Source organism: Macrotis lagotis, chromosome 1, assembly GCF_037893015.1.
Source record: "Macrotis lagotis isolate mMagLag1 chromosome 1, bilby.v1.9.chrom.fasta, whole genome shotgun sequence".
Taxonomy (NCBI): domain Eukaryota; kingdom Metazoa; phylum Chordata; class Mammalia; order Peramelemorphia; family Peramelidae; genus Macrotis; species Macrotis lagotis.
Window position 1 is genome coordinate 313973046 of NC_133658.1, and position 144179 is coordinate 314117224.

Below are 144179 nucleotides of genomic sequence, written 5' to 3' on the forward strand. Positions count from 1 at the left end.
TTTTATTAACTGCGTGATCTGGCCAGGTCATTTAATCCAGAACTCCCTGGACTTATCTAAGTCGTAGACAAGTTTAGATTTACCCTTGGGAGTTTAAAAAATGTAACAAAAGCTCAAATTATTTCCATGTTCTCCTAGAGAATGTGGCTATATGGCATGATGCCAAAGCAAGACCACAATATAATTACAGGTCATAGAGTTATTTATCTAGAACTGTGAGAAATCCTAGAAGACATATGATATAAGATTCATTTTGCATCATGGAAACTGAGGTCTAGAGCCTCAGTTAATTTGTATAAGTAGACAAAACAGTTAATAAATGACTGATCTAGGATTCAAATTCAGATCTTGCTGTTGCAATTAATTTTAGCACTCTTTCCACAGTCCTATGTTACTTCTTACCCAAAAAAAAAGATTAATAGAAGCATATACGATTGGTATAAGCAGAGAAAAACATTATCAAGAATAGTTCACATATGAGAAGTAACTTAAAAGATATCATCAAGGATATATATGATTGAGAAAATGAAATAGGCTGATTATTTATTGAGCATGAGAGCTGAGTACTGCCATAGATAGTCACAATATTAAAAGTACCAGAGTTCCAGTTTCAGCATTTTGGATAGCTCTTCTATGGCAGTTGGTTGAGAAAGACATATAGGAAAAACAAGCTTAAGTATTAAAAGGGGAACTACCTGCACCATTAAGGCAAGTATTTCTACTTCAGTAAAGTCATATATTCATGAAATTGTCAAAATAAGGAGACACTAACAGGAACAATAACTGAAAAGTAAGAAAAATATGTCCAGTCAATAATAACAAAAGCTCACATTTATACAGGGAAATTAAAGTATACAAAGTACTTTACATATTTGAGTCTCAAAACAAACCTCTAATACAAACACTAAAGGAATAATTATCTCTGTTATATAGAAAAAGGAAACTGAGACTAGGAAAAGTTAAATAGGTTGCCCATGATCATATAGCAAGTGCAACAATGAAATTTTCAAAGTCTGACTTCAGGTCTTGTACTGTTATAATAATGATATCTTGCAGTTATCTAGCAGTTTTAGCTTGTCAGAGTGTTTCACAACTATTTTCTCATTTGATCCTCATAAAAATCCTAGGAAATAAGTCCTATTATTATTCCCATTTTACAGATAAGAAAACTGAGACAGAAGTTAAGTGACTTGCCCAAGGTCACATAGCTAATAAATCTCTAAAGTTGGATTTGCAATCAGGCCTCTCAAACTCTGATGGTGAAGTGAATAGAATATTGAGCCTGAAGCTCATATTCCTGAGCTCAAAACCTGTCCTCAGATATTTACTAATTGTGTGAACCTCAGCAAGTAATTTAACCTTGTTTGCCTCAGTTTCCTCATCTGCAAAATGAGCTGGAGAAGGAAATAACAAACCACCCTAGTATTTTTGACAAGAAAATCCTTCATGGGATCATTAAGAGTCAGATACAACTGAAATGACAAAATAAAAACAACTTCCAAACTCCAGATCCAGCACTCTATCTACTGTGACTGTCTCTTCTTCATTCTTTCAATAAATATTTTTAGAGGTCCATTGCACAGAACTGTTAAGGATACAAAGATAAATGAGAAATGGCCTCTGTCTTCTAGGGGCTTATATTCTGATGGAGACAAGATGTACTTAATTCTTAGATTCTGGGACCTTGCTCAATTCAATCTTAGATTATTTATATGGGAGATAAAATTTGATTAGTTTGCATATTTAAGAGGGATCTGTATTTCATGCCAGTTTAAAAAACAAAATGATTAAGCAATGGAACAGATTCGATAGAACAAAATCTATAACCAATCAAATTTATTAATATAATATTTAACAAATAAAAAAACATCAATTACTAGGTTTAAGGACTTGCTAATTGACCAGAACTTCTGCAAAAATTGGAGAGCAGTCTGGGGAGGGAATTAGATAAACCAGCATCATCCACCATATGCCACAATGAGCTCCAAATTGATACATGACCCATATATTAAAAAGTCTTGTTATAAACAAATAAGAGGAAAAGAAAGGTTGCTTTTAACAACTATAGTGAGGAAGGATTCTTGATCAAAAAAAATAGAGATAATAGTAAAAGATAAAATGGACAATTTTGATTACATAAAATTGAAATTGATTTTCAAAAATGAAACCAATGTTGTTAAAAATAGGAAAATAATGAGCTAGAAATAAATTTACAGTAAATTTTTCAGGTAAAAATCAAATATCTAATATATATGTATATATATATATATGTATATATATATATATATATATATATATATATATATATATATATATATATGGAATTAGTAGAAATATATGAGAGAGGCAGCTAGGTAGCACAGTGGATAAAGCACTGGCCCTGGAGTCAGGGGAACTTAAGTTCATATCTGACCTCAAACAGTTAATAATTGCTAAGCTTTGTAACCTTGAGCAAGTCACTTAACCCCATTGCCTTGCAAAAACCAAAAGAAGAAGGAAAAAAGAAAAGAAAAGAAATATATGAGCACAAATGTCATTTGGCCAGATTATAGGCCAGTCAGTTTGCAAGCTAACTATAAACATGTGAAAAAATGTTCCAAACCACTAATGAAAAGTGTTCCATTTCATATCCATCAGATTGACCAAAATGATGAAAACAAAAAATGTTCTTAATTGTAGAGTTAGGGGGAGACAGGTGAATTTTTCAAGAATTCTGGAAAGCAATTTGAAATTTTATTCTGAAAGTCACTAAACTGTCCATGTCTTTTTGACCCTGTGATACCACTACTTAACATTTGCATCAAGGAATTAAAGACAGAGAGAAATGGTTCATATGTACAAAAATAATTATGGCAATACTTTTTGTTCCTGCAAAGAACTGGAAACAAAGTAAAAGTCCATAAGTGGAAAATGATTGAACAAATCATGATATATGAATGTAATGAAAAATTATTGTTTGACAAGAAATGAGGCAAGAGATGATCTCAGACAAAATTGGGAAGATTTGAATGAAGTAATTAGAACAAAAAAACAATTTATAAAAGAACTCTAATAATATAAAATAAAACCACTTTGAAAGACTTAAGAACTCTAATTGAGTCTAATTGAATGACCAAATAAAATGAAGCACCTCAGCATAGGATCTTATGAACATTTTTCAATCACAGTCAAATGGGAAGTTGTTTGGTCCTACTCATTTGTTAACAAGAGAAGAATTTTATTTGTGGAGAAAGGGTTATGAGGGTAAAATTATAGCAATGCAAAAAAAAGAAAGAAAAGAAAAATATTTTAATGAAACATTAAAAATATGCACAGAAGAAAATAGGGGGGGAAAGTTCAAAAGGGGACACAATAAGAGCAATATTGATTCTGTCATGTAGAATTGGATTTAGGTATATTTTTATTAAACTGTAAATGTTAGAGATTCGTAGTTTGGTGTACAATTTTCTTTTGTTTTTTGCTTTGATTATAGAAGTGATCACATTAAGTTACTAATAAACCTAGAAAATTTTAAAAGAAGGATCTATTAGTTTAATTTTGAAATTTCAACTTGGCTTTGTTATTTTCCACCATAATGGGTAAGCAGGTTGCGCCCCTTTAAAGCATTTATTTTCCAATGGATGCAGCCAGCCAAGACTGCAGTTAGCTCCAATTCTGGTGGCTTAATTTGAATCCTAACAAATCATCTATGATATGACAATTTAACCTCCAAATCCCCTTAGTCCAGTTCTCTTCCACATACTTGCATTTTTAAACTTCAACTTATTTTTAAATATAAATTTTCCTGTGCAAGTCAATTTAATTAATTTATTTATTTTTTCTAACTAGCAGAACTGAAACTGGAAAGTATGATTTAAGCTCCCCTTTAAAAACTTACACTCTTATTTTTCTTTTGCTCCCAGACAGTATGTCTCCCTTTTTCTTCTGTCAAGCAATGTCCCTTAATTCTCTTTCAGGGGTAAGCCCAGCATCTCAATCTAATGCCTTTATTTTTGAGAGGTTTAGGTGGAGTAAAAAAAAAATCAGATTTAAAAGTTTCATTCCAAGATAAAAATGTGCCTTGGGTCTCTTTCAATCCATTCTCCACTCCCAACACTTCCCCTTGCAGATTCCATTCACTATTATCAATAAACATATCCTTCACAAAAGAACAGAGGCTATCTGTGCACCAATTCAGGTGCATTCAACAAAATGTGTTGCACTGCACATGTATGTCAATAATTTTTTATTATGTCATAATGCTTTTTAGTATGTAGGTAGTTATAATCTTTTAGAGTCCCCATTTGGATTTATGGAACAAAAGAGTAAAGTTTTTTTTAAATGAAATCTAATTAATCTAAGTGCATTTGTATGCCTATTAAAATTCACCTGTTCTGGAGTTTCCATTCATCATGATTATGGGGGAACAACCATCCTGAGAAAGTACTGCCTCTCTGTTTTATACAAAATGATGATTTATCACCCAGAATGATCTTCATAATGGTTCATATCTAATAGAGAGTTCTGCATGACAAATCACTCATACTCAGTGTAAAATTAGACATGTTGTACTTTCATGTAGAACGTTCTACATTAATTCATGGGCTAAACAAGTGCCATATCATTAATAGAACACCCCCATGACATTGCCTAAATATGATAACTGAAACACAGGAGCAAAACAACAACTTCCTATGGTAGAATGTGATTAGGGGACAAACACTCTATTTATAGCCACTATTGCAAATTCACTTCTGGGAATTTTATTTTGGTTCTTGGCCCAGAAAATATCCTAACTTAGGATCACAGGGTCATAAGATTTTAAATTTGGAAGAGATGTATGAAATTCTCCAATTCAACCTCCTCCTTTTATGGAAAACATTAAAAGTATCTCTATTAACTGATGGGACTTAGAACTGTTAGGGAATCCATAGGATCACAGACTGAGATTTGAAAGGTAACTGTGTCCCTGATGTAAACTCCATCTTAGGGAACCATAATACTCAAGGTCACAGAGATAATAAGAAATAGAGCTGGGATTTGAATCTAGGTTTTTGGACCACAAATTCATTGCTCCTTCCACTAAAGATTTGGAATCCATGCTAGGTTTAGAAAACAACATATAAGATATCAGATCGATCATAACATCTTTTCCTCACCACTGGGGTAGTCACACTTAAGGATATTCTAGGACAAATCTGGCATGTTAGGACAGAGCTGGAGAGGCTTTGGGATTCCATAGCTCCCTATTGCACCAAAACCGATTATTTTTCTACCAAAGTTCAAAAAATTATAGTCTAATAAACATGAATGAAATCTTTGAAGTAAGGCATTTAGTAAGAAAATGAGAGTCTTACCTAAAAATATCTATTTGTAAATGAGAGAAAAATAATAGGAAAAGCACTACACTTGGAACCAAGTAACTAGGGTTGAGTAGTCACTATCATGCTTTCTAATGATCATTTTCCTACAGCTACACAATAAACTCCAATTACGTTCTATTATCTCCAAGAACGAATATATAAACCCCTATGAAATGCATTTATATCCCTTCATATTCTGGTATTTTTCATTTTTCTAATCTTCTCACACTTTACTTCCCCCACCATCTACCCTACAATTCACTGGCCTCCTTGGTTCCATGAATGAGGAATTCCATCTTCTTTCTAATTTGGGGTACATTCACTGGCTCTTCCCCATGTCTGAAGTGTTTTCCCTCCTCATCTCTCTCCCTTGGATTCTCTGACTATCTTCAAGTCTCAGTTAAATCTCATCTTCCACTAGGAGCCTTTTCCAGTCCTGAATCTTAGTAGCTTCCCTCTGAAACTTGTTACCATACCACCTATGGTGTCTTTGGAGTTTTTAATTCTAATGCCTCCTCTCTAAGATTATCTCCAATTCATCCTGTCTATAGTTTGCTTGTACATAGTTTTACATGTTCTCTTCCCTATTAGGCTATGAAACCCTTGAGAATAGAACTTTCTTTTTGTCTTTCTTTATATTCCTATTTCTTAGTACAATGTCTGATGCATATTGATTGAATTAACATAATATAAATTACAAAGCTTACAATTGTACTAAAAGTTATGGAATACTTTATTTCAACATGTTCATGACTTCAGCATTGTAGGTATACCCTCGCTTTAACAGTTCTTATCACAGGACATCTATGTCCTTTCCTCCAACCTGATTCTTGTTCACATTTTCCCCTAAATTGTCCTCAGAGGAGTCCACACATCTTGCTGAAGTGCCTCCTAGGTTTCATAACAAAGCATGGATTCAAGGATATGCACATAGATTTGAGATTTATATTTCTATTGTTTTTGTTATTGTATGGCCTGCCTCCTTATTGGGATATATATCCTTATTGGGATATATATATATATATATATATATATATATATATATATATGTGTATGTATGTATGTATATATAGCCAATTTACTCAGAGGACATTTCTCCATTGCCCTTTCATTAACTTGCAATTTGCAGTGAGGAAAATATTTTGTAAATATCAAAGTGCTATCTAAATATGAACTATTATTATTAGGCTGGGACCCAGGTATTCTGATTCAACATCCAGTTTTTCTTGACCATCCCTACCCCCCCAAAAAAAACATGGCATAGAAGCAAAGAATTCCAGAACCAACAGTGGAGCTGATGGGACATGACATCTCTGCCTAAAAATGGCCTGAGAGCATTTCCAAAGTATTTATGTTGTAGGATTGAGGGAATAGACAGGAAAGAAATGATCAGAGGTGGGTTGGTTCATTTCAAATACTTCTAAATCATTTAGCAACCCCACTAGGAGATACATGAAACATGAGACTGTTTCTATGATGCCTAAACCCTAGGTTAAAAAGTGAAAAATGTGGTCAAATTGATTATTTGACTTCATGGAGATGAAAAAACTTGAATACAAAAACGCTTTAAAAAATTTTAAACTTGAGTTAACCAATCTATCAATATGATGATTAAAGAGTAAATATGTTACTTGGAGAAGGAAATGAGAGGCAACATTTGGCAAATTCATGAACTATACTTCTATAGTGAAGGACAGTGATTTTCAAACCCTGATACCCATCTAAATATGTGATTAAATTTACTGATCTTTGTTTCTACCTCTGAAGTACAAACATAGTTGTGAAAATTCAGAAATGCATATTCATTCAACATTTATTTATTCAGCACTCCTTGTAGATCACTGCTACTGGGGGAGATACAAATATAATCTAAGTGTAGGTAGCTCCTGTACTCATATGGAGTAGTAGACAGGAAGACCCAGGTTGAGATTGCACTCTTCCCACCCAGTCCAAGTCATTCCATTTTTCTGCACCTTAATCTCTTCTCCTATAAAATGAGAAAGATGGACTTGATGACTATTAAGTACCTTTCTAGTCTTAAATGTGTACTTGAAAAACTCTACTCTTATGCACTTATTTTATTCTATGACAGAAGTGTCATGGTCCATGGATCAAGTGCAGCATGACACACTCCTTAGTGCATCCCAAACCAGATGGAAATGTAATTCAGAAATATTTAACAAAATTAGGAAAAAATATAATAAAGCATGCATAAGATTATATTTTAAAACTAATATGTAGCTTATAGTAATCTTTATATATGATTTAGTAGTTCCCATTTCTATTTGAATTAGAATTGTTCTATGAGACTGCAGAGAACTGACTTTTGGCATTTTCATTCTTAATGGTTGATAATAGTGTAAATTAAAGTAGTCTTTCTTGCTTAAAAAGAAATGGTTAGGGGGGCAGCTAGGTGGCACAGTGGATAGAGCACCAGGCCTGGAGTCAGGAGTACCTGAGTTCAAATCTGGCCTCAGACACTTAATAATTACCTAGCTGTGTAGCCTTGGGCAAGCCACTTAACCCCATTGCCTTGCAAAAAAAAAAAAAAACCTAAAAAAATGGTTACCTTTAACATTTGAAGTGCAAACAGGACCCCACTTTATTAATTTGCTAATTGTTCTACCTAGTCTTTGGATCCTGCCTAATTGTCTGAAAGTTGCCTAAAAACCTGTAGTAGATTTTGACAACAGTCATTAATGGATGATAATGAAGTCTGCAGAAGGAGCTACTTACTGGCAAGTAGAAGACCTGGGATTCCCTTTGGGTCATGCCCTTGACATCTGATATGACCTAGGGCATGTGTCTAAATCTTAGTCTTTCCTACTCTGAAATAAAGACAAGGGCTGTTTGGCCCTCGACCTCCGAGAGATATTGGCAGGATGGATGTGAACCCTGCCAAGGGAAGGTCTCAAGAAAGTCAAGGTGTCATCATTATTAATTCCTCACTGTTCAGCTGGGATGGAGCGGCTCCTGCCACCGACAGAAAAGGGCTGCCTTCCAAATAAATAAACAGGCTTCTTTTGGACAGATGTCATGCCGGCTCTGGCTGCTAATTGATCACACCACACTGCAGTGAGGAGGAGCGTTGACTTCAGCAGCTGGGAGCCTTCCACCTAATCTTCATGAGCAGCCTGGAACCTTGGCCCCATTTTAAAATTCATCTCTCTGAACCAATGCAGACAGCTTAATGAAGCAATATTTATGGAACTGATACCATTGGGGAGATGGCTGTTTCTTTTCTCCATCTTCTATTTTTAATATTTGATCTGGCAAACGTATTATTAAAGGAATATTTCAAATCTGATTACTCTTCTGTTTGACTGCCCATGTTACTCATACACACTGGGTGCCGGGGGAAATTATACCCACTAGTTTGGAAGCTTTATTATGTCATTCTTTCAAAACATCCGTTTGCTGGGAGTATAATTACCATTCATATGTAATACTACTGGCACCCCAGCTAATCTTTGCTCTCTTCTTAATTACGGTGAGCTGGTAGTTCCTTTCTCTCTCTCCTTTTCCTTCTTGCCTTTCTGTGTTAACATTTCTCCCTATTTTGCTTTGGTTCAGGATAAATTTGTTTCCCTTCCCTGAGAAACTTCTCTAGGATCCCTGCCTGCAAAGGCTCATTTCAATCTGGGAAACACTCTAGGCCTGCAGGGAAAGAGAATAAATCAGGAGGGTTGGTCCCGAAATGCCACTTGATGAGACAGTGTTATTTCTCGCTACTGAGTTATTTGCCAGGTTGCAGGTACATTCATGATAAAGGAAAGGCACTGACAGATCAATAGGGGATTCACACCTACCTCTAGGACAAGAGCCATGAGGAAACCTACTTTTAAGACAATTGCAGATATGAGAATTGACATAACTATATCAATTCAATTTCTGAATCATGGTAAAAGTCAGCCCTTAGGTGAAGTGATGTAGTGGAAAGAACCCTGGACTTAGGAATCAGGAAATCAGGAGATCAGGGTTCAAGTCTTATCTGTGCTACTAACTAGCTGTGTGACCTTGGGAAAATCACTTCTTCCCTTACAGTCTTGGTGTATCCATTTATAAAATGAAAGTATTAAATTAGGTAAACAGATATCACTTCTAATTTTTTTAATTTCTTAAATAAGAATGGGATCAGAATCACTCCACCACATTTTGGTATTGATATCTTAGCTAGATCACTATTAATTTATCTTTTATTTACTTTAAGTGATTAAAAAAAGGTCAAACCAACTGAAATGGCATTGCAGAGGAATTATATTTAGACAGGCCACAGCAATATGACCATGCCCAAGGGATCATCTCTAAATTACCTAGCAAGGTGAGAGGCTATTGATTTCCAGAAATTGGGCAAGTATATCTTTGGGGAGGATCTTCCAAGTGAGGGAGGAGCTGAGCGTGAAAAGGAGATGCCCTGGCTTCAGGCTTGGAGGAGGATCTCGCAAACTTCAAAGTCCAGAGGATATTGTAATTCTCTCTTTCCTATTGGTGTTCCAACCACATCCTACCAACCAATTGATATCAATGTCAGATTGGACAGATTGGATTAAAGTGTTAGTCATGCTTGAAAGGAACTTCTCAAGTATTTCATGAAAGGAAGAAAACCTCTTCTAGCAACCAAAAGTTGTGAGTTACCCCTTAGCCATATGTGTTTTCCTTGAACTTTTATTGGAAAAGTGTGTCCCAGACATTTGGGGAGATCTTTTGTACACCTTTGAAAAATAGTACCTTGTAAAAGCTATTTAAGATGAACTGACTAAATTGATTCTCAACTGAGAATCTTGGGAGAAGGAATAGACCAGTGTGAACTCAAGCTAATTGCATTGCAGAATTATCACCAACCAATTATGGAACCCTCAGGAGAAGTAGCCAAGCTTTAGGAATTCAGTTCACCAATGGGATTAGAAATTGGGATATGGATCTACAGAGCTTATATGGGCTATTTTTATTTCATTTCCTGTGAGCACTTCAGTTTACAAAAAAACTCTAGTGAACCATGGGCCTTAAATGTTCTTTGAGCTCTGTCAAATCCATCATTGCTTCAAGCTGTACCAACAATGGTATTTAATCAATTTGAGAGAGTATGGCAGAGAGTGGCAGCCTTTTATTACACATGAAATAGAAGGACATAAATAAAGGCACAGACAAGGGGAACCTCTTTTACCCTGGGCATCACCAAGCCAAGTGATAGGTGATGGTGGAAGACCCCTCAACTATGTGATTTCCTAGGGGCCACTATGTATTTTACTTCTATAGTTTTTCAGAAGTGTTGGATTTCTGGTAGAGAGGAATAAAAGAAACAAAGCAGAAATTATGAGCATCATAGAATGGAGGACATAGCCTTTACTAAGGGATCAAGACACCCCACACTAAGAAACACTGTTCTAGATTTTAATTTTATTAGGTACATTTATTCGATAAATATGTATTTAATTTTATAGAATGTCAGTCAGATGATTTTTGAAAATAATCACATTCAAATCCTTTCTTTTACAGAAGAGCTAAGTGGGGCTTAGAGGGCAAGTTCAATTAGCTCAGTCAGGAGAAAACCCCAGACTCCCAGGCCAATGCTATAGAGCTATAGCCCACTTGTTCAGTCATTTAGCCATGTCCGACTCTTGATGACCCCATATGAACTCATATCTTGGTAAAAATACTGAAATGGTTTGCCATTGCTCCAGTGGATTATGGCAGATAAAGGTTAAGTGACTTGCCCAGGGTCACTCAACTAGTAAGTATCTAAGGTCAAATTTGAACTCAGGACTTCCTGTCTCCAGGCTCAGTATCTATCTACTCCGTCATAGGCCTTGTTGCCTCTATTTTTTGATAGTTTATTTTTGCACTTAAAAGTTCATTCCCCTATTGCCAAAGGCTTTTCTAAAGTGTCCTTCATAGAGTCCTGCTCTCCTTTATCTTCCTTCTTTCCTCAAAGACCAGAAGTTAAATAGATACTTCTAAGCAATTTATGATATACAAGATTTGTGTCTTCATTCTGCCCATTCTTGTCTCACAAGCCATTCTGTTCTAATGGTATTATGTTTTTTAAATTCTACTATTTTAGAGCTATTCCAACTGACTTTCCTCTCTCAGTTTCCTAAATTGAGGACCCAAGTTCCAGGGTAATTAAATAACTTAACTGTAATCACACAGTCAAACACCAACAAAATCAGAGTTGTAACACAAGTCTTCCCAGTCCCATTCAATGCCATTTCTGGCAAACTAACCATGCAATAAATATTTGTTGAATTGAATTGGACTGGCCTACTGTGGAAATAAGGTCTTCCAAACTAGGATCACACATTTGACCTAGCAAAAAAACCTTAGCAATAAACTCATTTTATTCATATGGATAAAATGGATTTCTTCTGATGCTCTCAGCCTTTCTTGCACTGGCCAACAGTTTAGCAATCAGTCATTTAGGGCAAGAGTATCATTAGCCCAGAAACCTATTACACCAGCATGGCAGGCCAAAACTATTTTTTTAAATCCCTAGCATGATTTCTTTTAAATTTGGCCTCATTCCTCTATGTCTCTGGACTATGTGATAGGACCATTTATGTTTGACTCAGTGCATATCTGATCAGCCCTAATGTAAAACGATGGACCTAAGTGATGGTGTCAATGGGAAGCTGTGGTCTACTGGAGCTCTAGTATCAGCTCCACCCCATGAGACTCTACCTTCTCCTCTGCTCCCCAATACCCACATGAGATGTTGGTTCTTAGTGGATAAATAAATAACATTCACACTGTACAAATAATTGACAGAGATCTCATGCCATTTCACTCTAAACCCATGAATTGGAAAACAGCCTCAGTATAGCTACAAGAGGGAAGAAAAGAAGTCTTGGAACTTAATGCATTTCACACTGAATTCTAGTGCATTTCCGGGCAGCCAACTGTGTCTCCATCTGACCAGCTGTAGATAGAAGGCTAAGGAAACCCTTAACTTGGAGTAAGACAGGCCCTCCCTTTCATGGGAACTTGGAATTCACTTGAAATTGCTGGAAGTTTATGTGTTCCATAGGCATGGATATTGCAGTTTTCAACAGCTGCCATGCAATAAAATTAAACACAAAAGGAACAATTCACAAAAAAGCAGGTGTTCTTGAAAATCTGATGTGTTTTGCAAGATTTGAGAAGATTCTAGGAAAGATTTCTTCACTGCATGACTTTGTGTGGCTTAATTCTGGACTGCTTATAAGTTTCACAGAAAGGTTTTATAAAAATATAACATTCATTGGACCACATGAGTATGAAGATATATTGCAGATCTCAGATTCTGTGATTATGTGATCTTTTGTAATTTTTGCAATTCTATTTCTTCAAAATGATATGCTAAACTAAACTAAACACTAGCTGCCAGCTTTTTAAAATGTCCAAGGAATCAAGTATAGAGCATGAGATCTCTCCCAAATAATAAAGATATAGTATAGCAGTCATCAAATAATCATATTTAACCTAATTCATGTCTGCTGAAGCACGTAATAGAGGGTGGAGGTATTGGGAACTTCAGGCCAAAATGGTACCCTGAATAGGAGTGAGGTTATACAGTTCTCACATAAACACACTATTAAAACTTTAGAGTCCATATGTGATCAAGGATAAAAATAGAGAAACAAAAGAAATATTACTTCTTTCACTCTAGAACTAAACAAAATGTTAGTCAAAATACCAAGAAAACCGAGATAGCTTCCCATCAGACATAGACACTAGTTTAAAAACCTTCTGTTTGAAGGCAGCTGCCCAGAGATGAAGGTAGCTTGGAAGCCTAGGGAAGAAATTTCAGGCAGTGAGTAGCTCAGGGCTAATTAGTAGAGTGTACTTTAAAGATCAGATTGAGACACTTAAGGATTAAAGGTTTGGAGGTCCCTAACATTGGATCCCAGGATACCAGAAAAAGGTTCTGAATTCTAGTGTTCAGATATTCATGGAAGCTGAGGACAAACAAGTGTCTTTCAAAATATTCATATTTTCAAAGGGCATTGAGAGAGTTAAACAAGAAAAACAGAGATCCTAGGGATGGAGTGGTTCTTTTCTGTGGGATTGAAGGGGAAAAAGAAAAAAGAGGGGAAGGACATAGGAGAAAGGACAAAGGACAAAATGAGAAAGAAGGACATAGAACTTGCTGTTACTATATGAAAACAAGTCCTTTGTTATCTAAAAGTCTTTGTAATCCAACCCCCTTTCTACCTTTTCAATCTTAGATTCTGCTCTCCACATAGTCTACAATTCATCTATGTTGACCTGCTTGGCTCTTCTTGCATCTCTTCCTGTATGCAATCTATTTCCCATTCCTAGAAACTTTTTTGGGGGGTATCTCTAGCTACTGAATCCATCTCTTAAAAGAATACCTTCCAAGTGTTCTATATTTATCTTATATATTGTGATGTCTTCCTCAGTAGAAAAGTAAGTTCCTTGAGGATCGGGACTATGTTTATTTTTGCTTTTCCATTAAATATCTCCAACATTTAACTGAGCACAATGCTCAGTCTCAATAAACCCTTGATAGATATTTGAGGTTTGATGTATGAAATGAGAGGGTTGCCTTAAATAACCTCTAAGACCTCTTTCACTTCTGATCTTATCACCTTTCACTCTCACTTCAGAGCCAGAATTCCAGGGTCTTTAGAGAAGGACTCTATGCTCAGCAGTGGAAGTAGGCTAGTGAGTGAAATAAAAGACCCTAAGAAGGCCCAAGTGGCTACCCCTAATCTAGGCATCTGTGATTCACTCAATATCCCATAACAAAATCCTAACACAATATGCCAATCAGTAAAATAAACAGATCTGTAGTAACAATCTCCTCAGCTCAGCTGTCCTTGAGTACTCTACAGAATAATTATAAAACATTTATAATTTAGCAGCAAAATCTTTTTAACTATCTACTTTAAACACCATTAACCATGTCAATAAACATTAATTTCTACAAATAAATAAGCAGGGGACTGACTTCCTCGACAAGAGAATCCTAAGTATGAAAGCATTCCCATATTTTTCTTTCCCATTTAGCAATGGTAAGTTTGATTGGGTCTAGATCAGTCACCTAAACTTTCGTTAATTTATTTTCTTTGTTATATTGAATAGAATGACTTCTATCATTTTCAAAACAAATTAAATTCAACTTAATTATTTATTGAGCACCTACTATGTGCAAAGTTTGGGGCCAGGAAAGGTTTATGATGACAGTTTTTTTCTGTTGGGAAAAGGTAAAATGTGTTTTTCATAAAGTGAAAAAAATGTTACCAAAACAGATTTCACTGCCCTCATTCTCTAAGTTTCACCTCACCTGTTTGCTAGTGTTCATTCAACAATCACATGATTATACAAAGCACTAAAGAAGACAGAAAGTTTAGATAAAACATAGTCTCTGTGGTCACAAATCTTATAGTTCATAGGAAAATAAGACAAAAATATTGATAATTCTAATACATAATATTATTATTATTATAGAAACATTTTTAGAGAGTTCTAAAACTCCCAAAACACATTAATATGTGATATTTGTAACAACTTTGTATTTCTTGTCTTCTCAATGAATAGAGGAGAGACTGAGAGGAGAGATTCTGGAACTGAAAATAAAATAAAATTGAATTAAAACATGGATTAAAATACATACATGTATATATATATATATATATATATATATATATATATATACAAATATATTATATATTTAATTCAATTTTATTTTTTCAGTTCCAGAATACACTGGAACATAGATATATGTTCATTTACATATGTATTTGTATATCTTATATCTAGGTCTCCATAGAAATGTATTAAAAGACTCTAGTTTCTGTGCAAACACTAAAACCAATCTTTCTTTCACTTAAATGAGCTGATGCAAAGTGGAATATACTATGTACAAAGTAACAACAATATTGTAAGATGATGAGCTATGGGTGATTTAACTATTCTCAGCAATATAATGACCCAAGACAACTCTGAAGAACTTATGATGAAAAACACTATTCCAAGGGAAAGAACTGCTGGTGTCTGAAAACACATGGAAGCGTACTTTTTTTAACTTTATTTTTCTTAAGGGGGAGTCCTATATTTTCTTTCATAGCATGACTATTATGGAAATGTTTTGCATGATGACACATGCATTAAAAACAAAACAAAACACTAATCTTTTTTCCATCCCACAAAAAAGAATATATAAATTCTACTTTCCCCCCAGGGACCTATGCAAATTTCCAAGATCATAATGTCACCCTGTAGTTGGAATTCTGCCCACATCTAAGGTTGATAGAGAGGCAAACATTCAACTTTAAGTAATGCCTCTCTTCCCTATGGAAGATCCTCTAAGATCAGGGGTGGGGAATATCTGGACCACTGAATGGCCCTTATAAGGCCCATGAAATCATTTGGTCTGTTATTGCCAAGGCAACTTGATGGCAGGGCTTGAAATTTAGTAAATATAGGAGATTTTTAAGATTAGGATTTTTAAATTGATAATTTTGTGTGGCCTGTGAATGATATTATAAATATCCAAATGACTCTTGGCAGAAAAAAGATTCCCTACCTCTGCTCAAGATTCATAGTGTTACTCCAGGGTTTGACCTGCAGTCAAAATATCCTATAATAGAAAAGGAGGTCTAAGTTTGTGCTACTTGCTTCTCCTCCTCTCCTTCTGACCCCTACTACATCTCAATCTCTTGAGACCTTTTTAGTTCCATGACCATACACTTCCTCTCTTAATTCTAAGAAGGTGAGTCCACTGATTTTTCACTACCCAGTATCTCTTGCAAAACTGGGGCCCTGTGATTCTTTCTTCTTACTAAAAGGGAAGTTAGATCCAAAGGTTTGCTCCTTTACATGGTGGCTCTTAAGGTTTCTCTAATTCTATGCTTTGTACTTACTGCACTTTTCTCCTAGAGGAATGGTTAAGGCAATATCCAAAACCAATCCCTCTGAAAAAGACTAGCTCCAGATCTCTCAAGTGGTTCTGTCTCACTCCTGTAAACATATAGTTCCCTCTCCAGGGATATTCGACCTCTCTGCTCCACTATTGTCATCCATCACTGATATGTCTCCCTCTCCTCTGAGGGCTCAGGAATTGAAAGATTGGACCAGTAATTCTTTCTCCATGATTCCATTTCCAGTTGCAGAGGGTGAGTGGGGGGGGCATTGCAGATGTGCAGATTTCATGGTCCTCTAGAGACCCAGTCTGTCCCTTGGCTGTTAGTTCCCAATTCTCTCGGGTCATTTCTCTGTCTGAATCTTGAATCAATCTGCCATCTATAACATGAAGGTGTAAGCTTTACCCACAGTCCCTACCTTCAAAGAACTTATATTCTATCTAGATAAATAATATGGACATAAGTGTATAAAATATGCAAATTAAATGCAAGGTGATTTCTGGGAGGAGACTGTTGCCTATGCTAAAGGTACAAGAAAGGAAGATGCAAAGGAAGATAGGAGCAGCAAGAAGGCCAATTTGGATGGATTATAGAGTGTGGAAGAGATCAAGGCATATTAAATCTGCAAAGGTGGGCTGAGGACAGGTTATAAAGGCAAACAGAGCTCAGATTATAAAACACTTGATGAATTTGTAAGTGAAAAGGAGTCAAGGGAGTCACTGGGGTTTCTTGATCAGAGAACCGACATGAAGAGACTCTCACTTTGGTGACTGTGTGAAGAATAGTGAAAAAGCAGGAGGACCAATTAGGAAACAGTTACAGTTGTTGAGGCTAGAGGCAACAAGTGCTTGAATCATCATGAATGAAGTCCAGTGGTTCCCAAGGGTTTAAAATGTGTTGCAAACTTCCAGGCTAATTTAACATAATATTCATAATATTTCTATACAATCATTTACTTCTTAAGATTCCATTAAAGAATTTTCTGTGTGAGTCTCCTAGATCATTGTCACAAACCCTGAAGGAATTCTTAAACCACTAAATGAGAACCACTGATCTTGTCTCATCACCTTGCTTTACAGATAAGACAACTGTCATAGAGAAGCTGTAATGTGCTTGATGACTGGCTATCCAGCAACTACCTGAAAATTTCTCATGTCAGAGAACTCTTAAAGTACCCTAGTTCCTTTAGTAAACCAATAAGGAAAGGTCAGTTGCTCATTTATCCCCAATTTTGAACCCCTTTTTATTTCTAGCTTTTACCACCTCTCAGAATAATGAGTTAAGTTTCCATATATTGTGTGAGGAGGGATTTTCTGCCTCTATTTTCAAGGTGTGTCTTTTCTCTTGGTTTTGACATACTGGGGTTTGGAGAACAAGTCCTTGATCTGTCTATATACACTGTTCACAATTTAGAACTCATTGATTACATATAATATCAGCCTTCAGTGTTTCTAAAGTAAAAAAAAATAGATAGATAGATAGATAGATAGATAGATAGAGATATACAGACAGATAGAATGAAAAAGCCCTCCTCTTCCTGTTCTCCCATGAGCAGCATCTTTTCCTTAGGACCAACTCCCAGCAGGAAAGACTCAGCCTCAGCTCTACCCAGAAAGGTCTCTGCGGGCAATTCTCCTTCTCTGCTCTTGTGATATACAGGATGTCATATGTATAATTGCATATATGTATGTTTGTATATAATCAGCGTTAACAATTATTTCAATTAGCATGGACAACAGGAAGTACATTCAGTATTTATAACCTCTAAGTAAGCTCTAATCATTACTTAAGGATCCTCAAGTTTACAGCTAACACTCATGAGTTCTTCATTTAGCTCCCAGCTGGGGCTGTGAGGATTCTTGCTGGCTGCCTGGAGGAAGTGCAAAGAATTTGGCAGAATTTCTATTGCCTAGGGTGCTGAGAGGGTGTGAACATTTTATAATAAGGACTTAATTTTACATGCAAACTAGATACAACCTGAGTCCAAAGTCCCTATTGGGTTTCCTCACTCTCCACCCTCAGTAAGTAACTACACTTAATGTGTCATTAAATCTATCAGAAAAACCAGAACAAATGGTTTCTTAACTGATGCTAGAAGTATTATGGAGGTAGTGGAATTGACTGACTGTGCCACTCAAAACTGTGACAAGGTGGTACAGTCAAGGCTTTGTGCCAGAACAACAAAATTTAGAAAACCCCCAAACATAATACATGCAGTTTTTCCAGCATCATAGAAGCTATTAGAGGAGCTAATTCCCTTCCCAAGAGAATTATCTTATTTATTTCTTGACTTACATTCACATCATAAATTACAAAATTGACTTATAGAATTTTCTCACTTAAATTGCACTACTTGCCCTAGGAAACAGAACTGATAACTATAGTTCTGCTTCAAAAGAGTAGGTAAATGACCTTAAGCAAGTAATTTTACCTTTTTTTTTTCACCTATTTCTTCATCTTGTCAAATCCTTGCCTTTATTCCTTAAGATGGATTTTACCAGATCATGGGGGGGGGGGGGATGTTTTAGGTAGTTGCAAGTACTCTTCACATATAAAGCATCCAATCAGGACTTTCCTCATCACCTGCCACCTGGCAAGACTTCTTAATTTTCATTTCAGTAGGAACAAAAGTGGTCCTGGAACCTTTTCTGTCTTAGAGAGTTTAGGAAGAGAGGACCATCCTGTAATTAGGCAAGTTTTGAAGGTATCTAAGTGTTGATCATGAGCTTAGATTCACAAGAAGCCTGGGATCAGACTAATTTGAGGAAAAATGCTAAAAATCCTGATTCAAAATGATAGCATCACCTAAATTCCACTAGCAATAGAACAGGAAACTCTTCCTACAGGAAACTCTTCCTTATGTACAGCATTATCACTATAACAACACTACTTTACACAGTAATGCTCTGCACATACCCTTCTTCATTACACACTGCCCTTGTTGTTCAGTCATTTTCTGCCATGCCCAACTCTTCATGACCCCATTTTGGGTTTTTTTGAAGGCAAAGATAATGGATTGATATTTCCTTCTCTAGCTCATCTTATAGATGAGGGGGCAGCTAGGTGATGCAGTGGATAGAGCTCCAGTCCTGGAGTTAGGAGGACCTGAGTTCCAATTTGACCTCAGATACTTAATACTGACTAACTGTGTGACCTTGGGCAAGTCACTTAACCCTGATTGCCTTGCGTCCAGGGCCATCTCCAGTTGTCCTGATCCATATCTGACCACTGGACACAGATGGCTCTGGAGGAAAAAGTGAGGCTGGTGACTTAGCTTAGCACCCCCTCACTCAAATCCAATTCATGTGTTTGTCAGGGCATCATCTCCCTGATGTTATGGTCTGTTTCAAGAATGAAGGACAAATAGGGCAGCTAAGTGGCACAATACATAGAGCACTGGCCCAGGAGTCAAAAGGACCTGAGTTCAAATCCAGTCTCAGACACATAATAATTACCTAGCTGCATGACCCTGGGCAAGCCACTTAATCCCACTGCCTTGTAAAACTAAAAAAAAAGAAGAATTAAAGACAAATATTATAGATGAGGAAACTGAGGCAGACAGAGTTAACTAACTTGCAAAAATCACACAGTAAGAAGCATCAGAGACCACAATTGAACTCATAAAGATAAATCTTCCTGACTCCAGGTCAGTACTCTATCCCATGAGCTACCTAGCTGCTAGCTATATAGCACATATATCTAGAACTCTAAGATTTACAAAATGGTTCCTTCAAAAATATCTTATGAAGCAAGTAGTATAGATATTATTATCTCAGTTCTACAGATGGGGATACTGGGGTGGGGGGGTAACAAAAACTAAGCAACTTACCCAAAATTGCATAGTTAATAAGCATTCCCAAGAGCCTATGATACCAAATCTCATGCTTTTGAAAATGAAGGAAAACGGACAAGCTAGTCAATCTAGGATTTGAACCCATGTCCTCTAACTTGAAAACCAGAGTTCTTTCCATGGGATCAAGCTGCCTAACAATTTGGTATTTGCTTGGGTAGCAACAAAAACCTTTACTGGCATCTGAGGTTAATTTACTTCCATGGAATTCAACAAACATTTGCTTGCATGGAAGGCCTCCTGATAGGAATTGGGCAAGGTACCCAGGTAAATAGAACATTGACCCAGTCCATCTGAATCTTGAAGACTAGCAGGGGAAACAAGGCATCTGTCTACAAAATAATAATGCAAAATGAAACTAAACAACTGCACCACCGAATTACAAGCAAAGGACTCTGATATTTTAGGGAAAAAAGAAGAGAAAGTTTCCAATGGAATTGGTATTTCCATCTACATTATCATGAAGGACTTATGGTCCCATGCTCCACACTGACATTACATTTACCCCACAGAATATCATAATCTGAAAAGTAGTCAAGTAATTGATCCATCAATCAATCAGCATTTATTAAGAACCTATGAGATACCGCGCCAAGTGCCAGAGATATAAAAATAAGATTGAAATATTCTCTACTTTCAAAAAAGCTTATATTCTATTGGAGGAAACAACAAATGCATAAATGGAGGGGGGAGATTCTAGAAATAAGGAGGCTTAGCAAAGTTTTTCTAAAGCTGAGCTTTGAAGATTCTAGGGATTTTAAGTGGAGAAGTAAGAAAGGAGTATATTCTAGACATTGGGGCAGCTAATATAAAGGCATGAAGACAGGAGATATAGTATTGGGTGTTCAGAACAACCAGAACATTAATTTGGCCATAGAGTGTGTGAAGGGGAGTTATGCAGAATATTATTCTGGGACCAAAGTTGAGAACCACACTAAATGATAAAGAGAACAGTTTGTATTTGATCACAGAGGAAATCAGAGAGTAACCAGAATTTATTGAAAAGGGGAGTGACATAATATGACCTGAGTTTTCGGACTATAATGTCTCATAGCTATGAAGTATAGGATGAAGAGGGAAAAATAAGGCAGAAGAAAGATTAGCGAGCTCTTGCAATAGTTCAAATGAGAGATGATGAAAGTGTCAGAAGATGAGTGCAAAAAGGTAGCATGATCCATTGGGGGGGCAGTTGTATATACCTGAACAGATGGGGTTGTCTAGATGGACTCTGAAGTTCCTTTCAACACTGAATTGTAGAGTCTTCAGTCACTCCCTAAGTTGCCTCTATTAGGAAAGGCTGATATTGGTAAAAAAGTTTCCCATCTTTCTGTTTATCTGCTCTTGATTAAAAGACCATAAAATATTGATTTGCTTAAGACTTAATAACCCCAAGCCCTGGACATATATGTAATTTAATAACAGTTCTAGATCCATCTTTCATTTGAACTGCAGTCCCTAGACAGTCAGTAAATGAAGGGAGAGGAGAAGAATGAACCCATTTAATCTGATGCTAATTTGCTCTGGTATACCATGTCTCCTTTACCTGGAGACCAGTAGTCTAGCCCAGGGCAGCCTTGAAGAGAATAAGAATAATTGAACTGCAAAACTCTAAGCAAGAGAGGCACCTATTTCCTTGCTGTCTGAGACCAAGGAGAGTGGTTGGGCACTATTACTGATACATGTTCTCTCCACCCCAGAAAAGAAGGAATTCTTTTTAGGTCAGGCAATCTGCTGGGCTTCAGTCACAATCAAAATCAAGATTCCTTGGCTGACTTTGAACAACCTTAGAAAACTGTTTGCAAAAATTATGGAGCAAAACTGTTAAATTGGTAAGTTTCAGTTATGTATCTTCCCTTGGTCTATGCCCCCCTCTTTCCTGCCCCAGACATCAAAGTCCTTCACATGCTCTCCCATGTTTTCCATAATAGGAGCTCTTAGTCTGGACTGACTTCATGAGTCAGTTAACTTGGTGAGAAATAATTTCATTTAATTTCAATATCATTGGGGTTCTTTGTAATTCTATGTATTTTATTTTATATACTTAAAATCTTTATTCTGAGGAGTCTATTTTTATGCCAAAGGAGTCCAAGACAAAAAAAAAAAAAACAAGATTACTAAGCCTTGAAATAGATCAATTCTAGGTTCTAGAAGTCATAGTATTTAGAGGTTATCTAATCAGATGCTTTCACTTTACAGAATAGGACACTGAAGCCTAGAAAAAAGTAAGTGACTTGCACAAGGTGATAGAGAAAGTGAATGACAGAGCTAGGATTCAAACTCACTTTCTTTAGCCTTAGAGCTTACACTCTTTCTAGTGGCAAGACAACAAACAAGGTTTTCTCCCCAAGAAAGAGTTTCTTTTCTTTGCCCATATCTCTGACAGAGGAAAGCAGCTGACAAAGTCTTTTATACTGAGGTATTGTGACCCATAATAGATTATCCTGATAAGGATTAAGGGTCTACATTTTAAGAGAGGGTTTTAGAAAGGCTAAGAATGCTTTAACCCAAAGGAATGAAATGATTTTTTTAAAATTCAATTTCTTAAGCCTAGAGAGAGGCATTTAGGTGGCACAGTAAATAAAGTTTCAGTCCAGGTGTCAGAAAGATCTGAGTTCAAATTCAGCCTCAAACGCTTATTAGCTGGCATGACCCTGGGTAAGTCACTTAACCTTGCTTACCTCAGTTTCATCATTTGTAAAATGAGCTAGGGAAGGAAATGACAAACTACTCCAGTATCTCTTCCAAGAAAATCCCAAATGAGGTCACAAAGAATTAGACATGCATAAAATGACTCAAAACAAACAACAAGCACAGGGAACCTCCCCCCCCCTTTTCAGTTTTTAAAACCCTCTTCTCCCCATTGAGAAAGCATGGAAAACTAAAGCTATCATAAATATTAGGATCATGAAAAACACCATGTTCTGTTATGAGTCTTTTGGAATTATGATAGATCATTGTGTGGGGAAAAGTTACTAAGTTTTTCATAATTGATTATTATTACAATGTGACTGTTACTATACAGATTTGTCACCTGATTCTGCTCACTTCACTTTGTATTAGTTCATATGGGTCTTCAGAGGTTTTTCTGAAGTCATCCCTTTCATAATTTCTTATACCACAATAGTATTCCATCACATTCATATACAGCTTGTTCAACCATTCCCCAGTTGGTAGGTACTCCCTCATTTTCCAATTCTTTGCTATCACAAAAGACTTGCAAGAAATATTTTGATACACATAGGTCCTTTTCCTCTTTCTTTGATCTCCATGGGATATAGCCCTACTAGCAGCAAGATCCAAAGCAATAAAGTTCTGATGATATGTTGTGAGGGTCCAAGATGGGTAGCTGAGGCAATATTTTAGAATAAGAGATTTCCCAGTGTCACCATTGACAAGTATGACCATTGACACAAGGATCTTAATTGAGATCTGGAATATCTAGAAGGCAATGGATAGAGAATTGTAGGATTTTCAGAAAGAAGAAAGTGGATTATCTAGACCAACTCTTTCATGTTACAGAAAGTAAAACAAAGGTCCCAGGAAAAAGTCAGTCAGCTATGCTGTGTAATTGAGCATTGTGGGGAAATGTGGAAAAAGATATAGATATGACCTGTGACTATGAAGCACTGAAATGCTAGAAAGAAACAACATAGGAATAGAAAGAAACAAAATGTTTTTATCCAAAAATTAAAATAGTTAAATTTAGTACAGAGATAAACACACACACACACACACACACACACACACACACACACACTCAGAAAGAGAGAGAGAGAGAGAGAGAGAGAGAGAGAGAGAGAGAGAAGAGAGAGAGAGAGAAAATCCTTTGATAATCTGTAAAGCCTATGGACTCCTTAGCATTATGTTTTCAAATACTAAAGGTTAAAAAGGAAGCCAATGATATTGAAATAGTTGTTTTTAAAAAAACTTTTTTGAAACAAGTGTATGGATGCCAGTTTAAGAAACCCTAGCTAAAATTTCTAGACCAACCCAGACATTGCCCATCCTTCCAAGAAAATCCCTTCTCATCTCCAAACTAGATTTTATGGCTCCTGAAGGCACCTTTATTATTTCTCATTTGTCCTATGATGTCCAGCATGATGTCAGTGACCCAAAGTAACTCAATAAATATTCACTGCTAGAATATGTCTTCCCTATCCAATCACCTATGAGCTCTTTGAGAGGAAGAATTTTGCCTTCTGTTCTACCTCCTTCTCACCCCATCACCATGACATGATGATGCTAGACATAAAGTGATAATATTTTCCAAACCAAAAAGCACTACATGCACTCTGACAAAGGACATTTCTTTTTCAAGGCCCTTTTCAAATTATGTTTGTTTTTTCCTTTAAATTGAGACTATTCCAGAAAATCCAGGTTACTTTATCTCTGTTGTTAAGATACTTAAGACCTCCTTACTTGACTACATGAAAATTAATTGTGATTCAACCATCTTGAGATCATCAACAATGAGTCAACTCCCAAAAATATCTCACAGGGGCAAGGTGTTTTGGGTTATGGGGTTTTTTTTTTTTTGGAGATAAAAGGAAAGCTCAGAATATAAAGCTGAGCCATCAATCTCTTAAAGCAGGGCTACAGAAATATCTCATATTTGAGTTGGGTCTTGTTATTCTCTTAGGACTGGTTCATATTTTTAATATATTATCAGATTTTTCATGTATTATCTCAGCATCAAAGTATTTAGAGGTGGAATGGAATGTAGATATCATTTAAATATAACCCCCTTATTTTATGGAGGAAGAAATTATTGCTGCTAACTGATGGCTATCTTGTTCCACTCTTAAAAAAAAAAGACTGGAAAGTTGATGTTTTAAAGCCTCAGTTGTAAAATGCAAAATTTCTTCCCACACCTCATAAACTTGGACATCTTTCAGGTTCTGAACCATTCCCTGATTCTCCTTGGGACTATGCAGATCAGAAAGATGGTTTGATGAGGGACCTCCTTTTTTTGTAGTAAATAAGAGTCTGTGACTGACCTCCAGCTGTCATATAGTAACTTACTGATGACATTTAATTCATGAAAAACTTAAAAGACTTAAGAGAGGAAAAGCATTGATCAGTGAAATCATAGAGAAATGCCATATGCTTGGAAGAACACATTCCAGTAAAAAGGACTTGCACGGTCACTGAGAACATAGCTGAACATAGAGAAGACATAATCAAAGATACCTACACCTGAATATCCTTGTAAAGAAATCAGTTTTCAGATTTTCTTCTAGTGGAACATTCATCTTGTAAAACAGCTTGGCGTAATTTCCTTGTTCAAAAATTTTTAGTGTCTACCTATTGCTTACAAGGATAAAACCTAAACTGATCAATTCATAAAGCATTTATTAAATGCCTACTTTGTGTCCATCATTGGGCTAAATGCTCTGCCTGGTTTTCAATGGTCTCCAAGATTGGTAGGGATCCATGACTGACTAAGTATGGCTGAGTCAGCAGGAGGCAGTACATCCAGGACTACAAAGAAATCAGTGCCAGCCAGGAAGGGCCAAAAAAAGTGGGCAAGGTAAAAATAGCTTCTGGGAAGCTAGTTTGCATCATGCACCTGGCAATGTTCAAGGACAAGATGAAGAGGCTAGGTCACCATGCTCTTTCCTCTTGGCACAGGTCATCCATCCATCCATCAGTGTCTAGTTCATTCATTTTAATTTCTGAGTGAAACACAAAGAGACAGAAAAAGAGAGGGGGTGGAGAGAGGGGGAGAGAGAGAGAGAGAGAGAGAGAGAGAGAGAGAGAGAGAGAGAGAAAGCAAGTCATTGTTAATGCTCTGGTCTAGGACAGCAGACGAGGCAGTAGAGAAGTCCACCATATGTCCCACAATGGCTGAGCAGTTGGCACTTTTCTAGAGAGCTATATACAAAGATAGAGCTACATTTTTTCTGTCCATTTGGACTAATTGCCATTCCATGCTTTAGAAATAATACTAAATATATTGAGGATGCATATTTAAAGACTTTTCCTTTTTGTGGAATCTTTCCTTTTGTTTAATGCTAAATCAATTCATGATGAATTTTTCTTTAATTAGTCATAGTTTGACTTATTTCTGCCAAAATGCCCTTCCTTTGTGCTGTATTACAAAACCTATACTGTCATCTCTTTGAAGGGAGGAGATAACAGAATTATAGAATCTTGGAGCTGAGAAATGCCTCAGACATAAATGTCTGGACTACTTAATCAGTAATCTACTTCAAACTATCCCTGACAAATGATTATCCAACCTTTACTTAAAGATTTCTTGTGATGTAGCTCATGCATGCGCTGGACCATAAATGGTTCAATGGATAGAGTGTTGGGCTTAGTTTCAGAAATATGAGCTCAAATCCAACTGTAAACACTTTGATATTTAACCTATGTCTGCCTCAGTTCCTTCCTCTGTAAAATGAAAATAATAATAGCACTTTCTACTAGAGTTGTTATGAGGACAAAATGAGATGATATTTGTGAAGTACTATGCAAACTTTAAAATGATATATAAATGCTAACTACTGATGTTATTACTGAAAAGGAATTCTCTCCTCCAGGTAGCCTATAAAATCTTTCCCTTTGAGCCGAAATCATTCTGTAATATTGTCTCATAGCTCTCAGTTTTACCCTTTGGGACCCAAGCAGACTAATTCTATTCCCTCTTCCATATGACTGCTCACTCCCAACAGAAGTAAGCTAATATATCACACACAAGCAAATATACATCCCACCCTTACTTGCCCCTCCCCCCCCCAAGTCTTCTCTTTGCTGGGTGAAATGTCCTCAGTTCCTTCAATCACTCTCAAACAATTTTTAAAAATGCCTTTCCATTTTGTTGCTACATTAAAAAACAGCAACTTTCTTCCTCAGGATAGTCAATCAGCAACATTTATTAACTGTTGACTAGGAACCAGATACTGTAGTAAACATCAGAGCTTTAAAGACAAATGGGAAACAGCCCCTGCCCTCAAGAAGCTCACATTCTTTTGAGGGAGTTAACAAGAATATAATAGGAGGGGAGGAAGGGAGAAGAGGGAGAGGAAGGGAACAAATATTTTTTAGGCACCTACAATATTAGACACTGTGCTGAAGCTTTACAACTATTACGGAAAGAAGGAAAAATGGTTTGGAAAGGGAATTATTAGCAGCTGCAGGATCTTTGAGGTCACTGTTGAGTTAACTCTGAATTCCAAGAATGGGGATAAAGAAGCCTGGTGTCTTCATCCATGTCCTTTCTTGGAATACCAAGGTTACCAAAAATCTGTAGTAACTGGTTTCTTTTCACAAAAAATGAATACAGGCAACCCTGCCTTTGCAATTCCACTTTATAAACTATCTCCTCTCTGAGATCTGTATGCTGTAAGGGGAACCAGACCCAGCAGAAGAGAATGATGTAAGTACTCTGGCCTGTCGGTCACAAATTTTTAGAGCTCTGAGACATCAGGGCCAACTTTCATTGAATCCAACAACTCACTGGCATGCTCCTGGGCAAGCATCTGGCCAACACTTTGCAGATTATAGGGAGTGAGTTTCACGTTTCACCTTCTCCATCTCCATCTCTTTTCTGCCATGGAGCAATATCCAATTGCCTGCTGATCTCTTCTATAGGGTGGTAGCATGTTCAGGATTTGAGGATCTCTGGAAAACAAAGCATCAGCACTGTGTGCACCTGGAAAATTGTTGGAATGGGATGTATTTTCTTTATTAGTTTGTTTATTCAGTAATAGAAATCCAAGACAATTATGCAGGCTCTCTGTGGCCCCCTGGGATTTCCAAAAGCATTGGGTGATAGCTGGGTGAGAGGACCCATTTTTTCACTCATATTTTCACTCAAATTACCTGTTTGCAATAGCTAGTTCACAGCATCAAATGATACTACTTGAATTCAGGAGTCATACCCCACATGAGTCATGTGACCTTGAACAAGTCACTGAATTCTATTTTTTTCATCTATAAAAAGGAGGTGATAATGTTTGCCCTCCCTAACATACAAGACTGTTGTGAGGAAAGTATTTTATATACCTTCAAGCACTATGGTAATTGAGTTATTGTTTAATATCATCACCACCATCTGGTACCCATTTTAAATGGTTACAAGAAAGAATAGACCTGGGAAACATAAAATGAGACTCACTTAAAAACATTACAGTTAGATTTTTTTCTATATCTTTGAAGAATATAAGGTTTTATTTCTAGATGCTTTTATTTACATAGCATATCTGATTTTTTATTTTCAGGAGTAAAGGAATAGTTTATATATGGGTTATCTTTTCCTTTACATTTTATTTATAAAATTAGAAAAATCAACTCATCAATATGACTGATTCATTGTTAGATAAAGAAAATGTGGAACAGCACAAAGAGCCCTTGGTTGGGAGACAAAAGGCCTTGGTTCTAGTCTGGACTCTGCCATTATCCATTATATGAATCATGAATCAGTCTCAAGGCAACTACTTTTTTAAAAATCCCTCTAAATGAGTGTGAATGTTGCCCAATTAGCCCCAATATTATATAAGGACTGGTATTTATTTTTGTCATTCATTAAAGGAATATAAATAAGGACCAGAAATTTGAACCATATAGGGAAAGAAAGAAGGAAGGAAGAGGGCTAGGGTAGGAGAAAATGAGGGTGAGAAAGAGAAAAAAGGGAGGGAGGGAGGAAAGAAGGGAGGGAAGGAAAATGAATTCCAGAAAGCAGGAGGGAGCCAAGATTGAAATACAGGTCATCCAACTTCAAATCTAATGCCTTTTCCACCATAACAGTCTGACATTACAGTTTCAACAGCTTTAATTGCCAAGAAGTTTTTCATTACAAGAAACTAAATTCTGTCTCCCTGCAACTTCAAAGCACTGTGTCTAGGCTTGTTTTCTGGGGTCAAGCAGGATAAGTATAATTCTTCTTTGTCAAGACAGGTCTTCAAATATTTAAAGATAGTAATCATATTTCCTCTAATCATATTTCCATATTTTTCCTTATGTTGAGATAATAGGAACATAGATTTAGAGCTAGAAAGGAGTGGTAGACATCAATTAGCACAACTTCCTCATTCTACACATCAGGAAATTGAAGCAGAACACAGCTATATGACTTGTCCAGGTTCCTAGAAGTAGCAAATAGCAACACCATGACTAAAACCCAGAACTGCCTCCCTAGATTCCTGGTTCTTTCAACAAATCTTCTTTCCTTTGCCTTTTGGAACTTTTAACCAGAAGATTCTGTTCAGTGATCCACCTCATATCCAATTTCTGGACAGAGCAAGACAAGAAATTGATTGGATTCTTCTCAAACATTTTTTGGATATCACAGGAGATATCTTGGGTACTGATCAGAGAAGAGTAAAATTCTGAGAGCTTAAGTTTTGTAGACACAATGTCAGAGCAGTGGCTAAGAAATGTTTTTGCAAAAGGGTAGTTGTTGGTGTGTTGGTCTCTTGGTGAGATGAAGTGTTGTACTCCTATGAGCCCTGGATTGGAATTTGTGGATCTGTTTAGAAGAGCCAGCTTAACCACCTATTCATTTTGAGAAGGATGATCTGTCTTTTTTTGTGGAGAAAATTTGGGAAGCCTGAAGTTTTCTGACCCATTCCATCATATTCCCAGAATTTTCTCTAATCTTCATTTCCAAATACATCTCTTCCCCTTCTTTCCTTCCCAGAGTCCTCTTTCATAAAAAAGAATTTAGGAGAAAGAAAAAAATTCAATTCATCATCACTAGCCAGCATATCAAAAGAATCTGAGTATACATACAATGATCCATACCCATATTCCTCCATGACTACAGAGAAGAAAAGGAGTTACATAGTAATCTTTTCTTTGGTCATTATAATTAGCTTAGCATTTGAGTTTGTAGATATTCTTTCCATCTATATTATTTATATTTATTTGTGTCTTCCTTTGGTTTGTATACCTAAAATCTACATGAAAAGACATTGAAAAATTGATCCATGTACAGACTCTCCTAGAATTAAATTTGCCATCCCAAATGAAGCACCACTTCTAAGTGATACAGACTGATGTTTAAAGCTCTAATCCTATCCATTTTCCAATCCCAGACTTTATCAGAATATGCCTATGTCTGTTGGGGGAGGGGAGTATGGCAATTGACCATTGGAAAATAGGAGAAATCAGAAAAAAAAATGTCTCTTTAATTTTCAAATTGCAGCCCAACTGACAACTTATATTGTATCTTAGCTTAATGTAATTTCAAATGGCAGAGTTATAAACCCTTTGAAAAAGTGTTCATAATCAAAACACCAATAGCTCCTTAACTCCAGGAGAGCTGCTAGGCTTTGCAGTAATAATATTACAGTGTTTAGGGCTGTCAGAGTTAATGTCACTAATCTATGTCTAGGAGGTAAAAGGCAATGATGAATGGATGGAGTCTTCTGCCATAATAGGTTTCCCTATCCAAAAGCCTTCTAGCCTCAAAAATAGCTATAGACAGATTAATGGGAGCACTCAATGAGCTGGAACTCTGGGGTCTTCTCTCAAGGGTCTCAGGGTCTGTCTAGATTTTGACTGGCTGAATGTAGCTCCTGGACAAAGAAGCAGGTCCCACTGAACATGTCTTTGGTTTCTGATTGAGAGGTAATATAGAGCAGAGGAAAGATCATTGATTTAGGATTTTGAAAACTTGAACTCTGGGCTCAGTTCTATCGCTACCTTACTCTATGATTTTGAATATTACCTCCCCTCTGTGACCAATTTCCTGATTCATAAAATGAGGGGCAGGATTTCATTCTTTCTAATTTCTTCCCTTGCACTCCAACCATCTTTGCTCATTGAAATTCTACATACTCTCATGGCCCAGTACAACTATCACTCCTTCAAAGAAGTCTTTCTTGCTACCCCAGGAATAGTGATCTGACTTAATCTCATAGCACTTTCTTCTCCTTTTATCTGCTTATCATATTCTTATCTATACAGATTAATTATTTCCCATCTGCTTTCATTAGACTTCAAGGTTTTGAGATAAGGGTCCTGTTTTATTCAGTTGTGCTTCCCCTTCAGCTTCTAGAAATAAGACCTTAACTAGAATGGGCACTTAGTGTGTATCAAATGAATGAACAAATGAATTATTATTGCTGACCACAATTTTCTTATGTACACAACAAATGTGGTGAGTGGTATAAACTACATAAACTACATTGAAAACCTCTACAATTTACATCGAAGTAAAAGAGAGAATTGGGCAGCTAGGCAGCACAGTGCCTCTACAGATTTACATAGTAGTAAGAGTATTGGGCAGCAAGATGGCATAATGGATAGACTACTAGGCATGGAATCAGAAAGACTCATCTTTCTGAGTTCAAATCCAACCTCAGATACTAGCTTTGTGACCTTTTGCAAGTCACTTAATCCTGTTTACTTCAGTTCCTCACTAGGAAAATGGGCTGGAATAGGAAATGGTAATTCACTCCATTATCTCTGCCAAACCCACCCCCCAAAAAATTGGGGTTCCAAAAAGTCAGAAATAACTGAACAACAAAAAGAGAATTGACCTCAACCTCCAGGGGCAAGCAAGTAAGGATTTCCTCCCTATGCTGCTTTGAAGAATGTGGTGAAGAGCTGTCTTTCCTAATTATGAATGGTATTTATATTATCCTTCCTCTTGAGATTGAGACCTCAGATAAGTTGATAGAAATGTATGTGTTTGGGGGGTAATAATTTTGTAATAGAGAAGGAGCTGAAGGACAGGCAACAAGATCATAGAGAAGAAATATGATTGGTGGCATTGGGTCAAGGGATAGAAGATACTGAGAGAAGTTACTCCTAAAGCTAACTATAGAGAACTTGATATAATCCAGAAATGGTCTATGAGGTTTGGTTAAGGACATAAATTGGAAGAAACTGGAAAAGTTATATTCATTAGCTCCATCTTATAAATGAAAAATAATCAGTATTCATGACCTCATGGGGTCATTGTAAAGATCAAATCAGTGAATGGAGACAGGGAAGCTTTTAAACCACAAAGTGCTTTAAGCACATGGTCTATTATGACTATTTTTAGAGAGCAGTAATAAATATGTTGATATTGATGGGGGGGGAGCATGATCCATCCTGTGTGGGGACTGCACTGAGACCCTTCTTGCTTTATAATATTAACCTGGTGGCCCATCCTCTCCTGATGAGTCTACATTTACTAAACTGGTCCTCAGATGACAGCTATGTGATCTTTCCAGGCTCAAGGTCTTTCTAACTTGGAAGAATCTGCCAGACCTTGCACTCCACTGGCATTGCCTATAAGAATTCAGAACCAGGGCCCCCTCTCTTGGGTAGCGAGGTGGTGCAGTGGATAGCGCACCAGCCTTGGAGTCAGGAGTACCTTAGTTCAAATCTGGCCTCAGACACTTAAAAATTACCTAGCTGTGTGGCCTTGGGCAAACCACTTAACCCCATTGCCTTGCAAAAAACTAAAATTAAAATTCAGAACCAATTCATCAACAAGCATTTGTTAAACAGCTACTATGTGCTTGTCCCTGGCTAAGATCTGTGGATACAAAGATAAAAGTGAAAAGCAGCTCCTGCTCTCAGAGATCTTATAGTCTAACCATATATAAAACATATAGAAAATAGAAAATTATGATTATACAAAAGAAATATATGAGGCAGTAGGTGGCATAGTGCCAGGACTTGAGTCAGGAAGACTCATCTTCCTGTGTTTAAATCTGACCTCAGACTCTTACTAGCTTGTTGTGACCCTGATTAAGTCATTTAATCGTCTGCCTCTGTTTCCTCACCTGCAAAATGAACTGGAAAAAGAAGTGGCAAACTACTACAAGTAATTCTGCTAAAGACAAACAAGCAAACAAACCCAAATGGGGTCACAAAGAATCAGACACAACAGAAAAATAGCTGAACAATAAAACAAAAGAAGTATACAAAAGGCAGTGATTCTTTTTCTGTGAGAGAAGAACAGTACCTAGTGAGATGAAGAAAGAACTTATGTAGAAGCTAACACTTGAGCTGAGTCTAGAAAGAAACTAGGGAATCTGAGAAATGGGGTGAGAAGGACTCCATTTCAGAAATGGAGGACAGCATGGAATTGGGAGATGGAGTCCTATATTAAAAACAAGATTCCAAGTCTAGCCAGATCATAATATGCTTGGTGGCAAAAAAAAAAATAGGTGGGTGTGGGCTAGGTTGGGAAGTGGTTTAAATGCCAAACTATAGAGTTTATATTTGATCTTGGAGGTTATAGGGAACCTCTGATTGAAAGAAGGAATCCTCAGATTTGTGCATTAGGAGAATCTATTTGGTGGCTATGTAACAAATAAAATGGACAGAGAAGAGTGTTGAGACAGAGGGATCAATTAGGAAGCAATTTTCATATTCCAGGCAAGAAGTCAATGAGGACCAGGACTAAGGTTATGACCCTGTCAGTAACAGGAAAGGTACAGATTCAAGAAGAATTGAGTAAATTCACCACCCTCTTCATGGCACAAGGAGGGTGTCAAATATATTTTCAGTCATAGTTGATATTTTTGTTGTACTGAACTTAGTCTTTTCATCTTTGTTAAGAGGGATTAGGGAATGATATATTGAAGATGATGTGAAAAACAAAAGGCAGGGAAACCAAAACTAAGGTTCAACTCTTTACCATAAGGTGTCATGAAAAGCACACTTGAGTGAAGGAGTCATGTTGTCATTTCTATTTTTATTCATCCAATTGTCACAATCTAAGCTAGATGACTGCCTCACAAGGGAATCATTGCAATTGAATGCCACAAGACAGAGGACAATCCTTTGGATTAGAAACTCCTCAGTCAATATCCTGAGGAGGCATACCCAAGGGCTATCCATACCTTGCCCCATCCTGATGTCTTCTCCATTACCCATGGAGGAAAAGAACAAACCTCTCATTGGTGTTGCCATTTCTACAAGGCAGTTTAGAGCTCATGGGTACGGTCTCTACATGCTGTCTGGGGCTCTACCCATATTTTACACTAACCCTACTGCTATTCCTCACCCAGTCCCAAAAAGGGGTCTCAGGAAGGAACATGATTTTTAGATGATATGAGCTGAAGAGAATAAGACTTGTGTATTGCCTATGATATCCATTGGACACAATCCTAATAAATGCTGTGTTATTGAACAGAATGGGAATATTGAGGCTAAAGAGAGAAGGAAAGGGAAGAGGGTCAACATCTCCTTGAGAGAAGGGAAAATCTTGCTTTCCTACATGTATCTACAGTGCCTAGCACAACATTTTGGACATAATAAGGCCTCAATAATATTTTTCATTCATTCAGTCATCCTTCAATGATCATCTCTTTTAAGAAGACTTACCTAACTATTCCAAACTACTGTCACTTTAAGGTTTTGTAGTTACTCCTCAGTATGAATCAGTCATTCCATAGAATCTAGATGCTAATTAGAAAATCATATAAAACACAACATAATTATTTCAGGTGGATGGTTCTCATCTTACCCATTCAATTGGGAGCTCCCCAAGGGCAGGGACTTTATCTTTTACAAAGTGGATGAACTAGAGGTAGAATACTTAGCAGGGGCATGCTGAAAGGAGTTGTCATTAAAAATAATTTGGAGCATATTTTGTTTCCTTCTGTCTGGGGTAGAGCTACTGAGACTGAGGGCAAGGGGAGATGAAGTGGGAAATAGATGTTCCCCAGAGGAATTGCATTTTTCAAGAAGATTTTCATACCAACCACTTCTCAACTTATAGGATTTGTCTATGCTGGCAATGCTAGTAGCCTCTAGATGCAGAAACAATATCATCAGCAGAATTATGATCAGACAGGACACTTATTAGCATAGGATTTAAGGGAAGAGGAGGGAAAGTCACAAAGTTAAAGAATACAATATAACATAAGAGTCTAAGGAAACTTCTTGAATATGTAGTCCTATGAGAAGGTATTCTAGACTTGAAATATAGATAGATAGATAGATAGATAGATAGATAGATAGATAGATAGATAGATAGATAGATGATAGGTAGATAGATAGACAGACAGAGAGACAGAGAGAGACAGAGAGATATAGATCTCTTTAACCTTAGCTCCTCCACTAAAGTTCTCCTAATGATGGCCTGTACAAAATCAATGTCTTCATGATGATGACATTCTGAATATTTTGAAATACTAGACTACATTTTCTTTATTAGATGGAGATGGTCTAAAATTAGTTAGGGAAGAAAGTTGCTAGTTCTGGAGTCAGAGAATCTAGGTTCAGATTCTGCCTCTGATACTACTCCTTGGATTTAGCTTCCTTTGTTCTCAGTTTCCTCACCAGTAAAAGGAAAGCTTTGATTAGACGGAGTCTGAAGTCTCTTCTAGAAGCACAATCTAGGATAGTAGTGTAAAATTCAAATTGAAACAGATTCCTGCAAGACACATACTGACTTAGAAAAACACAAATTAACATTATCTATGTTTCACTGCACACACACACACACACACACACACAACACTGTGTGGGTGTGTGGTTGTGCTCATTTGTATATCCTAGGACTATGATTTTAGCAACATAGAGAATTTGCAATAAGGAAGTCCCCTCTACCAATGCAGAACCCACACCTATTTTGTAATGCATAGTCTTAGAGAGTTGTCTAGGGTACTGGGAGGTTTTAAGTCATTTTTCAGTTATCTGACTCTCCATAACCCTATTTGGGGGCTTTTCTTTTTGGCAGATATACTAGAATGGTTTGCCATTCCCTTCTACACCTGATTTTATAGTGTTTATTTTATGTTGTTGGTTTTTTTTGCAAGGCAGTGGAGTTAAGTGGCTTGCCCAAGGTCACACAGCTAGGCAATTATTAAATGTATGAGGCTGGATTTGAACTCAGGTACTCCTGACTCCAAGGCTGGTGCTCTATCCACTGTACCACCTAACTGCCCCTGTACACCTGATTTTATAGATGAAGTAATTGAGGCAAACAGAGTTAATTGACTTGCCCTGGATCATACTGCTAGTATTTGAGGCTGGATTTGAACTCATGAAAATAAGAATTCCTGATTCCAAGCCCAGTGTTCTATCCACCGTGCCACCTAGCTTCCCTTATTGAGAGAACAAGTATAATAATTAAATGGTTAGCATTTATGTAGCATTTTAAAGTTTGTATAGCTTTTCGATTTCATTTCATTTCATCTCTTACAACCCTAGGAGGAAGGTACTATTATTATCCTTATTTTGTAGATGAGGAGACTAAGGCAGAAGTGATATGATTTGTGCAGTGTCACCCAACTATTACATGTCTGACACTAACTTTGAACTGAATTCCTGACTTTAGTTCTGCCACCTCCCTGCCTCCTGTATAGCTTGCCCAGAGTTGCATAGATAATATGTCAGAGGTGAAATTTGAACATTAAGTTTCCAAGGTCAACTCTCTCCCACTAGACCAAAGTGCCTCTCAAATTGTATATTGCAACTACTTAAATAATGTTTGTTGAATGAATGAATAAATAAATGGATGAAGGACAAAATCTTCATCAAGGGGAAACTGTCCAATTACAGGAACCATGAACAGCTAACAATACACTAAACAATTTTCACCCCTGCCCTTCTCAAACTCCAGTCTCAAGTCTTTGCAAGACAGAGCATGTTCTGGCTAGAGTCCTATACTAGAGAGTGAGATCATTTGCTTTGTTATTAATTTCTTATTAATCAATTAATTCATTTTCTGCCCCATCAGTCTGACACTCTCGTTAACCTTGGGATCAGCATTTTGCTTCATTCTCTTTGAAACACTGCCTTGGTTGGCTTTCCTTTAAGCTCACAATTCTCCTCCTCAACACAAGAAGAGAGACTCAGTCATTCAAGACTGAGTGGGGGAGGACAGGGGCTGGGGGGAATGGGACTGCGTCCCTGCCTCTTTGACTTCCCAGACCCAGCCTAGCAGGTGGGCTATACAGAAGGTAACCTCCTACCTCTCCACAAAGCAGCCTTCTGGGACTTAGTCAAGTGAATCCCACACACCAGAGCTTTCTCTCACACATGCACATAGAAGGTGTAATCTAATACTCCAGGGTAAGGGCCTCTGGCACATGATGGAATCCCAGGTGGTGGCAGCTGTCAAAAAGGTTCATTTTCTTCCCACCTCCCTAACCTTCAATCCACCCTCGGGCTGTTACTCACAGCTGGGCTCTCCTTCCTTACTTTCTTTAGGAGCTCATCATTTCACTTGCTCCAAGCTGATTATCTCCCCCTACCCCCTTTCCAAACCCCATTCCTCAGGGCTGCTGGGGGCGGAGTGCTCTAGGGGGAGTGAGTCACCAATGACTAGATGTGGCTCAGCACAGGACAAAATACTCCCCTTCCCTCTCCAAGGGTTTTACTGTTTTACTGTTAAAGGGAAGTTAGACCAAACACTGGGAATGGATGCCTAGGTCCCTGCAAATGGGCAGCATCTGAGTCAGGGACATGAAAGATGCACAGAGACACAGATGCATGCACACACAAATGCACACACAAACAAATATTGGTTCAGGCTTTCCCCCCCCCCACAAGAGATTGTAGAATCACAAAATCTAAGAATTGCGAAGCACTTCAAGGTCTATCTAGGCAACAAAGTAGTAGGGCACAATACTTGAGAATGCTGCTGGAAAATGTGATTGGAAAATGTTTAACAAAATAAATAAAAATCCAATAGATCATAGATAATTTTAATGCATGTTCCTTTTTTAAAGCCAATATAAAAGGGGCAGCTAGATTGCACAGTGGATAGAGCACCGGCCCAGGAGTCAGAAGGACTTAAGTTCTAATTTGATTTTAGACACTTATTAACTATATGACCTTGAACAAGTCACTTAACTCCAATTATGGGGGGGGGGACAGACAATATGATAGCAGAGATCCTTATATGTGGTTTAATGACTGTAATTTCTATTTGAATTTCAGTCCACTGGTGTGATATGGTTCTCAACCTATGATTTAAGGACTCTAGGTTTCCCCAAGACCCTTTCAGGGAATCTGTGAGGTCAAAACTAGCTTCACAATAATCCTGCCTTTTAATTTCTAATATAGTAAATTGTGGAGTGTAGGGTGTGTTCAGGGAAGACTAGTATTTCTGGTGCTGATCCCTTTTCAGGGCTGCTTATCCATCTTTGGTGACCACTTGAGTCACTTCTCACCTGTGGCTTCAGGAAGCTATAATATGAGGAGCAATTAAAACCCAGGAAGCTATTTTGGTAGATGAGCTAAGCCAGATTGAAGGTTACTGAGGAGTCTCAAACCATTCAGTGAATTAAGGGAATATTTACCTCAAGTGTATGAAGACTTCCCCCAGAGGAATGGGCAGATGAGAACAATTTGGTCTAATAACCATGAAGATGGGTGAAACAGGTGAATATAGAGTACTTAGGGCTTGGCTAGCTATTAAAGATGCCAAGGTCATCCAAGTGCATCCTGAACTGACACATCTAGTCTGCTTGATTATCTTGCCATTAGACTGAAAGAATCCTTCACACAGCTTAACATTCACATTTACTAGGTAAGACAGTTATCAGAAGACTCAATGTCAATAGACTAGAGCACCTCCCCAAATATAAACCATTTCTTACTAACTTATTGGAAAAGCTGAACCAACACACAATTTTGGCAACAGTGGAGAAGAAAAGGAGTAAGCAGAATTCAGAGATTTGGCATAGCATCGACTTTACTGATCCATGTCAGAACACTCACAAACATCAAGACTGGTTTGATGAAAATGATGGGGAAATTCAGAAGCCGCCAAATGAAAAATGAGAACTCCACAGAGTTTAACAGCAGGATAGTTCAGTGATTTGCCTAAGATAATACACCTAGTAAATGACAGAAAGAAATTGGAATGGGAGATTCTGACTCTGAGTCTAATTGTGTTGCTGTTGCAGCTGTTGTTATTTATGTTGTTGTTGTTATAATTATATTTTAAAATTGATGTCAAAGCATCTTCCTCACAACGATCTTATGAGGTATTATTGAATTTGTTTTAAAGAAGGAAACTGAGATTCAATTTATTCATTTATCTCACTTAACTAGCAAAGTTGTCATGCAACTATTAATTGCATAGTCAAGACTTGGAAGTAGCTCTTTTAAATCACTTAATCTGAAAAGTTAAGTCATTCAACTGGGAACAGAACATGTAATCAGAGAAACTGGGTTCAAATCTAGACTTTTTTAAATTGTGCCAGAGCTGCCTCATTAAATAAAGCGGAAAGACAATGATTTCTCTTTCTCTGATGCTCCAATCATGCCTAGCTCAGGACAGATACAAAATAGGTGCTTAATACATATTGATTGATTTTTGTCAAAGATGCTGTGAGATAATGTCTAGAAATTATAATCACTTTAGGGATAAGTGCATTTTCCAGATTAGAACAGATATTCTGTATTCAAATGTGAATTTTTTTTGAAAAAATGATATCCAGCTGAGGGAACACGTGACATAATTAGGATTGTGAGGATAAAGGATCTTTAACAAGGAAAATTCCTGAAATGAAAAACAGGAGAATTTTGATAATAATAGGATTATAAATGGTCCTTGCTTTCCTGATGTCAATTTATTTTTATTTTTTCCACTTCTTTTTTGAGAACATGTTATCTTGCATTTTCCCAACTATTTATGTTTTGTTCCCTTCCCCTCCACCCCACTCCAATAGAACATAAGTTTCTTGAGAACAAGAGCTCCTTTTTTTTTTATCATCTTTGTGTCTAACAAAGTATCTCTCATAATTGAAGAGAGAATATCAGTTCCGATCTGAAACATGTGCTTATCCCATTAAGGTGATTATAGTTCTTAGACATTCTCTCAAAATATCTTTGACATCAATCAATATACATATATTAAACATTTTGACTGGAGCAACAATTGTGTTGACTTTTTCTCCTTTTTTTAAAAAAAAATACTATTTGTCAAATAGGATGGCTCTCTGGAAAAGGAAGGGGTGGGCACATGGGATAACATTGTGATGGAAGAAACAGAAAACCTCAACATATTTTTAAAGAAAAAAGTAACAAAAAGAAGATGTTGGACTAAGTCTCTAAGATTTCTTTAAATGCTTATTCTTTTGTGAAGTTCTTTCTTATTTCTAGTCAGCATAATTGAATTCCAGTCTTGTTCTTGTTATTTATTAATGCCAGTTTCTTAATTAGCCTCAGCTTCCAGCCTCTCCCTTCTCCAAACCATGCTCTACACAGCAGCCAAAATAATATTCTTATCAGGAGAAGGTTCTTGATGCTCTTCTAAAGAACCTTTAGAGGCTCCCCCTTGCTCTTGGGGAAAAAAGAACAAGTACCTCCTGTTGGCATTTTTAAAAAGTTCAGAATCTAACTCTGAATTACATTTCCAAGATCATTGCCCATTGCTTTCCTTTGAACATTATTTCCAGACAAATGATATGATACATCATCTCTTCCCTCTGAGTCTTTGTACAGAATGTACTCCTCCCTCTCTTCACCCCTTAGACTCCCTAGCTTCCTTCAAGGTTCAGATCAGAAACTACTACTTATGAGGAAACTTTCCTGATGATCCCTCTAATTTCTCCTCCTGCAATCTTGTATTTGCTCCTTTGTGTTCCTTATATCTAAAAAGATGCCTATCATATAACTGATGACTAGCCCCTAGGCAAGTAATTTAAACTGTTTGAGTCTCAATTTCCTTATCTAGAAGATGGGAATAAATCTCCCAGCCCTGCCTCCTCCCTCACAGGATTACTGTGAGAATCAAATGAGAGAACGGATATGAATTTTGTAAATTTTGAAACACATTCATATGGAAAGGGTTAAGAAGGAAGCAAAACCTCAGTTCAAATGTGGCATCAGACACTAGCTATGCAACCCTGGGAAAATCACTTCACCTGTTAGCCTGAGCTTGCTCAACTGTAAAATGAGTGTAATTATTCCACTTACCTCCCAGGGTTGTTGTAAGGCTCAAATGAGATATTTTTTGTAAAGTACCTTCCACAGGACCTAGAACATATAGAAGTATTATATAAGGACTTATTCTCTTTTTTATTCTTAATAAAAGTTGGATCCTCATCCTTCCAGGAACTCTTTATCCCTAATGAATGTTTTGAGTAGATTTGAGGCTTTTCTATCTCCTAAGGACTAAGAAGAAAGCCTGTCACTCCCAATTATTCTTGTCTTATGACAATTTGTGCCATTATCCCTATTCTTACATGTCATCTTCCTTTGCAGAAACTATAAGGAAGCTCAAGATTTAACATCTAGATTAGATGTATATAACACAGCATCTGAACCACCTTCTCTTCCTGGACTCCCAGTGTTGTGTCACTGATTGGATAGACTACTACCCAGAAATCATCACAGCCTCTTCCAGATTGCACCCCCAAACTTGGTCTCTGGAGTTTTATACTCCAGCCTTAAAATATGAATTCTCTCACACATGATACTTCTCTCCATGATTTCAATACTGCCTTAAATATGCAGATAATATCATTATATTCTCTCTCCCTCTCCCTCACCCTCTCCCTCCCCTTCCTCCTTTCTCACTGTCTCTCTGTCTCCATCCTCTAATTCCAAGAAGTTAATTTATTCTCTTCTTTAGAGAACACGACTCTGCTTCGAATCCTAGCATCAGTTCTTTTATCATCAATCCTTATGATTAACTCCTCCCACAAAAAGGAGAAGCTTTTCTAGATACACCTAAATAGTTTTGTAAATAGCCTTGTGGATAACTTACAGAAAGCTCTAAGTATATAACTATTTTTCCTTTAGACAGAGCTTTGGATTGAAAATCAAGGGATCTGTACTCTGATACCAATTCTGCCATTTACTATCTAAGACAAGTCACTTCCTTCCTGGTGACATTAATTTATTCAATGGCAAAATGAGATTCTTGTACTATATGACCTCTAAAGACTATCATCACTCTAAATCCAGTCCAGACCCTCAACCCAGAGCTACAGTCCACATCCTGATAACTGGGCTGTTGATTTGTGTCTTGTTATTAAAAGCACCCATCCCCAAATAATCAGCATGAATGCTACAGTTGATGAAGTCAGTGCTTGAGAGCAAAATGTCTTTGAGCTCTGTTTCAACTCTTCCAGAGTCAACCACTAGCTCTTGGTGTATTTATAGGATTGGTCATTTTTGACACTAAGGTCAAAGTCATAGAGTGAACTGCATCTTGCTATTGCCTCTTAAGCTCTAATAGTTCTGTGTTTCCTCACTGGTAAGCAGGAAAGCTTCACTTTCACTAGGTATGTCTGTGGAGAGAGGGCAATAGGGAGGAAAGAGATTTTGGTTGTTTATGAGGCAATATTTACCACCAAATAATGACATTAGCAAGACTTATTAAAGTGTTTCTTCTCCCTCTTTCTCCTGTTCTTTCCTCTTTCCCCTCTTTTCTATTTCTCTTTCCCTTCTCCCTATATCTCCCTACCTGTCTTATTTTTTATTATTATTATTCTCTATCCCTCTATCATCCCTCTTTGTCTGTTTCTCCCTCTGGATCTCTGTCTTTTTCTCTCTCATTCTCTTTCTCCCCCTCTTTCTAGTGCTCTCTATTTCTATCTCTCAGACTGTGTCTGTTTATGTCTATTCATCTATCTCCAACTTTATATATATGTTTCTGTTTTAGTATTTTATTCTTCTCTTCTCTGTCTGTCTGTCTCCCTTTGTCTCCTCCTCTATCCCTCCCTTCCTCCTCCTTTCTTGGTCTTTCAGTAGGATTTTATGATAAGGCAGACTCATTTATCTCCCAACTGCTGGGGGGATGGGGGTTGGAGAGGAATGGAGGAAAGTACAAATGAGAATCCTGATTAAGAGTCAGAGGGAAAAGAGGCATACTCTTGCTCTAAATTAGAGAGGAGCCAGAGAAAAAAGGTGGGTGAATTCACTGATTTGATTCTTGGAGGTATCCTGTGGGCCTTTAGCTATGTTAGTGAGCTTTGAACCATCAAATACCTCCACCTCTTTCTATTCCCTCCCAATCCATCACAGTCGGAATCCTGTCCTGAGCGAGTTGGGTACAAGGAGAGTTCATACCTTTGTATATCCCCCAAAATGAATGCTTGGATCAAGGAAGTTTTATAATATAGCTACCCCTCCTTAAGAAATTCCCAGTTTCATGGTACTCAAGGAGTAATCAATTATCTATCCTAATCCAAAAATCATGAACAAACATTTCCAATGAATCTCTTCTAACCAAATAAGAATGAATCATGTAACATCATAGTAAAGCAAAAGGCATTTACTTTAAAAAAAAAGACCTATTTCTCAAACTCTTCTCTCTCAAGCTTCCAGGAACGAAACACTTTGATCTACTTCCCTTGAATCTTCTTGGGATGTAGAAACAATAAATAAGGAATTCAGAATATGGGTAGCAAAATTCATGTGCTTCATGCTAGGGAAGAATACCTGCAAACTGTTCCAGCCCTGCAAGCTCCTTCTGTCTCTGAGTGGTGGTCATGTCTTGCCTTTAGGCATCAGGACAAACTCTGCTCCAAAGACTCAGATTCAACCTTAATCTCTGGTTGCATCTCTCTCTATACAATCTGCCTTCTTCCAAAGATCTCCAAAGCCTCCTACTATACCACTAGCTCCATTGTTAACAAGTCATAGCTAAGGGAAAATACTTTGTGCTGCTAGCACCAGTATTAACAGGTGGCAGCAATACTATTTGCTTTTCCTCTCTTTTTGAGTCTGTTGACCTGGTTTCTTGACCAAGTCTCATCCTTTCCTTGAGATTCCTCTTAATAGGTACACTGAGAATTGCTAAATTCCACGAAGACTTAGAGAAAATTCAGTTCCCCAAAGGAGAAATAATTTTTACAAATTTCAAGAAAAAAATATCTAAAGCAGTTGAAAAAAATTATTTCTATATTCAGTAGGATTCATTCCAGAAATGAGTGACTTCTTCCTCATCAGAGGTTAATGTCAGGCAGAATTTTCCTTGAGCAAGGTGGTAATAATGCCTTGGCAAAGACATGAAGAAAAATTCCATTCCATTCAATTCAACAAGCATTTATTGAGTTCCAATGTGCCAGTCACCATATTAGGCAAAATGATGAAGTCAATATCTTTCCACTCAATAGCCCCAAGCTGTCATATATCCATGTTATCCCCAAACTTTCTTGCCTATGAGAAAAATCCAATAAGCTCACTCTCTCTAAAGCATTAAGGACCTAAGAGGTAAAATAGTTTCCATCCACTTACAACCGGTCTGTTATTTACCAGGCACTGTGGGAAATCCAGAGTTGTACACTTCCCTGCTTTTGGCCTCTCAGAAGACTCATCTTCAATGTCTGTAATTAAGAACCATCTCCTTCATGAAACCATCCCTTAGGACCTCCAGGTGTTAGTCTCCCTCTCACTTTTTTTTTTACCTTATTTATTTGCCTACATTTTGTACATATATACCCTCAATAGAATTTAATCCCCACTGAGGACAGAGACAGTGGCTGATTTGTGTTTAAGATAATGGGGGCTAAAATATGCCACATAATAGGCAAATTGTGGATACTGTGTAATCTGCTTGGGGCTTTTTATTAATCCCCTAAAACAATAGCCGCTCTCCTCACTGGACCTATGTCTGAATACTCTCCTCACAACATGGACAAGGAAAATAATTCCACAGGAAGTCCTCTGACATCCAATGTGGTGAGGATGATTTATGGGCTAACTAGTACTCAGGTAGTCTTCACTCTCCTAGCCCAGGCAGTCTTTTCCAGGTAATTGCTTTTCTTTATATTTGTGCAGAAGGATTTGGCTGGGCAAGGTTTGACCTCTAGTTCACACACAAAGGGATGGAGAATTGTATTGGTGCTTCATGATCTCTCCAATTGAAGGGGAACAGCTAAGGGCACTTTATGGGTACTTTTCAACGTAGAGTAGATGCTTTGGCAAAAATCTGCACTTTGGTTATTGCCTCCTTACCCCAAGCCTAACCTCTGAGGGTAGAATTATGTCTTGCTAAGAACAAGGTCTTGCATATTAGATACTCAATAAATATTTCTGAAGTTTTTCTTGTTCATTCACTTAGCAAAGTCATTATTACTAAATAAGCACTGCTAAAAATAACCAATTTTTAGCAATTTGGTATAGGTGGCGCAAGAAAAGAGCACTGGGTTTGGAATCAGGAGGATTCATTGCCATGTGTTCAAATCCAACCTCAGATATTTTCTAGTTGTGTAACCCTGGGCAAGTCACTTAACCCTATTTGTCTTGGTTTCCTCACCTATCAAAGGAGCTGGAGAAGGAAATAGCAAACTACTCCATTATCTTTGCCAAGAAATCCTGATAATGGGGTGATGAAGAGTCGGGCATAACTGAATAGTTCTAAATAGTTCTAAACTACAATTATTTTGCCTGTCAGATCTCATCTGTCACTCAGGAGCAAAATGATGAGAGCACTAGCAATCATGCCCTATGAAATTTGTGAGAAGAAATGATGTTGAGCCTGGAGGAGATAAGATGTAGCAAGGAACTTGATCCTGAAGGGCTCTGGCATTGCTCTCCTCCTCTCCCCCACTAGGATTTCCTTAAGGAAAGGGACTGTCTTATTTTTGTATTTGTAGTCCCAATACCTTTAAAGATTGTCAAGGGAAACAAGTTTCCCTTTACCTCCCTCCCAACCATTCCTAATTTCATCTGCCCTCCCAAATAAGCTCCAAAGTAATGGGGTTGAATGTCCAACACAAGGACGATGAGAGTTTCCCACCAAGTTACAGAAATAAAGACATTTATCAAAGTTATGAAAAGAATACCTTGTGATTAGAGTCAGGACCTACATCTCCTTTTCTTCAAAAGGATTCTTTCCCCCAAGCACGTAATAAACACTTTATAAATGTTTGTTGATTGATTCATTATTTTTCTTGTCTATAGAAGGTGGAACTAGAAACATTGAGGAGATGGGTTGCAATTAAATACAAGGAAAGGCTGCCTATAATCAGAACTGTCCAACAAGTAATTAGGGAGATAATTCCCTATTACTTGAAGTTTTCAAGCAGAGAAGAGGAGATCACTTTCCTCAATAATAGGATAATAATGTTAGAGGTAGGAAAAACTAACTTGGTCACCTAGTTCAAGAATCTCATTTTACAGATGAAGAAATTGAGTCTACAGATGAAGAAATTGAGTCCAAAGGGAGGGAAATGATGATTTGCCTAAGATCATCCAGGTGGTGAATAGGATTTGAACTCAGGTCCTCCAACTCTAAATCCAATATTCTATTACTTGAGCTATACTACTTTCCTAAAGATGTAGAAAAATTCTACTTCAGGTGTGTATTAGGTTAAATGATCTCTAATGTCCCCTTTCAACTCTGAAAATCTATGATTCTACAACTGTACGTCTCTTAGATAAGCCCCTCTCTAGGTTCAACTCTATTTTCAGGTGATTGGAAGCAATAATAGATCACTTTTTCCCTCTTCTAGTTCCATTGCCTAGAGATCCCTTGGGTCATGATTCTCTATACTAACATATTATCCTAGGAATTTTCTAGATTCTGTTAAACAGTGAGAAAAGCTGAAGAAGAAGGGATGATGTTCCCAATTCCCATTTTCTTTCCTAGGCCTCACACCCTTGAGGAGTTCAAGAAAGTTTCAGAGCCAAATCCTGGTCTTAGCATTGACAAAACAAAAGATCTTTTTTTTTTTTTTGGCCTCTTCTAACTTGAGCTGCAATTAAACATGCTGGCTTCTATTCAGCAAGCAAAGAATCTATCAGGTCAAGGTTCAGTGGTATAGGGGACATCACTGAGTACAGTGAACCAGGCTGCTGACAATGGAAACAGGTGGGGAGTGGGAGAAAGCAGGGAGAAGGACAGATGCACCTACATCCTTATCAATGGTTACCATCCTCATGCCCTCCTCACTAGAGGGTTTTGGGAAAGTTGTGATTTTGATCATGGGGTTGTTCCATGCAGATAAGAACCCTTCCTTGTCCTAAGAGATAGTGCTCATGAGGAATCATGGCCAAAATAAACACCACTGGGTGACCAATTTTCTGGGACACATTGCTATTCACTGACCTAGGATGACATTCACAGAACAGAAACAGTCCATTACTGTGTCCAGTCTCAAAGCTTTCCAACTTGCTAGGACTTGGCAGACACTGCTTCCCCTGGAGTAGCCTACAAGGACCCAAGGTTATGGCCACCCTGGAATGAGGCTTCAGAGGAGAATTTTAGAGGTTAAGAAACTATTAAAAGAGGCCGTTATTGGATACAAGAGTAGGTCAAAAAGTCAGGAAGGGCCTAGGGTGAAATCCCACCTCAGACACATTCTGGCCACATGAGAACAAATTACTTAACCTCTCAATTCCCAAGACAACTCTTTAAGACTAGAAATTGCAGAGGAGGTGTCAGCCTTCAACGGTAGAAGGAAATTTCTCCACCAATATAAGTCCAATCCAAAAGAGGAAACTGGTGATAGCAAATTATTTTTCATAATACTTTAGACTAAGCTTTGCATTTACCAAGGATCTTTGAAAGCAATGATCTCACTTGATCCATACAACATCCTAGAAGTTTAGTATTGTTATTCCCATTGGAAAGGTGAGAACACTGAGCCTGAGAGCTCAAATCATTTGGTCCAAGCTAATTACTATGAGATCTAGGAGTAGATCCTTTGTCTCCTGCTCCCTAGTCTAGTTCATGTAGGAGGGCCATTGCCAGTCCTAACTTTGGGAATTTAATGTGGTTCAAACAGGTATTTGTTTCAAAACAAAGTCTAAATGTACTTTTGAGTGTTTATTCTTAAGCCTTCATATGTAAGTAATCCAAATCTAATATATTAGGTATTAGACTGAAATTTAAGGGACCCTGAATTTTAATCCTAGTTCACCTAGCTGTGGCCTTGGGAGTCTCCCACCCTCTCTGTGTCTCCTGTTTCCCATATGTAAGAATTGGGCAGCCAAGTGGTACAATGGATAGAGCACTGACTTTGGAGTCAGGAGGATGTGGGTCTGAACCTAGCCTCAGACACTTGCCATTCACTAGCTGTGTGACCTTGAGCAAATCATTTAACCTTGATTGCCTTGATCCAGGATCATCCCCAGTTGCCCCAATTCATCTGGCCACTGGACCCAGATGACTCTGAAGGAGAAAGTGTGGTTGGTGACATAGCACAGCGCCCCCTCACTCAAATCCAATTCAAGTGCTTCTCTTGGATCACCTTCTTGATGTTGTGGTCTTCCTTGAAAATGAAAGACAAAACACCATTATGTAAGATAGGGAGAGTAATTCCCAGCCCTTCTGAAATGAGAATTGGGAGGACAGCTCCCTGGAACAGGCTCCATAGCTATCAGCTATGAATTTTCACCACAACCTGATAACCATCATAACTCTTCTACAAAACTAGTCCCTCCTTCCTAGCTTCCTTCCACTGAGCACAGGCAATTATTTCACCTCAACATACAGCTAGTAATAATGAAGTTGGACTCGTTCTAAGTACATTTAATTATATTTAATTATGCAACACTTCTACTGTCAGCCTGGGCAAGATGTATGCCCTGCCTCTGACCCCTCTATTGGCCAGATTCCAGATTTATGCCCCAAGGGATTTTTCTAGTCATTCTTCATGGAGTTTGTTCCCCTCCTAAGGGAAAAGATTCCTTATGGAGAGAGAAATTGTAGCTCTGCCCCAAACTCAAAGTAATCTCTGGATGGCCAAGAGAAAAATATTCATTTTTGTGACCTAGTTAAAATTCATTCTCTTTCTAAATGACATTCTGGCCAAGAACTTTAGAATATTTTTAAGGGGCAGAGGGGTACAAGAGATGAGGAATAAGGATGAAAGATTGGAAAGAGGAAAAGCTACCTCTGGCTCCCCTGGTAATCCCAGAGAACCCAAGACTTTCAAATAAACTATGAGAAGAGTCTCATCTCTTTTCCCCATGAGTATCACCAAACCATAGGCTCAGAAAAGGCCCAGAGAAAATGCCAGTGGATACATCGCTGAATAGTCATGAAATGGAAACTTCAACTGAGATGTCCCTATTGCTGCTTGGGCATTCTTGTCCTTTGTGGAGCATAGAAACAAACACTTGAAGGTGTAATCTTTGCCAAGATCAATGTCTGTGATCTATTATGATGAAAACTCCACAACCAGTCACTTCTGTAAGAAGCTGTAGTATAAAGACTCATTAACTCAGAGGCCTCTGTGGACTGGACCAAATGTTCTATCCCAGAATCTCCCAGAATATCATTGCCTAATGAACCCTAGAAACCACAAAATGCAAAAGCCAGCAAAGACCTCAGAGCTGATTTAGTCTATCTTTGCTTTTTACAGAGGAAGAAATTATAAAATTGGGAAGAGGAATTCCTTACCTTCTTTTTGAAGAGGACCAGGAAAGGGTCCCTCTTATCCTCCATGAAGAAACAGTAAACAAAACATAGGAAATGATTTCATAGTAATCCAGTGACTTTCATAGTTTCCAAGAGAGGCAAAAAGGTATAATCCATGGTTTTGAGTGCAAAATCTGTATTCTGATAAAGGTCTCCTCCTAGACCTTTGAAACATATGGTTCTTCTCTTACCAGACAGGGATATTGACATCTGCTTAGTCAATCTAATTGAAAATGCATCTTCAATTAGCTGGGTTTGTTTTTTCTTTGCTTCTCCTTAAAGGATTGCTTTTCTTCATCTATCGATCTTTAATTCTGAGGTCTTCCTTCTTTAATTGTATCAGATCCCATCAGTTAGAAAAATGGAATGCCAACAATGATATGACTCACTCTGAATTTCTCTCTGGTTGAGATAATACACAAAAGTTTACTGTAATAGATGATCCTTTAGGAAAGACAGGATTTCAGAAACTTGGTGTTTGTGCTGTTTTTCAACAATCTCCAAATTTTTAGAATTCATGAATGGAATGTGAGGACCAGTCTCTGGTTAAGCCCTGAAATTTTGTGGATACTCTGAATGAAATGGATTTCTATAAGGAGCACAGACAGTCTGTGGTTTCTTAATAGAGAGGGTTAGTCCATGAGGCCAGGCCAGCATCCTTGTTCAAATGCTTTAGGAGCCTGCCCGACTGGAGACAGTGATCAGACAGGGGAATGTGGTCACCTTGAGTCATCTCCACCCCCTGAGAACAATTTTCTAAATGGTTTTGCAGAAGCCCCATGTCCAAGGCCAGTCACCCATGGATTCTCAGAGAGGCATGCCTGGCATGGGGAGATGTGTGGGGGGACATTGAGTGACCTGAAGCCCTGCTGGGGTTAATGTTGCATTATAAGAAAAAACCAATTGCATCTTTTTAAAGCATATATACACACAACTCAAAACTGCATACACAAATTTGTTCCACCCCCACATCAAGCCCCCTGTCTCCAAAGACAGTGGCGAGTAGGAGGAGGATCGTGCTTCTCACAGTGAGTGCAAAAGGAGAATGGGAGGTAGGCAACTGCTTTTTATCCCCAAAGTCTCTTGGGAGCACATATGAACACACACACACACACACACACACACACACACACACACACACCCCCTGGAAAAGGACAAGAAGGGATAAACAAGAAACTTGGAATTCCAAGGCAAAAATTTCTAATCCTAACTCTGACCCATTTGATTTTGTATAAGATGTTTCTGGGTCTCAGAGTTCCCATCTTCGAAATAAGATTGGATTTGAACTCTGGTCCTGCTAACACCAGGGCTGGTGCTCTATCCAGCCACCTAGCTGCCCAAAATAATATTGGGAAATTCATATACCTATCCTAATTTCCAGATATCCCAATAATAAAAGTTTTCTGAGAGGCAACATAGTAGGAAAAAACCATGACCTGAGAATCAGGGAATTTCAGTTTCAGTAAACTGTATATACTGACCACAGGCAAGTGTCTTCTCCTCCTGGCCATCAGAAATCATTTCAAAAAGAGTTAAACTAAGGTCCCTTCAAATTCCAGCATTCTATGACTGTTTGTTAATGTGTAGATTTAAAAAGGACTCCCAAAAGTTTTTTCAAGATTTCATAAAGCTCAGGCACCCAGTTTGGTCCCTGCTCTAGTAGAAGGTCCTTTAATTATCATTCATGCCCTGCATTATAAAATGGATTAAATCAAATGTTATAATAAAGAGTAAAGTCTCTGTTGTCAGAATACAGACAGTGAGGTCTAACAGATGTTACTTGTCCAGTCTGTTGTACTAGCCTGATGTTTAAGTTTAGCACTTTCCCTAACTTTGGAGGCACTTTTCTTAAACTTGCCTGTCAATTCCAGCTGTTTTCCATTCCTCCAACACCTCCTCTGAAGCTAATGAATCAAGATATAACTGTTTCTTCTCATTGTGAAGTCAGGAAAATGATTAGTCATGCTCTTGAAAATGGTTCACTCACGATGATACTGGGTTTAGTCCTGGTGATGGCACAAGACTCCTCAAGGAATAGAGCAGGCTCACTGAATTATCACAAGTGAGAAGGTAATAAGAGAATAGGAGCTGGCTTACTCACTTGGAGTTAGATTTCAAGCAGTAGACCAAGGTTCAAGGTGTCACTAACTTATTACAAGTATTTGAGTTCATCTCTAAGCCTCCCTTTTTTGCAACTCTAAAAAGAGAGAAGAAATAGATGATCTCTAAGATTTTCCATCTCTAGTTTTCTATGCATTTATGTCACTCTGAGTCTCTGTTTCTTCATCTGTGAAATGGAAATCATAATCCCCATGCTTCCTACCTCTTGGGGCTCTTGAGAGGATCAGAAGATGGAATTATGAAACAAAAGTTTTTATACCAACTCAACCACCTAGACCTACCTCCCCAAAGTAATCAGAGAAATAGGAAATGATCCTGTCTGTACAAAATATTTATAATAATTCTTTTGAGGGATGTCAAAAAACTGAAAACTAAAGGGATGCCCATCACTTGAGGAAAAACTGAATAGGTTATGGTATATAAATGATGGGATACTATTGTATTGTAAGAATTAAGTAAATAGATAATTTCAAAGAGTTAGAGGCAAAGACATATAAATGATATGCAGTAAATTAAATAGAACTAAAAGAACAATTTCCACTCTCCCATCGATATTATTAAAAACAATTTTAAAGATTTTTTATAAGAATGAAATGAGTAGGGGCAGCTAGGTGGTGCAGTGGATAGAGCACCAGCCCTGGAGTCAGGAGTACCTGAGTTCAAATCTGGCCTCAGACACTTAATTATTACCTAGCTGTGTGGCCTTGGGCAAGCCACTTAACCCCATTGCCTTGCAAAAAATAAATAAATATAAGAATGAAATTAGTAGAACCAAGAGAACAATTTATACAATATCACTCCAATAAAGACAAATAAGCTTGAAAGCTTTTAGAATTATGACATTCATGATTCCAAAGGACCAAGGATGAAAAATACTCTATCTTCTGAGAGAGAGAGAGATTTAGGGTATGAATTGAAATATATATATATGTATATATATATATATATATATATATAGAGAGAGAGAGAGAGAGAGAGAGAGAGAGAATGAAGAAATTTATTTTCTTGAGTATGCAATGACTGTTTTTTTTCTCTCTTTTTTCAGTGGGACAGGAAGTGGGAAGGAGAGAAAATATTTTTCATTTATAAAATAATTTAATAGAGAGGTGGTGGGTCCTACAGCTCTTGCAAACACTACTTTCAGATGAAGTAACTGTTCTTAGATTTACTTAATTGTATTATTACTTTGTTATGAGTGGCCTCACACCAAGTGGGAGTTATTTGTAAATGTTTGTAATGTAAAAATAAAGTACATCAATAAAACTTAAAAGAAAGACTCAGATGAAATATTTGATACTAAAGAGCTTTTTAACTAAGAAGAGGTAGAGATTTGTGCAAGGGAGATTATCCTTGATCTCCTTGGCCCCAGAGGGTGGAGGTTTCAGAGACCCAGATTTCTGTTTGATGTGAGGACATCTTTCGAATACAGTTATTTGAAAATGTAATGGATGATATCTTTATTCAGGAGGAACCCCTTCTCATCAGAGATCAGGTGAGAACACTTCTCCTCAGGTTAGCAAACAATAGGAATGCTTGATCAGGTACAGGTTGGATGAAATGGCCCCTGATGTCTCTTCCAATGCTAAAATTCTGGTGATCATTCTTATTAGCCTCTGAATTACTCAGTGTTGGCAGAGCTCCCACAGACAGCTGCTTCTTGGACATTTTTATCTGGTTTCATCCCTAAATTCCAAGTGCATTTGGAGCCTGCCTGTGACAAGTGTCTCTGTGGTCCCTGGCCACCAGCTGGAATCCTAATCCTTCTACTCGGGTTCCAGAGTGCAGCTGCTGTTCCCTCTTCACTCCCCCAGGGCAGGAGATTGTTTTGTGCAGGGGTACCAAGTTGGTGAGAGATGACTTTGTGTGCTCCTAGAATGGGTACATAGAATGCTAAGATCTGGAGTGAGATCACAAGACCATGGCTCTCAAACTGGGAAAACCTCAGAGCTCACCTAGTCTAACTCTCTTTTTATACAGATAAGGAAAAGGAGACCCACAGGATTAAATGCTTCTTGGAGTCCACAAACCCACATAATGGAACCAAAGTTTGAGTCCAAATCCCCTACTTATAAATCTAGTCCTCTTTTCACTCTTGCATAGTCTTGAACTTAGATCTAGCCCATATGAACCAATAATAGACCAAATATGCAAAGGGTCACCTAGCAGGAGATATTGGGGGGGGGATACTTAATAAATTGGGAGGTGTAACATCTGTCAACTAGAAATTTTTGGCTACATAGGCAAACTCTGAGCAACATCTGGGTCCACAAGACTGAAAAAGTAGCAACAACTCACCTATATAGTTTTTTTTAAGTTTTCACAAAGTAATTTCCTCATTCTGTGAGGTAAGTGTGCAAAACTGTATTTATCTCCATCTTACAAATGAAGTAACCAAGACAGGTGACTTGATTGCCATCACATAGTTGGAAAATGGTATTCTCCAGACTTGAACCAATGTCTTCTGACTCTTAGCTGATCCAAAGTTTGTTCCCTTCTGCCTCAATGTCTATCATTCACATGTTATTTCACTGGCCTCTAAGAACTGAAAGTGAGAGTTACCATCATATCTATGAACCTAGATGCAGAAATGAAATGTGTCCTGATAGCATACTCTCCACAAATCTCAAGAAGAGATTACGGACATGGAAAATAGAGAGGGAAGCAGGAGGGGGAGAAGGAGAACCAAGTATTACAGTGACAATCACTGTTCTAAATACTTTACAAATGTTTTATTTTACAATTTGTACAAAATTATCTCACTTGATTCTCATAATAACTCTGTTATCTACATTTTACAATTGAGGAAATTGAGACATAAAGAAGTTGTGACTTAGGGGTGGCTAGGTGGCACAATGGATAGAGCACTGGCCCTGGAGTCAGGAGTACCTGAGTTCAAATCCAGCCTCAGACACTTAATAATTACCTAGCTGTGTGGCCTTGGGCAAGCCACTTAACCCCATTGCCTTCCAAAAATCTAAAAAAAAAAAAGTTGTGACTTACCCAGGGTCATGCATTGAGTAAATGTCTTAGGCTGGATTTGAACTCAAGTCTTCCTGGCTCCAGACCCAGTGCTTGATCCACTATATGTACTAGCTGCTCAGAGGTCATGTAACCCAATCCTTCATTTCATAGAAGAGAAAGGTGAAACCTAGGGAAGTTAAGTAATTTGTTCAAGGTCACCTAGATAGCAGCAGAGGTGGCTTCTGACCCCAGGGCTCTTACCAGCTCATTCACAGATGGTTATTAGTTGTCTTCCTTCATGACCTATTTGGGAGTTTTCTTGGCAAAGATACTGGAGCAATTTGCCATTTCCTTCCCCAGTTCATCTTAAAGATGAAGAAACTGAGGCAAATAGGATTAAGAGACTTGCCCAGGGACACATAGCTAGTAAATGTCTGAGGTCAAGTTTCAACTCTGTAGATGAGTCTTCTTGACTACAGACTTGGTGCTTTATCCACTGCATCACCTAGATGATCATTAAACCCTGTACATAAATGGACACAAGTATAAATAAGGTTGATTACACTGGGTTTTTCTCCCTTTTACAACTTTATATAATTCCTTGGCCATTTATAATATAAATATCCTACAGAACATAGACACACACACACACACACACACACACACACACACACACACACACACATTTCTTCTCATGTGGTCTATTGTTGGAAATACCTGAATATTCATGACCTGTGTATGAGATCAAATTCAAGCTCCTCTGCCTGTCCTTCAAAAGTCTTCCTTATCTGATTCCACTTTATCCATCTCATCTATTCTTTCATGATTCCCAAGCAAGAACAAGTCTTATTACCACAAAAAGGACATCCTCACATCTGCTCACTCTGTTCTAGGGTTGGCATGAAAACTCATATCCTGGAGTTGAAGTCAAGAAGACCTGAGTTCAAATTCTACCTTAGACACTTACTATCTGAATTCGTTTCCTAGGTCTCTATAACCTTGAATTCTCCAACTCTCTCTGCATCTCTCTCCCTCAAACACACACATGCATGCACACACACACACACACACACACACACACACACATACACATATATCTTCTTATTTTCTATAATGCATATGCACTAGATCTATCAGTGATCAAATGGGAGAAGGATACTGTGGGATTACTGCAAGGGAGGGAGGGGTGAAATTCCTAAATGCATCAAGCAGTGATATTTTGTGCACTAAATAAATAATATCTTATACATATATTCATTATTATTATTCAATAATATATAGGTGTGAATAAAGCACAAATTCATTTAAAAGTTTCCTGCATTCATAACAATTTTTTGTCAAAGAATCACATCTAAAACTAGGTGGTAGGACCTTCATAATCCATCTAGTCCAACCTCTCCATTTTACAGATGAAAAAACTGAGACCCAGAGAAGGGAAGTGACTTACCCAAGTCTATATAAGTATTAGTAACAAAGCTGTGATTCAAATCAAAGTACTTTGATTTCAAATGTAGAGTGCTTCTCACTGTTTTCAGTGAGTGTGATTATATGTTTTCTCAATAAAACAATACTAACGATACAACTGTCAGCAAGGTGGCTCAGTGCAGAGGGCCAGACTTGGAATCAGGAAGATCTGAGTTCAAATTCAACCTCAGACTTGGTTGTTGTGTGACTTTGGTCAAGTCACCTAACTTTGTTTCTTTCAGTTTCCTCATTTGAATTGGAGAAGGAAATAGCAAAACCACTCCAGTATCACTGTCAAGAAAATTCCAAATGGGATCATGAAAAATTAGGCAGGATGGAAACAACTAAACAACAACAATAATATACTATTTTTCTATAGAGATATGTGTTTCATTTTTTTACTTTAAAATGTTTGGGAATAACTGATAAACTTCCCAGCTAGGAAAAACCATCCATTCTCTTCCTATTCCCTCCTCTCCCTCTCCCCTCCTCTTCAAGATACACCTCTGAAGGATATAAACAAATGAGAGCTTTGTAATCACTAGGGCCACTGTTTAGAGTTGGGGGCATTCTTTTAACATCAACACAGAGACTAAAGTATTGATGACCCAGAAAGAAATTAGTGGTTCTTGCTCAGTAAAATTAAAGTAATTTAACAGGGTTGTCCCCTACCTAGCCCTACTTCAATAATTACAGAGGGTCCAGCCTTCTTGACTGAATCAGTCAATCAAAAACACAAACTAGATGTCAACAAGGCCTAAACACCTCTACTGAATCAATCGGGCAATCAAAGCCTTTTCTACCAGGTGCAAAAAGTCCTTGATTAATTTAGAAGTCATTGAAAGTTATTGGATAAAATGGAGAAACACAGGAAATGTGTTAGTATTGACTAAGGAGATACATATAGGTTGTGTATAAAAGAGCAGACTTGTTTTAAACCCAGAGATTCAAGTGTTTGTTGGTATAAAGGAAGGAGTGATGATTTAAAAAGTTAAGCTGAGGGTTTAAATAAATGGCATAGTGTGGATAAAATATAGGAAGAACTGAGTTCAAAAACAGCCTCAGATACTTACTAGCTGTGTGTGACCCTGGTCAAGTCACTTAGTCCTCACACACACACACACACACAAACAAACACAAAATCAGTGGTGACTAGGGGCCTAGTTCAATGGGCAAAGTTTTTTATCCAAAACAAGAAGTCAATTTGCCTTTGTTTTTTTCTTTACTTTTGGATTGAGAAAGGCCTTTTGACAAGAAAGATATCTGTTGGGTACCAAGCAAACAATAATCTTGGGTAAACTTTTCAAAATATTCCTTGTTTGTTGAACTTACAAAGCATTGTATTTGGAAATAATGGTGACTTTCATCTGTACATGTGAGACTATATATGCAACATTGACTGTTTGGAGATGCCTATATTGAACTGGAAAGCAAGTGAAGGGACAATGAAACTTATGCTTCCCCAGAAGTCCCAAAGGACTGTCTTGAATTATTCAAAATGTACCATTGCCCATTTGCTGGATACAACAAAATTTTCAAAGAGAGAGAAGAGTATAATGCACATGCCGGGGCACCTAGGGTGGAGGAACCCACATGAAAGACCTGTTAGACAACAGGTACAAGAATGCAATTTTGCATCAGTCTACCTTATAGATGGGACAGCTAGGTGATACAGTGGATAGAGCACCAGGCCTCAAATGAGAAAGATCTGGGTTCAGAATTGCCCTGAGACACTAACCAGCTTATGTGACCCTGAGCAGGTCACTTAACACCTACTTGTCTCAGTTCCTCATCTGTAAAATGGTGACATACTGGAGAAGGAAATGGCAAACCATGCCAGATTCTTTGCCAATAAAATCCCAAGGTCATATGTTTATGGGATCCAGTAGAATCAAACACAGCTGAATAGTAAACAAACCATGTAGGTAGAAGTAACCTCTTTCTATTAGTTACAAAACTGGAGCTGTCTATGCAGTAGCTCTCTCTTTTTCCAATATCAACCAGGAGTGAAAGATTTATTCACTCGCAATAGGAAGATGGGGAAGGAGAAGCCTTAAGGACCACCTTTGCCTTGGGCCCTGGTTCCCTGAAAAACAAAATTGGAATTTTGGTCTCATTTGATTTTTTCTTTTCAATTCTAGGTTCAAGTATTAGAGTTCCCAACTTGGGAACTCAAGACATGAGGACCAATGGAACCCAGGATTCTAAGGAAGCTCTGAGAAATCAAAGTTTCAGAAGGCAAGACTTGGAAAGAGGGAGAGGACCTTTAGATTAAAACTTGGTGGAAAAAGTTATATAGGAACTGAATGGCACAAGAGGGATTACACCTCTAAGGTAATGTAAGGAAATGTTTGTATATTTGTCTGTGGTATATCTTTGAAGAAAATATTCCTTTGCAAAAGCCTTTTTTTAAAGAAGGAAGAAAGAGAAGAACTGAATTCTCTCAGAAAATGAAAATAGAGAGGAAATGGAAAATGAAAAGAGTTATTGATCTTAGAGGCATCTCGGAGCAGAAGACTCTGGATGAGACTATCAGTTGTATTGTTTGTTCAGATGTTTCAGTAATGTCTAACTCTTCATGATCCCATTTGGGATATTTTTGGCAAATATACTGGATTGCCATTTCCTTCTCTAGCTCATTTTACAGATGAGAAAATTGAGGCTAAAGGGATTAAGTGACTAACTCAGGATCATTTAACAATTAAGTGTCTGAGGCTAGATGTGAACTCACAGAGATGAGTCTTCCTGACTCTAGGTCAGGCACTTTAACCACTGTGCCACCTGCCTGCTAACTTCCTTAAAGATAGAGGGAAGTTCCAAAAAAAATGTTTTTTCTCCCCACCTTTCTCTTCCAATGTCTTTTTATTAATAGATACTGAAACATACCCTTTCATTATTACTCAAACTTTTCAGGTAACCTTCAAGCACAGAGACCAGGATTTTAGCTAAAAATTACTGTTTGAATTAAGACAGAGCCAGATTCTGCCAGTCTCTAAATAGTTACAATCACACTCCTAAGTTTTGAATATTACAAAAAAGCAGCAGAAGAGTCAAATCACATGGACCCCATAATTCATCATGTTGGCCTCAGGCTTAAAATGAGATAAAAGGGTAAAGCTTATAAAAGGGTATAGCTTATTACATCTTCACAGTCTAGGGGAGTAGGAATGAAAGGATTGTGAGACCTATAGCTGCACAATGAAATGTAGATCTGCTGGTGTTGTTTAATAATAACAATGCAAGTTACATAGGTGTTCTAAAGTTCATGAAACATTTTCTTCATAAAAATCCTATAAGAAAAAGGTTTTGAGACATAAAAAAGAGAATGAGATTTAGAATCAGAGAACTTAAATTTGATCACCAATGTTAAACCACTGTGTGACTTTGAGCAAGTCACTTAATTTCTTTAAGCCTGTTTTTTAATCAGTAAAATAGGGGTGGTAGGCTAGAATATCTCTTATATCCCTTCTATTTCTAAATCTATGATCATAGGTAGGTAGAACAAAGATGACTCACTCTACAGATGGAGCAACTGAATCCCAGAGAAGTGAAGTAATTCTCCCACAAACAACCAGTAAGTTAATGTTGAATCTTCTGACTCCAAATAGTTTTTCTTTTTATATTTTTATGAATTTACACATTACTAAAATAGTCTTGTTGTAAGAATAAACATAATCCCCCCTCCCCCACAAAAAATAAAGTGAGAGAAAACAAAAAAAATTGTACTTCAGTCTGTGAATGTATTCTATCAACTCTGTCTCTGGGATGGACTGTATTCTTCAACGTAAGTCCATCAGAGACATTGCTTCCATATTTTTTTTCCCACAGTTGCTATTGCTAATTGTATTAGCAAGTACCAAGTACCAAGTGACACAGAGGACAGAGCACCAACTCAGGGGCCAGGAGGACCCAAGCCCAAGCCCCTCCCCAGACACCCAACAATCTCCCAACCACTTGATCTTGGGCAGGCTACCCAACAAAAAACAAAAAAAGTGTCTGTATCTTATTACCCTCTCCCACAATCTTCCCTCTCCTCTATCACCTATACCTCCCCTCCCCTCACCCTATCCCCTTTCCCCATCCCTTTGCTCTCCTTTTTCCTTTAGGGTAAGATAGATTCCTATACCCTATTAAGTGTGTATGTTGTTTCCTCTCAGTCATTTCCACTGACAATGAAGGTTCACTCATTCCCCCCTCACCTTCCCCCCTTTCACTCTCTTTTGAAAGCTTTTTATTGCCTTTTTATGTGAAATACTTTAGCCCATTCTATCTCTCATTTCCCTTTCTCCCCAGTACATTCCTTTCTCACCTATTGACTCCATCTTTATAATATATTATATCTTCATTTTCAGCTTCCTCTTGTGCCTTCTCTAGATATTCTCCTTTTAACTTCTCTATTAATTGAGATACTTCATAAGAGTTAGTATCATTTTCCCAAGCAGGGAATACAAGCAATTCAACATCATGAAATTCCTCATAATTTGCCTTTCCCTTCTACCCTTTCTATGCTTCACCTGTGTCCTGTACTTGGAGATCAATTTTTCTGTTCAATTCTGGTCATTTCAACAGGAAAGCTTGAAAGTCCCCTGTTTCATTGAATGTCCATCTTTTCCCATGGAAGAGAATGTTCAGTTTTGCTGGGTAATTGATTCTTGGTTGTAATACAAGCTCTTTTGCCTTCTGGAATATCATATTCCAAGCCCTATGAGCCTTTAATGTAGTCCCTGATAAATCCTTTTAATCCTGACTGTAGCTCCATGATATTTGGATTGTTTCATTCTGGCTGCTTATAATATTTTCTCTTTGACTTGAGTATTCTGGAATTTGGCCCTGTTATTCCTAGGAATTATTTTGGGGGGATCTCTTTCAGGAGGAGATCAGTGGATTCCCTCAAATTCCATTTCACTCTCTGCTTCTAGGATATCAGGGCAAGTTTCCTGTAGAAATTCTTTAAAAATAAAGTCAAAGGGGGAGGCTAGGTGGCTCAGTGGATAGAGCACCGGCCTTGGAGTCAGGAGTACCTGGGTTCAAATCCAACCTCAGACACTTAATAATTACCTAGCCGTGTGGCCTTGGGCAAGCCATTTAACCACATTTTCCTTGCAAAAACCTAAAAAAAATTTCAAAAAATAAAGTCAAAGTTCTTTTCCTGGTTTTGATTTTCAGGTAGCCCAATAATTTTTAGATTTTCTTTTCTGAATCTGTTTTCCAAGTCAGTTGCTTTTCCAATGAGATAGTTCACATTTTATTCAAGTTTTTCATTCTTTTGACTTTGTTTTATTGGTTCTTGATTCCTCACAAAGTCATTAGTGTCCCTTAGCTTCATAAAGGAGTTGTTTTCTTCAGAGAGCTTTCTTATCTCCTGTTCCATCTGGCCAGTTCTGCTTTTTAAGGCATTCTTCTCCTCATTAACTTCTTGGACTGCTTTTTTCCAATTTCCTAAACTAGTTTTTAGCATATTATTTCTTTTTTTTTGCAAGGCAAACAGGGTTAAGTGGCTTGCCCAAGGCCACACGGCTAGGTAATTATTAAGTGTCTGAGACTGGATTTGAACCCAGGTACTCCTGACTCCAAGGCTGGTGCTTTATCCACTACGCGACCTAGCCACCCCAGCATATTATTTCTTTTTGGTATTTTTTTGCATTTCCTTGACCAAGCTACTGACTTGGTTATCATAATTTTCCTGCATTGCTCTCATTTCTCTTCCCAATTTTTCTTCTACCTCCCTTACTTGATTTTCAAAAGATTTTTTGAGCTCTTCCACAGTCTGAACCTAATTCCTATTTTTCTTGGAGGCTTTGGATATAGAAGTTTGAACTTTGTCATCTTCTAAGGGTGTGTTTTGATCCTCCAAGGGACCAAAATAATTATCTATGGTCAGGTTGTTTTTTTTCTTTTTATTCATTTCCCAAGCTCTGCCCTGGTTTAGAGGTACTTCCCAAGCTTTTTAGTGTTATTGAGACACCCTGCAAGGACCTCAGTTCCTTCAGTGTCTTATGAGAGGCTCTGATCTGTGGATAACAACAAGCACTCCCCTCTTCCCTGGAGCTGTGAGGAAGGTCCCTGTTCTATGGCAGGGGAGGAGGGGTACAGACTGAGGCCAGAGTCTAAATGTGGACAAAGTATCAGAGTCCTGTCCCAGGGATAGCAAAGAGGCCTTGACAATCTCTCCCAACCCCCTCACCTACCATGGGCTGAGTGCTCTGGGAGCAGCTGCTTGGTGGCACCCTGTTGGGTGACTCCACAGGTTTGCTTCCATTTTTCAGGTTGAGGCTGTGCTAAGGACCATGCTGACCTGTGCTCTGTACTCACTCTGGCAGAGATTTCTGGCTGATCTTCTAAGTTGTGCATGGTGATCCCTGGATTGGGAGTCCTGGATATTGTTTTCTGCTGCCACAAGCCCAGGTGCTCCCAGGGACCCAGACACCTGCAGGCTGTTACTGGAAGGCTGGAACTCATTTGCTCTGATGGAGTCGGATCCTGGCTGTGCCCCTTTCAACCCCAATGGAACAGTCTTCCCACGGATCTTCCAAATTACCCTGGGCTAGAGAATTGCCTTAATGAGTCTTTCTTTGGGTTCTGTCTCTCCAAAATTTAGTTAGAGTCATAATTTTAAGGACTTTGAAGTTTCTTGGAACAAGCATCTGGGAAATGCTGCCATTTTGGCTCCACCCCCTCCCAGTACTTTTTCTACTGAGTCATTCAACACTTTTCTTTCCCTGAGTCACCCTTTCTTCTCTGGTTCCAAATGGAGCTGGGGCCTTCTCTTCTTCACTGCCTTCCCTGATTAGGTTTAGAAAGGGATAGATGCAGTGAGTATAAGCTTTTGTCCTTCCCTGAGTTCCACATCCTGACCCCATGATCCTCAGTGAACTGATAGAAATCTTCCATGGAGACTAAATCCATTCTGAGTAATGATTAATTAGTGATGACAAATGACATGTTGGCATCCTGTCTCATCCATCTTTAACATGTTCTCAATCCAATACCCAAGAAGACCCAGGAATAAGAGAACAAGTTATTCTGGGATCTCCCTGCCCAATGGTTATAGTAAGTGAGACTCCAAACTTATAAAGAGCCTCCTCTCACCTATGGGAAGTGGGAAGAAAGGGGGGGGAGTTAAGATACCCCTCCCCATGATTGCTCATCAGCACCATAACTATGATGATAGTGCTATAGTGCTATCTTATGACTTTAGAAGAATACAGACCTCAGCAACTACAGTAAAGTGCAACTCTGTGTTCTGATGGTGTTTCTTAGCATAAGCTGTGTGACTTACATTTCTTTTCCATTTTATACTAAAATAATCAGTAGTTTTTCACCAGCTGGTTACTTCAGCATGACAAGGCTGCTGAAGAGGCACTTATGCTGAGGACTGTTCTCTCCTTTTCTTCAAGATGCATTAGGGGAGATACTTTCATATCCCCCTTCACACATTACAAAAAGAGAAACTTATAATCACCCCTCCCCCTCCATCATTAAGAAACTGAATTGTCCTTAAATATCCTGATGATCTAATGAGGGATATTATCCCTAGAAGTGCTCTAAGAAATATTCTGGGGAGCAGACATGTGATTTTCCCTGTTATATTACAGAGCAGTAGGTTTCAAACTTTTTGGTCTCAAAGACCCTTTTATATTCTTAAAAATTATTCAGAAACAGCCAAAGGGCTTTTGTTTAAGAGAGTTTTTACCATATCAGAAGTTAAAATCTCTTAGTATTATGAAAAATCTGAACTCCCCTTCCCTTCTGAAAGGATCTTAAAGATTGAACTGTTACTATAAAGAACCCCAGATAAGAAAACACATCTTCCCTAGGCAATTCTGTACTTAGATAATTGCCTAGATCTCTGAGAGATTAAGTGACTTGCCCCAGGGAACATAGTCAGTCTTAGACTCTGGTCCACTATACCAGGTGGCCTCTTATAGACCAAGCCCCGGTCAGAAAGACAATTCAATAGAACCCTAGGGCCAAACTTTTCACCTTCTATAAGTCTTCCTTTCACTTCCTTGGCAGAAGGCCTGGCTTGCCCAAGATATATTTCATAGGCTCAGAGACAGAGTTGCAAAGGACCTTAGCCTCCATCTAGTTCAATCCTATACTGAACAATAATCTCAACATTATCTATCCCTGTAAGTCATCATATAGCTTCTGCTTGAAGACTTCCAGGAACGAGGACCCCTGAATATGCTCAACTTTTGGAGTTCTCATTTTAAGCAAGTTTTTCTCTGAAAAGCAATTCAAAAAATTATTTCTCTGAGATTTCTATCCACTGTTCCCAGTTTTTCCCCTTTATTCATTTCATTCACACTACATGCATTTGATAAGAATTAAGTGCCTGCTGCAGGTCAAATAATGTGCTAGTTACCAGAGAAACCAAAAAAAAACAAATTTTGCCTTCTAAAAGCTTATAGTGGAGGGTGAGGAAGGGGAGGAGGGATATGTTTATAATTTCATATATATATATATACATATATATATTATAATATGTATAACAATATATTTATAGCATTGTCTTCTTCAAGAATGAAGGACAGGGGTCAGCTAGGTGTTGCAGTGGATAGAGGTCTGGCCTTGGAGGCAGGAAAACCTGAGTTCAAATAAGACCTCAGATACTTCATACTTAACTAGCTTTTGTGACCTTGGGCAAGTCACTTGATTACTTTGTCTCACAAAAATAAAAAAAAAGAAAGAAGGAGAGAGAGAATAAAAGACAAACAACAAATAGTCTGTATATGTAGACATATAAAGATATAGATAGATAGATAGATAGATAGACAGACAGACATAACTTGTATAAGATTTACATATATTACATATATGCATATATATAATGTTTAGTTGTTTTTCAGTTGTGTCTGACTCTTCAAGACCCCATTTAGGATTTTCTTGACAAAGAAACTAGAGTAGTTTGCCATTTTTTTCTCTAGTACATTTTACAAATGAGGAAACTAAGGCAAACCGAGTGAAGTGACTTGCCCAGAAAGAGGAATCTTTCTGACTTCAGGTTCAGCATTCTATCCACTACTCCATTTAGTGAGGGGTGTGTGTGTGTGTGTGTGTGTGTATGCATTCTCAAAGAAGACCATGACATCGGGACATGACAAGCAAGTGAATTGGATTTGAGTTAGGGGATGCTGTTCTAAGTCACCAGTCTCACTTTCTCCTCTGAAATCATCCAGATACAATGGCCAGGTATGAATCAGGCTGACTGGAGATTGCCCTAGATGGAAGGAAATCAGGGTTAAGTGACTTGGCCCAAGGCCAGCTAGTAAGTGACAATGTCTGAAGCTAGATTTGAACTTGGGTCTTCCTAACTCTAGGTGCTCTTATCCACTCTACCACCTAACTGCCCTCCACACAGAAATACACATACACACACATAATATGGATATATATATATATATATATATATATATACATTTATATAAATGTATATAATAGAAATGAAAGGACACTGGCTACTGGAAGGATCTGGAAAGGCTGCTTATAGTGGAGGCAGTTCTTGAGTTGACCTTAAAGAAAGTCAGGGATTCTAAGAGATAGAGGCCTTCCCTCCTTCTCCTTTATGCCCTTGGTTCCAATTCATTCCCATCACTTCTGGCAGCTTGCTCATTCAATCATCCTCCCGCTCTCTCTCATCTTCAATCTCTTGGGATCCTACAGAAATAATAATCATCCTACATGATACTCCTTCTCCAATACTCAGAGTCATCATGCTCCCCTTGAGTCTCCTCCAGGCTAAGCATCCTCCATTCCTTCTACTGATTCTTGTGTGGAGGGCTTTCCAGGTCATTTCATGCAGTTGGAGGCAGCATGGTAGTATAGTTAGGTGGTGGTTTACTAGTTTTGATCCCCTGGGTAGTGTTTATCTCTTTCCTGATCTGTAAAATACAGATCATAATTGTACCTACTTCCCAAGGTTGTGGTGAGGGTCAGATAATATTTGTAAAGTGTATATGTATAGCATATAGTAGGAACTATATAAATGCTTATTCTCTTCCCTTCATCATCCTGATCACTCTCTTAATCAAAACTCTCTCTGTTCTCTGCAAGGGTTTTAGTTCAAACTCTGTCCCCAGCTAGTTATGAGACTATAGACAATTTGTTTCTCTTCTCTAGAACTCGGTTTTTCCTTCTTTACAAGAAAGTTAAACTGGATAATCTCCAAGGTCTTTCTATTAATTGTGGTTCTCAGTGGAACTAATTTTCCTCCCCACCCTTCTCAAAAGATTGTTGTTATTGTTCAGCCATGTCCAACTCTTTGTGACCCCATTTAGGATTTTCTTTGCAAAGATGTTGGAGTGGTTTGCCATTTCCTTCTCCAATTCCTTTTATAGGTGAGAAAACTGAGGGAAACAGTTAAGTGACTTGCCCAAGGTCACACTGCTAATAATTGGTGTGAGAACAAATTTGAACTTAGGAAGAGGAGTCTTCCTGACTCCAGGCTCAGCACTCGAACCACTGTGTCACCTGACTACCTTTATAATCTCAAAAGATCTTAGAATTATAAATTCCAAACTGGGAGAGACCTTAGAAGATCAACTACTTCAAATTCCTCTTTTTAAAGAGATAGAAACTGAACTTCATGAAGTTAATCAATTTTTCCAAGTTCACACATTCAATAAATGGAAAAGGTGGGATTAGAAGAATCCAAGTCCTCTGATTCAAAATTTGGACCATTTTTAGTTGGGCACACACATACATATGTGTGAATGGCATATATATATATATGTATATTATATATATACATATATATATATATATATTGGATAAGTATGTATAGGTATATATAAATGTACATATGCAGAAGGAGAGTTCCTATAGAGGATATTCACTGGGATGTGGTACTATAGAAAGCCACTTCTATTCCCACTTGCTTTGTACTGATATCTGAAATTACCATCAGCAATTCATTTCTTTGTTTTAATTTACTATTCCTTGATAAAATGCAAATCCCTCTGGGAGAGGTAACAGCAGTTTCATGTCCTAACACTACCGGGGACTAATTTTTCATAGAGCTTCTCAATGTCTCAGCTGGCTAAGGAGAAAGGCAGGTCAGTAGTGATAGTCAGCATGATATAGTATAGAACCTTGGGTTTGGGGGTCAGAAGACCTGGGTCTGAATCCCAAGTCTGATACTCAGGAGGTCAAATCACCCTATTCTGTGCTGGGCAATGTCCTGGGTTACAAATATAAAAATGAAATAGTCTTTATCCTCAAGAAGCTTTTATTCTATTAGATATGTAGACTTCTGAGTCTCAGTTTCATTTACAAAATGGGGGCTATAGACACCAATCCTACTTATTTCACAAGATTATTATGTGGAAAATACTTTTATAGACCTTAAAATATCTCATGTATGTGAGCTGCCATATATCTCATCAGAGGAAGAAGTGTAGTTTCTGCTCATGATAATAATGAATTCTTGAAATTATTGAATTGTTGAACCAGACATAGTTCAGGCCCTGATCATGCCATTTACTATGTATTTGAAAGTGACCTTGGGCAAATCACTGTCCCTCACTTTGCCTCAGTTGCCCCATTTGTAAAATGAAGGAGTTGGGTTAGATGACCTCTTAGTCCCCTCTGACTCTAAATCTCCTAAAATATAATGATGGGGATAAGAAGGGAAATGATCCTAAGTGGAGAGAAAAGGACACCAGGACCAACTTGACAATTTTGCCAAGGACTAGAACTGTATTTAGCAAGAAACATGGTATGGGAAGGAACAATTCTCTTAACCAGGCCACTATGATTAGTAGATCGTAGTCTTGAGGGAAACACAGTAGTTTAGTCAAAGGAGCTCCCAGTTCCTGCCAACAACACAAGTCTCTCCAGGGCAATATAGGTTATGACTCATTAATTGGAAAAATCTACTCTAGTTTTTAGGGAGACTAGGTAGGGAAATAGGAAAGGGCAAGATGTCAATCTTGTCTTTTTCCAAGGGTGAATTTCTAAATGCCCTCCCCACCCCAGTGTTCTTCTTGAGATCTGTTTTCTCATCTAAGATTAGAATCAATCCAGCAATTGAATCAGCATGTCTTTTCAAACATTTCCACTATGTTAATGCATACCTAGACTTAACCTGAATTCTGGTCATAGATTTAGCCCTAATCCTAACCATAGAATGGTCATCTTAGTCCCCTCAGACCTAGAACAAATCCTAACACTGCTTATAAACAAAATCCAAAAATGCTCTCCAAAGACTGATGCCTGAGTTTTTTTTTCCTTCTCCAGAACTAACACTACTATACTCTAATTACTTCAGGTATTTGGGGGATGCTTAGGAACACATTAAGGGATCCATTTCAGCCACTTATCACCAAAGGTCATTTTCTAAGTCTCCATAGCCTTCAGATTATTCCCTGAACCCATTTCACAGAAGGCATTAGCTAGAAGGTAAACAAAATAAAATAGACATATCAATCTTCAGCCCCCTAGTATGCAAAGAGGAAGGAGAGCTCGATCTTTTTATTTTCATTTTAAAGAAAAAGCCTTAAAAGTCCAGGTAAAAAAATTCTAAAACTAGAAAATGTGTTAAAATTAATCAGGACAGTCTAACATCAGATATAAAGAATTTCCTGTTTACTGAAGAACTCTTCAACCTCACCTTATTGGGTATTAAATCACCAATCAAGATTATTAGCTGGATATTCAAGATCCTCTATAATTGAAATCTACTCTATTTTTTGCCAGACTTATCTTACTCTACTCCCCTCCATGAGTATATTTCATCTAATGTACTCAAGATTGTCCCCCTGATTTCTGTAAGCCTTTGCTAACCTGGAATGTTGACTACCCCCTGCCCATCAATGGCACTTTCCTGACTGTACTGTTGCCATTGCCCTCACCCCACCCCCTGCCGAGAACCTGGAATACCTTTCTACCCTCTCCCTGTCAAGATCCCATCTACTCTTAAAGGCCAAACCTCTTTCATTAGATCTTCCCTGATCACTAAATGTTAATAGAGTCCTTACTCAGATTTCTTTGTTTTGTCCCACTCTAATATACTCATCAAATAATATTGTATATTCAAATTATCTGTGAATATGCCTCATCACCCTATTAAACTGAAATCTTATTGAGGATAAGGTCTGTGTCTTATCAAAATAGCTATAGCTAACATTCATATGGGGCTTTACATAGATTATGTAACAAATATATAAAATTTCATTCGATCCTCATAACAACCTTATTGAGGTAGTTGTTTTTATCCCCATTTTTCATATTAGGAAACCAAAGTCTGAAAGAAGTAAAATGACTCATCCAGGATCACTTTGACCTATCAAAAACCATAATGCTGACTTCTGGCCAAGATGGCAGAGACAGGCACTGTGAGAGGTGCTCTCTCTTTCCCCTGAGAAATAGCATGAGAGAAACCTCTTAATAGAAATTTGATCAACAAAACCCAGAAAGAGAAGCTGGGAGAACACCTACCAAGAAGGTCTATCTCAGGGACTGTGGGTGAACAGGGAGACAAGAGCAGAGGATCAGCCCTGGGGTGGCAGCTGGGGGTGGCCAGAGGGTCAGCCTCAGCCACAGAGATTTTGGTGAGTGGCCAGTGTGAGATTCAGCTTTAGCTCCAGAGTCTTTGGCCAGGGGGAGAAGAGCTACAGGAGGGTGAGTTCCAGCACAGAGTCTCAGAGCAGGCCTGGAGAACAACCAGCTGGGCCAGGGACCTGAGCTCCATAGGTTCAGCAGAGCCCTTTGCCCAGAACAAACAATAAACAACCCTCCACCCCACCCCCTTCAGGGCCACAGAGCTCACTCAACAGAAAGAGATTAACTCCCTCCCCCAGGGCCCAGCCCAGTGTTCAAGGTCAACTCAGACCCTGCTGCTGAGGACTTCACACCAGAGAAAGCAACTAGCACCCCCTACTGTCTGGTCCTTGGAATTACTAAGCCAAGTAGGAACCTCAAAAGCAAACCTCTGAGAGCCAACCCCCCCAACACTAGATGAAAAAAGGCCAGAGAAAAGGGGGGGGGGCAATACTTAGAAGTGACAGACCCTAACCCAGAGATATGTAGCACTGCTGAGGAGAATATGGATTGGTTTCTAGCCCAGAAAGACTTCCTTGAAGAAATCAGGAAGGAGTTTAAAAACCAACTGGAAAAATTGGGAAAAGATACTCAACTGAAAATTAACATGTTGCAAGAGAGAATTAACATCTCACAACAAGAAAACAAATCCTTGTAAAAAACAATTGGACAAATAAAAATGAGAATAACTCTCTAAGATCTTCAACTGGGCAAATGCAAAAAGAAAACGATTCTCTCAAATCCTCAATTGGGAAAATGCAAAAAGGAAATGATTCTCAAAACTACATTTGGGCAAATAGAAAAGTCCTTCAAAATTAGAATGGACCAATTGGAAAAGGAGTTGCAAAAGACAAAGGAAGAAAAACTTCTCCTATTAAAAAAAGAATGGAAGCAGCAGAAACTAATGACTTCATGAGACAACAAGATTGTGTTAAACAAAACCAAAAGATTGAAAGAATAGAAAAAAAAATGTAAAATACCTCATCAGCAAAACTACTGACCTCGAGAATAGATCAAGACAAGAGAATCTGAGGATTATTGGCCTTCCTGAGAACACTGAAAAGAAAAAAAAAACATGGACTTAATATTACAGGATTTAGTGATGAAAAACTGCCCTGATATCATGGAAACAGAGGGCAAAATAGTTATTGAAAGAATACATTGATCCCTTTCAGGAGAGAGATCCTAAAATGAAAACACCAAGGAATATTGTGGTCAAGTTCCAGGACTATCAGATAAAAGAAAAAATCATGTAAGCAGCCAGAAAGAAAAAATATTTAAATACCAAGGAGCCACAGTAAGGATTATGCAGGACCTGGCCACAGCAACATTAAGGGATCCAAGTGCCTGGAATGAGATATTCCAAACAGCAAAGGAGCTTGGAATGCAACCAAGAATCTACTACCTGGCAAGGGTGAGCCTTGTCTTCCACGGAAAAAGATGGGCATTTAATGAAATGGGAGACTTCCAAAATTACATGATAAAAAGATGAGCTAAATAGAAAATTTGGACATCAAACAGGAGGCTCAAGAGACATATGAAAAGGTTAAAAAAACTGCTATGCAATAAGATGAAACTGGCTATATAGCCACTTGGGAGAGTCTCATAACTCTTGAGAATTAATAACTCTATTAGAGAGAATATACATAGCCAGAAGTGATGGACACTCATAACTTTTCTGTGACTCAGATAGAATGATTTTAAAATAGTACCTCCTTCAAAAGAGGGGCAGTAGGTGTGGCTAGGTGGTGCAGTGGATAGAGCACCAGCCCTGGAATCAGGAGTACCTGAGTTCAAATCTGGCCTCAGACACTTAAGAATTACCTAGCTGTGTGGCCTTGGGCAAACCACTTAACTCCATTGATTAGCAAAAATCTAAAAAAAAAAAAAGAGGGACAGTAAGGAGAAGGGAGGTTGGAGGGAGACTGAATGGGGTAAATCTCATTACATCAAGAGGTACAAAACACCTATTATAATTGAGGGGAAGAAGGGAGGAGGTGAGAACCACCTGAATCTTCATCTTAAATTTAACTTAGACAAACCTAATCAAGTTAAGAAACTTATCTTACCTTTCAAGCATTAAAAGGTGAAAATGGGAGGGAGGGAGGGACAGGGAGGGGAAGCAAAAGGGGAACTAACAGAAGGAAGGGAAGAAGGGGAAAAGGGAAAGGGGGGAAAGGGAAGGGGGGTCGACTTGAGAGGACAAACACACTGAAGGTGGTGGTATTCAAAAACTAAACACTGGGAAATATGGATAAAGAGGAAAATGGGAAAAATAAAAACAGAAGGAAGATAGCATGGAGGACAATAAAGATTTAGTAATTAAAACTTTGAATGTGAATGGGATGAACTCTCCCTTAAAACAAAAGTGAATAGCAGAGTAGATTAAAATCCAGAATCCCACAATATGCTGCTTACAAGAAACTCATTTGAAGCAAAGCGATACATATAGGGTAAAGGCAAAAGGTTGGAGCAAAATATATTTTGCTGCAGCTGAAGTGAAAAAAGCAGGGGTAGCAATCCTTATCTCAGACAAAGCAGCTGCAAAAATAGATAGCATTAAAAGAGATAAGGATGGAAACTATATCCTCCTAAAAGAAACCATAGACAATAATTTCAATACCAAATATGCAGGCACCCAATGGGATAGCATCCAAATTCTTAGAAGAGAAGCTGAAAGAGCTACAGAAAGACATAGACAGCAAAACTCTACTAGTGGGATACCTCAACCTCCTGCTCTCAGATTTAGATAAATAGAATCACAAAATAAACAAGAAGGAAGTTAAGGAGGTAAATAGATAGTTAGAAAACCTAGATATGATAGCCCTATGGAGGAAATTGAATGGGGATAGAAAGCAATATACTTTTTTTTCTCTGCGGTATATGGCAGGTACACAAAAACTGACCATGTACTAGGACATAAAAACCTAATAATCAATTGCAGAAAGGCAGAAATAGCGAATATATCTTTCTCAGATCATAACACAATAAAAGTCATATGCAACATTGGGTCAACGAGATATAGACCCCGAACCAATTGAAAACTAAATAACCTCATTTTAAAGAATGAGTGGATCAAGCAACAAATTATAGAAAGAATTAATTATTTCATCCTAGATAATGACACTAATGATACAACATACCAAAACCTATGGGATACACTCAAGGTGGCTGTCAGGGGATTATATATTATATCTTTAAATGCTTACATGAATAAATTAGACAAAGAAGAAATCAATGACCTAAATATGCAACTAAAAATTAGAAAAAGAACAAATTAAAAAACCCAATTAAATACCAAATTAGAAATTCTAAAACTTAAAGGAGAAATTAATAAAATCAAAAACAAGAAAGCTATTGAACTAATAAATAAACCAAGAGCTGGTTTTATGAAAAAAAAAAAACAATGAAATTGATAGACCTCTGGTCAATTTGATTTTAAAAAAAAAGAAAGAAGGAAAACCAAATTGCTAGTATCATAAATGAAAAAGGTGAACTCCAAATCTATGCCAATAAATTTGACAATATAAGTGAAATGGATGAATGTTTACAAAAATAAAAGTTGCCCAGATTAAATGAAGAGGAAATTAAAAACCTATATAACCCTATCTCAGAAAAAGAAATTCAACAAGTCATTATTGAACTCCTCAAGGAAAAAACTCCAGGGCCAGATGGATTCACAAGTGAATTCTATCAAACATTTAAGGAACAATTGGTTCCAATTCTATATAAACTCTTTGGAAAAATAAGTGAAGATGAAACTCTGCCTAACACTTTCTATGACACCAATATGATGCTGATAACTAAACCAGGAAGAGTAATTATAGACCTATCTCCCTGATGAATATAAATGCAAAATTAATAAATAAAATATTATCAAAATGATTACAAGTTTTTATTAGGATAATAAATTATGACCAAGTAGGATTTCTCCCAGGAATGTAGGGTTGATTCAATATTAGGAAAACTGTTAGTATAATTAATTATATCAATAACATACTTATCAGAAATCATATGATCATATCAATAGATGCTAAAAAAGCTTTTGACAAAAAACAGCACCCATTCCTAATAAAAACACTAGAGAGTATAGGAATAAATGTTTTGTTCCTTAGAATAATAAGCAGTATCTATCTGAAACCAGCATTATATGGAGCGAGGATGGGCTTGAGGCATTCCCAATAAAATAAGGGGTAAAACAAGGATGCCCATTGTTATCACCACTATTCAATGTTGTATTAGAAATATTAGCCTCAGGGTGGCTAGGTGGCACAGTAGATAAAGCCCTGGAGTCAGGAGTACCTGAGTTCAAATCCGGTCTCAGACACTTAAAAATTACCTAGTTGTGTGGCCTTGGGCAAGCCACTTAACCCCATTTGCCTTGCAAAAACCTAAAAAAAAAAAAAATCAGCCTCAGAATTAAGAGAAGAAAAAGAAATTGAAGGAATTAGAATAGGGAAGAAGGAGATAAAACTCTCACTCTTTGCAGATGATATGATGGTATACCTAAAGAATCCCAAAATTCATCTAAAAAACTATGAGAAATAATTAGCAACTTTAGCAAAGTAGCAGGATATAAAATAAACCCACATAAATCTTTCTCTATATGACTAGCAAGATACAGCAGAAAGAGCAAGAAAGAGAAATCCCATTCCAAGTAACCTCAGACAAAATAAAATACCTGGGAGTCTACCAGCCAAGGCAGACTCAAAAACTTTTTGAAAACAATTAAAAAACTGTTCTCAAGCAAATAAAATAAGATTTAAATACCTGGGCAAGCATAAACTGTTCACGGATAGGTTGAGCTAATGTAATAAAAATGACAATTTTACCAAAACCAAACTACCTGTTTCCAATCAAAATTCCAAAGAATTACCTGAATGAGTTAGAAAAAATTGTAAGTAAATTTATATGGAGAAATAAAAAGTCAAGAATTTCCAGGGATTCAATGAAAAAAAGTACAAAAGAAGGTAGTTTAGCCTTACCAGATCTAAAATTATATTATAAAGCATCAGTCATCAAAACTGCCTGGTACTGGTTAAGAAATAGAGTCATGGGGGTGGCTAGGTGGTACAGTGAATAGATCACCAGCCCTGGAGTCAAGAGTACCTGAGTTCAAATCTGGCCTCAGACACTTAATAATTACCTAGCTCTGTGGCCTTGGGCAAGCCACTTAACTCCATTGCTTTGCAAAAAAAAAAAAAACCTAAAAAAAATAGTCATGGATCAGTGGAATAGATTAGGTGCAATAGCAGGAAACGATTATAGTAATCTGTTGTTGATAAACCCAAAGAGTTCAGCTATTCAGATAAAAACTCTCTCTTTGGAATTGTTGGGGGCGGAGCCAAGATGGTGACAAGAAGGGATCCAGTCGTAGGTGCTCTCTGATAAAACTTGAAACTAAGGACTTAAACTTTCAAGAGACAGAACCCATAAAGGGACCCAGGGAGGCAGTTCTCCTACTCAAGGTAACCTGGAAACTCTGCTCCCCGGGGTAGGAGGGGGTGGCCTGCCAGAGTGGTGGCGTGACAGACCCAAAGAACTTCAGCCTCCCAGAGGCAGCCCCAGGGTGCTGGGAGCCTTGGCTCACAGCGGCGGGGGAGTCTCCTGAGCTGCACCCCGGGGAGCACTGGCACAAAATGGGGGAACAGCGGGGGACCTCTGCCAGAGCCGACACATGGAGCCCAGCCCTCAGGGCACACAGCCAGCAGCTTGGTCTTTCCGCAGCCCAGATCCAGGAAACAGAAGAAGGCTGAGCCAGTAAGCAGAAGCCCCCAGGGCATGAGCCCATTGAGCTGAGGGAGGGGGAGGGAAGAGAGAAAGACTGCCTAGCTCTGTCCTCTGCCACTGGAACAGGACTCTGGGGCTCTGACCATATTCAGATCCTGATCCCAGTCTAGGCCCCCCCATAGAACAGCAGGGCCCCCCCCACCTCAGCCCCATGGCAGAGGGGGATACATATGGTCATTCACAGACCAGGAGGGAGGACAGAGCCTCACACACTGAGACCCTTGTGGAAGTGCCCCAAAAGCTCAGGAAGCACCCCAAAACCGGGACCAGGCTGGGAAAATGAGCAAGCAGAGAAATAAGAGGAAGACCATTGAGAAATATTTTGCATGTGAGCCCAAGAAGGATCAAAATACTCAGTCTGAAGATGAGGAAGCAAAAGTTCCTGCATCTAAAGACTCCAAGAAAAACAGAAATTGGGCTCAGGCTATGACAGAGCTCAAAAAAGACTTTGAAAATCAAATGAAGGAGTTGGAAGAAAAACTGGGAAAAGAAAGGAGGAGAGATGCAGGAAAAACATGAAAATGAAGTCAGCAGCTTAGTCAAGGAAATCCAAAAAAATGCTGAAGAAAATAGCATGCTAAAAACCAGCTTAGGTCAAATGGATAAAACAATTCAAAAAGTTATTGAGGAGAAGAATGCAAAATTGGCCAGATGGAAAAAGAGATAAGAAAACTCTCTGAGGAGAACAAATCCTTCAGACAAAGAATAGAATTCAGGGAGATTGATGAACTTTCCAGAAATCAGGAATCAATACTTCAAAACCAAAAAAATGAAAAATTAGAAGAAAATGTGGAATATCTTATTGAAAAAACAACTGATATGGAAAACAGACTTAGGAAAGATAATTTAAAAATTATTGCAATACCTGAAAGTCATGATCAGAAAAAGAGCCTTGACATCATTTTCAAAGAATTACTACAGGAAAATTGCCCTGATATTCTAGAAGCAGAGGGCAAAATAGAAATGGAGAGAATCCACCGATCCCCCCAGAGAAAGAGATCCCAAAAAAACCAACCCCTAGGAATATTATAGCCAAGTTCCAGAACTCCCAAGTCAAAGAGAAAATATTACAAGCAGCCAGAAGGACACAGTTCAAATATCGAGGAGCTGCAATCAGGATCACACAGGACTTAGCAGCAACTACATTGGAAGCTCGTAGGGCTTGGAATATAATATACTGGAAGGCAAAAGAGCTTAGAATGCAGCCAAGAATGAACTACCCAGCAAGGCTGAATGTCTTCTTCCAGGGAAAAAGATGGACTTTCAATGAACCAGGGGAATTTCAAATGTTCCTGTTGGAATGGCCAGAGCTGAACAGAAGGTTTGATCTTCAGATACAGGACTCAGGTGAAGCATGGAGATTGGAGGAGAGGGGGAAAATATGAGGGACTTAATGATGATGAACTGCATGTATTCCTGCATAGAAAAATGACACTGATAATACTCATATGAACTTTTCTCAGTTAATAGAGCAGGTAGAGGGAGCTTTTATAGTTGAAGCACAGTAGAAAGCTGAATTCGAAGATAAAATATGGTGTAAAAATGGAGTCAATAGAAAAAAAAGGGAAATGTAATGGGAGAAAGAAAAAGGAGAAGGGAAATAGGCCAAGATATTTCATATAATAAGATTTTTTTATTACAATAAGCTATTGCAATGATATGGAAGGGGGGAGGCAAGGGGGAATGAGGGAAACTTTGCTCTCATCAGAGATGGCTAGGAGAGGAAACAACATATATACTCAATGGGGTATAGACATCTGGAGTAAGAAGGAGGGGGGAGCAGGGGGAAGGGGTGGGGATGTGAATAAAGGAGGAGAGGATGGACCATGGCGGGGGAGAGTGGTCAGATATAACACTTTTTTTTTTACTTCTTGCAAGGGGCTGTGATTGGAAGGCCTGTCCAGGACCATAGGGCCAGGTGGATTCTGGGCCTAAGGGGTGGTATGGGGGCTCAGGACTTCTTGGCCCCAGGACCAAGGATCTGTCTGCTGCACCACTCAGCTACCCTACAGCAGAGTCAGAGTGAAAGGAGAGAGAAAATATAATACATGGTAGTGGAGAAATAAGAAAGGAGGGAGTTGCGATCAGCAATGGCAATGTTGGAAAAATATGGAATTAACTTTTGCGATGGACTTACCATAAAGAACGCGATCCACCCATGACAGAGTTGTTGGTGTTGGAACAAAGACTGAAGCACATTTTTTATTATTATTATTATTTGGGGGAGGGTGCAGGGCAAATGGGGCTGGTTGGCCTGCCTGGGGCTACATAGCAAGGTGATCTTTAGGGGTCTAAGGCCAGATTTAGACCCGGGTGCTCCTGGCTCAAGGGCCAATGCTCTGTCTGCCACCCAGCCACCCCTACTATTATTTTTATTTTATTTTATTTTGGTTCTTTTTTTCCCCTTCTTTTAGGTTTTTGCAGAGCAGTTGGGATCGGGTGGCTTGCATGTCACAGGGCTGGGTGATTGTTGGGTCTACAGGGCTGGATGTGGGCTCAGATGCTCGTGGCTCGAGGGCTGGTGCTTCGTCCATTATGCCACCTGGCCACACCTACAATTATTACTATTATTTTTTTAATTATATTTTTTCTCTCCCCTTTACTTTATCGGCCAAGCAAGTCTATATTCATGGAGGGAGGAGTATTTTGTTTACTCTTAAACAAGAATATTTTATTAATGTAAAAAAACATTTGTACAAAATGAGAATTAAAAAATTAAATTAAATTAAAAAATAAAAAAAGAGTTTAAAAAAAACTGTCTCTTCGATAAAAACTGTTGGGAAAATTGGAAGTTAGTGTGGAAGAAACCTGGATTAGACCAACTCCTCACACCCTATAACAAGATAAGATCCAAATGTCTACAGGATTTAGACATAAAAAAAAAAACAATACAGCAAACTAAAAGATCAAGGAGTAGTTTACCTGTTAGATCTATGGAAAGGGAAACAGTTTATGACCAAGGAAGAGATAGAGAACATCATTGAAAACAAACTAGATAATTTTAATTACATTAAATTAAAAAAACTTTTGCACAGACAAAACCACTGTAACCAAGATCAAAAGAAATGTAGTAAATTGGGAAACAATTTTTGCAACTAGTATTTCTGACAAAGGCTTCATTTCTAAAATATACAGAGAACTGAGTCAAATTTTCAGAAAAACAAGCCATTCCCCAACTGACAAATAGTCAAAGAATACGCAAAGACAATTTACAGCTGAGGAAATCAAAGCAATCCATAGTCATATGAAAAATTGCTCCAAATCATTACTTACTAGAGAAATGCAAATTAAAGTATCTTTGAGATACCATCTCACACCTCTCAGACTGACCAATATGACTAGAAAGGAGAATGATCAATGTTGGAAGAGATGCAGGAAATCTGGGACACTAATATGTTGTTGGTGGAGCTATGAACTCACCCAACCTTTCTGGAGAGAAATTTGGGATTATGCCCAAATGGCAACAAAAATGTGCATACCCTTTGACCCAGCAATACCACTACTAGGTCTATACCCTGAAGAGATGATAAAAAAAAAAAGGGTAAAAACATCACTTGTACAAAAGTATTTATAGCAGCCCTGTTTGGTGGCAAAAAATTAGAAATTAATTGAGGAATGGCTTAAGAAACTGTAGTATATGTATGTTGTGGAACACTATTGTTCTATTATAAACCAGGAGGAATGGAAATTCAGGGATGCCTGGAAAGATTTGCATGAACTGATGCTGAGGGAGATGAGCAGAACCAGAAGAACACTGTACACCCTAACAGCAACATCGGGGTGATGATCAACCCTGATTGACTTGCTCATCCCTTCAGTGCAACAACCAGGGACAATTTTGAGCTATCTGCCATGGAGAATACCATCTATATCCAGAGAAAGAATTATGGACTTTGAACAAAAACCAAAGACTATTACTGTCAAATTTGAAAAAGAAATGTCATATTATTATATAATTTTACTATCTCATACTTTATTTTTCTTCCTTAAGGATATGATTTCTGTGTCATTACATTCAACTGAGATCGATATATAATATGAAACCAATGTAAACACTAACAGAATGCCTTCTGTGAGGGTGGGGGAGGGAATCAAGAATGGGGGGAAAATTGTAAAACTCAAAATAAATAAAACCTTTCTTTAAAAAAATAACCGGGGCAGCTAGTTGGCACGGTGGATAGAGCACTGGCCCTGGAGTCAGGAGTACCTGGGTTCAAATCCGGCCTCAGACATTTAATAATTCCCTAGCTGTGTGGCCTTGGGCAAGCCACTTAACCCCATTGCCTTGCAAAAACCTAAAACAAACAAAAAAAACCCATAATGCTCCTCACTCACTTGGCTCTTCACAGAGAGGTTCAACAGATTCAAAGCTGGAAGTGACCTCAGAGGCCATCTAGTCCAACATCCTCATTTTATGGAAGAGGAACTGGGACCCTAAAAGGTTAATTGATTTGAACAAGCTCACCTGGGTGGCAGAGCTCATATAATAATGTTGAACAAATATTAATAGGCAAAATATTGACTGGGGAGAGACTAAGAGAGATGTGGAATCTCTTTATAATTTAATTTAAGTGACACCAAAGTGCATAGAGCCCAGGCCTGGAGTTAGGAAGATACATATTCCTAAATTCAATCTGCATTTGGGCATTTGCAAGCTATGTGACCTTGGGTGAGTCCCTTAGCCTTATGTATATCACTTTCTTTATCTAAAAAGCAAACTGCAGAAAGAAATGGAAAATTCTCCATTATCTCTGCCATGAAAACCCTAAGTGGGGTTGTGAAAAGTTGAACAAGTCTAAAAACTACTGAACACAAGAAATCTTGTGATCTTTAGGAAAAGAATGGACAGACATGTCTTACAAGGCTTAATCATTATTACATGTGTTACATTATGATCTTTAGAATCAGGGGACCTAAGTTCAAATCCTAATCATGGCATTTACTCTCTGTGTGACCTTAGGCAATCACTTAACCATTCTGGCCCTCAGTTATTTCCATCTGTAAATTGTAGGCATTGTACAGGATGATCCTTACACATTCAGTATTTCAAGTGAGGGGGCTGGACTCAATGCCTTATAGAGCAGTATTTCTTAAAGTTATTTTCATGTGTCATGGACACTTAAGGTTTTTGTGTTCATGTCTGATGAAGTCAATGGGCCCCTTTTTAAGATGATGTTTTAAAATACATAAAATAAAATACATAAAATTACAAAGGAAAGGAATTATATTAGAATGCAGTTATCAAAATATTCTTCAAAATATTCATAGACATCAAGGAAATGTTCATCCACTGGGGAAATGGCTGAACAAGCTGTGCATTATCATTGTGATGGAATACTATTGCACTGGGGGGAATGACAAGGAGGTGATTTCAGAAAAAAAAACCATGACAAGACTTATATGAACTAATACAAAGTGAAATGAGAAAAACCAGGACATCATTGTGCAATGTTGTAATGATGATCAACTGTGAAAGTCTTGGCTACTCTAATCAGTACAATCATCCAAGACAAATCCAAAGGACTCATGACAAAAATATGCTATCCACTTCCAGAGAGAACTGATGAATAAATTTCAAAGTACAAATTGAAGCATAATTTTCTTACTTTCTTTATTTTTCTTTCTCTTTTAAAATTATGGCTAATATGAAAATATGTTTTGCATGAGTTCACATGTATAATTGATATCATATTGCTTGTTGTCTCAGTGGGTGGGGGAGTTGAAAGGAAGAACAAAGAATTGGGAACACAAAATTTAAAAAGAGAAGAATATTTTTAAATGATTTTTAAAAAATCAATCTTTATGTATAAGGAACTTCCAAAATGTGTTTATACACTTAAAAATAAAATGGAACCAATTTCCCTAAGGGCTAAAAATATAAAAGCCTCCAGGTTAAGACTCCCTTGCTCTAGAGATTCACAGCTCATGTCTAAAATTTTCTGTCTAGGAATCGATTTAAAATGCCCCTAAAATATCAATCTCCCTTTTTTTCTGATAGGGTCTGCCCACTGGGTACATTTGTAAGCAATCTCAAAGCCTAGCTGCCAATTTCAAGAATAAGTTTCAAGAATAAGTGCAACTCAATATTGTAGGTGTACATAAATGGTAATGGATTAAAATGATCTGCCCTGCCCAGTTCTGGGAGAACATCCCTCTGTGGCCCTGATCAACTTCTATTGTGCCCAAAAAACTCACACCATTACCCCAACCTTTATAGATAGCTAATGCAAAAGAAAAGGAAGGAAAAAAGACCTATTCTTACATCTAACCATAAGACTGTCTTAAAATGGAAATTGTTTTCAATGGTCTGCTGACACTAGATAGATTTTTTTTTAGCCTCATAATGAATATTGAGATGATACATTAAGCAGTAAATTTCATCTGCTGGTCACCAAAGGATATTCCTCTAAATCTCTATAACCTTCAACTAATATTTGGAAACAAAATAGGGATGCCTGAAAACTGCCCCTTCCCTCCCCTCTTTGGGTCTCTGAAAGATTGTTATGCCAAACGTGTAACACCCTAAATGGCTAGTTATTTTTATTAATAGTTTAATTAACATCTTAATCACTTAACATCTTTCAACCTCAGTTTTCTTAACTTTAAAATAGTACCTACCTCACAGAGTTGTTATGAGGATCAATGAGATGATATAATATAAAGTTATTTGCAAAGTATCATGTAAATGTTTAACAAGTCACTTCATTTGTCTACCTCCATTTCCTCAACTGTAAAATGGAGATCACTTTACAGGACTGTTGTGAAGATCCAATAAGATAATATTTGTATAAAATGTTTAGCACATAATAGTCCCTTAATAAATATGTATTTCCCTCTTTCCTATTATTATCACTTAGCAAACAAAGAAAAATGTAAGAAAAAAATCACTCAGCAAACACTAAGTTGCTATGTGCAAAATCCATTGCTGGAGGCTCTGGGAAAGATACAGCAACATAGTATATAAACGACTTTTTCTTTGAGATGCTCAATGAATCTACAAAAAAAAAAAGATATATTAATTACCTACTATAGAGTACATGACCCTATGCTAATAATTTGAATACATAGGCCAAAAAATGAAACAGTCCCTTCCCCAAGTTAGCTAAATGCTAACTGGGAAAACAAAATGTACCCATATAAATATATTCAGACTAAATATGTAATAAATGCAAAATAGTTTTTGAGTCTCTGAGCCTAGTTAGGGAGAATGCCCATAACAATGGGTGGGGATCAAATATAGAATTCTAGTGTTTGAACTTCTTCATTTTGAAGACAAGATTGCATTCCAGGCATCTGGAATGGTCGGTGTAATAGGGTAATAGCAGAGGTGTACTGGTAAATATTTTAAAAATGACTCTCTAGGGAAATAATATACATATGCTTTTAATTTCATCTACAGTTTTAGCATTTTCTTGATCACTTTCTTAAGTCTATTATCCACAAAACTATAATGAAGTCTTAATTTGTATCATTTGCCACTTTCCAAGATATAAATTACACTACCAGTTTTCTTAAATAAGTATGACTCGGCTCCACCACATGGCTGCCCCAATGCTACAAACCTAGGATGCTGGAGAAATGGGGGTATCTGAAGAAATAGGTTAAGTTAGAAAGAAGGAGGTGATATAACACATTCTGTCTTGAATATGTTGATTTTGAAATGACTCCAGTACAACTGGTTTGAATTATTCAAGAGGAAGTTGGTGACATGGCACTGAGTTCAGGTTAGTTATATAGATCTGCATAGAGATGGCAATTAACCCCCCTTGGGGATCAGTTCATGGTTTGTAGCACAAAGAGTGATATGTTGCCTGCTATAATGAGCTGAATGCAGAATTTAGTATCAGAAGACCTTGGTTCAAGTTCCAGCTCTTCCATTTACCACCTGCATGACACTGGTCTAGATAATAAGTCTAAACTTCTAGTCTAGGCTCTTTTCTCTATAAAAGAGAGATGACTTAGATCAGAGGTGTCAGACTTAATTTAATACCCTTGTGTGACCCTAACCAGATGAAAATGTAACTGGGAAATGTTTAATAAAATAAATAAAAATATAATATAACAATGTTAATTTGTAGTTTTCTAAGTCAATCTTTAACTCCCAGATTTCTATTTATGTTTGTCATTACTCACCTCAGTGACCTTTGCTTCTTTTTGTGTGGGAGCAGGTGAGGCAATTAGGGTTAAGTGACTACCCAGAGTCACACAACTAAAAAGTATCTGAGACCAGATTTGAATCCAGGTTCTTCTGACTCCAGAGCCAGTGCTCTATCTACTGCACTAACTAGCTACCATACCTAGATGACCTTTAAAGTTCCCTCCATGATAAGTCAAACTGGGGGTGACCGGGGTGGGGGGGGGGATAGGCAGCCTTCCCAGGAGATCTGATGATGACAGCTCCTATTTCTTCACCTATTCTAATGGCCAAACTTCTGTGCATGAGCTTTTCCAGGGAACAAAAATCAGAATCTGAGCCTTGTATCCACAGTCCTGAATATCTATGCTCCAAAGATGGTGAAAAAAAGTTCTCGGAGTATGGGGCTGGGAGGGTGGGTGGGGGTGGGGTGTCTGTCTCTGCAATGAAGGTCGAGGTAGAAGGGATGACGACATCCTACAGGCTGCCTTTTCTATTTCCTGTGCCTGCTGTGCTGTGATAATAGAGTTGTGAAGTGTAAGCCACACACGATTTTTTAATGAAGAGTTTCCCTCCAGGATCCGGCCAATGAATCTACCATGTTTGATTTGAGAGGCTGTTACTACGCTTCCTTGTATGGGAGAGGTCAATTTTAACTTCGGAGGCATCTGCTTTATCACTTTTCAATTATCTCAATATTTCTCCACAAACGATCCTCAATAACATTACTAGATTAGAAGCCTAAATAAAAAAAATAAAAAGACTCTAGGATTCACAAGAATGGTATTAAAAACCTAATTAAGCACATTCTTTGAACCAAACCATATTCAAGTACATCTGTTAGCCTTGCCGCCATCTCTCCAGCGCTTGGAGATGGCGGGGAGCCATGAACTAGAGGTGCAGCTAAGCCCAGCCTGGCTCCTCCCACGGAGCAGCCAGAGCACTTAGCCCAAGAGATTTCCAAAGGCACATCTGGGGCCCCAGTGATTCTCAGCCTTTGCCACTTCTCCCTACAGTTTTGCTATGTGGTTTAAGAATTACATCTTTCCCCAAGATTTCCATCTTTCTCAACCATCCTTTATTTTCATCACCTTCAAACTTTCCTGGTCTCCTATTCCTTCAATATCTGGAAGTACTTGTAAATGGGGGGAGCATGTAAATAAGAAAAAGAGAAGCAGTCTCTGTCCACAAGAAACTTATAATCCTCTAAGTGAAGACAACATACAAAAGGAAAGTAAAAGGAGAAGGGGGAGGGACCAGGGGTTTTTATGTTTCATGGAGTAGATTATCCATAGAGATGCTGATGGAAATTAGAGACAAAGGAAGAATTTTTGTTTGGAATAATTTCTTTTCTTTTCTTTTTTGACCCAGATTTTGGTTTAAGTGGAGAATTCCTAGTGTGGAAACTGCCTTTACCAACTCATAGAGTTGATTTCATGATCACACAGATGTTGTCAAAGGAGAACCTGAACCTAGTCCCTCTGCTGATTTTGCCCATTGTGTTCTTGCAGCAAACATGCTTATTATTGTCGTTGATTTCTATTCCATTGATCCAGCATTGCTATAACCCTACTCCAGTCCCTGATGTCTGTTTTCTCTTCCCTCAAACCACCAGGGTGAGACAAGATCTGTAGCCTTCAAGGGGTGATAATGATCCAAAGAGATGCTTCCTGACCCTTAGGCTGTCCATCTAACCACCATTACACTGCTGTTCTAGTTGATTTACTATAAAACAGTTAATTGAGAAAGCAGTACGGCATTATCAAATGAAAAAGAAAAACTGTATTTGGATTTAGGTGACATGGCTTTCAATCATCATTTTCCACATATATAAAAGTAGAGAGTTAGACTAGATGATCCCTATGATAGTTCCCAGTTTTAGAGTTAATGACATATTTTCTCTTCAGAGGGTGATACCAATGGAACTCTCTAATTTATAAACTGAGCATAAAACAGCTATGGAATATAGAAATAATTAGTAAAGGATGAATTGTTTTTTTCAAGGAAAACTTCCTGGAGGAGGCATATTTTGAGTGGGGTATTTTTGATCCTGAAGAAGATGATAGATGAGGATTTTCAAGGTTTTCCCAATATGCCTGCTATAGAAGACATTGTTCCCTTACGGTACCCTGTGACTAAGGAAATCTGCCTTCTTGTTACTGCTAATCTAGAATATTCTCTATTCTCTCTCTCTCTCTCTCTCTCTCTCTCTCTCTCTCTCTCTCTCTCTCTCTCTCTCTCTCTCTCTCTCTCTCTCTCTCTCCCCTCTTCATCACTACCGGATATCCCTCAAGATGTTAATATACTTATTCCTCCTCTCTACTTCTTAGAATCCCTTATTTCTTTCAAAACTTAGGTCAGTTATCACCTTCTACATGAGACCTCTACCAATTATGGCCTTCTTCCTCCAAATGAAAATACATACTCACATGCAGCTATACACACTCACTCACACATGTACACAATCACACACAAACTCACACATATACATACACACACATTCACTCACATATATACAGATATACAGATGTACACATTCACACACACACATTCAAACTCACACATTTGTATACAAAAAACAAAAACTAATACATGTGTATACACTCACATATTCACTTACATAAATACATATTCACACATGTAGACATTTATACACATACACATATACTCATACACATAAACACACTCACATATAAACACACACTCACACATACACATTTGCTCATATATACATACTGACATGCACCAATACACAGACACATACAGACATGTGCCATTTCTTCCAATTTCTTTTTGACCTTTGTATTACCAGTGCCTAGCACAATGCTTGGCCTATAAATGGCACTTTATAATGCATATTGATTAACTAACACAGGGAATAGGGAGGACTGAGCGTGGATCTTTGGTGAAACAGCACTTGAAAGGGGAGAAGTGAGAATGATCCTAGCTGTGAGTAGATGGACTTAGCTAGGGCAGAATGAGTCAATAGGAGAATCAGGAGAAAGGAAGAAGGGAATAATGAAATTTCCAGGCTTTTGGCAAAAAATTAGCAAACCAAGAATTCCTTCTTTATACTTGAAAATGAAATCCTGGGAAGATGAGAGAGAGAGAGAGAGAGAGAGGCAACCTAGAGTACAACTCATCATTCACGAGGTCAAATAAAGAAGAAAAGGCTCTCCAATAATAGCAAAATCAACTATATAAAAAAGAAGAAAATAGAAAGACAACTACTAGGTAATTTTTATTGAAAAAAATAAATGAAGACTAGCTCAGGAAGCAATGGCAGATCTTCCATCCTGCTATTCCAGTCATCTCCCATTTGTTGTGATCTAAAATGTAACTGCAGTTTTAGGCACACACTTTTTTTTTTTGCAAGGCAATGGGATTAAGTGGCTTGCCACACAGCTAGGTAATTATTAAGTGTCTAAGGTTGGATTTGAACTCAGGTACTCCTGACTCCAGGGCCAGTGCTCTATCCACTGCACCGCAGGCACAAACTTTTAAAGTTAATCCCTCAGCAGAATACAAGAAGGAATCCCACTCCCAGGTCATATTGAAGCCCATGATTCAGAACTAGCTCTAAGTCTTAAAAATAAATCAATAAATATTTGTTATTCACATACTATAGTCCAGGTTTTGTGTTAAATGTAGAGGTTACAAAGGCAATGATCGACCTGTCTCTACCTCAAAGATCTTATAACATCGCAAGAAAATCACATTCACACACAAAAAAGAAAAATCCAAGGTCCATTTACAGTCATTGGGAGTGGGGAGCATGAGGCAATGGAAAAAATCAGCAGAGACCTCATTTAGAAGATGATACTCAAAATGAACATTTAAGGGTACAGGGAATTCTAATGGGTAGATGTGAGGAAGGGCTGCATTTTAGGCATGCAGCCTATGCAAAAGCGGGGTGACAGGAAATGTGATACTGTGTGTGAGGTACAACAAGTTGGTTAGTTTGTCTAGGAAATAGGGGGGAATGTATGCTAGGCTTGGAAAAGAAGGGTAACCAGATGGTTGACGGTTTTAAATGCCAAAAGAGTTTATTCTTTTTTGTAGAGGCAATAGGAAATGCTAGAATTTTTTAAACTGTGGAGTAATATAGTCAGATTAGTGCTTTTGGGAATGTCACTTTGGCAGCTCTAGGGAGGTATAATGGAGAGAGGAGAGACTTGAGTAGGGCAATCATTAGGAGGATAATGTAATAGTACCAGCATAAAGTTATGAGGGTCTGAACTAGGGTAGTGACCATGTGAGTGGCGAAATGGGGATGGATGAGAGAGAGAGAGAGAGAGAGAGAGAGAGAGAGAGAGAGAGAGATGGAAATAGAATCAACAAAATTTGCTAAGTACATGAAGGGGGGGTAATGGCTCTAGAAGTAGGAGGCAGAGGAAGAACATGAAAGAGAAAGGAAGCTAGAAGTAAAATGTAGGCTACAACTCCACAGTAATAACAGGTAAGGAACAGAAAGAGCAAGAGAAATATAGATTAAAAAATTCAATTTTAAAAGCTTCTCAGAGTTTAGGATCAGTGGTGATTCAGAAATCCTTCCCTAATACATTCTAGGACTTGAAGAAAGTTAATCACAGAGAGAAAAGTGGAGCCCAAAGGGAAGCGTCCTAGAAAAGGTGAAGAATGAACTCAAGCACAGAGACCTGAAGTATCCCAATGAATTACAATTGAGTCATTCCTTAAGGACCCCAGATATTGTCCCATCCTGGTGATCTAAAGGAAGAAAGAACAGGCATCACAGCCTGGAGCAATGACAGACACCAAGGATGGGCCAATAGAAGAGAAAGAAGTAACTGTAATAGTATGTTTATAGCAACAATACCATAAATAATCAGCAAAGTGACTGATAAAAGATAGAGGAAAATTTACTAAGGAAGAGAAAAAGAAAAAGTCAGGAAACTGAAGCAAAATACTCAATGGAAAGTGAAAGCGTTATAATAAATGCTGCAATGCCCTTTTGAAATGACAATGGAGAAACACCACTGCTATAATAGCTCAGAATGACTCAGAATAGCAATCAAAGAATTAAATGAAAATGTAAAATAAACGAAGACAAAAAGTAGAGTTTTCTGAAAGAAAGAACCAATAAATTTAATAAGAAAATAGAGAATTGGATGGAGGAAAGAAACAGTTATTCTCTAAAATGCATGATTCTTTCTCAAAGAGAATAACTGAATTGGAAGACAAAGATATGGGCAGAAGGAAAGTTAATTGAACAAACCCAAATGATAAATATAGAATCACACATCAGAAATTTAAAAAAAATAAGAACACTGAATTTGAAGGTAGATGAGAAGAGATAATCTAACACTTTAGATCTTCCATTAAATCATAATTTTTTTTTAGGTTTTTGCTAGGCATTGGGCTTAAGTGGCTTGCCCAAGGCCACATAGCTAGGTCATTATTAAATGTCTGAGACTGGATTTGAAGCCAGGTACTCCTAACTCCAGGGCCGGTGCTTCATCCACTGTACTACCTAGCCACCCCAAAAATCATAATTTAAAAAAAAAAACCTAAATACTGTACTTCCAAAATTTAAACAGGAAAACTGTCCACCAAAAAAGGAAGCAGAAGCAAATTACAAATCATAGAGCTCTATAGAATATCAAAAGAAAAAAAAAACAATTTGAACAATAAAAAATACAGTAGTCAAACTTTAGAACTATATTACCAAACAACAAATTTTTCAGGCAACAAGGAAAGGAAATCTTTCACATCTTAAAGATAATCATAGTGCAGTATTATTCCTTATTTACAATATATATCAAAGGAAAGATTTAGATATGATATTCTGAAAGCAAAGATCAGTTGGCACTCAAAAATAACATGCCCTGGAAAACATCCTAAGCATCAAAGTACATAACTGAATATTCAATAAAAGAAAAAAATTTAGTCATTTCTTCAAAAGAATCCTGAGGTAAGCAGGGTATTTAACATACAAATTGATCAAACAAAAAATAGTTTAATATTCTCAGCTAGCAATGAAGGATTGAGAAATGAAATATTTGTTCTTGTATGGATAAAATCAGAAAAATCATGAATGTGGAGTGGTGGAAGTCTTTTTGTTTGTTATTTGATTTTCTCTTTGTAATAAAATTTCACATTGTCAAAGAGAAATTGAAGAAGCAAAGAAAGCATCAATGTGCCCTAAAGAGTCAAAAGATATAAGTAAATCAATGTTATCAGTGGTAGAATAGTAGAAAGGGATTCCTCTGGGGTAGGCAGAAACAAGAATGGGGCTCTGAGAAATTTAGATTCTGAAGGAGAAGTAGATGAGATATATTCCATCTCTCCCTATCCTGGATTAGTGAGAGAATAAAGATTTAACATTGTGGGATAGATTTTAGAGGAAATGATGAGCATTTGATTTTTATCAACAGCACTTCAAAGTGATTCTATAGAGGTAAGAGGGGTAAATAGATCAAATGTTCAAAGAGAGGGTGGCATGACACCAAAAGAGACAAACAATAAGAGAAAAAGGCAAAGAACAGAAAGAGGATCATTAATCTTAAATTTAGAATAATTCCTGACATTTCCGAGAATAGACTTTGGTGTATGCTAGAAGAGGAAAAGAAGAGGGAGGACAGGAAGTAAGAATATGGAAATACTGAAAAAAAATCATTTTAAAGGGACATTACAAATTAGCATTAATAAATTAATGAATGAGGACAGGAAGGATTAATGTAGAAAATGGTAAAGAAAGTAAAATGAAAAAATAAAAAATTACAAAATAAGGATCTTGCAATTGTAAAAGGTAATAGGAGGGAAAATGGTTGTAGTGGGGAAATTAGGATCAGATTAATGGAAGTAAAATAAACTACAGAGGCTAAATGTTGACTCAAATTAAAAGGAGTTATATTTATGAATATGTCATACAAATATGCATTTAAAAAGCATAAACTAAAGCCATAACTCTAAATATAATGGAATAAATTTCTCCGATAAAAAGAAAGAAAAGAGAACATGGATAAAAAGAAATATAGCTAAGACACATAGAGTCATATAAAACAAAAATAAGAATATACAATAAAATTTATTTTACCTCAACTGGTGCTAGAAAAACAAAATTATTACTATATTTTCAGATAAAACAATATTTAAAACATAATTCAAAGACAGGGAAAGTATGACATAGTTAAAATAGAAAACAAAAATATTATAATTACACAAACAAACATACATACAAACCATAAATGGCATAAAAACTAAGTTCTTAAAACTATATTTTTAAAAAAGAAACCTCAGAGAATTTGTGAATTATTATAGAAATAAGTTATAAATGAATTCCAAAAAGCATAAGTACTAAAACACATCATTAGTAGAAAATAATGTAATAAAAAAGTAATTAATTTCATGCACAAAAGATAGAAATTAAGGATTTGATGATGAAATCCTAAATAATGAGTAGGTCAAAGCACAGAAATATAAAAGAACAAATTTGAAAATTATGAAAAATCAAAAATACTTTTGAACTAACAAAACTAAAAAGCTGGTTCTTTAAAAAAAAGAATAACAATATCAATGAACCTTTATTTAGTCAACTTGATTTTTTAAAAGAGTAGAAAATCAAATTAACAAAATAAAATAAACAAAGTGAAATTAATAACAAAACCAAAAAATTATCAAAACTGATTATGTTAAAAAATTGAGAATTCAAAAGAAATAGATTCCCTACAAAAATATAAAATACTCAAATTAATTGCTTACAAAATGGAGATCATTTATAATCCAATATCAGAAAAAGGAACTGAACCAGCTATTTTTTAAAAGGTTTTAAAGAGAAAAACAATTATTCCTGGTTCAGATGGAATTACAAAAAAATTAGCAGACTTTCAGAGAAAAATTATTTATTTCACAAATTAGTTTCAAATATTTATAAATAAAGCCTTCTATGAAACATGTTTTATAAGACAAATATAGTTCTAATACCTAAAGCAGAAAAGGATAAATCAAAGAAAGGGAATTATAAAGCAACAACATGAATGAATATCTATTCAGAATTATTAAATAAAATCCTGACAAAAAAGCTAGTGTAATTCATCCAAAAAAATCATTCTTTGTGTACATGTTGGATTTATATGATAAATTAAAATGTATAAAATGTAATACAACATTAGGAAAACAATATTAAAGAATAAAAATGCCCCAAATAGTAAATATATATATATATATATATATACACGCACATATATGTATGTAAAAAAGCAGAAAAAGCCTTCATTTATGTTTAAAAAGAAAAAATTATCAAGTATAACCACAGAGTAGTAATCATTTCTTAGTATGTTAAAAAGTAGCTATCTAAAACTAAAAGTTGGTGTCATATATAACATATTAATAGTAGAAGCTTTTCCACAAACATAGAAATACTACAATCACTTGATCTAATTCTAGAAATGATAACAATAACAATAAGATAAGAAAAAACAAACACTGCAAATAGGTAAAACAGAAACAAAATTATCTATTTACTTGTGATATGATAGTTTACTTTGAACATTCTATTTAAATAAACAAAAACAGAAATTAAATGAGACAATGTTTCAGTAATATTGCAGGCCACAAAATGAATCCACAAAAATCAAAAAAAAGTCTCTATATAACTATAATAAAAATCAATCGAAAGAAAAGTCCAATTTAAAATAACTTTGAAATTCATAAGATATCTGGGAATCAACCCACTAAAACACAATGAATAAATGTAAAGATACAATATACATTGTTTTTAAAAAAAGGAACAGCATGTAACTGCTAGGTGGCATAGTGGATTAGAGCAACGGCCCTGGAGTCAGGAGGACCTGAATTCAAATATGACCTCAGACACTTAATAATTGTCTAGCTGTGTGACCTTGGGCAAGTCACTTAATCCTGTTACCTTAAATGAAAAATTAAAAAAAAAAGAAACAGCAATTTAAATAGGTGAAGGAATGTTTATTGTTCATGACTGGATCTTGCCAATATAGTAAAAAATAAAAATAATAACAAAGGTAATTCACAATTTTGACCCTACACTAAATTAGCAAAAGGATACTTTACAAAGCTAGGAAAAAAGCACAGCTTATTTGAAAGAGCATAAGACCTAGAACATCAAGGGAAATAATAGAGGGAAAAGCAAAAGAGAGCAGATCATTTATCTTTTTCTAGTGATAGTAGAAGTGTAAAATATTAATTAAAGAAGGAATTGGGACATTTATAAAAAAATTTAAAATTTCTTGTTTTCATGAAATTGAAAAGTTTTGCATGCATAAATAAAGTCAGAAAAATTGTGTAAAGAAAACTTATAAAATCAACTTGAGAAGAAATACAGCCTTTCAGATTTAGGAGAGGGAATTATTCTCAGGATATTTGTTCACATGAACAAATGAATATAGTTGGAACACCTACTTAAATATAAAGCAATAACTGAGGTAACCAATAGCTAGAGAGTACTGTGGCCAATCATCTTATTTTTAGGTGACTTCAGAGTAAGTGTTTTGAAGCTATGAGAAAATTATACAAGGGCTGTTGTATCTATACCTTCACATTGTAAGTCAGAGATGTCTCACTGCTTTAAAAAAAAAGATATTGATTTGAGGAATTAGAAACCAGAAAAAAATATCTATAGGAAGAAGCCAGCAGATGACTTAAAGAAAAGAGGTAACAGTTGAACATGGGAGCACTTTGAGACAGAAGCACAGGAGGTAACAAATTTTAAAAAACTGCTTACAGAAGACAAGCTATAACAAGCTGAAAGGGATGCTTCAGCTCAAAGAGTTGACTAAACCTGATAGGGTCTGCAGTTGCTGGAGGTCTGTTAGAAGAAGGCTGAATCCTAATGTGAGAAGAGCTGTCTGGGCTTATTGCTCTCCAACACCATCTATACTCTAAAAGGGAGTTCTCAGGGGTTCCTGTGTTGCCTTCTACTGCCCTCTTTGATTTGAGAGAAATAAGAAGGAAAATAAGCTTTGGATCTGCTTTTCTCTGAAAAGTTTGACTTTGTTGAAAAGCTGATTGGGAACATCAGAATATCCTTCTCTTTGAAGAGTTGTCTGAGAAAGATTACATGGTTCTTTTGCTAGTTATATATGAAGAGGAAGGAACTCTTCAGAACCCCAGAATGGATCTGAGGAATCTGGCAATTCTCTGATTTAAGAAAACTGTCACTGAAACAGTCAGCACTCTACTATAAACATTTTAGAACCTAAATGTTCTAAGGGCTATTGAGTACTAAAAGAGTTTGTAAAAGTAGTTGTAAAAGAGTTTCTAGTGTGAGAGTAGCAGATAAGCATCTTTACCTAGCAAGGAGCAAAAAGGGGTGCAGAAAAGAGATGAAGAGCAGAAAAGACACATGCTACAGAATGCTAGCCAAAGAAAGGCAGGAAATCAGAGACTGCCTCAAAAGTCATGATTTGCCTCATGCAACTGGTTTCCCTATTGAAATCCCTCCCTATCAGGTTTCTCTTTAGATGTTGGATCTAGGGCAGCTAGGTGGTGCGTTGGACAGAGTACTGGCCTTGGAGTCAGGAGAACAGGAGTTAGAATCCAGCCTCAGATTGACACTAATTAGCTATGTGACCTTAGGCAAATAACTTAACTGTGATTGCCTCATATCCAGGGCCATCTCTGGTCATCCTTATTCCTATCTGGACACTGGACCTAGATGCTCTGGAGGAGAAAGTGAGGTTGGTGCCTTAGCATAGCACACCTTCACTCTAATCCAATTCACATAATTGTCATGGCATCACCTCCCTGATGTCATGATCTTCTTTGAGAATGAAGGACAAACATTATTAGACATCAGGTGCCCTGGGGAGAATTGTGACCAAAATTTATTAGTGGACAACTTATATTGATTATTCCTGTTCTTGCCTTCTTGCCTTATGACTATTCCTGCCTTTACCTAATTGTTTATTAAATATTTTATATTTATCAGTTCCAGATATCAACTTTGTATAAATGAAAGAATACCAATGGGGGTTCAGAAACTTCAATATCAAATAAGAATACCTTTCTGCACACATATACCCCAGGGTTACCTCTTGGAACGTGAGTTTGAATTGTAGTCCCACACTCATAGCTATGACTGGCTCCCAACCCCTAATCTGCCAATAAGAAGGCAATTTGAGGGTGAGTCATCCCAGAGAAGTAGAAAAGAAATACAGTGCCTCATGGAATTCCATGTCCACTAGCTACACAACCTATTTGAATGAAGGACTTTGATCATGTTCAAGCTACACATGGATAAAATAAATGCAACTAAAATAAATATCTTTGCATCAAATGTTGCTGATAAAGATCTGATATCCAAAACATATACAGACAACAGACATATATGGTGCCAAAGACTAGATAAGTAGATAAGAATTCAAATGATATGACATATAGTTCTGGAAAAAAACTGCAAATGATAACCATTTGAAAGAGGGCTCCAAATCACTAAAAATAAAATAAAATTAATGCAAATCAAACAGCTCACTATAAACCCAGAAAATTGGCAAAGATTACCAAAGAGGAAAAACCAAAACTGGCATAGTTATGGAAAGATGGGCACACAACCATTCTGGAAACCCCTTGGAAATGCTCCAAATAAAGCAGATTTCCAAATCTCTTGGCTCAGAAATTTCACTACTAGGCTTATACCCCAAAGAGATGGATTACAAAGGGAAACACCAAACCCAGAAATACCAAAAATTTTAAAGTAGCATTTTTTTGTCATTGCAAAGAACTGGAAACCTAGGAAATATGCATTGATTTGGGGAATGGTTAGATAAATGCACATGCATTACACATGATGTAATGGAATATCATTGTGCTTTAAGAAATTACCAACATGATCAATAAAGAGAAGTATGGAGACATAAGAATTAATGTAAGGTGACAAACAAAACCAGGAAAACTATGTACACAATTATTACAAATTAAATATAAAGAACAGCAACAAAACAACAAAAACTGCAAGTTGCAAATTATAATAACCAAAATATACCCTCTCACAAATAGATGGCATTTCTGTCCACTGTGGGGGGAGGGAGAGGAATTCATGGATTGGAACATTCATGGTTTTTTTAAAAAAGAAAATTATTTATTATAAAGAATTTTATACTATTTTGTTAAATTTTATTATACTTTATTTTTTCATTCATTATTCTTATGTTTCTTTTGGATACAGTTGGGGATGTGGACGAGTACAGTGGAAAATATAGATGTTAAAAAGGTATTAACAAAATTTATCTTTAAATAGCATGTATAATTGAAAACTTGAAAGTATTCCTTCTACTTGAATATTACTACAAGATGAGGGAAAATTCACTTTCTGCTGAGACCAACTCTCGCAGATCTCTGATATTAGAACAGGAGGAGACTCCTGCTCTGCAGTTAGATGACATATACCTAAACATTCAAACAATGAGAGGTTTCATGACTGATGCCCCACCCCTCCAATGAGACAGATAACAAAGCACCCATTTTTGCTCACTCCTTTTGATACTCATCCATGTTGTTGACAACACCCAACATATTTGGAAGATTTCTTAACTTTCTCATGCTTTCATGGGGGTATCAAAGAAGTTAACATTAATTCCTTGAAAGCTATACCAGTAGAGTTTACTATTTCTGCCATTGCTCTTTGACTCAAAAGGCTTTGAGTATCACTCAGTCGCCTTTCTGAGTACTAGCCTAGCTAAATCTGAAGAGGCTTATCACCAGTAGGTTGGACATTTCATGATAAATTTTTGGTCTTGGTAACTCATGAAGGTTCTACACAAAATTTAAGTTCTTCCTATATCCAGAAAGACCCTTTATCCTCTATTCTTTCGCCCTCTCTTATGGAAGCTTGTTCTCAGGAAAGGGTCAAGTCTCAGCTTTCTATCTATCAGGTCAGGGTAATTCTTGAATTTTCTCTCCCAGGGAAACTTTAACTGTAATCCCCATCTTTTTTGTAGAATGAAGGAGTCTAGTTTAGAGTAAAGCAATCCTCTAGTGCCATGAAGGGATAGATGTGGATAAAGTGTTTTCATACTTGCCCTGGGCCCATAGGAAGTACAAGCCAACAATGAAGCCTTGGTTGGCCCCAAAATCTAGCTGTTACTGCCCCCACCCTCCCTGTCATGCCTTGTATTTATGTTGTATTTGTTTGTAATAGGAAAGAAGAGGAGGAAAGGGAAGGAAGGAGAAGGGAGAAAAGAAAGGAAGAGAGAAATGGGAAAATGAGGGACAGAGTGAATCTAAAGGAAGAGAGACAATGTGATATTGTGACTAGATTACCAGATTTGGAAGACCTGGGTTCAAACTCTACCTCAATTATTACCAGTGTGACCCTGGGCAAGTCATTTAATCTGTCTGAACTTCAGTTTCCTCATCTGTTAAATGGAGAATTAGACTTGAAATCCTCTTATGATCCCCTTCAATTCTAAATCCATATTTGTAATGTCCTATGATAAATTTATATCTTATCTCCCTCAGTAGAATGCAAACTGGGCAGGGACTCTCTTTGTATCTCTAGCACCAAGCACAATGCTGACATTCCATTAGAGAGGGGACAGAAGAAGAATGTGGTGCTGCTCACACTCCATATGCACTTGTTTGACTAGATAATATGCACAATTATCAAAAATTTTTATTTGTTTGTTTTTAAATCTGGAAGCAGATTTGACAAGGAGAGAGAGAGAGAGAGAGAGAGAGAGAGAGAGAGAGAGAGAGAGAGAGAGTATGAGATGGAGCTCTTAGTTCCTAGGGCTAGAAAACTCTAGGATTGTTAGAGGGCAGAATATAGCTGATTCTGACCCTTCCTTTCACAGAAAAAGAAAATAAAATCAAGGGAAGGAAAGTGACTTGCCCAAAGTCATGAAGCTACTCAGGGTGAACAAGATGATTCAAAACTCAGTCTCCTAACCTCCAAGGCATGCTTTTCTCTGATCCATGAACAGCTCTAAGGGGATGACTTTGAAATATGGGGACCTGCTTCATGGTAAGTAATACTTGATGAGGCTGAGAGGAAATATGGATGTTGCCAATGACTCTTACTACTTGCTCTTGTTCCAGTCCCAGCTCTCTGATAGGCAGAGAATCTCTATTCCTTTGCTTCCCCACTGGAAATAGATTCAATTTCTTAAATTTTGTTTGAGCAGTAATTAGTCCAACATATGGTCTGATTGCATTTTGTATTTAGATGAAAATACACACAATCCCCTCTTTCTCCCTCCCAATAAATGACTGATGCTGCTTGTTGAGGGTTTTTTTTTTTTAAGTGTTTCTTATGAATACGTTTCCCTCCCTGCATGCAGCATTGGGTCCTAGCATTTGTCACTAAAAGAATAATAGACATTTCAGAACTAGAAGTTAAAGACCATCAACTACTAGGCCTGTAAGGCATCTAGATTTTATATAGTCCAATGTCCCTTGTTCTATATGGGGGAACGTTGAGACAATGTAGTGGGAAAGATTATTGAATTTGAGATCAAGAAAAGGAAGGAAGAGCAGAAGGAAGAAGGAAGGAAGAAGAGAAAAGAGAAAGGAAAAGAAAATGAGAATAGAAGCAATGTGGTGCAATGAATAAAGTGCTAGAACTGGAAGACATGGGTTCAGATATTGCCTCAATTCTTAGCAGGATTCAAATTCAGCTTTGTCACTTTCTACTTGTGTGGATTTGATCAAATCACAATATCTCTGATCTTCTGGAAAATAAGGAAGTTGGAGTAGATGATCTCCAAGATCCCTTCCATCTCTAAATCCATGATCCTATAATAGATCCAAGGTCTCCCAAAGGATTGAGGGAGAGCTGAGACAAGAAGCCAAACTCCTGATCCCTAGGCCAGAACTTTCTCTTACACCAGCTGATTCACTACTTAAGAACCAGACTACAACTAAAAACTTTCTGTGAGTTATGAAGAAGAAAGTATACCAAACTTTCCTGCTGAACTTGGAGTCTTGTATCCAGAGTTTGAATACCTAGATCTTCCATTTACTACCCATGAGACTTTGGGCAAGGATTTCTTCACCTGAAAAATGAGAGTTTTAGACTAGATGACATCTGAGTTCCCTTCCAGCTCTAGAGTACTAGTATCTAAACCCCTTCTTGGAACTTTCTGAGAATCAAAACTATTATCATGTTTATTTACCTGAAAAATGAGAAGGATTAGATTATCTCTAAAGTTCCTTATATCTCTGATTTCCCATCAATCTTTTCAAGTCCAAATACAATTCCCCTTCATCCATGAAGTCTTCACTGATCTTCCTGGCCTGCAATATTTCTTAAGATGATGGTGTTTAATAAATGCTGAATTAAATTGAACTTTCTTCTTTAGCTTTCAAGTAATCTTTATTACATGGTAAGTAACACAAAATCACTATGAATTCCTAAACTCCTAGGACTTTAATATGGTGTTTCTCATAAAACAAATGCTTAATAATTATTTCTTGAATCAAATGCATTCATTCATTCAACAGAGATTTGCTAAGCAACTGCCATGTACAAGTACAAAATGCTACTGGGTAGTTACAAAGATATACAAATTTATTTTAGTTATCTATATTTAGGTCTTATCTCCTTACTGGAATGCAAAGTTCCATGGGAACAAAGACCAAGTCTTATCTAAACTTTGTATTTTCCCATATCCCCTAACATCTAGCATGGTTTTTTCTATATAGAAAGCAATTAATTTTTGTTGAATGAATGAATGAATGACTGAATTCCAGGTGACAGGAATGGTAATAGCTAAATCTTGAAGGTAGAAAATATGCAAAATATCTTTAGAGAGGGAGGGAAAAAGGCTGTTTTCCACTGCTGAGAAAATTGACTTCACCTTGTCTCTGGGGACTGGACAGAGTCAAGTTACCTAAGATTCCACTGCCCCTCCTGATTGGGTCATCTTCATTAAGGAACACGTGGAACCTTAGCCAAATCTCTTTGAATGCAGGCTTCTAGCAGATGGGCATCCCATGTGCTGGATGATAATTTGATGGGCTCCAACTAGGCAGTGACTCGTTCAATCTCCCACAGCCCTCAAGGAGTCTGAGAAGGATACAGCAACATGTTTAGCATCCAGCTGAAAGGACACTGTCCCAACAACACTGACCAGCTGGGTGGCCATGGGTCATTAATTTCTAATTAAGAGAAAATACATTTCTTGACCTTGTTCTGTGACTCATTTCCCTCGTGTAGAAATTACTGAAGGATGTTTGAGAATGGTTCAATGCAGTATGATTTCACTCCACTCTACCCTTTGGGAAAGACCATTGAATGTCCTTGGAGCCAGAACCAGTTGTTTACCATGGTGGTGAGCAACATTGACAGCAGAAAGAACAACACATTGTATTTGTAAAGAGTTTTGTTGATGGAAGGAAAAGGGGTTATTATAATAGGATTCTCAGTCAGGTCATTTGGTTCTTTGGATCCCCAGTTTTTTTATTTGAACAATGGGATAATAGAGTCCAGATATCATTCATGCCTGCCCAACTTCACTCAGGTAATAAATGGCAGAGTCGAGATTTGAACCAAAATGTTGGGTTTTTATATTGGTATTTTTTGTTTGCTTTCCTTTTGATTCTAAAGCCAGAACTCTTTCTAATGGATTATGCTATCTCTCAAGAGAATGTCAGTAGATGGGGAACAGAGAAAAAAGTCCCAAAGACATAAGAGCAGCAAGTGTTGTATTTTTTTAAAGAAGGTCATTATAACAGTTTTTATTAAAGAAAAAGTATTGAATTGACATGACTGACTATCAGTTATTTTAGAAATCAAACATATATTATACTTCTTTATGCAAAACTGGGGCAGCATAATGAATAGAGCACCCAGGCCTGGAGTTTGGAAAACTGTGTGGCCCTGTTTGCCTCAGTTTTCTCATCTGCAAATGAGTTGGAGGAGGAAATGGCAAACCACTCCAGTATCTTTATTAAGAAAACTCCGGGGCAGCTAGGTGGCATAGTAGATAAAGCACTGGCCCTAGAGTCAGGAGTACCTGGGTTCAAATCCGGTCTCAGACACTTAATAATTACCTAGCTGTGTGGACTTGGGTAAGCCACTTAACCCCGTTTGCCTTGCAAAATAACCTAAAAACAAGCAAACAAACAAAAAGAAAACTCCAAATGGGGATCACACGGAATGTGATATACCTAAAACAAGTGAACAACAATGCATATAAAACTAGAGCTTGGAGCTAGTTTTGGAAAAAGTATCATAAATAGGCATTTAAATTTAAAGGAACAAAAAGAATTGTATCGTGATCCTTTATTCCCCGCCCATGCCCAAGATAATTATTTCAGGGTATGGCACTCCAGGTGCATTATCTCCTTCCCCTATAACACACATACACATATGTGCTTCAGTTACAAAAATTGCAAGTTATAACTGCAATTGAAAATAGATTATCCTAAGACCTGGAAAGTTTATGAGATATGCCAGAGAAACATATTATAGTGATAAGATGTTTGACAGGGTTTAAGACCTGATTCCACTATTTGCTTCATGCTCACAGACAAATTTTTTTAAACCTCTCAGAGCCTCAATTTCTTTATTTATTAAATGAGGTAGATAAGTGGTAGAGTAGATAAAATTCTAGATCTTGGGTCAGGAAATCCTGAATTCAAATCCAGTCTCACATACTTTCTAGCAATGTAACTTTGGGCAAGTCAGTTGATATCATGTTTTGCCTCCATTTCCTCATCTGTAAAATGGGGATAACAATAGTATTTATTTAACACAGTTGTTGTGAGGATCATATCATATAATCAATATTTTTAAAGTGTTTAACACAGAGTTGGGAACATAAGATGAGTTATATAAAGGTTAGCTAGTAGTAGTAGTAGTAGTAGTAGTAGTAGTTGTACTTGTATAAAATAGTAGTGGAACTGTTTTCCAGCTATAAAGTAATATTGAAAATTATAACAATAAAATAGTTAAATTCCTGAAAATCTGAATTAATTTTTGTAGTCAAATGAAAAATATGATTCCTACCCTCTTCTACTTTGTGATTTTCATCTTGTCAATTCATTTTGGATAAGGAATGTTTGTCTGTTATGACTACTGATTTGAATGATACACTGTCCCTACTCACACAGAACCCTCTCTTAATAGAGAGACAAGGCTGACACCCATGAAAATCTGGATAGCTAATCAAGGTGGAATAGCTTCCATTCCAAATGAGGACTATGGACAGTTAAGTCTGTAGGAGTTCAATGAGTGGAGAGATTATTATAGATTGGAATGAATTATAATATCTAACATTTATGTAGCACTTATGTGCTAAGAACTGTGCTAAACACCTTTAAATTATTATCTCATTTAATCTTCAAACAAAGCTTAAGTGGAGCTATGAGTTGGGCTCATATGGACAGAATTTGGAGAAGTAAGAAGAAGAGCATTCATAGAACCCTTAGAATTCCAATATAAGTTGAAAGGAGAGAAACATGAACAAAATTATAGAGGCCAGAATGTATCACTATACATTTGAAAACAATGAATTGATCAGCCTATATATTTTAGGCAATTAGTGAGAATGAAGTCTGAAAAGGCAAATTGATGCCATTTATAGAGAACTTGATTGCCATGCTAAGGAACTAAAATTCTATACTGTAGTTATTTAAGGTTTTAGAGAAAAAAATCAAATATATTGTGGAAGTTAGATATATTCTTAAAGATCACAGGACCCTAAGGTCATATAAAGGGTCATAGATTTAGAGCTAGAAAAGAACTTAGAGATGAGCTAGTTCAGCTACTTCATTTTGTGAATAAATAATTGAGGTCCATCAAGACCTAATCCAACTCATTTATGGGGAAACTGAGGTCAAGATGTTCAAAGTCATATCGGGTCTATTCCCTCTCAGCTCTGCAATTACCTTCTCTTGGCTGCCTCTTCAGTTTCCTTTTATGAATATGTCATTTACCATTAGAATGTAAGCTCCTTGAGGAACTGTCTTTCTTTCCCCAGTACTAAGCACAATATCCAATACATGGTAAATGCTCAATAAATGTCTGTTACCTCTCTTTGCCTAGTGGTTGATTCCAGCACTCCTTTATTACTATAAATTGTTCCAATTTCTACTCTAAGCAAAACTTTGCATAAATATCTTTGGTCCAACAAGATGAAGTTTTCATAAGATTTGAAACTGATTTGACACTTATTTTATGGCTAATGAGAAGAAAAGAAATAATAAGTTCCCCAATGTCCTTTCCATGTGTGGTCTCATTTGATTCTTGTGATGTAGTTATTACAGTTAAAATAATCTCTACTTTTAAAATAAAGAACAAAAAGACTTGTCTTTGAGACATGAAGTAGATTGGTCTAGATCATCTCATAGACAGTAAACAGAAGGTCCAATTGACAGAACTGACAGATCATTAACTTTGGATTTTTCAACTCTGAGTGTGAACCTGAGCTTTGCTATTTACTCCCTCTATGGCTTTAACTTGGGGCAGTTAGATGGTGTAGTGAATAGACCACTGATCCAAAATTCAGGAAAACTGATCTTCCTGAGTTCAAGTCTGACCTTAGACATTTTCTAGCTGTGTGACCTTGGACAAATCACTTAATCCTGTTTGCTTCAGTTTTCTCATCTGTTAAAATGAGCTAGAGTGGGATATGGCAAACTCTTCTGGTATCTTTGCCAAGAAAACCCCTTACAGGGTCATGAAAAGTCAGAAATGATTAAAAGAACTGAACAACAACAAAAATGGCTTTAAAAAGCAATTTATTAACATCTTAACTTCAATTTCCTTCTCTGTAAAATGGAACAATGCGACTAAATGACCACAAAGTTCCCTTCTAGCTCTAAGGTTAGTGACAGAACCATCATTCTAATGAAGGTCCTATAACTTCAAATCCTGTCCTCTCCTCACTAAACCACACTCTATACTCCTCCCTAATCTTAGCCCAGTTCCTTGAAAATCCTTCCCTCAGCTACATTGCATGTGGGTTTGCTAAGTGTTTCCCATCATTAGCCTCATAATCATTAGATATGTCATTTTGGTCAACTGTAAGGCAGGAGGGAGAGTGTGACAAGATGCTGGGAGATGCTGAGAAAATAATAACTAAAATGCATCAAACATGCACACAGACACATTCACACAAAGGCCTCTGACATCACCTGCTATCAGTTGAGATAACAAATGGATGATCTAAAATGTAGCCAACAGATGGGATCTCAGAAAAATGTCATCAAGAAGAAATATCCCATGTCAGAAACAAAATTCCAGTTTAGCAAAATCATCCCCCTTCCCTGTCTTTCTTCAGAGAAAAAGTCTCACTGGGGCCCCCTGGAACTTTAGCAATCCAAGATGAGTTATTTAGCATAGAGCACCACATCATCTTGCATGTTAAATACAAAAGGAAAAAATACCTTCAGATTTGGAAATGGGGTTGCAGTCACAGATGGTGCCTGAACATGCATAAATTCCATCGCCTCAAGAACAGATGGAAACTTGAAGGGGGGAAAAAAACTTCAGCATTTGTCGGCTGTGCAACCACCAGGCTGGGAAAATGGGAGTTTGTCACTTGACTATGGAGGTTCTCGGACTTCTGATATGAGAGATGGTGATAAGAAGATCCACCGGCCCTTTAGCATATGTGGTGAAAGATGTTTTTGCTAAGGTACTAGGGCTTCACAAAGGAAGCGAGTTGGGGGGGGGGGGTGTTAATACAGTTAAAAGTTAACCAGATCAAAGAGACTAGAGAGACTAAAGGGGAAAAATGTGTAAATAAATTTTAGGAGCATCTCATGGACTCTGTCAGCATTATGGGTCACATTCCTAAGGAAATTCCAAATTCTATGGCTTTGGGCTTAAAAAATAATAAAAAGATAAGACAGTCTTTGCTCTTAAGGACCTTATACTCTAAAAGAGAAGACCACACACAAGGAAAGGCAGGAAAATGGGGTGGATCAGGTGAGAATCAAGTCAAACCTTTAATCTTCATGTGGTATGATTTGCAGTCCCTTCACCACCCCTCAGCATCCTTTTCTGGATGATATGCTGATTGGTAGCTGATCAAACATAGTAACTCTATATTTGTCCTAAATAGTTCAGGAGATAGCAATAATATCCTTTTCCTGGATGATAGATCTCTCAATGGACAACAGTGAATACATAGAGTGTGAAGTCTAGAATAGGAACAGATTTCTTCCTGAGTTCAAATCCAGCCTCAGATACTTGTGACATTAGGCAAGTCACTTAACTCAGTTTTCCTTAATTTCTTCATGGATAAAATGAGCTGAAAAAGGAATGGAAAACCACTCTAGTATCTTTGCCAAGAAAACTTTAAAAGGGGTCACAAAGATTCAAATATAACTAAAAAAAAAGACTAAACAACAACTAAGGTGTCTTCATGGAACACATTTTCTATTTGATTATCATGTGAGAGTATAATCTAATACTGATAAGATACAGTCTTTCCAAAACCTTCTGAGTTCCTTTCCACATGATGATTTAAATCCAAGAAACAAAGCACAATCCTTAGCTATCACCTTCTATCTCATAAAAGAAACTGAGCCTCTCATTTCCTTTCCCCATATTTAGTGGTATGTCTTAAGAGAAATACAGGAACACAAAACTAAAACTTTCCTTCTGCCAAACCAGGAGTCCCAAACCCTTAATGAAACATCCAGATCCCTATCCCCATGGTAGTAGTTGGGGAGAAGCTATCCTGTGAGAAGGGTACCAGAACAATTGAGGCAATAACACTTTCTGGCCATGCCAGAAATCAGCAGAAAACATTAAGGTGAAGTGAGACACTAGTATCATCATGATAGCTATAGAGAGTACCTAGGCCTCTAGGGGGGAAAGTCCCCCTAGATACTGGCACCCTGGATCCAATCAAAACTCCTGGGACTAAGTAGACCTCATTCTGGGGATATGCAATGGACAGGAGATGCTTTTTTTGGAAACTGCTTCTAGCAGCTTTGGAGCTTCTAGCTTCATAGAAACTTTCAGAAATGCTTTAGTAAAGATTCCAAGAAGAATTAATGCATTTTCTGATTTTTTTTCTCCATCAAAAAACTTCCCCCAACTCTTTCCATTAGCATCCTTTGCCTACCTTCTTCCAGCTATATTTCTCCCCAAACCCCTCTTCAAATGGTCATTGCCTCACTTGGCTCTCCATTCTGCTCATTATCCTTGCTTATGTTCAGCAAGGCAGTGGGAGGCTGCTTGCTTTGGGCTCAGACATGTAAAGAAAATGGTCCACAGACAGACACTGGGGAGAGTGCATTACACTCCTATTGTGGTGGGAGGCTGTGCTTATAATTACTGGGGGCTGTGGCTGGGAAGGAATATTGGCACTTTCCCCAGGAAAGCTCCTGAAAAGACAACACCAGACTCCACAACACCCCCGCCATCCAGAGCATGCATGGATGAATTGATTGTGGGGAATGTAGCTCCCAGCCCATCCATCTAGGCTTGTTGGGGCAGGCTGAGTGCTCCAAGGAAAAGCAGAAAGGGGTTTGGTTCCTTCCCTTGGGTGTCTCCTGAAAGATATACTTTCAGACAGTTAGTCAAAGAACACTGACACAATCCCTGTTTGGTTGCTTCTGTAAGACTTGCACAATGTTGTCCTTTTATTAAGTTTGTAAGATGCTCCAACACAGAAACTGGCTAATTCCATAGATCCAAGATGTGCATAAATATGAATACCTAAGAACATTTCCAAACAGTAAATCCAAGCTGCTACTCAGAACACTGTAACAGAGCAAGACCAATCTCAAAATGACTAGAACAACCTTCCTAGGCAGACTGACTCAGGAACATCCGGAGTCATGTAGGGTTCCCTGAATGGGACTCTGGAATGGGTGGCATCCCCTTGTATCCTGAAGGCTTTTCCCATTTCACTTCTGAGAACACAGGAGGTGCATCCCTTCTACCCAGGCTGAAATGCAGTAACTTTAGATGACTGTGAAATGGGAAAGGATCCATCCTTCACATGAAAAGAGGGAAATCTTTGCCTCCTGCCCCTAAGTTTTTTCCCCTTATCAAAATAATAATCAGTTTGATCTCTTCTTTATAGTAGTTTAATAGCTTTTACCTTAATCTCGTTAATTAAGAAAGTAACTCTCTACCCTATTGCATCTTCAGCTTTAAGTGAGAGGCAGCTTGGTGTAATAAAAGAGGAATCAATGAGGAGTCAGTACTCCTACTTCCCAGTTTTACCACTCTGGGCCACTAGGCTCAGGATTTAGAGTCTGGAAGACCTGATTCTAATCCCATCTTGAACATTTTTTCAGGTATATCCTTGGCAAACTACTTAACCTCTTTGAGCTTCAGTTTCTCCATCCAAAAATGTAAAATAATAGTAACTGCTTCTTGGGATTGCTGTGGTAATCAAAGGAGATACAAGGTATAAAAAGCTTTACAACCATTAAAGCTCCATATAAATGAGGCATTATTTAACTTCTGATCCATGCTTGTTGCCCTTCTCTTTCCATATAGTTGTCGTTTCCATCTTCTTGCTACTTTCGTATCTTGTTCATTCCACATCTCATAGTCTGTATTCATCAACTTCTAGAAGGTCTTGATGAAGTTGTAATATCTTCTATTCTTTTTCTTTTCTTCTTCTGTGCCTACCATACTGGTTCTGCTGGGAAAGTTCTTGTGTCGCAATATTTTCCACATATGAAAATTTGTGAAGTATTTCTATCCAAACCCCATGCACTACAGATGGAGCTGACACATAATCTTCCTTAGCCCACAACTTTCTCATATATTTGATTCTTTCTCAGTGACCAAGGTTATCCACAAAGCATCATAAAAAATGGAGGGAAGGTCTCCATAAGAAATTCCATATACAAGAATTTCTCATTTCCTCCTATTTTCCTTAAGTCACAAAGGCATAACATGGACATACAAATACACACATATGCTGGGAGTATATGCACAAACATCTATATGTGTATGCATATGAGTATAACATGTATTATTCATATATAGAGATATAATATGTACATATATTGTATAATTGGTGCACAAAAAGTGGAATTTTCATTTTGAATTAGAGTGATAGGTTTCACTGAACTATCTTTACTTGTTCACCAATGCCTCCGTTGATCAAGTAGCTGTATTTAGGAGATGGCTAGTTGGAGTTAGGAAATACAGTAAATGACCTTAGAATACAACCAAGTGAACTGGTCTACTCCCTTGTGGACCCACAACCTCTAGCTCTAACCTTCTGTTAGCCCAGCAAGACAAACTTTCCCAATAGTCTCTCACTTCTGTTCTACTGATCTCTTACTCTACTCTCCCCATGTGAGTACTTTGGTCCCAAACAAGCTGCTTCTTTTGATAATCTAGCTCTGATTCACAACCAACAGGGAATTAAATCTTGTTCTAACAAATTGTCTTGATAAGGGTCTTCAACAACTTTTCCTTAACTTTATTTCTAAGTTCTTGTCCTTGGCTTTAATCTGGTTTGATTTATCAGTAACCTTTGACATTATTGATCCAAAATCATTTCTCCTCAGGATCTTTCAGGGGCTGGTCCTGCACAGTGGGGCAGTCTGTCTAATCTTTCATCTTGATTTGGTTGAAACCTGCCATTAGCAAGTTCAAAGTCATTTCTGTCTCTCAGTTTCTTTGTTCTTCCTCCCCCCTCCCCATTTCACACAATCTTCTGCCCTTTTATCATGACTATGTGATTTAAACCATGTGAGGGCTTGCATTTTCTAGACAATGAGTACAGAGTCAGGGTACCCAAACTCAGATACTATTTCTAAAAAAGCATCTCTTTCCTGTTTTCCCTCTGCCAATCCATTTCCATTGCTTCCTTTGAGACCCATAGGCCTTTAGTTCTGACTTTCCAAATAATATATATGCATGCATATATATATATATATATATATATATATATATATATATATATATTTGAGAACAAGATAAGGAATTTCCATATGCTTCTGTAATACCTATGATGTGGGCTGGGGACAGCATTCATCTACCGTTTGCTAGGACATTGACCTGGAGAAGGGAAAGGAAATGGGATGTTGATGCTACAGCAACAACTACAACATGCAACCAGGAAACCATCACTGGGAAATATGAAGGGTCTCCTTATTCTCCTCCAGAGAAATTTGAGCAATAGTTGACCTACAGTGGCTGTTTATTTTCAGTTTAGAAAACACCCTTTAATTTCTATCCTGGGATAATACTATGTATCACCAACCCAACTTGGTGAACTCACAAAATATTTACAACCTGCTAAGTGCAAAGTGCTATTCTAGGAGTTATGAGAAATATAAGTAAAACTGAGACTAAACTACCCTCAGTCAAGTAGAGGGTCTAAGAAATCTAGGCAAAAAGCTATAATGCAAGATAAATAGGATAAATTCCAAGAGATATCCAAACAGCTTGCCCTGAGTGTTTAAGGGTTTTTTTTCATTCTATAGGGATGCCAAGATAAGATTTCAACTCTGAAGTTATAAAGGACTTCAGAAACAATCCAGACCAATGGTTTAATTTTACACATTAAAAAAACAGAAGGCTAAAATCATTTAGGTCACACAGGTAGTAAATATGAGATTAAACTTGGATCATACCCTCTGATTCCACAGCCGAGGTTCTTCCCATGATACCACATCACCTGTTCTTCTTATGACTAGCTATCAGGATGAATTAGCTACTACTTACTAGTTTCTGCCTCCCACATTGAAAGAAGCAGATTCATGGAACTAGAAAGTCCCACATTCTTGAAGATATCCTGATAAACTTGTGCTGATATAATTCTTTGACATTGAAGACAAAGTGTATTTTGGGCATAATACAGAAGTCATAAATACTTTATATATCTCAGTACCTACCATTATACCTTATGTGGAGAAAGGGATGATGATGATGATGATGATTATCATTATTATTATTATTATTATTATTATTATTATTATTATTAAAGGGAAATGGGAAAAAATTTCCCTGCTTTTCAAAATATGATCGTAAAGTCAAGGGGTATATATACAAAATATAGATAGATAGAAGTATAGATTTATATAAGTATATATATATATATATATATATACATATATATACATGTATATTATATATATATATTTATCCAGACATACAACATAAAAGATGAATGCAGATCAAATGAATAAAGAAAGATGACCTTGCTTCCTTTGCTTACCTTTTTGTTCTGATTCCATTCTATTTGAAATGCAAACCAGAGAGCAGTCATGGGTATTTCTGGCCATCAATCAGTAGTTAACTGGGATAAAGAACACAGTTCCAGATGTATTGCTGAGTATAAAAGATTTGACCTCCTTGGGTACTCTAAAGTTTTTTAACTAGCTAAGAACAAAAAGATATCATCTTCCTTTTATCAGAGAGAAACTTCTAGCCACAAAACCCAAGAAAAGCAGGGACATGGCCCTGAACAAATGAAATCTAGGAACTGGTATCAGGGGGAAATGCCCAGAAGAGACCACAAAACCAGTAAAACAACTTAACCAGTAGAGAGTCAAGAAGGCTGGGAGAAAGTAAAAATTGGAGGCCTTTAAAGATATACACTCAGTGAATGAGTGGTAGAAAAATGATACCCAATGAGAGGCCTGGGGAGAAGGAATTCATACCCAGTTCTTCCTGAAGAAAAATAAAAAAATGACAGGTCTCTTCTTCATTAGCTATGGTCATTTATCATCTCTCCTTGGCCCCAGGCAGGAAAGGTTGATGGTTACCAGAACAGACTAAGAAAAGAGAAAAGATTGCCGAAATCCAGGGAACAAGATCATCTAGGCAGCTCTTCCCCTGAGCAGGTAACAGTAATTCCCTCCAGATTCTGTGATGCTGTTAGGAAATTCTTTAACTGGTATTCATGGTCCTTCACAATCTACCCTCTTAAGAAGTGTTGTCTTGCAGGTGTATCTGAGTCTGTCATCCTACCTTTCCAATCCTCTCTCATATTTCCCTTTTCACCTTCTATGTTCCAAGCAAGTTGATCAACTCTCAATATCTTGAGCTCATTCTGGGTTTTGCTCCTCCCTGCAGCTTCCCTTGGCCAGGTGGAACTTGGGGATGGTAGGGAGAAAACTGAGGTCCTGTGAATCTGGAAAAAGTATTCTTTATACTGTGTCATACTGCCTCTATTTTGAGGTTAAAACAAAAAATTTACACAGTCCTTGGGCAAGAAAATGAACACCTAATGCTTAAAGTCAGAAGATCTGGGCTCAATCAATCAACAAGCATTTACTCAGCACAGCCTTCATTTTCAAAGAGGACCAATGACATCACATTTTGATTTGTACCTGAAATGGATTTAAGTAAAGCAGAGCTGCACAAAATCATCAGCCTCACCAGTAACAAGACAAAAAGTCAGGGTGATGGGCAGTGACCCAGGATGCAGTGGATGACCTTGGCATCTTTGGTGTCTAATCAGGTTCTAAGTACTCTGCAGCTACTCTCAGCAGCCTTCATGGTCATTGGAGCAACACATTGTTCTCAAAGACCCATTTTACTGGGGGAAGTCTTCATATAGTTAGAGAAGATATTCCCTTAATTCTCCAATGGGTTTGAGACTTGTCAGTTACCCTTAAGCTGATTTAACCCATTTACTGAGACTGGTTTACCAGACTGTAGCAGCTGTCCATACTACGGTTTCCTGGAAACACAGGTGAGAGCTGATTACTGGGTTGAGACCAAAAGTGGATGAGCAACTCTGAAAAGGGTTCAGCAAGCACTCACACTAGACGTGCTAGTCCTCCTTGAACATGCTATACATCCCTATAGATGAGATAACTGGGTATCATTTTTCTACCACTCATTCACTGAGTGTATATCTTTAAAGGCCTCATTTACTTGTTAGTTCATTGTTAGTTCAGTTTGTGGCTGAGCTCTTTGTTCATCCCCATCAATTTCTTCTGAAAACTACTTTTTTACTTGATCAGAATTGTTTGTCTTTCTGTCCCCTGAATGTAATTCTTGAGTTTACCAACATCCCTCCTGGGATAATTTCTCCAATAAATTTTAGTCCATGGACTTACCTGATCCTCCTCAAGATCCTATTAAACCTGCTCTCCTAAAAGCTAAAGCATCCATTAGGAAATATTCAGTTTTCCTCTCCTCTATCACAAATTCAAGATAGAATGGTCACAGCTTTCCAAGATTCCCATGACCACCCCCTAAAAAATAATTCCTTCCAATTGGTAAGAACTGAATCCAAGAGGGCAGTTAGTTGACACAGTGGAAAAGAGCACCAGCCCTGGAGTCAGAGGACCTGAATTCAAATCCTGCCTCTGACATTTGATACTTACTAGCTGTGTAACCTTAGGGAGGTCAGTTAACTCCAAAGCCTTTCAAAAACAAACAAACAAAAAAAAATAGGATCCATTGCTATTCCTCCATTTTTTTCAAAGATAATTTCATCATTAAGATAAATCAAAGATTATTAGATATCTTACTTTGGGCTAAGAAATATATGGAGCACTCTAATAGATGTTCAGACAAGTGAAATCCTGTTATGAATTTGTGATCTCTTTCCTGAATTGCTCTTCTCTTTTCTTTTTTTCTGTCCATTTGGTCTGTAATATGCTCTGATGGTGAAATCATTTCTATTTCTAGCTCCATTTATCTTTATCCAAATATTTTTCACTAAGCTTCCCTGCTTTGCTTCTTAGATTTTTTTTTGAATATAGACATAATCTACCCACCCTCACCATATCTCTCTGCCATCAGTTATGTATCTTAATTGTTTTAAATAAAGTTAATTTCAGAGCCCTTTTTTTAAAGTTTTTGCAAGGCAATAGGGCTAAGTGACTTGAACAAGATCACACAGATAAGTAATTATTAAGTGTCTGAGGCTGGATTTGAACTCAGGTACTCCTGACTTCAGGATCAGTGCTCTATTCACTGCTTCACCTAGCAGCCAACTCATAATCTTTTCTAATTATTCTACCAACCTATATAGTCAAAATCATCTCCTTATATTAGGATCTCTAGTTAATTTTACTTAGTTCATTTCTCTTCTGAGTTCCAGTGTTACACCTTGTAAACTTCCACCCAGGTATCCCAAGATCATTTTAAACTTGGTATGTACAAATTTGCTCTCTTTCCCCCTAGAACAGTCCTCCTAATTCTCGTATTTCTGTTGAGGATACCATAATTCTTCCAGTCACCTAAGAGCCATCTTCAAGTTTCACTTCTTTATCACATCTATTCAATTAATTGTCAAGTCTCATCTCTTCAGCATTGCTCTTAATCATCTTCTCTCTATTCACACTAGAACCTCCCTTGTCCAGTAGCCATCACCTTCTATCTGGACTAAAGCAATAAAATCCACTTGGTTTTTCTGCATGTAGCATTTCCTCCTCAACAGCCATCTTCTACATAACTGCCAAATTGATATTCCTAAAGCCTAGGTCTGATCATGCTCTCAGTTTCAAGGAGTTTCCAGTAGCTCTCTGTTTCTTTAACATGCGAGTCTTAACCATTTGTCATTTAGAACCCTTCACAATTTATTTCCAGTCTCCAGATATATTAAACATTATTCTCCTTCACACACTCTATTTTCCATCCAAACTTGTCTGCTTGCTTTCTCCTTAACACCATATCTGGGCCTTTGTTCAGGCTGACCCCATGCCTGGAACTCTGTGTCCTCAGCTTTACCTCTTAAAGCTCCTAGCTCTCTTCCAAACTCATCTTATGTGCTGCTTCCTCCAAGAAGTCCTTCCCAATGGCCCCCCACTCTTTGTGTTCTCCCATCACTTATTTTGTCTTTTTCATATATCTCAAATATAGTTATCTGTTAAAATATTGTCTTCCTTTAGAATTAAGTTCCTTGTGATAAGGGACTCTCACTTTTGTACTTACATCTCCAGGGCCTGACATGTAGTAAGTGTTTAATAAGTCCTTAGCAGTTGACTGGTCATGCCTTGTCTAATTGTTCATAGATATCTGAGGTCATGGACTTCATCATTAAAATGTCTCCTATTAACTTTGGGGTGTTCACCTATTATTTTTCTTTTTACATTTTAATTATTCTCTAGCTTTCTGCCTTGGTATATAGTCATGCAAGGATTTTTCTCTTTCCTTCCTCTTCTTCAAGTCCTTTTGTTAAATTTGTAAGATACTGAACAATTATCTTCTTACTCACACTTAATATAAATACTTATCACTTTATAGGAGTCTGTCATTACTGTATTTTTAGTTGTGATTCAGAAATTCAAATCCCATTCTCAGATGCCATCTTTGAACAAGCTATTCATTTCTCCAATCTCTTCAGCTCCTTGTCTTGGATGAACAGCATCTATATTCCTTAAGCCTTCAGTTTCTTGTCCCATGCTTCCTAGATTCCATCCATCAAGTATTACTTTTACCTGTGTAAATCACTGGAAATAAGAAAAGTCTTCAATTCTTTCAAGCTTTGAAAGTTTTTCTGTCACTTTCTGAATACATCGTCTCAATTGTTACCAAGCTCATAAATAGCTCCCTCAGTAATCTTCAGCAAGAAATCACCTATCACCTCAATATGTCTCTCTCATTCCTTTGACCCTTAATGATCTGTTGCTTTACAGAATGTATTGATCCTCTATATCATTCTTTAGAGAATTAGCAGGGCCTTCTTCCTGTGAAAGGCAGCAAGATATAGTAGATAGAGAAATGGCCTCCAAACTAAGAATAGCTGAATTCAAATCCCATCTTTGACAGACACTGGCTCTGTGACCTTGGGCAAGTCATTTAAACTCTTTAATGTTCTAGGCAAGACTCTATGACAAAAAAATTCTTTTCTTATGTCTCTATCTATGACTCTCTGGACATTTCCACATTTTCCTTAGTAGGATTCTCACTCTAGAGATGCCTCTACTCCTTCACCTCTCCACTCCTCATGAGCTCCTGTCTGGGACCACCAATGAAGGAAGTACTCAGACCATATATTCATTCTCTCTTGGTTCTCCTTTAGACTCTCCAGTTTTCTATTTTGTTTCTCACCCTCCTATCTCTACTTTCTAGATCCCTTTTACATATTATCATCCTTCTTTAGAATGTAACCTTCTGTTGTTATTTTTTCTTCTAATTTATTCTGTTTGTAATTTATTTGACATGTTTGTTACATATCTTCCCCCTTAGCTAGTGAGCTCCTTGAAGTTGAGACTTTTTAATCTTTCTTTGATCTCCCTTAGTCTTGGGTCTAGCACATACCAGGTGATTAATAAAAGTTTATTGACCAACTAATTGAATATAGGTACTATCTTTTTATTGTTGTTTATATTCTTATTCAAAGTACTTGGCCCAATGCCAGGAACATTGTAAGTACTTAAAAACATTTCATCTAAATTGCAGTAAAGGTGTCAACCACTGGTAGAGGGAGTGCCTTCACCTGGGTCTTCACAATGAAGTCCTTCTTTCTCAGTTTTCACTTGTTTGTTTGTTTATTTGTTTGCTTGCTTATTTATTGTGAGAACTATGGTTTTATTTTTCTTCCAAATTCAAAGTTGGGAACTTTGATAATATATCACTTCTTTTTTATTATTTATCTATTTTTCCAATTACATGCAATGGTAGTTTTCAACAACTATTTTTTTGCAAGGTTTGAGTTTTATATTTTTCTCTGTCCCTCCCTTCCTACCCTCCTTCCCCAAAGCAATCTAATTCAGGCTCTACATGTATATCTGTAATAAACATAGATCTGTATTAATCATGAAAGAAGAAACAGAAGAAATCCAAATTATGAAAGAAGAAATTTCTGTTTTTTTAATGTATACTTCACTAATCTAAAACCTGGAGAACCAAGAGAAGTCTTCCGTTAGTCACTTCACTTTCTCATCTAAGGGAGCAATCAACCTGCACTGGGAGGTAAATAGAAGCTATACTTGGACAGGACAGAAAATCAGCATCCAATCCTCTGTTCAAGTCATTAACTCCATATGTAGTGGATGTAAGATTCTTATTTTTGTCTTTCTTCCTCCTAGCTCCCGTGAAGAATTTCAGGGGCAAACTGTTCAGAGCTCCAGAGAGGTGACTGTCCTCCATTCTTTAGCACCTGGGTAGATATATATTTACTGCCTCTTTAGCATGACTGGACAGTCTATTAGTATCAATGATTTAGCCTTCCCTTCCCTTAGTAACCTCTTACCTCATTTTATCAATTTGCTTTTACTTACTTTTTCCACTTAATCTTGGTGATTATTTCTTTTTTGTTGGCTTATTTTTGTAAGGCAATGGAATTAAGATTTGAACTCAAATGTTCCTGACTCCAGAACCAATGCTCTATCCACTGCTCTATCCACCTAGCTGCCCCACTTACACTTGATAATGACCTATTTCTGCAATTCTTTTCCTCCCCTCTTTTCTCTTTCTTCAGGTCAAATCAATTAACCCCCCCACCCCCACCCTGGGTCCTCATTTGTAAAATGGGAAGGTTCTACAAGAAGGTCTCTGAGGTCCCTTCCCAGTTCCAGATCTGTGATTTTATGATGCTCCTTCCTGACTTTTCCTTGGCCCTTTACTTTTTTTCTGTTTTTCCTTCTTCTTGGGTCCTTTCTCATCTTGCAGATTGAATCCCTCCTCTCAACCTTCAATTTAAGCACTTTTCCAATCCCTGACCTTCCTAATTTCAAAGTCCTTTTCATCAGCCTTCATATTTCTTTCTCCTTATTTGCCTGAAGTCCATCTCATTCTGTCCCCTCTCCTAAATAACTGTCAGAAAGCAGACAGAGCAAGGCGTCACTCAGACTAGTGGATCCAGGCTGAGCAGTTCCATTAAGCCATATGCATGGTCTTTTGATGATAAATAGTTAAATGTTTTAAATATTTAAGTTAAATTCAATAAACAATATTGCATTAAAGACATTAATAATGGAGACACAATAAATGTTGCAAAAGACATTGCCAAAGGAATCCATGACCAAGACAAGTGGTCTGGTCTTACAGTGAATGAAGTCCAAATAGGCAGCCCAAGTATTTCATTGATATTCTCAGAACAGCAAAAGAATCTCTCTAGAGAATGTACAAAAAAAAGTCATAGATGAGAGTTACAGGTTGGGAAGAATGAGGATCTTCTCATCATAACTCCCAAGAATGATAAAAATACTTGAAGAATTACCACATTTTGACCACTGGCCATATATAATCTAAATGAAAAACTCCAACCTTGCCTTCAAGCACCTTACCTTCTAAGTAAAACTATAGTACAAGTCAGTAAGATATTGTTGTTCAGTTATTTCAGTCATGTCTGATTCTTTGTGAACCCTTTGGGGATTTTCTTGGAAGAGATACTGGATTCTTTCTCCAGCTCCTTTTTCAGATGAAGAAAATGGAGTTAAGTGACTTACCTAGGATCACACAACTGTTCTGATGTTAGATCTGAACTCAGGTCTTTCTGACTCCACTCCTAATACTCTATCCATTGTACTACCCACCTTCCCTAATGGGGAGGTACCAAGTAGGAGGGTGGGGGGTGGAGGGGCTTTCCATTTAGGTGTCTTTTCCTTTCTGGGACTACCTAATCTAAACACTCAAAAAAATAATTTTTAAATCTAATTATTCTATTAAAAGGCAGATAAAGCCTTATATGTCCATACTTAGCAGCTAACCCTATTATCCAACAAATGTCTTTTTATTTTTGGTTTTTCCTGCTAAGATCCCAAGAAGAAGAGAAAGGATGCTGGAATACACTTAAATTCCCACCCTAAGAATACCAGTGCTATTTTCATAGTTTACAGCCTTAAGTTAAACAATTATTTGACATCAGAGATGGCATCATCTCCAGCTTTTGTTTATAATTTGCTTAGGATTGATTCTGGAGTTAAATAGTACTGTCATGTGAAAAGGACAAATCCAGGTTCCTAACTCCCAGTCATTCATGATTTGTATCACAATAGATCTCTATAGTCCTTTATCTGCAAATCAAGGCCAGAAATTCTAATTAGTTAGGCAAATTGTACCATAATGCTATGCAATTTTAGAGTTAGAAAAGAAACTTCAAATCAATTAGTGGCAGGACAGTCAAATGGTACAGCGGATAGAACACTGGGTTTGGAGTCAGGAAGATTTATTTTTATGAATTCAAATCTGGCCTCAGACACTTGCTAACTCTGTGACCCTGGGCAGGTCACTTTAATCTTTTCTGCTTCAGATCCCTAATGGCAAAGCACTCCAGTCTCTCTGCCAAGAAAATATCAAATGGGGTCTTGAAGAAGTTAGACAGGATTGAAATTACCAAATCATACCAGTCCATAAATTGTGACTTTCCTTTTGATCCAGAAATCCCGCTGCTAGTCATATATTCCAAGAAGTTCAAAGATAGAATATTTAAAAATATTTCAAGCACCATCTTTTTAAGATAGCAAAGAACAGGGAACAAAATTAAAATTCCATAAATTAGAGAATGACTAAACCAGGATAAATTGATGAAATAGTATATAATTGCTTAGCTTAAGGCTGTAAATGTTATAAGAAATGAAAAATATGAAGAATACAGAGATATATGAAAAGTTTTATATGGGCTGTTAAAAATTAAAGCAAGCATAAACAAAACCCCAAATAAATGTCCATAATTGGTCCTAAAGGGAAAGATATAGGAATTTACCTTCTCCTTTCTTTGATGGAGGTTGGAGATTATAGAGTCAGCTCTCTGAGTGGAAAGTGGGAAGAAAAATATTGGCAAGTGATATAAAAAATATATAAAGAAAAAATTGTTTTAGAAAATTATATGATCCAGTGGCTATTAATTTTTTTAATATGTCACAGACCCTTCTGGCAGTCTGATCATCTATTCAGAATAAAGTTTTGTTACCTATATTCTTAATTGAAGGAAACACAGAGATTAGAAATGCAGTTGCAAATTAGCAAAAAATACACTTAACCCCATTGTCTTAAATAAATTAAAAAAAGAAAAAAAAATTAGTGAAAAGAACACCATAAATTTTTCTCATCCAAATCCATGAATCCTTTGAAATATAAACCTCTTAGGGTATCAGTGAATCCCAGGTTAAAAACGTGTCATCCAACTCAAGGCTCAGCTGCATCACAAATGATGTATCCTTATCTCCCCTACCTCAGTGGCAGGGTCATTTGTAGGCAGAGTAGATATGTTTCTCAGTAGTGATCAAATGAACTAATAAATTAAATTATAAAGCATGTTGTAAATCTTAAAGTACCATATAAATGCTAACTATTCTTATTTTTTAAAAGTATAATGAAAGAGAACACATAAAGGTACTCCTAGCTGTCTCTCATACTGGTCTCCTCCATGCCTGAAATTTCACCATTAGAATTCAATTCCCATATTGCAAGAGAAACTCATTCCAGAGGTGTTGCTGATAGGACATTTGATCCTTTTGCCCTTATCTAATTGGTGGGCTTAGCTAGCTCCAGGCCATCAATCCTGGGAAATGCTATTCCAGGCATGAATTGCTCTTGCTGACTGCTCCTGAAATATCACCACCCCCACCTCTGGATACGTTGCCATATTCGTTCCTAAATCAGTAGCTAATGTGAAAACAATAAAACAGAAAATATGACGTCTGGCTGCAATTGCCTATTTTAACAGCATCTTGAAAATACTCATTTCCATCAAAACCCAAGGCTCAAAGGGAGACAGTAGACCAGTAAGAAATGGAGCCAGGTGATGTCTGTGCTAATGTGACTCTTCTCTCCTCAGCAGAGGACATTGAGACATCTAAGAATTGGTGGGCATAATTCCTCACTGATGCCCCTGTTCTGGCAAATAGGAACTGGCACTGGTATGAATGATTCCCACTCTGCCTCTCATTCACATGCTAGGCACTTTGCTGTCTCCTTACTCATTACTGCTTGAAGATGGCACACCAAGATAAATAAATGAACAACCATCATATAATCAGAGAAAAAGGACAGTGCAAAGATTCATAAGCCCTGATCTGAGTATGTCCATTTTTATATTAACAAATGTTAGGTTGCTAGGGAGTACCTCACTTCAAATTTTCTTTCCCAATAGCCATGTAAAGTAATCATCCACAAGTAAGACATGACCAAAGCTAGCACAAACCTTCCTTTCCTTTCTTCTGACCTATTGATACCATCTGCAGGTTTCAGAATGGGGTTTACTCAGAGCTTACTGATTTGACTACCAATCAAAAAAGCTCTCTGCTATGTGCTCCTGCAGCTGCCAACATCTTGCCCCAGTGCAGCTTTCAGACCAGCTTTCAATTATCTGCTCTTTTAATAATCTACAGGGGCAATAACCTCTTAATTCATTCATACACTCAATTCATTCAATCAATCTTCACTGAACACCTATGTTGTCCAAGCCCCAAGGCTAGCTAGACATCAGTATCCAGCAAGGCACTAGGTTATGGAGACAGTTAAAAACAAAGCAAGAGGTTTTGATCCAAATCCTTTATCTGCTGCTTACTGTTTGTGAGGCTTTGCGCCAAGAATATCCCACCTCTAGGTCTCAGTTTCCTCATCTGTAAAAATGAATGGAATGGGTCAGATACTCTTTAAAGTCATTTCCAATTCATAACCACATCCTATAATAAGAGGGCTGTGCATTGAGTTCAAGACTCAATATTGAAGGGGTATTTTATCTATATGTGAGTGGGTGGGTTAGCTGTATTCCAAAGTCAAAATGATTTTTTATATCTATGCTCCTGATTTTAGCATATTAGCATAACTAGGAATATGCAGTAATCTGGGAATAAGGGGCCTAGATGCTGCCCATCATTCTGTCTCCAGGCACAGATCTGTGCTGGATTTGATAAATCACTCAGCCTCTCTGGGTCTTCTCTGTAAAATATGTGGATAAGACTAGATGACCTCTAAGGGATGGAAAGAATGGCAAAGGAATAAGCACCCACTGTGAGACACTGAGCTAAGCACTTCACAAACATTATCTCATTTGACCCCATTCTAGTCATTTTTTTTCCCTAATCAAATTGGTTGACTCAGATTTTTTGCCAATTTTCCCTGCCTCACCCTAACTTTTTATCTGTTTCAACTCTCCTAGTCCTCTCATTAGCAATTATCCTTTTTAACTTATAATATCCACAGGAGTCAGCCAACTTCTCCCCTCCCCAACCAATCAGCTTTCTTTTCAATCCAACAAATTCATTTTTTTCTAAAAAGAATCTCCAAATAAAAGGGGGAAACCATCATTATCAGATTGAGACCTTATATGCCAAGTTTCAGCCCTGGAGCAAATTTTTATGACCAAGTTATAAACCTCTGATAATAGAGGTTTATGGTAGAACTGCTGACACAACCTCAGCTATAGTGGAGCAAATGTGTGGCTATAATAAAGAGAGAAGAACAGAGAATAAGGGCTTCAGTCAGAGACTGACCCATAACTCACAAGAGACAAAGCATTAAGGGAATTATAAATGTCAGCCCTTATGATTTTCTGTATCTCATATAAAAACTATCATATATTCTTCTAATATCTGTTTTCAATTTCCTCTTAAATTAATAGAATCTCCGTCCTATAATATATTGATTTGATTTTCTAGTTGTGCTTTCAAAAAGCATAAAAAAATCAGTAGAATCTAATTTCATCCATCATAAGATGGCTAAAGCTTCCCCCACTCCTTTTTATTTTTCCCCTTTTTGAGATTATTAACTCTGATTTTTCCATCTGCTTCCTTTCTCTCTTTGCTAAAAAGGTTCCTGATGAAGGAAACACCTGCCTCTTTGATACCTAGGTAATGAAATTTATTAGGGAGGAAAGTCACTAAGCTGCCCCTTTATCCTGGAATACTTGAAATAATATTAAGGGCAATGAGAAGAGGAAAGAGAAGACCTTGAAAACTATTGTGCAGGATTGTCTGTAAATAAATAGCTTTTGTAATTCTGACTCAGTGGTTGAGATCAGGTACGACTTGAAGATCTCTCTGAAGGACCACAGGGCCTAATTTTACCTGATAGAAGGAGAGATGGGCAATTGTAAAATGGGATTTGGAGGACATTTCTCTAGTTAATCCTAGAGTCGCCTGGGAAAAATCTGACGTTTAAAGAAAGCATGCACACAGTAGAAATAAGGGGAGGGGAAAAAAAGGAAGGGGAGAGAGATTAAGTAGAGAAGGGAAGTCAGGAAGAGAAATAATTTGGAGTGGAATTGATACTGGATGTGTAGTCAAAGGATCTAGATTCAAATCCCAGTTCTGCTATGTGTGACCTTGAATTAAATCACAATTTCCCAGTGCTTCAGTCTCTTCATGGATAAACTAAATTAATTGGATTAGGTAATCTCTAAGGTTCCTTCCAGATATAAATCTGTGATCCTATGATTTATGTAAATATATATTGCTTGTGCCTGCATATAATTCCTGTTCTTTAAAGATTAAATCAAATCTCTACTGCATACAGATTTGGGATACTGTAGAAAACCTGTGTCCAGATTTTAATCCAAAGGCAAATTCTAGGATTGCCAATGGAATCAGGGCTCTACTGCTCACTGACTATGAATGTGGGAAAGTCACTCAGTCTTTGGGATTGACTATGTTTTTTCATCTATAAAATGAGGGGGATGGACTAGATAATCTCTAAGGTCCCTTCTGACTCTTCATTTGGTATCTGATTATTCTTTTTGTTGATCATAAAGTTTAAGATTTAGGGGAAACAATTTTTTTGATCAATAATTATTTACTGAGTGCCTGCTTTGCCTTCATTTGTGGGGACTCCAGGAGCACTCCCAGTCACCACCCTCAGGTTCCCCAGAATCTAAATCGGTAAACAAAATTGGCACCTGAAACAGCTGGGGAGTGGTACAGTAGAACCAAGATTACTTTTGGTGCCCAGAGCAACCATACTTGAGCTCCTACTTTAAATCCTGGTAACTAGGAGACCAGTCAAATCACTCAGTTTCCAAATCTGTCAACCAGATTTAATCACCATTGGTGCTGTTAGCTATTCATTCAATCTTATCCAATGGAAAATGTCAGTGCCTTGGTACAATGAAGTTCCATGGAATCCATAATGCATTCCATACAAGAATAATCAGACATCTGTGCCAACTCTGTATATTTACTCTGTAAATTCCACACCTAGAATTCTCTCCCTCCTTACCTCTATCTTCTGATTTCCTTCACATCTCAGGTTGAACCTCACCTTCTGCAAAAGGCATTTCTGGGATCTTTTTAATGTTCACACTTTCCCTCTAAGATTAGTTCATATTTAACCCATAAATAACATGTTTGTGCCTGGTTGTTTGTATGTTGTCTCCCCCTCATTAGAATGGCAAGGACTATCTTTACCTTTCTTTGTGGACAGAACCAGGTATGTCATAAGCACCTAATAAATGCTTATTGACTTGACTTATTCTTGGCACAGAATAGAGAAAATAGAGAAATAAAGAAAACAGAGAATATAAATTTTTTGCAAGATTAAACTTCTATCTTATCTTTTGTGCCCATATCTTCTCATAGACCCTTTGAGCACCCCTCCCATCTACACCCCCAACAATACATAGAGAAAATAGATTGCTCTATAATCAGAAGTTACAAAAAAAAAGCTATAGCTTGGTCTATTTATCACTCCCTTCCCCTCACTACTACACTCATTCCTGCTGTATCAGAAAAAGACATCTAGATTATACAACATAATTTCCAGCTGAGGTTCAATTCTCACTATCCAATAGGAGGTCATTAGATGAAGACTCCCTCAAGTCCAGGTAAAAACACAGTTGTACCCAAAACTCAATTCTTCTTAGGGTCATGAGACATGGATTTGAGACCCAGTGCTTTACCTTTAAATGTCCCATCACTGGAAAGCACCTCTATTCATGGGGAAAAGGGTGGGCAATCATGGTAGACACCAGTTGACTTCCTACTATAGCATCACTCTGACCTTGAAAGCTTCCAGTCTCATCTCTGGTGGCCAGAAGATCAGGCATATCCTATCTGTTCCTTTAAGACAAAATCTCTTAACCTGGGGTCCAAAAATTTTATTTTTGTTTTTAAAAAATATTTCAATAATTGTATTTCAATATAATTCATGTCCTTTGAATTTTATATGTTTTATTTTATGAATTAGAAACATTCTTCTGAGAAGGGGACCATAAGCTTCTCCAGACTACGATAAAAAATCACTAAATAGTTGCTGTAAAAGACTTTCCTTAAAAAGGCCAATTTCCCTCTACATCTGGGGTCATCTCCAGTCATTCTGGCTTATGTCTTGTCACTGGAGTCAGATGACTCTGGAGTGGAGAGTGAGGTTGATGACTTTACACAACTCTGTCTCACTTAAATCTAATTCTGCTGCAAGTCAAGACATCATGCTCCTGATATCATTGGCTCTCTTGAGGAATGAAGGACAAACGACAATAGGGGTCTATGACATGAAAAAATTAAGAATCCTTGCTCCAAATCCAAGGACATTGCTTCCCTGCTCCTGAGGCAAATAGATAATGCATTGGGCTTGGAGTCAGAAAGACCTGAGTTCAAATTTGACCTCAGATGCTTACTAGCTCTGTAACCCTGGGCAAGTCACTTAACCTTTATCTGCCTCAGTTTCCTCAACTATAAAGTGGAGACAATAGCAATACCTGCCTCCTAGGTTTGTTGTGAGGATCAAATGAGGTATTGTTTGTAAATCACCTAACTAGATGGCTGGCCCCAGCAGACTCTATATACATGTTTATTCCTGTCTCTTCTGAACCCTTCCTGTCATTCTTTCCTGACTATGCCACTAGGTGTATACATTTGTTTAAATTTCTAAGAAGCAAGGAATATACACGCATTTATTAAGTTCCAAATATGGTCCAAGCAATGTGTGAAACACTTTGCAAATACTTTCTCAGTGGCTCCTCACAAGAACCCTGGAAAGTAGGTGCTATTATTATTTTGCAATTTTTGCAAAGGAGGAAAATGAGACAAGCAAGGCACTTGTCCTGAGTCACAGCAGCTTCTTGGTGTCTGAAGTCACATTTTAATTCAGGACTTGAATTTTGCCTAGACCCTCTCATCTACTGGGCTACCTAGTTAATTACTATACCTTAAAAGGAGATGGGATTAGACCTGTGATTTCACTGATCCAAGAAATTTCCATTCAGGACACTCCCTCCCTCAAAACAGATAAGTTTTAATATGTGTGGCCTAGAACAAACAGAAGTTAACTGTATAAGAGTGGCTGTCTGAGGAAGGACTTGAAATCAGGTCTTCCTCATTTAGAGGCTGAATCTCTTCATTGCCCAAGTTACATTATTTAGAAATATGTTACAGTTGGAGACTGTACTAAGCAAAATTAGTATATAACAAGTATAGGTTGATAGGCCTAGACTGCAACATGATACATAGACACCCCAACCAAAAAAGACACTTAGGGAACTTCCTATGCACCCCCAACCTCCACCTCCCTGCCCCCGGGGCTTCGCTGCCAACTATCTTGATAAACGGATGCATGTTTGGCCATCCAAAATCAAAAGGTCCGTCAGTGGTCCCAAAGCATCGGCTCTGAGGGGCGAGGATAGTGGAATGGCTAGAATCTGCTTACAGGCCAGACATGTTCCAAGATGAAGTAGAAGCTTTAAGCCGCCTGGAACCCGGCTCTGCGGAGTCGCACCCCGGTTCCTGACACTGCCACGGACGTCGCCCCCCGCCCCGTGCTAGCGCCTGAACCCCCGGGAAAGAACATGGTCAATGCAGCTAACCCATTAGGCCAAACACATTCCCACTAATGGCCCCACGGTCAATCAGGAGCTGAAAAGCTCAGGAAAATGGATCTGTTTCACACTTGGCTTCTCCTGCAATTTGATCGATATTGTTTTCAAATGTGTCCTTTTGGGGCTTTTAGCTTCACCCTCCCCTTTCAGAGGCAGAGAGAGAGCAAGGTGGTGGGCAGAGCTCTGGGCTGGGAGAGAGAAAGGTTAAAGGGCTGTGGTGCTCAGGGGGTGGGGGCTCCAAGAGCTGGCAGCATTACAAAAAGAGTCTGGAAGCAATGGACCTCGGTTAGAATTCTGACTCCACTTCTTTTCTACCCATGTGGTCCGGATCACTTTCCTGACTGCGTATTAGTTTACCCCAATAAGAGAAATGCACTAGATGATATCTCGGGTCTATCTAAATATTATAATCCCATAAAACTCGTATGAAAAAGGGCTTTTGTGGAAGGCACTGTTATTCCCAGGATCTAAAGGGAGACTCCCCAATTGGTTCTGAAGCAGAACAGTCCTTTCCTCACTCTTGGTCTGAGTCCTGCTCCCCACTCTTACCTTGCCAGCCACCAGTGCAGCTTTGCTTCCGTCTAGCTTCAGAACTTGCAACCTTTGGCTCCTGAGCCAAAGAAAGAGAAAATGACCTAATGGTCTGACTCCCTGTGATTATTGCCCAGCTACTTGCTGTTCCAAAGTAAACATAGCCTGGATTTGGGTTCAGAGAACCTGGGTTTTAGTCTTCAGTAACCCTACTGCTTAACATTCCTACTTTGTTCCAAGTCTTAGTGAAGTTTTAAACTATTAAAGATTAAATATGCATTAAGCCTTTGGGGCAGTCCTATACAATAAGAGCTAATACTTACATAAGACTTTAAGGTTCACAAAGCACTTTACAAATATCAAGCAGAATTTGAACTCCGGTCTTTCTGACTCCAAAACACACACACTTTAACTACCTAGGATCATGACCTTGAACAAATGACTGAATTCCTCTGTGTCTCAGAAGAGAAGTACCATGCTGACGGGAGCCTCACATGGAGAGTTTTGCGTGTATATCTGGACTATATAAAAGTTAGTTATTACTACACCAACAATTATCCATGGATTCTGTAGGGCAAGGTGGGGAGGGAGGAGGGATCATTTCAGATTCCCAGGAGCCATGGCAGCACTATAACAATATAAATCAGAAGAGTACAGATATTTAGCAGAATGTTCAGATGGGATTCACAAGAAACTTTGTCCCTTGGGATTCAGAATATCTTTCCTCTGAGTTCTGAAACAGGGGCATAGTCAAGAAAGGGAGAAGATTCTTTGAGTCAGAGATTACCTGGGTCACAGAGATGCCCTGAAAACTCATGATATATATTAGAAAGAGCACTGGATTTGGGAAAAGGAATTCCCAATTGCAATCCTCTTTCTGTAATGCATTACCTGTGTGACTTTAAGAAAATCACTCAACCTCTCTGAGTCTGTCCTTTTATCCATAGGTTGCACCCAGATCTAAAAATTCCAGCATTCCCTTCCAATTCTAAATTCTACGATCCTAGAAGTTCAATTGCTACCTGGAACTTCCAGATGGAGACCACAGGTAGCTAAACCTCTAATATTTATTAGCTTCTGGGTCATGGTAAATCATTTTAATTTTCTGTGTCTCAGTTACTTTATCTATATAATTGGGAAAATGAAACCTGTAGTATCAACCTCACAGAATTTTTCTAAAAAATTAAATTTTATTAATATCTTTTGTTTTTACATTACTTAAATTTTTACCCTGTATCCCTCCTCCCAGAGAATCATCCATCCATATAACAAGGATTTTTTTATTCAAAAAAGAGGAAGTAGAGAAAAATAATCAACAAAACTAATTATTAATGTATTTAGAAAGTCTAAAAATATATGTTATCTTTCACCCCTGTGAACTTTCCACCTTCTCGAAAGAGTGGGATATGGGTAGGGATGATGGTATCTTCTTATATCTATTGATGTCAATTTTGTTTAATGCAATTTTGTATTATTTATTTTAAATTTTTTGTGATGGTTGTTCTTTTCATTTAGATTGCTTTCTTTGTATCAGTTAATGTGTTTTCATGCTTCTCTGTATTCATCATATTTTTCATTTCTTATAGCATAGTAGCATTATTGCAGAATTTTTGAAAGAATTTAATGAGAAAATGTGAATAGTGTTTTCCACACTTTAAAGCACTAGATAATTATCAGCATTGATCATTATTATTAACATATTAACAGAATTAACAGAGAAGAATAGAAAGAGTATTAAAAAGGAGAAAGTTCAGAAAGATATTACTGTTAGGTACAAAGTCCCTTTATGGGTAAAAAAAATATTGATTCAAGCCAAATTTAAAAGATTTCTTAATTGGGGAAAAAGGAAGAAGATTTCTGTAATATGTTTCTTCTGAATGGATACAGTCTTTTATATAAGACACAATCCCTGACCTGACTTCAGGAGTTCTAAGTATAACTGCAGAAACACACTAATATCCCCCAAATCAGTGACAGAACAAAAAAAGAACTTTTTTTTAAGGATGTGGGGGAGGAGAGAATGGATCTGTGTTTTCATTGGTGTAGGGCATTGATATTTTGGATTCAGGACTCTTTTATAGTGTTAAAACTTCTTATAATGCTAAAAATTATGGAAGAAAAAATATGGAAGCTCCTCCCAAAGAGTTTTTATTTATATGGGTTACATTTATTGGTATTTCACAGGTTAAAAATTATATCTTGCCATTATGGAAAAAACTAATTTTGATCTCATATGCCCCTGAAAGATTTCTGAATCCTGAGGAGAAAATTCCCTCCATCTATGAAGATCAATTGTTCTGCAGTTTCCAGGTTTAGACAATTTCCTGAGGCAAGAGGATAATAAGAATAGCTTGGATTTCTATGTCACTTTACAGTTTATAATCATTTTTCCCATTACAAACCTGTAAGGTAAGTTGTACTAATATTATCACCATTTTACAGATTAGGAAACTGAGAGATGAAAGAGGTAAACCAATTTATCTAAAACATATATACATGGTAGTCTGCATGCTTTAAAATATCACATAAATGTAGATGGATAATAATTATAAATAGTCTTACTTAAGCAAATCATTACTTAGAAATCTATTTTTCCCCTTCCAAGTCTGGAAGACTTCAGGCCTCCTAAGTAGATTGCTTCCTTCTAAAATCTTTCACCCTCCTGTCACCATCACTTTCAATCATTCTCCCTCCTGGCCGTCTTCCTCACCACATTCACACTTTCTTAGCTTACATTTCCTCCTGTTTAGAGTGCTACAGCCACTTTACCACTAAGACACTGACATGAATTCACCCACTTTCATAAGAAATATACAGGCAGTGTATTTCCATTTCATCAAGCTGGCCCTCAGCAAAATGATGACTTCTCCAAATTTGGTTTTAAGCCTATTGTTTCTGAATCTTTTACATCCTGGACAATACTGTTCATATCTCAAAGATGAATGAGAAGTTTGGAGAACACTGGGTATCCTGAGGATACTACCTGTCAAATACTATTCTCATGGGCGATACTAAATTAATAGGAATGATGATGATGATGATGGTAATGATAACATAAATGAAGAAGTCTTTATGTATGATTCCTCCCATAGGAACCTGCATTTCAAAAAGAGGAAAAAATCATATGATAAAAGAATAAATCTCCAATTTGAATTTCAGGCAGTGAAAGATAAATGTGGAGGGTAAACAGTCTTTCCCTAGACTTTGAAATCATATCAAGTAGCACCATAGTGTAATGGGAAGAGTTTTGTTAGGGGACCTCTATTCTAGTCCTAACTTTACAGAATCTCAAAGATAGAAGAGACCTCAGGGGAGGAATCCAATCCAAGAATCTCCCTGTACAACCTACCTGATAAGTGATCATTCAACTTTAACCTGAAAAATTCCAGCAAAGAGGAACCCATTACCTCCCAAGGCAACTCATTCTACTTCAACAATTTTACTTGCAAAATATTCCTTAGACTTAGGAGAAATCTGCATCTCTGCAGCTTCTATTCATTTCTCCCAGTTCTTCCTTCTGAGGTTAAGAAGTTCTATCCTTTTTCCATGTAACAATCTATCAAATGCTTAAAGAAGCATATATTCCCCTAAATCTTCTTTCAATAGGATAAGTATCTTTTTATTCTTTCAATTATCTAAGTGATCATCCTCTGAAAGATCTCCAGTTTCTCAATGTCTTTCCTAAACTGTAGAGCTAAAAATTTAAAACAATATAATAGATGTGGTCTGAGTAAGGGACAATACAGTAAAACAATCACCTCTCTACTCCTAGATATCATTTCTCTCTCTCTCAATGAAGACTTAAATTTTCTTGGTTGTCACATCAAACTCTTGATTCATATTGAACTTATAGTGCATGCTAGTTCCCAGATCTTTCTGAAACATTCTTCTCTCTAAGAATACTTTTGCTATAGATTTAAAAAAGCTCAAGACTTCATATTTATCCTTATTGAAATTTATACCATTAACTCAAGACCAATGATCTAGTCTGTGAAGATATTTTGGATCCTGATTCTGTCATCTGTGTTGACCATCACTCCCAGATTTGCACCATCTACAAATTTGGTGAGAATGCCATCCTTGATTCAAGTCATTCATAAAAAAATTAAATTGCAGAAAGCCAACCACAAATCTCTAGGGAATTATCCAAAGACTTCATTCCAATTTGACCTCTAATGACTAATGACTTGACTTTGGGTCATGGCCATTAAAATTATTCCAATCCCATTCAATTTTAATGCCATCTTGCCAACCTACCATCTTACATACATGACTAGCAAGGGGGACTTTGCTAAAATCTAGGTAAACTGCATCTAACAAAATCTGTCCCCTTCTCCCCCCTACCCTAATCTATCAGCTGGTAAGTGTCAAAACAAAAAGGAATTAAGTTATTATGGCATGATTTATCACTGATGAAGTCTGACTAGTTTTTTATGACCATCCATTCCTTTTCTAGTTGTTCATTATCCCTTTAATAAAATATTTTAGAATTTTGTCAAGAATCAAATTCAACCTTACTGCCCTGAAGTCTGTACACTATCTTCTTATTTCTCTTTTTTTCATTTTAAAGATTTCATTTATTTTGAGTTTTACAATTTTTTCCCCTACTCTTACTTCCCTCTCCCCACCCCCACAGAAGGCAATTTGTCAGCCTTTACATTGTTTCCATGGTATACAATGATCCAAATTGAATGTGATGAGAGAGAAATCATATTCTTAAGAAAGAAAAATAAAGTATAAGAGATAGAAAGATTACATAATAAGATAACTTTTTTCTAAATTAAAGGTAATAGTCCCTGTTCTTTGTTCAAACTCCACAATTCTTTCTCTGTATTCTCCATCACAGATACCCCAAAATTGTGCCTGATTGTTGCACTGATGGAATGACCCAGTCCATTAAAAGGTTGATCATCATTCCCATGTTGCTGTTAAGGTGTACAATGTTTTTCCTGGTTCTGCTCATCTCACTCAGCATCAGTACATTCAAATCCCTCCAGGCTTCCCTGAATTCCCATCTCTCCTTGTTTCTAATAAAACAATAGTGTTCCATGACATACATATGCCACAGTTTGTTAAGCCATTCCCTAATTGAAGACCATTTATTTCATTTCCAATTCTTTGCCACCACAAACAGGGCTGCTATGAATATTTTTGTACAAGTGATGTTTTTACCCTTTTCCATCATCTCTTCAGGGTATAGACCCAGTAGTGGCATTGCTGGATCAAAGGGTATGCACATTTTTTGTTGCCCTTTAAGCATAATTCCAAATTGCTCTCCAGAAAGGTTAGATGAGTTCACAGCTATCTTCTTATTTCTTGAAAATTAAGACAATATTCTCCCTTCTCTGGTCCTTTGAAATCTTTGACATTCTACATTGTTTTTCAAAAATATATGACAATTGCCCAGAATTCACATCAGTCAGTTCTTTCAGTTCTCAGGATATAGTTTTGGGGGTCATATGACCTGAATTCATCTTTACTCATCTTAGTGAGATTTTGGAGGGGGTTGTTGTTTGGCCATATTTCAATCATATTCAACTCTTTGTGACCCCTTTGGGGGTTTTCTTGGCAAAAATACAGAAGTTATTTGTAATATCCTTCTGCAACTCATTATATAGATGAGTAAACTGAGGCAAAAAGGGTTACGTGCCTTACCAAGATCACGTAATTAGTAAGTGTCTAAGGTCAAATTTGAACTCAAGAAGATGAGTCTTTCTGACTCTAAATCTGGTATTGTATCTGCTTTCCCACCTACTATATTGGGTTTCAACTATCAATTAGCCACTTTTGTTCTGTCCTTCCTTGTCCATTCGTTATTTTCTTTGACATTGAAAGCAAAAGTAATTTATGATGGTTTTTCTCCCTTATGAGTTCTATCATTTTTCCATCCATTCTGTAGCAAAAGCTCTATCCCTTCTTTGAACCTCCTCTTTCCCTTATCTCTGACATGAATTTGGACCCTTAGTTTCCCTATTCCCAAGAATGGAAGTAACTTTGTTAGATGATATCTAAAGTTCTAGGCTGTCACTTTCTATCACTTGGATAATTAAGATCACCTCTAGTCTAATCAATTAGCTGGCCTGTTACTCCTTCGGAAACTTTAAATGTCTCCTCTTTACCTATAACATATGACCTGTATTCTTTAGTGTGGTTCTCAAGAAAAAAATCTTGTCTGCAGCCAATTTTTCTAGTTGTTTTATTGTTCTTCCACTACCATGGATAAGGAGAATGGGACTAACACAAAGGAAACAGCCTACAATGAACATTGCCCCTTATCCCAATGCTTACCTTCTAAATCTATATTTCAAAATTTCCAAAAATGAGGGAAGCAGTAAAGCATAGTGGGAAGGTGTGATGTAGTTAGGGAGAGATGGATTTGGAATTAGAGGATCTGAGTTCAAATCCCAGCTCTATCAATTACTGAGTAAATTTGGATAAATTATTTAGCCTCAATTAGCCTCAGTTTCATCAATTATAAATTGAAGTGTCAGAATTGCTGACTTCTGTAAGTTTCCAAAGAGCTGTAGATCCATGATTTCATGACCTAAATTCAAGAAAACTAGATTTGATTTCTGGCCCAGGAATTTACAAGCTTTGTGACCTTGGGTGTTGTCTAGGCTCTCTAAGGCTCAATGTCCTCATCTAGAAAATAAGTTTACTTGTATTACCTATCTCAGAGGATTGATCCAATGAAAGGACTTCATAAGCCTAAAGTGTTATGTAAATGGGAGCTATTTTTATTATTAAGTTTTTATATAGTGAATTACCATCCTTTTGGTTAAATGAGACGCTGCCTCGTTAGTCCTTCCTCTTCTTTTTCAAATAATTCACTAGGGTTATAAGGATAGGAAGGTGCAGGGGAGACAGTCATACCAAGCTATGCAAACCCTTATTCACTTATTAAATACAATACCAGCCTTTTAGGGGTTCCCTGTGATCAGCAGCTGGCACATAAACCACTTGGGGTCACAGGATCTTTCTGAGACTTGAATCTCTCCCCCCTCCCTCTTCCCACCCCCTCCCCTCTCACTTATCCAGACCCCACCACCCCCCTGCAGGTTACATACTGTTTTTCTAAGAATAGCTTGATGCACACAGTTGCCATCCTAGATGATGGGAGTACAAATACATTCTGTGTTCATCATATCACATGGCTCTTTATATGATGGTCAATCAGATCAACCCCAGGGTTTGTGGAAACTGCTACAGTTGGCTGGGCTTCTATTGCTTCAATCTGATCCCATTTACTCCATCCCCTCCCACCCTGTAGCTCACAACTGAAATTGCTTTCCCCAGACTAGTACCAAAGGAATTTAATGAGGCATTGGAGAAGGAATTTAGTTAAAGGTGAAAGTATTTTGAAAAATATGAACCTCTTTAAATGTGGCTTTTGTGAGGGGAATCTCCATGTAGTCTATCCAATTTCCCCCAAACTTCCAGAGTTTCACCAAAGACACCAAGGTACCAGGCACCAAACAATCCTGACCATCTTTTTTTTTTTTTAAATATTGCTCTCAGGACAGCTAAGCGGTATTCTGGATAGAGTACCAGGTAACTCTGAACTCAAGAAGAGATGAGTTCAAATTCAGCATTGAACACTTAATAGCTGTGTAATGCTGGGCAAGTCATCTAACCCCAATTGCCTCCAAAGGCAGGGAAAATAATGCTCTCTCTAGTAAGGTGGAATGACTAAGTGTGGACCTTAGATTCAGGAAATCCTGGGCATTCACTGTGCCAATAAAAGTATACATCTATTCCCTCCTTAGCCCTCGACATAGCAAAATCTTTGAACTCTAACAGGCCTTCCCCAGAACTTTATAAATTAAATTACAGAGCAAAATCATGACTTTTTTAAAGCACAATTTTCAGATAGTTATTTGAACATTTATTCATTTTGGGTAATTACCTTAAGGAATGATTTCTATTTCAACTATTTCTAATAGAAGACCAAGCAGAAATGGATATCTTCTCATTCTGTCCCTTGGGCTCTGAAAGCCAATGGTGTCCCTGAGGGTGGAGATTCAACTGAGCATGGGGACCCCATTTGTATTTGCTTGGATGGAGTGGTCCTGCTTTGAATAACAGAGTAAATCAAAAGAAAGAAGAGAATCACTGACCCACCAGAGAACTGGCTGCTAATCAGTCATTAATTGGTGCCGCCCAGTAAGCTAGTACATTTGTTAGAGTGTGAGGTGATCAGTCTTAGCAGCCCATATGATATGTAAAAATTACAGGGACTCAGTGCCTCGGAAATGTACAGAGGAATGGAGTTGGGGGGGGGGGAGATGGAGAGCTAGATAGTCCTATAGGACTTTGATCAGCACTTACAGATCTTTCCAGTATTTGGAGCAGTTAAAGCCTCTATCTATATAAGATAGGGACTGGACTGAACCTAAGGTATCTTGGACTTTTTGGCCAAGAGGCATTCTCTCTACCAATGCAGGTCAGCAGCTTCTCTGCAGCTTGTCATCTTAGAGACTTGTCTAGAGTCAAGGCTTTAGGCTCTACAGTACTAAAAAAGTAAATGATCTGGCAAGGGTGATGGAGGGACATAGCTAGTAGGTGTCAGAACTTCAACCTTTCCTGCTACATGGCCATCTCCCTGATATGGGTTTTTTGTGTTACATAGAATTGATTATTTTTCAACCATCTTTTTTCATGTATAGACATAGGCCCTCCCAAGCTTAGATAGGAAGAAATTAAAATAAAAACATTTAACTCTATAAAGGACCTGGAATATCATCCAGAACAATAAGCTCACTGTACAAATGGGGGAATGGAGACTCAGAGATAGTTAATATTTCTTATTGCTATAGTGTTTTAAAATGCTTTCTCCAGTTTAAAAAAAATCCTGTAAAATAGATCATAGGAGTATTATGAAATGCCCTTTTGCAAATGAAGAAACTGAGGCCAGGAGAAGTTAAGTAAATTGCCCAAAGTCATTTAGCAAATAAGAACTAGAGTAGGAGACCTGGGTTTGATTCTAGTCTCTAAGTCTAGGACTCCTTCCATCGTGCAACACTTTTTCTAACAGAGTTGAAAGGAACACTGAAAGGTGTGGATATTATATTGGGAATCATGAGAGCAAGTGTTCCACAGAGTAGCTGTGTGACCTTGGTAAACTTTGAGGACCTTAAGTTCTTCATCTGCCATACAGGCATGATAACATCTGGATTAAAGAGTTTGAACTAGACAGAAAATAGAATCCAAAGAGGTTACATGGCATTCCTAAGTAATAAGTAACAAATGTCAGAACTGGGCTTCAAAGTCATGTCCTCTGACTTTAAATCCAAACTCTTACCACTAAAGTCCATATATTTCTCTCTCTCTCTCTCTCTCTCTCTCTCTCTCTCTCTCTCTCTCTCTCTCTCTCTCTCTCTCTCTCTCTCTCTCTCTCTCTCCCCAGTGAAGTGGATAGAAAACCTGACCTTGAGACAGGAAGATGTGAATCCAAATCCAGTCTCAGACATTTACTAACTGGGTGATGCTGGGCAAGTCACTTAACCTTTCTCAGTCTCAATTTCCTCATTTATAAAATGAGGAAAATAATAGAACTTATCTGACAAGGTTATTATGAGGATTAAATGAAATGTTTTTTAAAAGTGCTGAGCCTACTACTTGGCACATACTAGGTGAACATACACACACACACACACACACACACACACACACACACACACCCTGAAACATATATATAATATATATATATATATATATATATATATATATAATATTTACATTCCTCTCCCTTTTCTGTCTGTCTTACTCTTTCTCTTCTTTCCCCCATCCCTATTTCATCCACTCTCAAAATATAGTGGTTCTCCCTCCTCTTCCCATGATTCATCATATCGATGCAGTAGTTGTTGATGACAACTGATCAGTCTTTTGCCTAGCCACTGTAACTCTCTTGAGCTCAAGTGGTATGCCAACCTCAACCTCCACAAGTAGCAGAGATTGTGGTGCCCTACCATTCCAACCCCTTGACATTCTCAAATGGTTAAAGTTAAAAGTCAGAAATGAATATAGTTTTGTCTATGGAAATGAAACTTAAAAAGATGCAATGCTACCTGCCTTGCACTGAATAAACCCTAAGGACAACCAAGTCTTTCCACTTGCTCTGTATCTTCTGTGTGCTGTCTTTTTGTATTAGAATCTTAGTTCCTTGAAAATGAGGACTGTCTTTAATTTTATATCTGCACCCCTGGCATTGAATATAATGTTTGGATTATATGGAGCACTGAATTCTTTTTCATTCATTCATTCATTCATTCATTTATTATGTACCACCTTCCTCTGCCTTAGTCCTCTCAAATAATATTGGGAAGATAAGCATTGATAATAGATCTTAAAATGCATTGGAAAGTAAATGTATATAGAGTACAAATTTATGGGACTCTTCAAGAATTATATAAAAAGAACTAGAACTAGAGAGGAACTTTGAAGGAATATTTGTACCATTCCAGTTAACAAACAAAACCAGAGATCTGTTCTAGGTCCTGAATTGTTCAACATTATCATTGACTTGATTGAATGCATACATGACATGCTTATCAAAGTCTGAGGTGTCACAAATCTGAGAGGGATACAAATAGTGACTAAGAATCAAGGTCCAAATAAGATTTTAACAGGATAAAATGATGGATCGCATCTACTAAAGTAAAATTATTTAGGGACAAATATAAAGTAGTCCAAATGGGTTCAAAAAAATCAACCAAACAAATAAAACATAAGGAAGGAATGTCTAGATAATGTTATGTTAACAGTTCCTGAGGTTTTAGCAAACTATGATAGATGGTGATATTAATCAACAGTGTGGCAAACCAACCAGAAAGAATGAGCATAATTTGATGAATCTGGGATCTCGTCAATGTGAGTACACTCTAATTGTGCAAATTGGAATCCATTCATTCCTTCTCAGCCTGTACGATTCTTGTTTATATCATTTTATAAATTCTTAATAGAGTCTACCCAATGTATTGAGGGATTTTCTTGAGGTCTACTTACATAGCATCAACACCAGAGGAATATATGAACTGTTCTTCATTTATTCCTTGCTCTTACTACATGATTGACCCATCTTTTCTGGTCATATATCTCATTGATTATATTCTTTATGCCACTTCTCCTGTACAATTATTACTTGATGTAATATGTTGAAACCTACTCATGGCTAAAGTTATGGATTGTGTCTGGGTCAGACCAGTTACTCCAATGGTTTAGGTTCAACATTAGAACAAAAGGAGATATGAATAAGTTACTTGGCAGTTAATAGAAGGAGATATGCTTAGTCATAGCTAAAAAATTGTCTACAAGCATAAGCATAAAAGGCATCACAAGTTGATTCAAATGAGTGAAGCTCCCTTGCTTGCATTACCCATTATAATCTACCTTCAGAGAGCCAGCAAACCCTTGATCTAGTCCAGCATCACCCCCGATATTTTATAGATGTAGAAACTGAGACCAAGGGACATTGTAACTCCTACAAACAATTTTATAAGTAGGTTTATAGTGCAATATAATATCAGTGTTTCTTTTGGTTTTCCTGTCTCTCCAATTGCCAAGAACATGAAGTATTTGCTGGGTGAAATAGTTTTTGGATTCTTTTGGTCTCTTCCTTGTGACTACTCATTGATATTTGTAAAATTAATTTAGGACATAATTATAGTCTGTATCAAATTATTTTAAATTGAATAGAAACATAGTGCTCAGGAAAAGGAGAGTGGAAGTCCAGCATTTGAATCCAACCAAATCTCTAATATTTATTATATTTAGAAAATATTCAGAGAGGGATAATCTGGATGGTGAGAAGACTAGAAATCTTGACATATAGGAATCATTTGAATGAACTAAGCATGTTTAATATGGAGAAAGGAAGACTGAAGAAAGACATTTTGACTGTCTGAGCTTTTAAAGAAGGCAAAATAGGAATTGAACTTGATTCACTTGATCCTAGTGTTAGACCTAAAACCAATGGAAAGAAGTTGCAGAGGCATATTTCAATTTGACTTAAGGAAAAGTCTCCCAACAATTAGAATTACTCAGAGGAGAGAAAGGGTGCTTTGACAAATAGTAAGCTCCCAATCACTGAGTGTCACCAAGAAGAAATGGGATAAACTTTGGCCAAGTATGTTATATAGAATCTATTTTTATTCAATTATCTGTTGGGATAGGGTCCTTTTACTTCCATTCTCTAGTTTTGATATTCTGTGAAGGGACTCATTCAAAGATACTCAGAGAAGGAGATTCCTGAACATTTTATATAAGCTATTTTTTATTAGGTTCATGATACTGCTTCTACCAACAGTATGTAAAAATATGTACAGGCACAACAAGTGTCAGGCTCAAAAACTAACCACTTAATCTCAATCTGTGTGCAATCTTTGTAGGAAAAAAATGGAACTACTCTCCAATTTTTGAATCACTTCAACATCAAATCCAGCTTATTTGGATGAAGATGACTATGTTTTCCAACACCCAGATGCTTTTAATCATCAATAACATAACATGAGATTCAAAAATTTAAAAATCTATTCCTCTTTTGTCCAAAAAAGTGATGCCCACTTTCTATCACAGATGGAAATTCCAAGAGATACTTTAAATCTCAAATACCTCTCAAATCAATACAATACATCAATATCTTTAATGTTTAGGTTTGGTTTCAGGAGTCCTAGGACTGTACTGTTACTATCATTTCAATTCTTTGGCCCAGATTTTATAGCTATTCACAGGAGTTTGGCTATTTAGAATAGTTCATATGTGCCCTCCAGAATGTGTTCTCATTGTCCCTGCTCACTTACATGATTGAAATGTTCCTTTTCTGCTAATCTGGACAATTTTTATTTTTCTAAATATTCTTTCATTTCACTTGAATTTCTAGCAATATTATTTTAAGAACAACTTTGAGCAAATAAGCCATTTTTACTTTTATAAATATCCAAATTAATTACAAAAGACATATGAAAGAAGATGCTATCTGCATCCATGCAATCTGATAAATAAAAGTATGTATAGAATGATTTTACACATACTTGCATATATATATATAATATAAATATCATACACACATATATATACATATATATTTGTATCTAAAGGTAGCTTTCTTCTATGGTGGAGAGGAAAGAAAAAGAAAAAAGAAATTTATAAGAGATTTATTATATATTTATAAGGAATGGCAAATTGTACATAATCGATTTGAAGTTCCATGTGCAAATATCTTATTATATTATATTATAGAAATGCTTGTTTTATTCCACAAATTAAAAATTAAACAAAAAATTTAAAAAAATAAATGTTTCTTTTTCCTCATCAAACTTTTACAATGGCTTCCTAATGCCTATGTGTGAAGTTCTGACATTTAAAACCTCCAGAAGCTGTCAGTCCTAACTCTCCAATCTCCTGCTCCATCTTATCACTCCACTCTAGTCCACTGTTTTCACTGTCTTCCACAAAAGCCAGACCCTTTTCCAGCTCATACACCTTTGTCCAAACTCTCTCATCTAAAATGCCCTAATAATGCTATTTGACTAATTTGAATCCTATAGTTCTTTCAAGGTTTGGCTCAGGATTCATCTCTTCCAAAGAGTCCTCTTTAATTAACACAAGGTCTGTCCTCTACACTCTTCACAATTTAGTTACAATTTCTTCTCAATTTATTTTCTTAAGTTGTTTCACATTTGTCTATCTTCTCAAACAAACAATTCATTTCCAAAGGGCAATGGCAAAAATCAAAGGAAAACTGAGACAAATGTTTGGTAAAAATATAACAAGGTTGATGGATGAAGGAGAAAAGGTAAAGCTACTTAACTCCTATTTGGTTTCTTTTTTCTTCTACAAAAGAATGATCCTCAGATTTAGAAGGATAGAATCAAGTGACTAACAAGGAATTGAAAACCAAGATAAGTAGTAAGATAATAGAACATTCTGCTGCCTTCAAAGAGTTCAAGGCACCAGGACCAGATAAGCAATATCCCATGGCACTGAAAGAATTATTTGAAAGCCTATAACATTAAAGAGAACATAGACTTGTCTTACTTGGTCCCAGAGGGCAGACCCAAACAGAGAGATAGATTGCAGTTCAAAATCAGTAGTCCTAAAAGAGATATACCCAAAAGTAGAAGGGCTTCTTGAGAGGAGAATCAGTTTCCAATCTCTGGAAGTCTTCAAGCAGAAGTCATAATACTGACAACTTCCCAGGGATATTAGTTTTCTCTTCAGGTAGGAGTTTGAATTTCGTGTCCAAGGTTCCTTCTAACTTGGAAGTTCTATGAATCTTTGGTCAGTCTTGTCATGTCTACCTTCAGGGCTTGCTTGTAGCTTTGGGCATTCTCTGAAAGGACCATGGATATACTTACACCATTTTATGAGGTTAGGAGAAAGCTGCGTAATACTAAATTGAAAAGGCTGGTTTTTCTTCAAATAGGAAAACAAGAATAGTTTTTTCTTTATGTCTTAGAAGTTACAAACAGCCTTGTGTGAAGGAATACTGAAGGTGAATTTCAAGCATATGCTTCAGGCTGTGAGAATAAGAGACAATCTACTTTAGCTCAGTGCTAATTAGCAGTCAGACCACTCTGTATATCTTGGTATGACCCCGACTGCAAATGAACATACACCATCTTGCTGGATAAATAAAGGACAAGAATAAGGTAGCTCAGAGCTTCAGCCTTAAATAAGTTATCTAACATCCCTCAGGTGTGGGGGGGAGCCTTTTTCCCATTCATCATCATCATCATTATTATTAATATTGTTGCTAATATTTTTAATTTTCTATTAATTTTTAAATCTAGAGATAGAAGGAATCTTAGAAGCCAATCAAGTTCAACTTCCTCATTTCACAAATGGGAAAACCATAGATAGGTTAAATAACTTGGTTACATAAATACTATATTGTATTTGTGGCAGGGTTTGAACTCAGATATTCTTGGCTTCAGATGCAATACCATATTCTCTGCTGCCCAATGCCAAGCTGACTTTATCTTGCAAAGTTATTGCTGATCTGAATTGTAAGAGGGAGTGTGTGTGTGTGTGTGTCTTGTTTTTGTATGTATGTGTGTGTATGAATAAGTGGTTTCTCAAGTCCCTTCTAAGTTTAACATCCTGATCTTCCCTAAATTCTGACTCTTAAGTGAAGGATATACCCTGAATTTTAAGCTCCAGGAGGGTAGGGACTGTTTCTTTCTGTAATATCTTTTCTAGAGTCCAAAACAGTATTCTATCCATAGTGAGTGCTTAATCAATGTTTGTGGGATAGAAATCACAACCTTCACTCCTGAGCTTCCTTTACTGACTCATTATAGATTCATCATTGTGCATTCATCGTTAACTTTCTTGAAATTACTTATGTATTATCTTCTGCCTATTCTACTTTTCAACATGGCATATTGCATAAATTTACTCCCATCCGTGTAAAGTAGAAGTTACTTTTTGTTTGACCTAAAATGAGAATGATACAATATAGTGAAAAATAAAACTAATTGGAACTTGAAAAAATGAATTGGTCATTTAATTTCCCTTTTGGAAAAAAAATAACACTGGACTAGATAATTTCTAATACCCCTTCTAGCTTCAATTCAGGTTTCAAGGGGGTTCCCAAGTCAGGATCTTGGAATAATCCAAGTCAGGAAGACATAGTAGCTAGATGCTACAGAGAATAGAATGTTAGACTTGAAATTGGGAATATTTGAGTTCAAATGCTACCTTAGACACTAGCTATGTGACCAATTAACCTCTCCTAGTCCCAGTTTTCTCATCTGCAAAATGAGGATAAGAATAGCACTTCTCTTACGAAGTTGTGAGGATCAAATGAGATAATACAAGTAAAGTAGCTGTTATAATCCCTTTTCAATTTCTGAATCCTTGTGATGGTGATATTAGATGGATGAGTCCTTTTGAGAAACATGAACCATGATTCATATGTACTAGATAGTACTTGTATTTATGAAATGGCTTCACAACAGTAGTCAAGGAGAACTTGATTTGATCATAGGATATGGATTCAAATCTTGACTCAGTCACTTACTACTACAGGTGCATACACTTATTTTCTCTGACCCTACCTTCTTAGTGATTAAAAAAAAAGTTGGACTTGCAGTATGAGAACATCTCTCTTACACTAAGATGCTGTCTGCCATTTTCTCCTCCTTTATTCATGTTTTACATGAAGAAATGGCCCTTCTCCAAACTCATCTAGTGATCCATTTCCATCCTTTCTTTCCCCAGTGACAGCCACTTCTATTCTATCATCTCCACTGTTATTTATCAACCTCTCCAGATCTAATACCTGCTTCCTTAATACTTAAAAATGTCATAACTCCCTCCTATCCTCAAAATAACTTCTCATTTGATCCATTCATTCATTCCAGCTAATTATTATCCCATATTTCTCCTGCCTTTTGAGGTTAAATCCTTTAAGAAGATGATCTACAATAGATATTACCCTTTCCTGCCTTCTCATGATCCCAAATCTCTGATTCAGCTTCATCATTCCAATCTAAGCCAAACTAATACATATATATATATATATAGATAGATAGATAGATAGAGAGAGAGAGAGAGAGAGAGAGAGAGCACTCCAGATGTTTCAGGTACTAGAGATACAGTACCTGGGGATGCAAGCTATGAGGATACAATTAGCAAAAAAAGATAGTCTCTGCCCTCAAACAAGAGGGAGACAACCCACAAAAGAAGGCAGGAAAACAGGATGACTGGGGTGGGATGGGATACAATGGCTCATTTTGTTCCAGGGAATTGAAACCAGATAGTGCAGCAGGTGCAAAGTGAAGTCAGCTGAGAGTTCAGTTTCTGCCCTCTATAAAGGAAGGCATTGGGAGATATTTGGTACTCCACCATACAAAGGTCTTCAAATGTAAGGAAGAGGAGACTGTGGGAGATGGAGCCAATTCTCTCTTATGAGATCTCAGGCAAGTCACCTAAATCTCTAGGACTCAGTCTCTCAGTATATAAAATGAGAGTGTTAAATTAGTAATCTCTAAAGTCCTTTCTAACTCTAATTCTATAACCTACTTTGTACAACTCACTATGCCAGAAGCTGGGGATAAGGGTGAGGAGAAGAATTCAAAATTTTGATAAAAGTGTGGTCTTTACTTTCATTGACCTTGCAATCTAATTTTTTTTGTAAATTTACACCACAGAATAAAAGCCCTTCAAAGTTAAATCCAAAATTTACCTATCTTTCCATCTAATATCCCCAATAATTAGTTATCCAAGTTCTACCTAAAGATTTCCAGTGTTGGGGAAACCTACCATTTACATAGGCAATCCATTCCAATTATAGACATTGGAATTGCTCAGAGTTATCGAGAGCTATAATATAAGGCAGAATAAGAGTCATAAGAAAGGATAAAGCAAACTTCTATTGTATGGAGTGGTGAGGTGGGAAAAATAGAGGTGCTGTTTGAAAAAGAGATCACTTCTGGATGAGGGGATTAAGAAAGACTTCTTGTTATTCAGTTATTTTTAGTTATGTTTGACTCTATCCCACCCTATTTGATATTTTCTTGGGAAAAAATACCAAAATGGTTTGTTTCTTTCTCCTAATCATTTAAACAGATGAGAAAACTGAGGCAAACAGGGTTAAGTTACTTGGCTAGGGTCATAAAGTAAGTGTCTGAGGCTAGCTTTGAACTCAAGTCTTCCTGACTTCAGACCTGCCATGCTTTATGTACCATACCACCTAGGTTCTCAAAGACTCCTTTGAGAAAAAAAAATTGAGTGGATTCTTGAAGTGCAAGACTTCAGTAGGGAAAGATTTCAGTGCAAAGTATTCCAGGCATAATGGACAATATGGGTAATGACATATCCAATCCAATGTGATCCAATATAGCAAGTTGAGTTTCTGTATTTAATCTTTTAATTTAATTTAATATAGGAACAGTGCTAGGTACATATTTTTATAGAAACAAAGACAAATATTTTTAAATCAGTGGCTGCCCTCGGGGAGCTTGCATTCTATTATTTATTAAAGTATTTTCTAGGCACTATTGCTGTATCCCAATTATAACTTATAGATGAATTCTCTCCAAGACAACCCTCCAAATCCAGAGCATTCGATTAACACTCTGTAAAATGCTTTATCCAAGGAGGATAGGTCAAGAAAGAGAACACATAGATTTTGGAGATGGCAACAAAAGAAGCTATATTACTATGCTCATTTAGATCTGTCTGTCAAGGCTGCTTCTTCCAGGAAGTCTTTCCAGATGAATTGGACTGAGTAGAAATTCTTTTCTCTTCCTATCATTTGTTCCAACAATGATGTGAGGAAAAATATAGTGGAAAAAACAATGAAAGCAAAATCAGTAGACTGCCCCTTATTAGATGTGTGATCTTCTCCTCTGTGGGCCTCTATTTCCTTATCTGCAAAATAAGAAATCAGTTGGACTCTATCATCTATTTCTAAAGTCCTTCCTGGTGGTGACATTGTATGATTATGACAATATTCACACCAAATCTACAATGTCAAGAGAAAGAGTTAGGGAGCTGGGGGTAAGGATGGCAATGAATTATAAGAGAACAATAAGAACAATAGACATAACTGCAAAGCAAACTCAGTCCCATTCTCAGTGTGGCTGAGGATGCCGGACTTCTCTGCTAGTGGATTCTAGCAGGGCAAGACAGCTGGAGCCTCCAGATCAGTCTCTTAGAATGTCTGTTGCCTCCAGGCACCTTCTAGTCTTTGGTCTTTTGTTTTGAACTCTGAGAAAAAAGAGAAGAAATTATTTTTCTCCTAAATCCCTTTGGCCTCTCCTCCCACTTGGCATATCTCTGGTCTAATCCACCTCCTTGCTGAGTTGACTCTG